Genomic DNA, 133463 nt, shown 5'->3' with positions numbered 1-133463 from the left:
CGGGGTTCCCCGGCCGGCTTTGCCCCCGGGGCTGGCTGCTGGCCCCGGGGAAGCTCTGCGCTGCCCCGCGCCGGGGTTCCCCCTCGGCGGAGGCGGGACTCGGCCCGCCGCAGCTTGGCACGGCCTGCGCGGTAGAAAAGCAGCGGCGGCAGCGCTAGGGAAGCGCAGCAGGCGGGTCCTACGAGCCCTTAAAGGAGAGCGGCCACCCCCTTCCCGCGACCCGGGAGGCGGAAGAGCGAAGACACAGCAACAGTAGCCCCGGCCCTGCCTGGCTCTTCCTTGGTTTTATATGCACCTGGCCGGATTATTGCTCGCCCTGGAGAAGAAAGAGAAGGGGCAGCAGGGCGATCGAGACTCGCCGTCCTCAGCCATGTGCTCGGTAAGCGAGGGTAGCAGTACAGATCCTTTGGTGGCCCGGTTCAAACAGGTGGAGGAAACGCTGGAAAAGCTGCACCGGGAAAACAGGAGCCTGAAGAGTAAAGTGCCTCGGTACAATGCTCTCTGCACCTTGTACCACGAGTCGGCTCAGCAACTGAAGCACCTTCAGCTGCAGCTCGCCGCCAAGGAGGCGACGATCCGGGAGCTGAGGAGCAGCCTAGCCCGGCAGCCGCCCTGCCCGGGCGAGCCGGCGGCGGGGGCCGCGGGCGCCGAACCCGCCCGCTCCCTGGTGGAAAGTCTCCTGGAGCAGCTCGGCCAGGTCAGGCAGCAGCTTAGGGACAGCGAGCGGACCTCGGCACAGAAAGTGGAGACTCTGAGTCAGGTAAACCCCAAATGCCCCCCACATGGCACTCGCACTTTGAGCGTCGACTCTGCTTTCCAAAAGGTCGCGTGTACTTGTCAACTTGCAGCAGATTTTACCCCAGGAGCTTTATTTCTATAATCCTTTCTAGAAAAATGACTAGTTTAAGTTTAGTATTTCCAGCACTTGTTGTCTTGAATGGAGCATCTGACTTGAAATATACTTGGTGATGACCGCGATTACAGACATAGTAAATTCAGTCTGCTCACTTGAGTTTATAGAAACAGGTTTAGGTGCGCAGGCACCAACACTGAAAACTTGGGTTTAAGTGACTTGCCCACAGTGGCATAACAAGCTGGTGGCAGAGCCTGGACAAGAAATCAAATGCCTTGAACAGTATGATGCTTATTCTCCTTGAAATGTTGGTGCCTTTGGCAGAATTTGCACTATCACTATGTGCCCAGAGATGGACTGTTCACAAATCAACTCAACCATGTGCATCAAAGATTAGTTTCCACTGCATTAAGTTCAATAATGTAAAAGAGTCTGGATGGTATTTTTTATGCAACTGTAAAATGAAAACTTAGTGTGGCGTTGTAAATCTTCACATAACTATTTTCCACAAGCAGAAGGAGAAAATATTCAGTAAAGACTAAATTCAGAAGTTCCATATTACTTATATAAAAAAAACTTCCTCTTTATCAGATGTAACAGTTTTGTTCCATAAGATAAACAACTGATGCCAACACTTTTTCTGTTTTTTTTTTTTTTAAGTTCACTTTTTAAAAAATGGCTTTCTTGTATTGACATTAAAATAGCACTTCAATACTTGGAGAGGTTACTGGCAAGTCCAGATTGGGGGAATAGGATATCTCTTTATGACAGAAAATAGTCTAAAAACTGTGTTCCCTCCCATCCCCCACATCTGCTATTTTTGGTACTGTCATTAAGAYTTTCCTGTGTTCAGTCTGAAATACTTAAAGAATTTTAAAGCATTTCTTTCTATATGAAGCTGCAAAAAGGAATTTCCAAACCAAAATGTAGTACTTAAAATTGAAACAAGTTTTTTTGTCATAAGTACTCTCTTGACCTAATGCTTATACAAAACACTTTCCACATATGACACTCACCTAAAATACATTTAAATAAGTTCAAGTTTGGAAATTTGTAATAAGGGATAATCTTACGGACACTTTGCAGACAGATAACAAACCTGTGGTATCTGAAGACATTCTGAAGTCTGACACTGAAAGTTACATCTCTAATCTACCCAGGAATTGTAAGCATAGCGAAGGGGAAATTTAACATTTAGCAAGATGTTAAAGAATTTTAACATTAGTAACAAGAACAAGTACTATTTCTGTAAGTTGGACTAATCATTTTAATACTTTAAAAAATAAATGTTTCATGATTAATAAAAAAAGTGAAATAATTGTAACTAAAAATAAATAGAAAACAATGCCAGATAATAAGACATGCTCTGAAGTCAGAGGCCTGTGTGCTGGAAGAAGGTTGCTTACTGTGATTTCCAGCTCCTTGACCAAGATTATGATTTAAAGTCCTGAAGATTTGGAAGGGTAGAGTCAGCTTGTATCTCATTGTCTATCCTAGTATCCAGGGCAACACTAATTCTGGAGGAACAGTGCTCCAGAGGTTTCTGTTACCGGCTTCCTTTACTCTTTGAGATCATGAAGCACAAGCTATTTTTGACAAACTTGGGACCGGTATACTCTAGGTGTTGCTTTGTGGCATGGTACTACACCATGATTGTACCTCAGTTTGTAAGCAAACTTCTTCATTCTCAAAACACCTGCAGAGACCAGATCTTGATGCAGAGTAGATGATCCCACAGAGCTTCCAGTTCAACCAGAATGTGCTGCAATAAGCTATACAACTCTCTCCTAAAGAGTATGTGAGACCCCCTTGTGTATTTTGGAGACACAGTTATGGCCAGAATAGAGTTATTGCTACCACAGAGATTTTGTTTTCTGTTTGCTTGTCATTACCACTCATCCTTTCCTAGGTGGAAAAGTTGCTGTGTATGCTATCTCTGATTTGCCCTTGTCACAGCACCAGGCAATGAAGAACATATTAGTTTTTGATAGAATAACTTTTCAGTTCCAATTTTTTGAGGTCTACTACCTGGAATTTGGAATGCAGGATTAGAAAGCATTTCTCAGCCTCTCTAGTCATTCCTTTCAAACTCCTTTGTTTCCTGTAAGTTCCATCTTTAGCTTGTAGCTGCTGAATATATTTTACATAAAATCCTCCTAAATTTTTGCTTGTTGTTTTTTGATTTCTTGATTCTACTGACTTGTAAGTTCTTGTATGGCTGTTGGAGCACTTCTTGATTTTGATTGACTGATCTGTCAGTTCTAAAGTTCAGTGGTTATGTAGAAATGAATTGGATTTGTTTTTACTTTTTAAGTACTTTGCAGTGAGTGTAGGAGCATTATGGAATTAGTGCAACATGGAATTCAGTCTTACAAATACTTCAGCTTTGGGTTCACTTTGCTTTTAAATAACTTCCTCTCCCCCTAACATTTAGGAAGTGCAGCAGTTAAATCAGCAACTAGAGGAGAAAAATGGAGAGATACAGCAGATGATAAATCAGCCTCCATATGAAAAGGAAAGAGAAATCTTACGGCTTCAGAAAAGCTTGGCAGAAAGAGAGAAAGCTCAGGCCACCAGTGAAGTTTTGTGCCGTTCACTTACTGATGAAACACACCAACTTCAACGCAAATTAGCATCCACAGCAGAAATGTGTCAACATCTGGCAAAATGTCTAGAAGAGAAGCAAAGAAGAGAAAAGGGGAATTCAGATGATCAGATTCCTACTGAAAGATCTAATCAGGTATTCTTACTACACTTTTTGCAATTATTATCAACTTCTAAGGTGTTGATCACAATATGACAGTTGTAAGTGAGGAACAGTGAGAAACATCCATTTAAGTAATTTCACATATGGTGAAAAGACTAATATGGCAAGCTCTACATAATTTTGCACACTAAGAGTTGAGAATGGAAGCCATTGTCAGTCRCTTGCATTTTGGCCATGTAATTTATCTGTAGCATCAGAGCTTGGAGAGGAGAGAGCAATTGCAACTCTTCTCTGCATACACTGCAGACAGTAGCATGTTTGTGTACATCACTAGATGGTGCTGTGCTTTTGAAGGTGACGTCTCTTAAATGGCTTATAAACAAGCCATCACAAAACAAAGCATCAATGTTTTAAAACGCTATTTGTATTAAGAACTCTATGTCATGTAGTCTCCTCAGRTCAGGATTTGGCTTTGCATGCTTAGTATAGACCTGCACAAAAGCTGTTTAGGAAAGAGGCGACCAAGGAATTTTTACCCATTTTTTGCTCTGTGGTTTCTACGTGTCCCTTGTCCCACCTCCTCCCCCTCGTGATCTCTCTCTGAAATATACTGCTTCCCTACAACAGGGACATTAGACAAATTGCTTCATGATAGTAAAATGACAGAAATGCCACTGAGGGGGGGACCAAGAAACAGCTGGGTGGTGGCCTACCTTGCTAATGGTTGTGTGGCTTTACATCACCATCATCTTGGCTGAAGCTTTTCAGTGTAGGCTAGAGGCAGATATTTTCAAGAAGAAACCCATAGTTCCAGAAATCATRATGTTTCTTAGCTGTTATGTAATTCAGGATAATACCACAAGCAAATAACATCAGAGGTGCTGCCTCCAATATCAGATAGGAGTGCTGAGTGCTGTAACCAGTTCTCACGGAAAGGAAGAATCGTCAGTCTCATGCCCCTACTGCTATGTAGTAGTAATGCTGTGTTTCAGATGACTACTCATTTATGCTTTTGTGATAAACTATATGCATGGGTCAGTTTGATTTTGTAAAAACATTTTAGGAACATTCCAAAGAAAGATGGTATATCCACATTAAAGTTACCTATAAGATGTATGTAGAGGTTGAGTAGGTAGAAGGAAAAAAAGGACTTTTAAAGGGACTTGAAACTTTTAGTATTATCATATTTTAAGTGTATTTGATAGACAGGAAACTTGATTGACTTTGATATATGTAATAAGTAGCTAACCTTGTACAGTGGGGACTTCCCTCTTGAAGAAGAGAAATTTCAGATGCAATTACTAGCTGATTCTTGGGAATTTTGTACAAAAATGTTCTAAATTACTCATGTACYCTGGGGTTTTTTAAGCAGATGTCACAACTGTTTTTTTTTTTTTTAAGGTATCAGTCAATTATTTAGCAAGCAGGGTTTTTTACTAACTTCTTCCTAGCAGTGGCCAAAATTATAGACAGTAATAATAAAGCAAGATGAAGGTATATCTGTGGCTTTGTCATGTATTTCCTCCATTCCAAACAAGCAGTTTCCTAGGAGTTCTTGTAAACTTTCAAGCACTGTTGTCATCAGTGCAAACCCTCATGCATGTAAAGTGTGTGGTATTTTTCTTGTTAACTTTAGTAGACTCAAAGTTTGGCCAGACGGATATGTTTTTATGACACCATGTAGATATATTTAAAAGCAGTACCACTGTGGTAAAAACCTGATTACACTTCTGCTTTGATTATTAATAAAAAATCAGCCCAGCTATAGGCTATGCTATGCTATATAGCATATTCCTATATTATGTAGAAACAAGTAGATCTAGATGTATTTATTTCACTGATAGCAGATATTTTAGAGGAATAAAGCAAAGACTACTTTCAGCTTAACAGCATAGTTAAGTAATATTTGGGATTCTTATGTTAAAATGATGTTTTCTTTATCTGAAAATTATAGCTGTCAGACAATGAAACTTCACTTCAAGCCCTTATCTGCAAACTACAGGATGAAAACAGGATGTTAAAACAAAAAGTGGCTCACGTGAGTACTTTCATTTTGTACAAGATTAAGATTTGATTGAGTATTTTGAATTACATTAGATTAACCAGGCCTTACCTATTCCAAATTTAATCAAATGGCAGTTCCATGGGAGTCCAAAATGTTTTAGTCTTTTCAAGAGGGCACATACTCTTTATTCCTTTGGCTCAAAACAGCTTATAATGTTTTTTTAATGTTTTCTTGTCACTCTTAATACACTGCCAAAGAACATTTGTAAGATGGAGGTTGCTCTCCACTCCTTTTTGCGCTTCTTCAGTTTCCTAACCCAGAAGAGCACTATGTCTGGGGTGACCGCAAACCCCTCCCATTCCCTGTTATGTGATACTCTGCCTATGGACTGGCACTTGGGGCGGGCTGCCAGGCCCTGAGGAGACAGGCTTATGGCATGATAATCTTCCACTCACCTGTAAACTAGCTCACCCACACTCAGTGGGTCAACATATATTTCTTAAAGAATCTTGGTCCTGATCCTGCAGACGTTCTGTGAAAGCTTGTAAGGTTGTGACTTCATGTGTGGCTTTCCTGGGTAATCTTTCAGGTAGAAGACTTAAATGCAAAATGGCAGAAATATGATGCTAGTAGGGATGAGTATGTGAAGCGACTCCACTTGCAACTAAAAGAACTGAAGTCGCAACTGGAACAACAGCATGGCCTAACTTCAGCACAAACAAATTCCGAGCTGATGCAAAAGGAGATATTCCGTTTAAACAAACTACTGGAAGAAAAAATGAAAGAATGTATAAAAGCAAAGAAAGAATTAGAAGATGTGAAGAAGGCTAGTGAAGGAGATAACGAGCGCATACAAATGCTGGAGCAACAGGTCATTAAGTTTCTTTTTCCTAGAGGTGGGAATTCTTTGTTTTTCCCCAAAATGCTGAACTCTACGGGGGAAAATGAAGCTATTTCTTTTTCCCTTTTTTTTTTTTTTTTTTTTTTGTCACTTGCCTTTGCCACATTGGCTATACAGCTACTTAAAATCACAGATTAAAAGAAAATCCAGTACTTAAAGAATTCCATATGGTTCTGCTGTCTTCTAATACAAAATATTAAATATAAAGATCTAAAAAAGAAATACAAATACTTTTAAAGCACAGACATGATAATATTGAGACTCTGGGAGTAAATATTTACAAACAGAAATTACAGCCTCAACTACTTAATTTAACTTGCCATGCTTTTACTTGTAAAATACTAACATAATTAATTTTCAGGTCCTAGTTTATAAAGACGATTTTACATCTGAGAGATCAGACAGAGAACGAGCACAGAGTAAAATACAAGAGCTTCAAGCAGAAGTTGTGTGTCTGCAACACCAGCTAACGAGAAGACAGGTAAAAAAAAGCAAAATGCTAGTTTTTAATAAAAGAATCTCAACAAGATTCAGGACTAAAATGTATTTTTAAATATATTTTAAAATCTTAATACTTCTAAAACCATTTCAATTCAGTGCAGCTGTCAAAAACTTAAATTATTTCATAATCTGAGTTCTAGTGGAGATGCTTCCTGATACATACATATCTTTTCCCAGTCTGTTTCCCCTTGGTGTTGGATCAACATAGTCAGAGCGGGTTCTCAGAAGGAACGGAGGGACAATTGTAACTCTGGTAACAGTGGCATCTTTAAAGTAGCTTACTAGCTATCCATCCTGTGCGTTTCACAAGTCTGCTTATGACTGTTTCAATAAATCTGCAAAAACTGATGCATGTCTTTTAAATCTTCAGATGAAAACATGATCAGTGTTCCAGATAAAGAAGATAAAACATTCTGTTAATATCTTTTTACTTAATTTTTTTTTCAAGAAGCTCTTCTTTCTCTTTCTAGGACTCAAGAGATACAACTAGTCATTTCAGAGTTCACATTGGTAACCAGAACCATATGTATGTACAGACAAACGTCGAACATCTACGTGGCAACAGCCCAGGCCAAACAGGCATGAGGAGAGCAGCTTCACAGTCTGAGCCAGCTTCTCCACCTGTAGACAATGGAAACTCGGGATCAGAGGGCAGGGCACAGGGTGAACTTAGATGCCCTCATTGTATGAGGTTTTTCAACGACGAACTCAGTGATGAATTTCTCAAACATGTTGCTGAATGTTGTCAGTGACCACGTGATGTGAGGAGTTAATTAGTTAATCACTACTTTATAGAAAGTAAAACTTTGCTCTATACATATCTCCTATGGTCCTAAAACAGAGTAATTCAAATGGACAGCTCTTAGGAATTAGGAGGATGAGCAGTATCTACCTCTTCTTTGATTTCACTTTCTCTTGGACTGTATGAAAGACTTCAAGATAAAGCAAAGGCTTTTATGAAGAAATATTTTTCCAACACCTACAAGGGAAGCAAGCATAATGCAAATTGCGCTACAAACTAAAGAAGAAACTTACCTAGCTAAGGATAGCTAGCTTCAGCATGCAGTTTGACTCAGACACAAGTCTAATTCTTTACAGCAGTCTGAAGGCTTGTGAAAATCACTGACCTTGAAATATAACTCCTTTTTCAAAGATGGAAAGAAGCTGGCTGAAGAATTGGAGGAGGAACAATTTGGCAAAAGATAGCAGGAAAAAAAATATTTTGCTTTATCTGTATTAAAAAAATTGAAAGTATTTTCTGTACTGTTGAGGGTGAACATTCTGCTATCTAAAAACCCTTGTGCTCAACTGAAAGCAGGAGAAGTGAAGGAAATGTAAAAGGGCTGGTTATTAACTAAAACTACCTTGACTTTTTGCACAGAAACAATGTACAGGGATATTTATTTTTTCTGTGCCATAAATATTTTACACATTTGTAAATGTGTATTTGTGTAATTATCGATTATATTCAAATTTTATAATGGCCTAATGATTATTTTTATAATAAAAGTGACAGTGCAGTTGCTTTACTGCATTAGTAAAGTATCAGAGACCTTTCTTTCTGTGGAAGTACTTAAATGTAAAATAGTCCAAGTAGCTATACTTAAGTGTTAGCTAAATGTCATGGTTTCAGATACGAGTTATTCCATTACTTCACTAACAACCACTGTCTCAGACTGTTTTCAAATAATATGGTGAAAATCATTCCTCAGTGAGAATGACCTTTCAGATAAACAAAAACACATTAACTCCCTACCCTGCCACACGTGTTTGTGACTACACCACAACTAGCTTAAGTTTATTTTTATCCTATCTACAATGGAAAAAACTTCAAGAAATAGGAGTGGATCATTTTGAGAAGTATTAGTGGGTAAAGTGTACAAGTTTTTTTCACCCCTGGCTCCAGGTGTTTCTCAGTATGTTGGAGTTAAGGATAGTATGTAAACAAAGTAAAGGCCTGGTGTAACCACAACCTTTTAAGTTTAAAGAAAAAGAGTTTACTTTTAATAACAGCACTTCTGTCCTTCCTGCTTTGCTTACTTTCCAGTTCTGTACTTAAAGATCTATCTTAAAGATGCTCTTCGATATTTTTCCTTCACTTATCTTTCTGTATTTGTAACTGTCTTCTTCCTTCTCCCCCCACCCCTTCCCAAAAAAAAGGAAAGAAAAACCCTGCCATGATTTTTCTCCAGCATACAGCTATCACTTGGTTTCCCCTTAGAGAATATTTGCTCCTGTTAAACATGAACCTCCTAACCTGCCAAAGGACTAAAGTCTAGTGTCCCCCTTCACTGATTTTTCCCAAACAGCACTGGGTTTTGGCTGATTTTTCTTTCACTGTTTCCAGACAGTTACAAAACAATAACAGCGCTCTTTATTTTGTCAACCTGGAGCACAGTGATTAGCAGAAGTAGTGCAACCCCCCCCAAATATGTAACTGTAGGCAACACAGTAGTGCTATTCATGTGATTTGCATCTGGAAGGTTACAAAACAGCTGGAAGAACTAGGCCTTCACAAGGGAGAGCTACTCTCTGTGGATGAAAAAGAAATTGCTTTCCTGTTTCTTAGGGCTTGCGCTGGTCAAAGCAATGGTACACAGCCAATCCTTTAGGCGGTCCTGTAAGCAGTCCCATGATGAATGCTAGGTACAGAACTATCTGCCTCTAAACAAAAATTCTACTATTTCACAATCTTTTTACAGCCCCAATGGAAGAAGATGCTTTAATGGCATCTTCCCTTAGGTGGAATACTTAACACCCACTAAAAAAAATAAAAAATGCATGGGCTATTGCATGAAGTGTGCAGGTGCAATGATTTTTATTATTATTATTAATTTAAACCTGTGATTGATTAGTTTCCTTTTCTTAATGTAGTATGCATAAACATGCAGAGGGTTTTTTTTTTTTTTTTTTTTTTTTTTTTTTGTTTTTTTTTTTTTTTTTTTTTTTTTTTTTTTTTTTTTTTTTTTTTTTTTTTTTTTTTTTTTTTTTTTTTTTTTTATTTAATTTTTTTTTTTTTTTTTTTTTTTTTTTTTTAGTGACCGTTTTATATATCACCTTTTAAGGTCTTGCAGATCAGATGTGGCCCACAGAACAGAGGCTGAGAAACGTATGATTAAACTTCCTGTGGCATAAGCTAATCTTTCAAAGGTTAGCTTACTTCATCTGACTGTTCTCATTAGACAACTCTAGTTTATAGTTTTAATGTACATCAATACTATATTGTCAGTAATTGGTACAATATGGACTTTTTTAGTTATTCATATTACAAAGCAGGTACCAAAACAAATACAACAAGAAAGTAAGTTAGATCTTGGCAGTGCATTTTTTTTTTTTTTTTATTGCCTTGAGATGATCAGCTTACATTATTCAGAAGCCCAAACCTCCTCTAGGTTTCCAACCATGTTAATCCCTATGGGTGTAGTTGGACAGACTGACCTATAACTATTTGAAATAGATGCAAGTATTTTACGTATGTAAATCTTCAGTCTGCGGTACACAGAAATTCCCAGTAAGACATTCTTCTGGTTTTAAGACCTGTGAATTAGTCCCCTATCAAAGCAGAGATGAGAATCCAAATCTTGGGAAAGGAGGGCACTTCTTTAATGCATGATCTGCAAAGAGGATCATAGTGGACCAACAGATGATAGAAGCTGGTGAAGTTACAGATCAAGCACAGAGTAGAACACATCTCCTATCACCTTGATTTCTAAAGTTGTACAATAAATGATTAATGCAGTGGAAAAAATCCAGGGCAGATCATCTGTTTTTCCTTATAAAAATAACTCAGTTCAGAGCTATTTTACTCTACCATTTCCCATTGACTTTTTTCCAGCTGGTAAAAAGTCTATCTATCTATTCTTTATGGTCTTTGCATTAACCTAGCAACCAGTTAGACATACTGTGAAAGAACTGTCAGTGTCTTTACATCAAATGTTTTTATTTCTAGATAAAAAGGATGTAAACTGTTTCTCCTAAAAATTTTGTCTATTACCCAATGCTTTGACTTTTGTACCAGAGCCACTGATAATTCTGTTGCAAAAATACTATAAAATATTTGCTTGTCGTCTCATGACCAGGCAAAACACACACATCAGTACATCCCAAGCAACACCCACAATAACCATTCAGCTTCTTCCACTTGTAGCCTCAAGTGCCTCAAACTCTGTCAGCTCCAGTAGCTGTACCTTCACTACCCCAACCCTGAAGTGAAAGAAGCCGTGAGTTTCCAGCATTTTTTGAACCCTTTAAATTACGGAAAGCACCTTCTGGCCTCACACTGTTTTTCTCTGCCACTTGGATGGCCTTGCAAGTAGTGTTGGTCGTCTTTGGCTAAATGGTAAAGCAACCCAACTCCTTTCCCAAAAGAAAGCCATAAATGCATATGAGTAAGAAAGTAACAGCATAAAATGAAAGGGACTTCAATAGCACAAACTTTATGAACTTTCATTATCCATTTCTACTACATCTGTTCATTGAAAAACAACATAGTCTGTAAAATTGCAGAAACAATTCTTTACACAAGAGACTCTTGAAACCATACAGAAAATCTACGTGAACATATGGGACTGAATTCCTGAATTCCTTATTTGCTGTATCAGTAACAAAAGGCATTCAAGATAACTGAGTCCTGTTATGAGGCAAAGTTAATGCCCATTTAGATTTGTTAATTTTTTTTTTTTGTAAATCTCTCATTACCAGTGAGCCATCCCCTCACTGGAGAGGCACACCAATATTAAAGGTAAGACAGAGGTACCTCTGCAGCTCCAGGGGGGGCTGGAAGGAGGCAGATTAACTGTCTCTTCTGGAACTTGCAGAAATATGTCTTAGCATATTAAGAAATACCAAGATGCATTTGTCCAATTACCATCATGATTAGTCCAACCCTTCTCCTAAAAGTTCTGCATTAAATTACCTATCTTCCTGAAGTTGTGCGCTCCAAAACAGTGCAAGTTTGGAAACAAGACGAGCTTAGGGAATCCCTAGTGGCTATCTCGCCAACAACAAAGATTTTCAGACCACACATTGTCCAAGTGCTGTCAGACTGGTTCTCATTACTCCTGGGTCTAATTATAATTTATTTCCATTGGGATTTTTAAGTAAATGCTATTTATTAATAATATCAAGACATGCTGGTTGCCATATAGAAGTAGACCCGTAGCACATAACCATGATAGCAGCTACAGGCAAGATTGACTTGATGAATCACAGAAAATACAACTTGGAGAAACCCCAGGAGATCATTTATTCCTTATCCCCAGCCCCAAGGGAAAGAAGATCAACAATAATGGCAAAGGCAGCACAGAGCTACAGAACCTATAGCTTAAAATGCTTTTCAAATCTTCTGCAGCTTTTAAGGCAATGTTTGCTTCCCTCTCCAGCGATTTAGGACATCGTATCTTTTAGAACACATCTTAAAAGATGTCTACAGATTAAGCGTTCACTAATAATAAAACTAGCTACAAGAATAAAACTTGTTCAAGAAGCGGATACCTATGTTTTATGGTACTTTTTTTTTTTTTAACTTCCATTTCCTGTGGGTTCGATGCATGTGTATATATAGAAAGCAAGGGAAATTCCAAACAACATGCCACTCCATTATGCTCAGAACAGCAGTGCTTCTTGTCGTAAAAAAGGGAAGTCTCAAGCTGTTTTTCTACAAAATCAATGTGAATTCGGAGTACGCTATAGTAATATTTCCTAGTACCATGCTCCAGTAGCTATTAGCCAGCGGGTTTCAGCTAAAAATCTAACGTATAAGAAATGCATACAAAGTATTAGGTGCATTCTTTCCCTTTCTGTTTATTATATCCACTTTTCCTCCTCTTTTTAGACTTGCTGCTAAGAAGCCCTTGGGGGCAGAAACTCTCTTCCTGACGTGTGCCTGATGCCTTGTGCCTGCAGTGCCCCATAACCTCGTCAGGAACTCAAGGCACTTCCACAAYGCATGTAGCCCCGCTGCGGACAGCACTGAACCAGACGGTGGGTTATGAGGAAGCTTGTGCAAGCTGTATTTCTAGAAGATACTAAAAAAAAAAACCCATATGAACCCACTTGGCTTAACCACACATGTGGCCTTGCCATCCCAGCCAGCCCTCTGGCCCCCTTTGGTTCGGGGGTGGTCCGACAAGGCAGGGCTGCGTGATGGCTCACGCTGACGCCCACCTGGGGTTGCAGACTCACCTTGGCTGAGGTTTTTACGCTCTAATTTCTTGAGGAGTGGGAGGGAGGAAAGAGCAGTGGGACCGGTTCGGCCCAGCTTGCAGATCCACCTCCATCACCTTGCATGTCACCACCGCAGCCCTCTCGTCTCTCCCCTCCTCCCCCATCCTGTATTTGTCCAATCTCTTTGTCAAATCTATATTCACATAAAAAGCTTCTTTTTTTTTTCTTTTTTTTTTTTTTCCTCCTGATAGGCACCTTCTCGGTGACACGTAAATATCACAGGCAGTTTTTACAGCAGGGATGCATCTGTTGTTACACAGACCTGATGTTCATCCAGGCAGCTCTTTGGCCCACACCAGCACTCCCCTGCGTGTCACCGAGTTTTCTTATTCCTGCTCTCTGCAGCTGTGTCCCAATCCTCCGCCTGTGCAACAGCGGAGCTCTAAATGGTGTGACCGAACTGGACAGTGGCTTTTACAGCTCAATTTCCTGCTCTGCAGAGGTTTCAGAGCCACCTTCTCTTCCAAGACATGAGCCCACACAAGGGTTCATTGCACACATTCCTGGCACATAGGGTGAGGGATGAGCCCCCAGCTGGGTGCATGTTGCAGACGTCCATCGTGGGGATGGGGAGAGGGCGAGGGCCCAAGCCCACAGCAGGGCTGCCAAGCTTGCAAGGCCCTAGAGAAGGCCTTGCCCCAGCTGCAGCCCCACACCCCTCGCTGGGGCCGAGCCCAGCTGCAGCTGGCACGCACGCCACGCTCAGCACCTGCGCCGGGCACCTGCGCCTCCGAAGCAGGAGAAAAAGGAGGGCGTACGTGTAGCAGAGAGCACAGGGCACACAAACACACACCAGCTCTAGGAGAAACCTGACAGTACAACCAGGTCTGCTCACAGAGCCCTCAGGCTTTTTCTGCGAGGTGCAAGGCAGGAAAAAGGTCACAGACAGCAGCACAGGGCAGGGTCTCCATCTCTCTAGGTTTTACCGTGCACACTGGCACAGGGGAGAGGGCATCAGATCTCCTTGGACTAAGGGACACCAGTACACAGGAGGGGCAAAGCAGTAAAGGAGGGAGCTCAGGCACCCACAGAGAAACCAGTGCTACTTCTGACCATCACCACCGCATCTCAAGGAAGTTCATACACCCAAAGGGACATGCAAAGGTACAAGGATGTTCAAGGAAGAACTTCATCTATCATGAGAAAGGGCTACTTGGCAGGGTATGAGGTGACTCAGGCACACCACACATGAATGCAGGCAAAAATAGCATCCTACTCCTCCTTCCCCACCATCTGGGCTTGCCCTCAGCAATACAGATCTACTTTAGTGATTCTGAGCTCTCTTCTGGCCTCAGCACAGTGCACCTGCTCCATCTTCTTCAGGGCCTGTTCTCAGCTCACCACATGGAGGAATGAGCTTTCCCAAATGCCACCTTCAATAATTGCTAGCAGGTGGGAACCAGCTGCCCCTGGGGGAGAGGAACGCTTCTTTGGTTCTGGCTGTGTGACAAGGGGCCTCCGCTCCCTCCTCCAAGAGCAGCCCTAGTTTGAGCAGGGGTTGATCCTTACCACTAGGAACATCTGTCACCCATGAGAAAAGCTAGGGTTTACCTAGTGGGTGCATTTAAGGAACTGCTCCTTGAGCATTGACCCTACTTGGCACTGTCAGAATCACCAAGCAAGTCCCTGAAGAGACTTCATACAGAGCGCCTAGAAGACAAGATCTAGAGGGGTTCCCAGCCTGACTGACATCAGTTGTCTAAGCACTTCGCAAAAGCCCATCTCTAGCCCCCAGATGCTTGACAGGATAGTCAAAACAAAGAGCTGGAAGAGAAGAGAAGCACAGAGAGGTGAACAGGGGGCACAACTCCATCTAGAGCCTGTATCTTCCAGCCCTTCTCCTTATTCACGCCATGGCATTACCCCTAAAATACATCATACTTTCCATTCAGCTAAGTGATGCGTTGAAGCAGTGCCTGTTACAGACACAAGTGTGGTGGTCACACTAAAGCACGTGTTTTCAAGGAGGGGGCATCTTTTCCCATGTTCAGGTACCTCAGTGCGGGCTCACCTAGATCCTACATTTCCATCCCAGTAATAGCTCTCTAGGAACACACTTCACCTGCTACGAGGCCAGCGAATCCATCCATCGGTGCCTTGCTGCTGCAGCACACAGAGGAGGGCCATCACACCAATGCAGCTGCCCGGGTTACCATTCCTATAGGGAGGTCTAAGGGTTGTTAAAACATACATCTATCAATCGCAGAAGTGGGAAGATGTAGAAGTCTTTTCATTTACTACAGTTATGGAATACATTACTGATAAAGTCCATACTGATCTACTCTAATGAAGGACCTGCTCTTAAAACAACAATCTACCAATTAGCAGTATTGATTTGTTAGGGATGTTCCTAGCAAGGTGAGTAGGTTCAAAGGGGAAGAGGTGTGAGGATCCAGAGCACATAACGATTCTACATGACATGGTTATAGTCTCCTGGAAGAGCAAACAAATTACAGTTCAGAAGACTAACCTTCTCATTACAGGTCAGTATCCTGAAATCAGCTTTTAAACAGGAAGCTGAAGCACACAGTACCAGTAACTGCAGGATCAGGCCTAAAATTAGACATGAAAAGCAACTCCCTGAAAGGAAGCTAAGGGATAAAAATGAAGGTAATGTGGCATTGCAGGGGAGTGATAAAGGTATACAGTGGTTCGCAGGGATTTTGAAATTTGGGCATAGCAGACAATAGACACACTTGTGCCCAAGCTATATGCACATCCTTTTCCTTTGCTGAAACAAGAAGGGATTTTAGCCTTTGTTAGAGGATGAAGGACGCATGATAAACTCTGTCTTTACTGTCCGCTTTACTGATCACTGCCAGTCCACTTTTGCTCTATTCCAGCCTACGCTGATCACTCTCATTCACAAAAGCAGTTCCTGGAGCAGGAACCAGAGCCAGTGACACCAGCCACCCCAGCTGGGTGGCTCTAATAACTATGAAAGAGAGCCAGGCCCCAAGCACCACCTGATTTACCTTCTTGCTCCCTCAATACCTCTTGTATCGTGCAGGGCAGTGGTCATCAAAGGGCACTCAGTCCAGACATCACATCACGTCACCACGTTCCCCCAGGGCACCTGCAAAGCTTTACACTCTTGTAGGTCCAGTCTTCTTGGAGGAGAGAGCTTCTAAGCAGGCAGCAAACACACAGGGCAGCTGAAGGTTGCACAAGGTGGTGCACTGGGGATGACGGGAGGTCTCCGGCAACCTGAAAGATTTGTGATACACGTAAAACAGGGATTCGTTTCACTGCAGAGAGCTCGGCTCTGCAGCAGCCCGGCGCAATCCCTCCTTACGCACAGTGCAGTGCCGCACAGCAGAGCAGGTCTGCAAAGGGGAATAAGGTGGGACATGTTTGAGAGCTACCTCAAGGCCAAGAGGGGGAGCTGAGACGAGCCCAGGGGGCCAGACCAGGGTGCTTTAAAGACACTTCTGTGCACTAAGCCACTGTGCTCGAAGCATCTCGGTGGCTGAGCCCGGGAGGCGCCGTGGGGCGCGGCAGGCTTTCCCCTCCCACGCCACATCCACCGTCGGTAACCAGACATGGAATCCCCTAACGCGCGCTGCCGCGGCTCCCGCAGAGGCTCGACGGCAGCGGAAAAACCTGATGAGCACAACCACCTCATCGCCCAAGGAACCAGAGGTGACTTATTTGTGAACCGTTTTGAGGCTTYGGTGCGTGGCACCTACGTGCCGCTGCGCCCCTCCTACAGAATGTCAAAGCCTCCTCGCTCCTAAGGATAACCGGGAGGAGGCAAAACCGCACGTGTGCTCCAGTGCAATTCCTGCACGATGGAATTTCACTGGTCTTTTCTTTCTGCTCAACTCAGGGTTTGCTCTGCCCTTGTTCTAAGTTCCTGTTTCCTGCTGGTGGCATCTCCTTTCACAGGCAGTGGGCACATACTCAGTTTTATTGCTGTGGTTTCCAGGTGACTCTCGCAGGGAAAGTTTACTGGAGCTTCATCCTTCGCGAAATGGCAGCAGAACTGAATAACCACTTCCTCCCGGCACAGCTGAGGAACTTCAAACACGCAATGTTGCAAAACAGCGTGAAGACACTCTCCCTTCTGCCRGTGCTGGGCTCTCTTGTGCGCATTAACAGCAGCCGTCACCAACATCATGAAGTAACAGGGCTGGGAAATACTTAAGCAGTAAAAACAGCTCTCACAGCTTGGAAAAGCTGGCGAGTGCTACCTTTTATTTTTCCCATAGTCAGTTTGCTGCCTCGCAGCAGCTGTAAACAGTCCAGATCCTGCAGTCTTCAAAATTGGTATCTGGACTCTTTACAGTTTGGGCAACTGAAGGAGTTTGAGTCAATCCACATGAGGATGCTTGCAGTAAAAGTATTTGCAAGTATTTCTATTGCACTGCAATGGCCACAGAAAAACAAGCAGGAGGAACAGCTATATAACTCCCAACAGAGATTTTTACAAAATTTGTCTGTTATTATATTGCTTCGCTAATGAGAGGGGCACATAATGTCCACAGTATCTAGAGAAAAGGACCCCAAGATCTATAAATAAGAAGCTGGTTTTGTGTACATCTTCAGCAATTCTTCTGAATCTTCAAGCAGTTTATCTGCAAGACTGTGTTTGCAGTGTTATATGACTTAATATTAAGCAGTTAACCTTTTACCTGACTTTAAAAATCAAATTCCAGTCTCCTCCTATACTTTGCAGTTTTCAACTTGAGGAAAAGATGGGTGTGATTCATATAAACATGGAGCTTCACTCTGAGAAAAACACGGGCATCCCTGCAGTTTTTCTAGAGATTGTGCTTACACCAGAACAACCTTTGTGCAAACAGCGTAATTGTTTTGACACAGTTCTCATGAGATAATCCTGTGATTTCACGAGGAAAGTCCTGGGCTGGGTAGGCTAAAAGTTTCAGTCACCGGTCACCTGCACAGCCCCCCTGCATAGCCACAGCCAACAGCCTCCTCTGGGGCTCTTCTTTCCACAGTTTCAAAATAAGGACTAGAATAATATTTTTCCTCCTTTGTACACTGTTCTGCAAGTCATGAAACAATGCTGTATTTCAAAAGTTTTTTTTATATGTTTGATGTGGGAGGGAGGAGAAGGAGAGAGAGACAGAGAGACATGAAGATTTACCTGGATACGAGGAAAAACCGCACAGCGAGCTCATGGTGGTGATGGAGCAGTGTTCCCTCTCCCCTCTCCCAATCCCCACTGATCACCTATCTCCTTTTAGAGTTGGATTTTCATCACCAAATATTCTTGGTATTTGAATGCTTTTGTGTAAAAAGACCCCAACCTTCTTCTCTTGAATTTCAGATAGAGAAACTCAAAATCAGGTACAGAGGGACTTAACTACCCAGAGAGGGCCAAGTGCCTCCACTGGGTTGCAAAGCGTCGACATCAGTCCTGTGCTGCTCTTCAAGCTTTCTTGCGTTGACTTAAAGACGCATCTCCTGCAACCACGCTCGACCCATCCTGGCTGCGTTGCTCTTTGGGCCATGGGGACACAGAGCTGCACAAGGGCACGGACCCACTCACTGCTGGGACACAAGGGGCTGGGAGGCTGGTGGGAGCCGGCCAGCTCTGCAAAAGCCCCGGTGCACTAGCTTTCCTTGGGCATGGAGGGGTGACTGTGCTGCGCTGTCCTCTCATGCCTCGCTGAATTGCTTTTACCTTGGGGGCATGTGGTCAATGCAGACCCAGCGAGCGGTAAGGTCAGGTTTGGTACCTGAGGTGTGTCGGCTGGGTTTTGCAAGGCCCCAGCTAAGTATATCCAACTGCATCCTCAGGCAATCACTGAATTTGCATGCCTGGCTGGAAGAGGCTGATCCCGAGGCCGGAGGTACCACCRTAGTTTAAAGCTGCACCTAAATTTGGTGGTTATGTACTTGAATAACTACAACGTGGGCTAAATGAACATTCTGCCCAGGGCAACATTTAAGCACGTTAAAAACCTTTGAAAACTGTGTTTACTAAAAATCCTGGCTGCAGAACAATGAGCAAGTCTCTCCAGCATCACCCCATTGCTCGATTTCCATGCACAGGCTGTGGTTCAAAAGCTCCCTTATTCTATATCAACATTTCATTAACCTGCATTTCCAAATATACGTCACTTTGAAAAGTGAAAGTTCAGCTATGAGAGAGTTCAGAGAACACTTTTAGAAGCAAGGCATTCTGCAACAGCCGTGTACATCTTCAGTGCACCGAACCGGCACAACTTGTTGCTACACGGTTGTGTACACCAGTGCAATTACTCCACTTACTGATGCAATCGCTCATGAATCGAGATGACTCTGATCTACATAAGAGGCTGCAGGTAACTGAAGCTGAGACTCAGATCCAAGTGTAAGCAGTGCAGGATCCATCACATTTGTAAAGCCAGAATCCCCTTGAGGCAAGGGCTGCAGAGTGTGGATTCAGAAAAAATGAACTTGTATTTGTGCATGTGTCTGGAACTTGGGATTTCCACTCAAGTCCTTCGCAAGTAAGAGGTCAAATATAAAAGAGGATAATATAAAAAGATCAAAAGGCTATAATGTTTACTGAAGCCAAGACTGACCATGAACACAGGGATCTTTAGGAAATAATATAATAGCTTCTACGCATGTGTTAAACCATTAATGGAAAATTTTGAATGCATGAAAGACTACTGATACGAATTAAACTTCACAGAGAAAGCATACAGGCATGGAGCCAATTCTTAAGGGAAGCACAGAAGGAAATTTACTGGAAATTCTGTATGAAGGCAGCAGGTCTAGGCATGAATTATTTTTCTAAACCAAATTCATGGCTGTCACAATCAACGGCAAGTTTGCAGAATCACAGAATCACCAAGGTTGGAAGGGAGCTCTGGAAATCGTCCAGCCCATCCCCCCTGCTCAAAGCAGGGCAGCTAGAGCAGGTTGCTCGGTGTCATGTCCAGCTCGGTTTTGAATATCTCCTAGGATATGGAATGAGGAGACTCCACCACCTCTCTGGGCAACCTGTTCCAGTGTCTGACCACCCTCACAGTTTAAGAAAACAACAACAACAACAACAACAACAACAACAACAACAAGAAAAAACAAAAACCCAACCCACAACAAATAACCAATTCCCCCCCTCCCCACACACTTATCTTTAAATGGAATTTCCTGTACTTCAGTCTGTGCCCATTGCCTCTTGTCCTGTTACTGGGCACCACCGAGAAGAGTATACCTCCGTTTTCTTTAGTTTCCCCCACCAGGTGTTTACACACATTGATAAGATCCCCCTGAGCGTTCTCTTCTCCAGGCTGAACAGACCCAGCTCTCAGACTCTCCTCCCACGTCAGATGCTCCAAGCCCTTCATCACCTTTGTGGCCCTTGGCTGGACTCGCTCCAGTATGTCCACGTCTGTCGTGTCCTGGGGAGCCCAGCGCTGGACCCAGCACTCCAGGTGTGTCTCATCAGGGCTGAATAGTGGGGAAGGATCACCTCCCTCGACCTGCTGCCAATGATCTACCTAATGCAGCCCAGGATGCTGTGGGGGCCTTCTTTGCCCCAGGGCACATTGCTGGCTCACGGTCAACTTGTTGCCCACTAGGACCCCCAAGTTAACCTCAATTTAAGCTACTTGACATAGGTCAAGGAAAAAAAAAAATCGATTGACTTGGTGAATTATTATAATTTTAAAAAACAGACCTATTCCTCCCCCATCCCCCCAAAAGTGAGGAGGAATCTTTTAATTTTTTTTTTTTTTTTAAACTGTCGAGTTCACAGTATTCAAAATCTATAGGTGAATGCACTATGGAGATACAGAGGAAACATCTAAAACCTCAGCTCAAACACTAGGCAAAAGAGTGACCCAGTAATGACAGAAACTAGTGCTGGATATTCAGATAAACAGCATATTTGGCATGTCTTCTAAAACAAACACAACCTGAAGTATTTACGAGAATCACGACACAATCCATTGTTTGCAGTGATGGAGGATGATGAGGAAGGAAAGAAATCCCTCTTTTGGCAGCCTCACAGACTCTACAAATTCCACAATTCAAATGCACAGACTTGTTTTGAAAACTCAGCTAACAGATGGGTAGGAAGCGAGAGAGCCTCAGAAAGCTAGGAGGTCTAATGGAGGTAGYTATTTTATAACTAGGTCTCTAAACCCCAGTAAGTTAAAATCCTGATAGCACATTTTCTCTCTMTATATATTAGAGCTTCTCTGTCATGACTGAATTTATGTTAGAATTAACCTTGTCTTTTTTCATGACTTCACTGTCCACGACTTCTGTATTTTTGCAACTTGTAAAGGTTTCATGGTAAGCCTGGGTACAGCAAGTATTTCCATTCTTTTGTTTTTGCTTTTTTTCTCACAGCTCAATTGGATGATATTTCTAAATGGTTCTCTCTGTAGTTTTTCTCCCATTCTGTGAAGACTGTGAATCACACCCAGTCATGTGCAAACTAGTGGGCGATAACATAAAAACCCCTTACATTTATTGTCAACTTTTACAGTATTCCCTCTGCTGCATTAAAATGCTGGTGCAACTCCATTGCTCGCAAAGGTGAGGAAATAGTGGCCTTGACTGAAAGCAAGCAGTCATCCTGGAAACTCTCGCAGGAGCTTGCGAGCGTCCCGCAGATGTGACCTGCAACCTTTGGGCTTTCCTGGGCTGCGCGGAGGTGGCCCGGGGACRTGGATGTCCGCCCTACCGAAGGGCGGCAAATTCATTTCCGTTGTTTTCTGCCCCAGGATTCGAACTGCAAGTGAAGAAAAGAAGAGCACTGGTCACTAGAGATGGTACTGATTACCTGGTCTTGTAACCGCCCATTGTTAACACGGCCGTTAATTATACGTAATTATGCCAAACCTCAATGCGTTCTTTTGCCTCTCACTTAGGTGCGCTGGGTCATTGAGGGCCCCAATATTAACCTGAAACAGGAAGGCAAAGGAAGGGGACTCTCACAGAGAGAAAAGCTGCTGAGAGCTGATACAAGAAGTGCACGATAACGTTGTTTCTGACTTCTTTACAAAAGAGCGCGGTACCAGGGCAGTTAACACAGCAAACATGAGTGATAATGAAGGAGAATGAACTTAAACTAGGGAGTCCTTAAATAAAGTAGATTTTTTTCAAATTGACTGGGCTGATGGTATTCACCACAAAGTATTTTAAAAATGGTTGAAACCACTTCAGAACCATACACAATCCTGTTGATTTTGGTGAGTTATTGTGACAAAAAGAATAGACGTATTCCTCCCTTTCCCCTGGCCCCTTCCTCCCCCTCCAGATTCAGATAGGTGAATTATTCTTTTTTCACTATCCAGAACCCTGGGAAGGATAAACTTCTTTAAAAGGGAGATGGATTAACTTTAATTTCCACAAAAAAGATAGGAACAAACACATGATTTGTAAGTACCTACCTGACAGGAAGGAGGTGATTTGTTCATGACAAATCCCTGCTGACTGCTACTCGTGGTCAAAATGATTAAATTTCCTTCTATTCCACAGTAACAGCATTTGTGGACAGAGGAAAACAGCAGATATCGTATAACTGATTTTACTGAGCGTTTCAATGCCATTTTGACCTAGCATTTGCATAAACAAACTGCGAAAAACAGGATCTCAAGGTTGCAAAACCAGCTTAAAAAAAAAAAAAAGACTAGTTATAAGGCTGGGAAAATATATCAGCGAGGCTCCACAAGGACTGCTCCTGGATCTAGTACTCAAATATTTTCATTACCACTTGGGCAACGGAACAGAGAAGATTTATTAAATTCACAGGCAAATCCCAAACTAGGAGAGAGGGTTTGCATGTTGGCGAGAACAATCCAGCAGGACAAACACAAAGTTACACAATTTTGGGATTACTCAATTGCACAAATGCACGGCAAGGAGTCATTCACGGGGCCATTCCTCCAAACGTTCAGAGGTGGGGCTGGAGCACGGGCTGCTGTAAATAAGCCAAGCCACAGAGAAGAAACAGGAGAGCATGACAGTTAGACATGAAGAAATTCTTCTGCCCTGCGTGGCATTAATAAACCTCAGCTGGAGTACTGCACCGTGTTTTGATCACTGTACATCAAGAAGAATATGGAAAAATCGGACAAAAGTCCAGAGTAGTTTCTCTGGAGAAAAGACTCTTCAAAAAGATTAGAAAATAGGACAAAAGCTCAGAAGACTGAAGTCAATCAGGCTGTGTCCTTGCAGAAGACAAGGAAACTATATAAGCTTCCTTCCAGTCTTTGCTTTCCAGTACAGGAAATTCCATTAGCTTCTCTGATTTGAAAACTCCATACAGCCTCCACCGGGTCCTTAGGAGAAGTTTCCCCTCTTTCTGTCACTTCTGGGGATCTCCAAGGTGAGCACGGCCACTCCCTGGGATGGAGCAATCTCTTCCCCCCTCCAGAGTTTTTAACTCGACCTGGAGCGCAGCAGCCAGGATGACACGAACGAGCAGCCCCTCTCCGCCATGCCACCACACCCTTCTCAGACACGATCTGCATCAYGCAGCATTTCTGCAGCAAACCAAGGAGAAACCATCCCCTGCACCACCTCCTGCAGCTGCTCATGGTCAACACTGCCCACAAAGAATCTCCAAAATCCATGTATGCGCATAACAGGACCGCGCACATTTGATTTGAACGTACAGCTACTCAGCAGAAGCTTGCCTGGCCAGGTACAAGCCCCTTTTCTGAAGCTGGCAGGGCATGAATCTTTCTTGCCCCAGGGCAATGTTCTAATCACCAGGTTGTTCAGGGCTGTGTCTTTCCCACCCTGTCTCAATGAAATTTTTCCACTACACACATAAACACTAATAGGGCACAGAAAGACCATCCTGGAAGGACAAACTTGAGGCTGACTCTCCTGCCCTTCAGCTGGGCCCGCTATCCACCTTGGCATTCTGGTTGGATGGTCTCTCTCTTCCTATACCTTCCCCAGCAAAGTTTAACTGAGGTTAAACTGCAATAAAAGTTTTGGTTCTGCTAAGTTAACTTTCTCCGAGACAAGAACAGTTTTTTTCAAAACCTCAGCGAGTGTCTTCAGTCCTGATAATTTCAATTATTTCAAATTTCTCATCTTTTTTAATCTATTCCTCAATTACTAACACTTGGAAATGACTTAGATGTTTGTCAGGTGCAAATCTGYGAGCTGCATCATTACATGCGTCCTCCGATCCAAGGACACAAAACGCAGAGAAAACAATCTTGCATCCCCATTGCACTAATCCAAACCTTCAGCAAATGAATTTCCTTATTTGCCTGAAATTATGCAAGACTTCGGAGTTTGTTTTTTCCACCTTCCCAAAAACTTCAGCTGTGCAGATCCAAGTAATTTCTATGACGCAGACACCCTTTGTTTTCCTGCTTTCCTGAATCCCTGCTCTTCAGTTCCTCTTGCGCCCACCTCTCTCCCTCTCCACTTTTCCAGGTTTATCCTTTCATTTATTTTTCTTGGCCAAATTATTGTTCCCTGGCTCTTGCACAAGCCCCTCCACCACCATCCACCACTGTGGCGATGACTGGCATAAGCACAGCTTTTGCATTCATACAGTCAGATCCAGCTATTGCGTCCTTCTGTAGTTTATACCTTCCTTTTCCGTGAGACGACGGTAACGGAGTCACCTTAACATCTTTAATCTGGGCTGGGCTTTAATCAGCACTGATGACTAAATCAAAACAACAGAGAAAAGGAGGGAGAAGTACACTCCCTGTGCCATCCCCCCTTTCCATATCAAAAAATCCCTGAGCCCAGCTAACAAAGTTCCAGGATTTTTAATGCCTCAATCCAGCATCTCAGACTCCTCTTTCTAGATCTTGGCATTGCAGCAGTGGGGCAGTTCTGTTCTTGGTAACAGAGACTTGCAGTGGTTAATGCTCCTACAGTTGCCTTGAAACACAACCAAGACTAGCGTGACTTAACACCCAAGCGTGATTCCTCGAGAGGAGCCCCCATGGCCACCGACTGCTCAGCATCAGAGACCGGGCTGGGCAACGTGAACTGCAGCGTGTTGCAGGGCTCAGCAGAGCAGTGATGAGGTTTTGCCACCCATAGCGTGAGTGAAATGGGTTGGCGTGTGGCAGCACGTACTAACTTAGTTGTTCCTGTGATGCACGTGGTCAGGTCTGCAGTGGCAGAATTCAGGTCAGCTTCAGAGCTTCATGGTAACCTCAGTTCTTCTATTCACCCTACCCAGCATTGCTGGCATGCAAAAACAGGACAGCAGGGAAAAACACTAAATTATGGAAAAGAAGAATAAAAAGAGTAGAAGGGCTGCTGTGGGAGAAATGCAAGGAAAGGGCTCCTGCCAAATCTTGGGCAGCACAGGCGGAATTGCACACTGGGCTTCAGCTCCCACTTTCCTGCGTACGGAGGATGGCACGTGGAGGCGGGAGGACACCGCTGCACCCATGGCACCAACGCCCGGCTAGGAGGAAGCCTCACAGCCTGGTGCTCTGGCTGCACAAGCGGAGGTACCACGTACCCAAAACAGAGACGACCTGCCACAGGGCCATCTCTTTTGCTAGAATGGACAACACTTGAGAGGGCTGAAAAAGTGAATAAAAAGTGGTTGGGGATGGAAAGAAAAAGCAGGGAAAGCAAAGGGGATTTTGTCTGATAAAGAGGAGAAGAATGCTGCCCAAAACCACCCGGAAAAGCAGAACAAAAGCTGCAGGTGAAACAAGGGCAACAAGAGAGAACACAATGTACACTTAACACTGCCTTTGCATCACAGCCCAAATACGGAACAACTCCGCAGACACCTGCACTGGAGCAGCTGGAAGGAAACCAGTGAAGTCCTCCAGAAATGAAAGTTAAATGCTTTAGACAAAGCTCTAATGTCTTTTTTGATGAGCTTGTTATTTCAAGACAGGGGTTTGTGGAGAGAGGTGATAGCTTTCATTATACCAACCAGCACCTTGGGAAAATAGCGAAGCCACTATTTCAGATCTGGTCTGAAATATTATTTCATGCTTTTCCACACAATAAAAGCAGCCTACCCCATCTTTCTGGGGCAGTCTGATCTCAGCAGTAGCCTTACTTGTGGTAAGCCTGAAGAACAAATTAGTTGCATTTTTTTTTCTCCAATTTTTTCAAATAAAGAAGAGATCAACAGGTTCAAACTAACAGACTAGCTTTTTTAGAAGTGGTTAAGATTCTTCAAACAAGCTTCAACAACAGCACCACAGTAGTTTTGTCACAATATTAACTCCTAGGGCTTTTCAGAATACCTAACTCCCTTAACGTACATTTGGGCCTTCAAGTACACTTACACATGCATACAAAAGAGACCTGATGCTTAAAGTTTCTGTAGGATCAAGAATTTATCAGCACAAATCACTGAAATTTCAGGTGCAAACAGATTCTATTTCTTTATGCTTCTACTCTCCCACAAAAATGACCGTAGTTGAAACCCTCATACCAATAAAGTCAACAACTAAATTCCTCAGTTGCTTCAACAACCACTACACATCACATCCCTTAGTCTGCGTTTGGGAAGGCTTTTGCCATCTAACTCTTCATGTGCAGCACAGTATCAGACTGTCAGAACTCCGCTCCCTGTTCGCTTCTTAGTTCCTCTTACTATAATCTCCTCCCCCGCCCCCCCCCAAAAAAAAGTGATTTGCTTTTTGTAATCATGGGAATTATTGGAGGCATAACTCAAGTGTTTTCCTTTGGAATCAGAAAAGGAACCAAATCATTTTTAGTCAAAATTTTACTTTCCGTTTCGCAAGAGCTGTATGATTTGAGAGGGAGAGAGGAAAAGGGGGAAACAGGCATGGACTTGAAGAGAATGAAAGGACCAATTACTATAACTTGAAGTAACTGGAAAGCCATCTTCTTCTCTAGCAAGTCAGTTTGTGTAAAAATTACAAACCTGTGCCTTGACAGATATTTATTGGCATTTCCTTCCACAAAAGGTCTGAACTGCCACTTATAGGACGAGTACCTTTCGTGAGGCATTCAGGAAACGTTACGTCCTGCAAACATCAATGCAGGAATCAAGTGCCACTACAAAGACAAAAAGAACTTGGGGAATATTATGGAGAGGGTTAGAGGCAGAAACCAAAGACATTGTGCTAGCTTATAAATCTGTTCCTCTTCAATAACCGTGCAGTTTGGGTCATCTTCTAACAAATGAGATAGAGACAACATAGAAAAAGTACAGAAAGAGAACAAGATACAAACACTGTGAGTGAACATGAAGAATGTGAACAGGGCACTATTACTCACTGTTTTTCAGAATGCAAGAATCTGGTATCAAGTGAAAGAAAACACAAAAAATTATTGTGTGCCAAAAACATATAGTCAGATTTGGGAACTCACTGCCAGGGGATGGTTTGAATGCCAAAAGGGTTAAAGAGTTCAAAAATAATTAGATGAGTTCAAGGAAAGAAAGTCTGGTGGTTTTTAAACACAAATGTGGATGCAGCACCTGGCTCAAGATGTCCCTAAATCACCAGCTGATGAAAGCCAGCAAGGAATGCTTACGGAAATAACACTAGAAACAGGGCAAAAGTCCTTGCCATCTTATTCATTACTGGCCTCTGTCGGAGACTGAAGCCTAGACTACTGTCTTATCAAGGACTGTCATTTTTATATTCTTATATTAGCATGTACAGAAAGGGAACAAAGTTCTGTACCTTCTCCTGTTTCTTGGAGATTCCTAAAGAAAGCCCACACTCATATGGGCAGGGGCTATATAATTGATTTCAGTCCCATCCAGTCTAGAAGTCTCCCCAAATATCTGGAAAGCTGATGTATCAGAGAAAGGAAATCAGATTAGTAGACATTATAATCATTTTGGTGACTGCAAATTATCTGCTGGTGCACATGTACACCTCTGCAGCATAACTACTTGAAGGAAATGCTAAACTTACTAAGTGGTTGACATTACATAATGTTCTTCTGCATCCGCATACCTCTTTACTCGACTGAGGCATGCTTATTCCCACAAAACAGCACCCAAAAGGTCCAATCCAGGCAGTAATCCAAATGAAAGAACGGACATCCCTATGGTACAAAGTAAGAAGAAATAGTTGTTTTCTGGCAATTCATCTACCCTTCTTCCTCCCCTTTAAATCCCTCCAAGTCTTCTATTAAGTATAAAGAAACACAGGGAGAAAAAAAATCACCAATTAGATTTTCTTTGTGTGCAGGCCACCTTCAGCTAGTCAGCTCAGCAGAAGAGCAAGTTTTGGTTGGTGTTTACCATTCAGTAAGAGTGGACCCTGTATCATCAATAAAGAGCAGCAGCCTAAGAACTCCAGTTTTCTACCACTTCTTTTAAAAGGGATCTTTTGGAGGAAGACATTGTAATAGCCTTCCTATAAATGCATCTGTGAGTACAGTGCCTGGTGAGGGTACCTGGAAATGCCGCCTGTTACCTAGGTAAAGGATTGAATACAATCCAATTACACATCTTGGCACCACTAAAAAAAGTCAATAGGTCTCAAAGATATCTGTGGTGCTCCACATCCCTCTCCACCCACATGACAGATCTCTTGCAAAGTCTTTGAATGGACTAAAGTAATCTGAATTTGAGTTTTTAGTACCTTTCCCACATCCTCCACCCCCAGGATTTTTCTCTGAATGCCCACTAAATAAGCTGGAGGTGGATGCACATAATTGTGGTTTCTTATCTCCGAAGCAAAGTGAAATTCCCTTTGGTTAACCAACTTGCTAGCTATATAACATGGCATTTGTTTCATAGCTAGCCTTAACCAAAAAGCATACAGATCCATCAGAACTTAGTTGGTACAATTCCACAGTTGGAGATTTTGACCTCTGAAAATTCAGTTACTTTGCATCTGTTTTCTCTAGAAAAGGAGTTGCTTCCCACCRTTATTTGAACCTGACTTTCCCCCTCCCCATGTCACCAGGGTACTTTTGAACATGCCCATGCAGGAGAACAGAATATTCGCTTCCTTTTCAAACTTGCTGAAATTCCCTGATTTCATCACCTGCCGCAGAGCCTACGGACACTCAACAGGAAGCGCGGAAGCACGCTTTTAATGACAGCCAAAGGATAACACAGCTGCCTGGGAGAGCGCAATATGTTTCACTTTAATTTATTCAAACAAGTTTTGCAAGTGGCCATGACCAGGGGGCACGTGTATGCGCCAAGTACACACAGATTGATCATGAAACCTCTGGTGACAACCAGGACCGCTGACTGCTGCAGCTATGAGCTTTGCATAGAACAATGTGGGGTTTTTTAAACTTGTCGTGTCACAAAGCTTGCTGCAAGAGGGAAAACTCACTGTGTCCAGTTTAGCTTTTATTTGACCGGAGGTTTGCAGACCATTCTGGGAATGAAACAGAAGAAAGCGTTAGAATCCCTTTAGTCACTGTGATAGCGTAATACCTCCATGTTACTTAAGCCCTCCAAGAGGGGTGTATCTCATGCCTATGATGAATAGTTAATTTTCATTATAATTTTTGTTGTATGCTTTGTTCTTAGAGGATTTTTTTTAACCTCTGGTGATCTATCTGAGGATTCACCCTGTAAAGCTTCCAGCAACATCAGGAACTGCAACCCTGAAGTTATTATGGTTGAGGAAACCTGCTTTTTTGTTATTTAAACAGCTTTAAACACATTCACCTAGTGCATCAGAAGCAGAACAGGAGTGAGTCTTGAGGTGTCCACCTTTAAAGCAAACACCTGCCACCTCAACCTTATGCAGGTTATGCAATGTCAAATGCTACTGTTATTATTACATTGCTATCTACCATGGTTCTGCTCACTCATACGCACAGAGCAATGAGACACAAAGTCACAGCAGCATCACTGGGAACTGCAAATGTACCGAGTTATTTACAGCTCCTCGTTCTCGTAAGATCAAGCCCATCTTTGGAAGTGCCCCAAAGAGGATCCACAAGTGCGCCAGGTAGTGTCACACAGATGCAGTTTCACTCGTTCCTTGGGATGGAGCTAACCAAGCCCTCCGGCCTTCCTTGGCCTCCGCTGGCTGGGCAGGAACAGGAGAGCATTTCACATTTCCTGGACGGGAGGGAGGGAGGAAACGCCGTCAAAGTCGCTCCTGAGAGCGGAGGGCCAATGTCCGCTTCCGCAGGATGGACTTGGGCCAAATACAAAACGCGGTTACAAAACCGCCCGTGCTAAAGCAAGCCCTGCCCGGGCTGGCGTCACGCTGCCCAAGCAAGAGGGCTGGGCAGCGCCGCGGAAATTCCGCCCTGACGCCAGGGCCGCGGCCTCCTCTCGCAGGTTTCATTGCTGGTGCCGCACGTCAAAACACCTTTCGACTCACGGCGTGGCTTCTTTTATGGCTCGTTACTTCAACTGTTACGCGCGCAGTATTTTCTAGTTCAGCGTGCAGCCAGCGGGTCAAGGACTTTTTTTCAGACAGTTCTTCAAACTCTTCCGGGTTTTCCCCTCATCTGCCCCTCCAGCTACAGAGCTCTGTACCTGCGGTCAGGGCTGTCCAGGGCCAGCCGTTATCTCGCAGTCACTCTATCACGCAGCCGGATGGGTCGCGTCACCCATCCTTCGCAGATCCCTCGTGCCGTTTGCCTCCCAGTCGAGACATGCTGTGACAGGCAGACAAACAGACACCAGCTCCTGCAGGAGTGAAGATGGCAGAGGCAGGTGAGCCATGAACCAAGATCAGTCTCCAGATCATGTTTCTGAGCCCCAGAGTCAGAGGTGTAAAGGCTTGAGAGATGTGGGGCAGTACTGAAGCATGGGCAAAAGAGAAGACGACTCTGCAAACTGCTGTGCTCGCCACATCAGATCACCCTTCTCCCATACAGAGCTCTTCTCTCATTCCCCAGGCAGCTCTACATACTTTTAAACTATTTCCCTTCACCAAGACAGAAATGCACACAGTAACAACCCTCAACCCTGGAAAAACTCAAGGTGGAGGATAAGGGAGAGAAAATGGGCAAGTCTGTATTATCTCCTTACACACACAATGCCCCTGAGGCGCCTCTCTGTCATATTGGTGGCAAGTGTTAAATCTAACTATTTTCTGGTCCTTTTCCTTGCCTGCAGGAAAGGGGATGAGACTYGGGAGCTTGTGGAAGAAGCTGCCTGACAACCCCTGAGCCGTCACACCGGCATGGCACACTGCAGGAGCTGAGGCTGCGGTGGCTGCTTGCAGAGAACAGCCGTCTTCAGACCGACTCAAGCAGCAAGGACTGAGGTAGACCCCCAAATCAGCGAAGCCTGCTCGTCAACTCATCACCGATTACTGTTTGTTACTGCCTTGTGAAGGTGGACCAAACGTTCATCCCCTCCAATAGTCCATCTGTGACAACCACCGGCAGGAGATCCTTGGGGAAGGCAACCATGCTATACCCACACTGCTTCTGGCACATAACTAGTTAAGACACCTAGGCGAGGGGGCCTGGCTTCCCTGCCCTGTAACTTCGATTTTCCCCACCTCTTTCCTACCTCCTGTAACAGGACAAGAAAGTTGTGCTTCAAGGAAGAAATGGACAAACACAGAAAAGACACTGAAGGGGAGGAAAAAAAAAATCTAATTAATGCAACTGTGATTTATGCAGCATACTACAAAAAATGTAGAACAGTGGCAGGAACATTATAATAAAGGCATGACTTTTTATAGGAAATTAAAAAGGGAGAAAAAGCAATTGCTCCTGTGGTTGACCAGCACTAGAAGCAGAATTTGGCCTTCCACTATTTTATTACAAATCTGGAGAATGAAAGAGATATAGAATTAATCCAGACTGTCAGCTGCAGAAGCTGGATCAGTCAGAGAAGAGTTGGATGCATCAGATAAACTCGAGAAGTCTGAGGAGACTAAATCAAACAAAAGAAACTACACAGGAAGAGATTCTTCCAATGATGAACTATTCTGTTAGGATGTTTTCATTTCTGTACTAATATTCCTGGATATGAGGGAGAAAACAGGAACAGTTTCAGATGCCCATTAACTTCTGGACACGACAGGTATAAACTTTTCAACATAAATTCCAACCTCTGACTTTGTGCTAATTTATTATGTGATCTCTCTTAGGTTTTGTTCAAACAGTTCCTCATAGCACTAAATGGTGCTAACAAGTAATTACCATCCTTTAACAACTTGAAAAGTGAATATGACACAATTTATCATTTTTTTCACACTCAAAATAGGCTACTGCATGGTTAAAACTGGAACTTCCTGGCTTCTTATCCAACGGACAGTTACCACTTAGTACTGTCTTTTTCCTGGTAAAAAGTATTATTTAAAACTAGCAAGTCCATAAGACCCACGCTGACCATTACTGAGAAGGATATTTTCCATGATATTTTGCACTCAGTATGTTACTAGCCAACACAACAGCATTATCTACAATCAGAGATAGCTTATTACAAGAATCACTGACAGATAGCACTACCTTTAAGCAGAAAAAACAAAACGGACCATAAAGACATGCAGAGGACAGACAAACAGAGCACAACTTTGGTTGATGCACATATTCCCAGAATCAGGCACCACTAGGAGAATATTAATAGCATAAATGAATGAATCACTTTGATTCTGTACTGATGCTGAGATGAATTTACATTTTAGTAAAAATAAAAAACATTAGGCACTAGAAAGAAAAAAAGGATCGTGACAAGTAGACAACAAATGGCAACCTCAAAAAGGTTCTAGCTAACTAGTATCTGGATTTTAGTCCTGATCTAGTCAAAACTCCATTCAGCACCCAGCATGACCTCAAAGAGGCAAAACCCTCCAGCGTGCAAATAACTCCAAGTTCAGAAAAGCTGCTGTTATTTTGAAGTTAACTGTGATGAAAGTAGAAGCACTGTCCCTCTTCCCCCCACCCCCAGCAAAAAACCCCCAAGAGGAGTTAATGCGAGACCCAGCGAATGCTGGTCCTTTGAGGCAGGCACAGTGGAACATCTTGGGATTTCCTCTTCAGCATGTGCATTCCCACTGCAAAGCAGTAAAATTTCTTAGAGCTGTGAAACTGTGCCACCTATGYGATCTTTCAGACTCTTCTGGCCAGGGGGATACATGTGCTAATTCTGCTGCTGTGGTTTGGTTAAAGATGGTTTCCTGTGAGGCTGAGCCTTCAGCAGATACAAGTTTCACAAGAGGGGAGGGGAAAAAAAAAAAAACAACCAAAAAAACGGACTGACAAGCTAGATGCAAGCTTAGACTCTCCAGGAAACCACAAAATAACCCCTCTAAAGACTGCAGAATCTGCTATTTATGTGCCTCTATCATCTTTTAAGGAGACGAGAGTGGAGGAGGAGGCTTAGAGAAGAGAGCTGAGCACGAAACCAGAGCTGCATACACACTGAATGAACATAGGCACGAAGGAAAGAACAACTGGGGAAAGCCGAGCCCTCTGTTGAAGTCAACGGGAATTTCAGCAGCAGCTTTATGGAGCGAGGACTGCACCCAAAGACAAAAATCTTTCCAAAGAGGAAAGCAGACAGATGCCAGCTGTCAGCATGGTAGTGCTGCACGGGAATGCCCCTACCTAGATGAGAAAGGACACATGAACGGAAGGCTGGAATTACCAAGCCGGCTAGAGCTACTGCGAGGTTAAGCCACCACAACCAGACTGTGGTTGAGGGATGCTGATATTCTAGCAGGTCTTCTGCTTAGTAAGGAAGATGAACGAGGAGTGGAAATTGTTAGTGGGATACCGTTTGCATCATTAGCAGTACTGGCCTTCACCACAAGGGCTTGAAAACCTCATGTTCAAGAGCAGAGGTTAGCCTCAACGCTGCCTGTCGCRGACTTGCTCTGTTTGCTCCAGCTCAAGAGCTGTGATTGAGAAACATGCAGCTTGGCAGAAATAGTGCAGGAGTACCATTAATCTGCTTCGTCCATTTTTGACACTTAAAACTGGGCAACTTTTCAAAAAAAAAAAAAGATGAGCTAGAAGACGGAAAGCGTTAATCAGATTAATGGCTTTCAAATGACAATGAACTGATCTTCCCCTCTGCCTTGCCTCATGGCTCAAATTCATTTTTGAGCCATAAGAAAACACTGAAAGCTGCATTCATTAAGCTGAATTCCAGCTGTATATTACACACCTGCATTGCTAGAAACCACAGACACAAGCTTTCAAATTATGATTGCTCTGCTAAGAACTAGACCAGAATCCAACACTAAAAATTGAGAAATATTAGTTGGTTGAAAGACCTTCATCTGACCAAGGCAGAACAGTGCTTTGCAGCAATTATGAAAGAAAACTTTTTCCCCTAATGTCATTTTTAAAATATCCAGTGGAAAAACTTCTCCATTTTTCTGTAGCAGGCACAGACCTATTTTGTAGGAAATAAAGTACAGAGCATTTTTCAGTATATAATAAACACAATTCTTACATAGCTATTTTGAACACTATAATCTTTCAAACAAGTTACCAGTCCTGTTTACTTGTAGTTCCAAATATATTCATATTTTGCATTAAAATAGCAGTTTTTGGGKTTTTTTTTAACATGTGTTGGCATATGCTACAGTAACAAGGTAAAGTTTGCTTTTTAAAAGGCCTTTGTTCCAAGTGAAACAACAAATCAAGGTGGGGGAAAAAAAAGGAAAAGTACCTTTTCTTCTCAGAACAGGAGCGCCCTTCTTAAGAACAATGATGATGTCCATACTTCCTAACAAACACAGAAGCTGCCAGTTGATGCACGAAGGACTTCAATGAGTGTTTCGCTATCAAGTTTGTTTAGCCGGAACCTAAATGGTATGTGGTTTAAACACGAGGAGAATTCAATGGACAAGGCAGGGAAGCGCCATGCTCTGATAGTCACRTCAGTGAGTCATTTAACTTTGCGGTTTACCCTTCTGCTGACCTTACGAAGGTCACGCATGTCCTCAGCATGAATGTGTACAGTACAAGAAAAGTGCAATCTAAGTGCAAAGTAAACTTATCAGAGCACTATTCTTTGTACTTGTTTATTAATATAAACTACAGTGAAAGGTTATTAGGGTTGCAAATATAAGCATTCAGTAGTGCTTCTCCTGCACAGCATCAAATCAGCTTTTTGTGTACGCGTTATGCCTGCATATCTGTTACTATACCATCACTGGGAGACTCTTGCTTCATTCAAAGTGTAGAGTGAAGCTAGCTTTGGGGGCGAGATCAATGCAGACAGAGACATTGCYACACCAGGCGCTCTCAAGGTGGGAGGCATGAGGCATAGTGCAAGGAATAAGAAGCGCCAGGAAAAAGCCTTCATCCTTTGATGGCACTCCCTACCCTTGGTCTCTCCCCTTCCAAACCCTCCACCAGTTCTCTGCCCTCCTGCTGCCACTGGAGGAGCATTGTATTTGCTTCAGGTGAGGATGGACCAAACAAGGGCTGAAGCACACGTATACTGTGCCTGGGAACGGGCTGCCTCTTTCTTCTTCTGGCCTCCCGCCAGGGTCACTCTACTCTCCACAGCACGGAGAGGTGCTCTGGCGCTGTGCTTCCTTCTTCCCCCCCCAGATGAACCTCAGGTGGGGTCACAACACAGGACGAAGCAGCAGTGTGGCAAGGAGCAAGGCAGATCTCCTGTGCCGGGAGCTTGGTATTTAAAATTACTTTGGACCAAATATCCTGTATTTGCAATATAGTCACCATTAACGTACTCCTTTACTTATAAGTTATGTTTTAAAGAGCCTGAAGGCAGAAAGAAGCCAGAGGTTTGATAAAACAGATGGGAGAGAAAAAAAAAAAGAACATTAATCAAAGAAGAAAGGGAAAGAAAATGACACTGTCTTGCATGTAATGTCTCAGAGCCCATAGGAAACACGGGACTAGTAAATGAGGACAGAGTGGTCCTTCTACCACAGAACAGAGAAGGACGAGGTTACCCAAATAAGTAGTCTGGGAGCAATCTTTAACAACATAAAACAAGAAAAAAAAATCTAAGAATTCATTGAGAGGTACACACCCCCAAATAGGGAGTTACAGGAAGATATTCCCGTACTGCCAAAGCTGGTGAAGAGTGAGGTCTTTCTTGGAAGTGACTCCGTTATTACAGCATTGTTTTTATCCTCACATTTGTCTAGTGATAAACCTGATGCAATGAAATGACACACGAAGACACTCCATCCCAAGCATTTACAACTGCCATCAGCCTCAGATCTGGATTATTGCAGTGTTTTGCCATAACAAAGCGCTGCAAGATCCATTCTCCTGGCTCTACGCAGGTACCGTAAGAGGGAGTATAAAACTGAGCAATTTGATCACAGCAGCCTTACTTTGGTCACAGGAGTTGTATAGCATAGGGAATGCACAGCATGAACATAGGTGTGAGACAGCACAAGCAAGTGTGTCATGCGACGGCAGCATGGATTTCACAATACATGAAAAGAGGCACGAAACATGGAGACGGCTCTTCAGCTTTAACCAGCATTTATAAGAGAAATTCATGTGACAGTGGGCAGAACAATTTTGGGGAGCAAAACCACAATGACTGGCTAGTTTCTCTTTTGAAAGAATCTCTAAGTCTGTGCACAACAGAACCCCTCGAAGAGAAAGGCCAAAGAGAAGTTACTAAGGTACTACAGTGCCGTGAGTATGCAGCAACTTCTACAGCGATGGAGAAGTGCTCAGAGGAAGTGTGATTGTTCTAGGATGGTTCCTCTTCAGATATTTGGGCACAGTTTAGCAGCTATCACAGCCTGGGCGGAATTCACCTGAAGAACCCTGGACATGAGGGGAAAAAAAAGACAAAAAAAAAGACCTCTTACAATCATCAATAGTTGCACGCATCTGAGTAGAGATGAGGATGTGGGAGCAGGGAACTGCAGTCTTCCAGCTTCTGAGAAGAGGAGGAGGAAGTATGGGACAGACGCCAGCTGATTCTGCTCCTTTACATTGGAGAGGGGAAGAAAGTTTTCCTCTGTCCTTCCTCATTGGGGGTGAATTGTCAAATCAACTGCCTGACAGTCAGAATCCATCACATGGAAAAACCCTGAAGGAAAGCAAAATCTGTTGAAGAAGTCTGAACAGAAGTTATCACAGAGACAGAATGCATACGTATGCTTGTGCATATGCAGAAGTACACAAAATAATGTATTAAAATAATCTGGGATTTAGCATATCTGCAAACTGAGTGACCAAACCATAAGAGATAGACCATCTTTCAGATGCGCAAATCTACCTTATATTACAAAAGTTGCACATGAAAGAGCCGGATTAGAAATGCCTATATTTCCTACTTGTAGGGTATGTGAGACATGAGAGCATCTGCTTCATTAAGGTCATAAGCTCAAAGGCCTTTTCAGTTCAAAGGGCTTAATAAATAACAGGGAAACTGATAAGCAAAACCACACAGAGACACAAACCTGGCAGATAGACAAATGATAATGGAGACAATACCAAAGACCAAAACTCTTTAGCCACTAATTGATAGGTTGTTCAGAAACYGTGAGCATAGCTTTGGAGAGGACCAGCCCAGACGTTGTAATTGGAAARAAGGGGGAAACAAGATGAACACGAGGATTGTGGATATTTGAGGGGGGGGGGGCTTGTAGGACTATGCAGAACTTATTAAGGAATGCTTAGGGAAAGAGTCAAATAGGCAAAAAGGGGAACAAGGGAGGAACAAGAAGGGGGGAAGACTAGTGGAGGAAGGAAAAGAGGGGTCTGGTCACATGTGAGCAGCCCAGACGCTGGTCAGTACGCTTGTCTGAGCCTTGCATCTGATCACTGCACTCTAGCCTATCTTATTAAAACCTTCCTCAACTATCTCTGTGTAATCTCACCCTCTATCCTATGTGTGAATGTTGCAAGGTTTGGATGCCAGCAAATGGAGTGACTAGAGTGAGTGAATTAGGTGTCTGCAGCTGGAGGGACCGCGAGACCAAAGGCCTGTGTGTYTAATGTGCCATTACCTGGGAGGACTGCAGTGAGTGAATTAACGGGGACTGGAGCGAGTGTGGGTTTAAGTGCCAGCAACTGAAGGGACCCCGGGTGATGGGGCCTGTGTGTCTGGGGTGTCAACAACTGGAGAGCAGTGTGTTTATATTTTTCCCCTAACCTGATGTGTGTGGGTGCGTATGTGCAACTCACTGGCAAACTTCAAGCTGGCCTAGCCAGCGAGGAGGAGGAAAACCTGTCTCTGGGAAGACTCAGTCCCAGACTGAGGCTCAGGCTCAGAGGCTGGTAAGGGAGCCCATGGTCCAGGCACGGATATTGGACAGGCTGAGGGCCTGTGCCGAAATTCGAAGGATCCACAAGCGGAAATGTGCTTGTGAATCTAGAGAGAGAGGGTGTAGGTGTTTTCACTAGTGAACTTCAACCACTATTAGCTGGAGAGGAGGAACAGGACTCGGCTATCTGTACTTACATTTACGCGAGTTCTGATAGTGGTGTACATGGGCGTTGGTAAAGGCAGTGCTCAGTCGTGACAGTCTGGGTAGCTGGCTGCGTTAGCGGTCTCTGCGATACACTCAGTCTCACTACAGGCTGACCCTGCAAGTGGGAAAGCAGCAGCTGCATCCATCAGCCCAGGACAGAGACCTCTCTGTCTCTGGTTACACGAGGCTGGACTCCAGGGGTTGAGGAGGACTCCCCGGGTCCCAGAGTCTGCCAGAAACATAGGCCTTTATAACATCCCTTAACACTACTGCGTGCTTGTTCACTTGCTCCTAGAAAAGGATTAAAAAAGGTCTTTTCTCAAGATGTAACACTACCTGTGAACATCAACATTCTGACATTTTCCACGAGTGAGTGGAGCAGCTCCTTTGCTCTACAAAAAGACCAACAAACATTTTGACATCAGAACCAATGTTACGAAAAAGGAAAAATAAGGGGCAAGTAGTAGCCAATATCCCTAATCTTTTCCCAAGATTCTCACCCTCCCACTCAAGAAAGTTGCATGATAGGGGGCCTCTCTGAAGTGTCTGTACACAAACGAATGCAGCATGGTAACTGAAGGTACTGAAGGTCCACACGCAGACACAGAGCTACGATGAACTCCGAATTAGAGATGTGGTGGAATAGTTTGCATGACTGCAGTGCTTTAACGGATGGATAATGCCTCTTCAGGAAGGAAAATGGTGAGGGCAAGGAGCATGGGGCTGTGCTCTAAGCAAAGGAGTGGCTTACATGCACAGAGCTCTGCAAAGGAATGGGTGACAGGCTGGTCAAGAACTTGTGRGTCAGAGGGGAGCCCAACACACAGAATACTGTAGTCTGCTACAGACCATCCAAAAAAGGAGAGGAAGTGGACAAGCTCAGCTCTAATCAAATGGGAAAAGCCTTTTGTTTGATTGCAGGCCCTTTTTTCTCACTGGAGACTTAAACCACTCCAGTGTCTGCTGGAAGGGCAACGAGGAAGGGTGTAAGCAATCCAAAAAAACAAACCCAGAATGCATTAAGGACAACTTTTTGACAAAGGTGATAGACAGGTCGATTAGGGGAGGCACTCCACTCAACCAAGACAATCAATCAAGACAAACTAGTTAAAGATGTGAAGGTTGATCACAGCCTTGGCTACAGCAACCATAAGATGATGTTAAAGATTTTGAACAAACTGAGGTAGGCAAGTAACAGAAGAGCAATCTTGAACTTTGACAGAGCAGATTTTGGCTTGCTCAGGAAACTGGTAGGCAGTATCCCACAGGAGGCTGAGGAAAAGGGGCCCAGGAAAGCTGGTTGATCTTGAGGAACCACTCAAAGTAGGAGAACAGTCTGTTCTGATGTGCAGGAAGTCAAGCAAATGTGGCACAGGGCCAGCTCTGCCCAAGGGGGAACTCCTGACTGAGCTCAAACACAAAAAGGAAGTATGCGGGAGGTGGTAGTGGGGCCAGGCTATTTAGGAGGAATATGGAGACAGCACCTGAATATACACAGGGACAGTTAAGTGAAAGCTTGGCTGGAGATGAAACTTGCAGGGGGTGCCGAAGGCAACAAAAGGTATCACAGCAAGAGAAATGTTGGCCCACTGCTAAAAGGCACAGAAAAAGGCCAAGCTAGATGATACCTTCTTGGCTGTGAAGGTCTGCACTCAGGCCTCCCTGAGTGTAGTGGCAGAGTCTGTGCAAGAGAAGCGTGACCTAGGGTAGAGAAAGAGCGGATTAGGGACCACTTAGGCAAACCAGACATTAGGACAGGCAGCAGAAGGCTGGACTAGATGAATTGCAAAGGTCCCTTCTGACCTGAATTATTCTGCTTATAAATTCCCAAAGATCACAGTAAATTCTTTTACTATCTAAGGGGGGGGGGGGAACCCCAAAACAACAACCCCCCCCMCACACACACACCCAAGGTGGAAATGTCATCTCAGCCTGTTGTCTTCACCAGGGCTGTGCCAAAGCTGAAAAGCTGTTGTATTTGAGAACAGAAGAGATCTGATAGAAAAGATCATTTTAGTTCACTAACAATTCCCATCCATATGCATTTTATTGACAGACACTTATATTGCTAGGGTTATGTTTTCAAACACCAGTTTAGGTGAGAACAAGATGGGGACAATAACAAACATATTATAAAAACTCTTAGAGCAAGCATATCCATAACTTCAGCAGTACAAAAGATAGTAAGTAAACTCATTTAGGATGGAAATAGGAATGACAAATTCCATGTGGAAGGTACATACAGAATTGGAAAACACTCTATACTGCTATTCCTGTGTTTGCTAACTTTTCCAGGGATATCCCAGCCCCTTTAAAGTCTGTTTGTAGGATGCAATTGTTAACGTGTTAAGAAACTTTTTCCAGGGGTCATGAGTATCCTGCGGCATTGTCAAATGGCAGTCTTTTGATGTAGTATCCCTTGGTAATGCAAATTTTAAAGGTGAGCATCTGTAAAGCGACCACTAAAGCAAATAGGGAAAAACAACAACACAGGGTCACCTTCCAGAACTACTTGTATCACGGTAATATCCAATTTGAAGGCACTTGTCTGCCAATACAGACAAGAATGCATTTCTGTGAAGAGAACAAAACATACAACTGTTAGAAAAAGGAGAAAACACAATGGATTTATTAACTCTGTCTACAGGCCACTTCATTGAACCATCAGCCAGACAACTGTTTATGTATTCCAAATTCATCTGCAAACACAGGAAGCAACAGTTTTTTATTATTATTATTTTAAATAAAGCAAGGTCAAGAGTCTTTCAAGGCTGCTGCAAGAATGAAATAGCAACTACACACTTCCAGTGCTACAGCAGGAGGGAGCTGAGCTGGAACAGTGTGTGGCTTCAGGCAATGGAAGCTTTTAAAGTTCAAGTCTTTTTCAGAGCCTTCTTCGAGACTGAAACGTTCTCAGCTGAGTACATACACTCGTAGATGCTCACTTTAATGAACTGAAAGTTCTGACTTCCCATTGGTGCGTCAGATGGACTTTTTCTCAAGCAGTGGAAACAATTGTCTAGGCAGCTCTTGCGTGGGGCTGCAGACATCACTGAGCTGTTAAAGTACCTTTTATAATAAAATTGAAACTATGAGGAGAGACCATTCATTCTTTACCTCTGAATCAGGAAGTCCACTCATTCAAGCAACCATCAGGCTGTGCAGCAAAACACATAACATTCACACCATCCCTTCCACTCCTCCTCCAAACATTAACTCACAAAAAGCTGCTCGGAGGCTTCCTCAAGCCCACCAGGAAAATCAGCGGGGGCTTTTCATAGATGTAGTTTATGGTACTCTAAGGTCAATAGCTAATTTTGGCCAGGGAAATCCCAATGCCATTCATTTAGTATTTCCTTAATGTAACTTAGATTGTGTAGGTTAGAAAAGGGAAAGGCCTGAAACAACCATGATGCAACTAAAATGAAAAAATGCTCCTTGTCAACACAAGCAGCCCAAGGCAACGTTAGCAGACATATCACACTGCATGCCAGAGTTAATACACCATTTCACCATTAATAAACACTATCACTGCATTGCTCACAATACTATAGTGTCATATAGGAGAACCACCTCCTGCAAGAAGAGAACCTCTACCCCAAGGCTGAGGTAAGACAGGCACTTACTCAACCACCAATGTTACATATTTGGAATAAACTATCTGAATACAAATTGTTGAGAAAAGCTGCTCGCTGCAGTGCTCAGAGTACCCAGAAACAGGAGATCTGGATCCTGTTCTCATCTCATTGCTCCCATCCGTCAGTTCCTCGGGAAACCTAGTTCACTAGAAGGAACATCAAATGCTTTGAGCTATTTGGACGAAAGGTACTACAAAGAAACTAGCAAAAGCCCAAGACACTTGGAAAGTGGAGTCCTTCCTCCTTTACCACTATCATAGGGGTCRATGGGCAACCAGGTAAGGAGAAATAAGCAGGAAAAGCCACTGGGGATTTTAAAAAAGGAAGGGAACATACTTAAGGAAAATGGAGAATTAGGATTGACAATGCTGCTTCTTTCACAAATCCTTGAAACATGTGGGTTAACCCCCACTCTTTCCCCAGAACTTGCTTAGATGTCATGAGACTGTTTTTACAAATACAGATAGAAGGTCTAGTGGCATGAAAAAAAATGAACCTAAGAGCTAGAAAGCAAAGGAACAGAATTGCCAGTTTATTACAGTCAATAAACAGGTTGCCCAGAAGAGGTTATACACTCTCCATCCTTCAAGGTTTTCAAGGGCAGGCTGGATAAAGCCTTGCGTAACCTAGTCTGACCTCAAAGGTGATCCTGTTTGGAACAGGAGGTTGGATTCAAGACCTCCAGAGGTCCCTTGCAACCTGAATTATCCTGTCCTACCATCCTAATCTCAGGTTCTTTTACAGTCCTCCTGATTCCAGCACTGACTAAAGAAACCATCAAGCTATTGAAACTCCTTCAAGCCTTGCAATGCAGACATGTGCAGCCTTCTGAACAAAAATCCCCCTTGCAAACTCTCTAGCCTTACAATATGAGAGTAAGCAAGTCGCTAACCCTCCTCCCCAGTAAAATGGAAACAGTGCTGTTATCATCTGTTGCCAGGTAACACAACAGCTTTAAGACAGTACCAGAAAGTCAGCATCAAGCTGAGAGGCTCCCACCGGGCAGGGGGGGGGGGAAGGTGCTAGCCATCATCTAAAAGGAGTGTCCAGGTGGACATGTGTAATGTGTCACTAGCCCTCCAGGTTTCAGGGCTCACTGGACGCTATGATCACCAAAACCTGCAGCTCGTACTTCATGCCTGTAATCGGCCCAGTGCAGGAACGCTGCAGGCAGGGCTTGCAAGGGGACACCATCCAGACGGGCATGCCCCCAGTCTGTCTCCTTGAAGCGTCAAACCAGACTGAGTCACACAGGATTGAGTCAAGTTCAAAATTTGAAAGGGAAGCCAAAACCTCTGTAAAATGCCCGTTCCCTGATTATTGCCGCACAAACGTAGCCAGCCCTTGGCTGTGTGCAGACTTTCCCCGATCGCCACCTTGCGACTTTGGGGAAGCACTGCCAAAGTGCCTCCGCCTCACCTGGGAGCCGCAGTGCGGGTCACGCAGCCGCATCCTCCACCACGCTCTAAGCCAACTCACCTTTACCCTGACCTGCTGTCCTCTTCGACACGAGGCGCCCAGCTAGCTAACACTCTCTGCAACGCCCTACGAGTCTTCACCAATCTGTGCTGAATGCTCATTTTCTTAATGAACACAGCGAGAAGTACTATTAAAATTCCTGCCAAACCCATAAAATGACTCTGTCATCTGTCTCCCCTAGCTATTCCTGCCTAGCGGGACCCCTGGCTAAGTGACTTCAGAAACTGGATAAAATTTATAGTACTCTCCTTGATGTCCACCTGGTTGCCTCATTTACAGGAACAGCATCAACTTGTAATGGCAGTTTTATTGTTGCCTGGAAATTAGAGATTTTCTTCTTCCCTGGTGAGTGCAGCTGTTCAGTGCTGCTCAGAGAACTCATCTGCTCTCTGTCTTTTGAGATACATTCACTGAGACATTTGTGTATGAGGTAAGGCACACAGAGAACTGGAAATTATTCAGAATGTGGACATATTCCTGATGCTGCTCCCTAAATGTGAGAAAGCATCTACTGTTGGCAATGGAAAACAGCAGGGGAACAAGACTGTGAACATAAAAGGGAAGCTCACCTGGCCACAAAGCATATAAATTTCTATACTGGCCACACCACTCATGTTCTAGGTAGAGCGTTTCCTTTTCAGACCAGATGTGACAACCAGGGACTGCTAGAAGGCCTCTAGAAGGCTCGCTAGAAGGCGAGCAAAAGCATTTTAGCAGCTCAGCCTAGACAAAAATCAGTACATACCCTCTGGACTCAAAGGACTATTTTGGGTATCCAACAGGTGAAATTCAGACTTACTGTGTTTGTAAGCCGAGGCTTCCAGTGTAACCAAGTTCCCTTGGTTACACAGGCAAAAGGCAACCCTAAAAAGGCACTTTAACCTTTTGGGTCTCAGCATCACTGAAAACGTTATAGCTTTTGCAATCTTGGAAACTCCACCTTGGCTGAAGCACAGGAACAAATATGTTTTCATCTCCTGCACAGATTATGGCAACTCTTAATATACTTAAAAGCACCACACACACTCTGCAGGAATCTAGTAACCAGTATCTTGTCCTACTGGATAAAAGAAAGATTATTTTCTCAACGTTAGAAAGACTAAGACACTGGAAAGCATTTTTTTTTTTCCAAAGAAGAGTCAAATTTCACAGTAAATTCTCAATAAAAAGCTTTAACAGACAAGTTTTCATTCTGTTGGAATAAAGCCATAAGGCCTAAAAACACTTGCCAAGCTCTTCACATATATCCGGCCTCTTCCCTTGTGTATAGAAGTTTACATACTGACAGATTATTAGAATTCTCCCTACACTTCTAAGAGGAAAGGGGCAGATTTAGTGGCTGAATTAGATTAACTCATTCTGAGCTGATCATTTGAAATTAGCTCACTCCTCCATGCAAATGAGTACATCTGCTATGAGACAAGGATCATCACTCAATGCAAAACTCGCTGCCTCTGATGGAGGCTCTCAGTTTCTTTCTATTAGCAAGAGTAGCTAAGGTGAACAAAATAAATCACGTGCTTTCCTGGAAGTTCACTTCTAGTGGGTGGAAACCATTGTCATTCTGTATAGTAGACAATCATCACTGGAGCTCCCATTAATGCAGTTCAGCTACATTATAAACTCCTGTACCTTTAGAGTTTCTTAAGCATTAAACATGTAGGCCAGCTGATTCACTTCTTTATACAGAAGACAGCGATATTGCACCAGGTAGCCAAACCATGCAATGCTGATCTCTCAATGTGCCTACACAATTAGTTAACATTTAATGTTTCCACCACCTCACTTAATAGCTGCTGCTAAAACCTCTGCATTCACGTGACACCTTTCAGGTGAAAATTATCCCCGTACCTGTGCTGCTTTCTGCACTTTAAAGACCAAGTATCCTTCAGAGGTATACAAGGGTTATTAATAATGACTAAACATCCTTCAGACATTCCAAAAAGATACTTAGGTTTAGGATCACCTCTCAGTTCTCATTCCCACAAGAAAACATGGGTCATGTGCGATAGAAAACAGTAACCAGATCAATCTGAAACCCTGACATCACAAGACAACAGAAAAATTACTAAAATCATGAGGAAAAGGTGAAACAGAGCCATTGAAGAATTGAGCATTAAGGTTCTGGATTGCAATATGGTCACAACTGTGAGATTCATGCTTCCAGCTTTATGAAGATCTACCATGAGAGATTACAACAGACTGGGAAAGAAGCAGTTCCTGTCCATCTCAGTAACTAGCTCCTGCAGCACAGGACAGACTGTGGCTAAGCTAGGAATGAATGAGCTAGAAAAGAAATATTAGACCCCTCCCATTTCTCTCATTTAATGCTTTTTTAGAGAACAGCTAGGACTTTTATTTCATTTTGACCTCACCACCTTACTTGCAACATGGTCTGTCTACAGTGCAGGGTGCTTCATTTGTTTTTAGCCAAGTAGGTGTCCACAGATGATCAGAAACAATATGGAGAGGCGGTGGCATTTCAGGATGCATGAGGTAACAGTTTGACTGAACAAAAAATACATACAGTATTAATTCCTAAGTTTTACTGTCACAAAGCCTCAAGAGTGCATTACCACTTATACATCTGAATTACTTCTCAAGTATTTTCAGGGAACCTCAGCCACAAGCCCTGTAACAAAGCAAAATGGATTATTTTTGAGATAGTCTAGGAGGTGGTGGGAGTAAACAGATAAGGAAGAGAACATTTATATATATGTATATATGTATGTATGCATAAAACTTCTAATACTTTACTGTGCAAACTCTCCTCTTTTTTATCCAGCGATAGTTCTTGTATGAGTTCTTGATAAATGCTCATGATGGAAGTCAGACTTGTGATTCAGTCATAGATTAGCACTCTAGAAACCAGGATCAAATCCCATGCGTTTCAAGCTTCGAATGCAACTTGGGCCACCCTGTGTCACCTCTGCCCCTGCTTCTTCTATAAAATGGAGTCAACTCTTGGTTGTCACACTTCTTTTGTGCCTCACCTATTCCAGTGGCATATTCTTTGGGATACCAGCATCAGTTTGGAGAAGTTTTAGTCACAGTTCAGATATTCATTAATAAACCTTGTAAGAAAAGATCAGTTCTTAGTTCAGTGATTAGCTACTGAATTGAAGCTGAGAAAGGGGGAAAAAAGAAAAAAAACATGGATAACTGTTGACCAGAAATACTGGCGGCAGGCTGAAGCAATAGCTGTGTAAGAAAGTAAGTGGATTAAATCAGAGTCCTTTACAAGAGAGAGGAACACTACTCTGAAAAGCCATAGGCCACGAAAGCTTGTACTCAAAGTTTACWGTAAACTTTGACATGCTTTACAAATTAAGTTATAAAGCAAAAAAGAGTTGCTAGAGACCTTAGGATGAAGGAAAAAAAAATTTTTTTAAAGAAACTTTCTCCTTTCTATGTTGACCCAAAACTATCTAATTTTCATCATCATACAAGACACTAAAGTTGGGCACAACACAGTATTTGCTTAGCATGGCCATGAAACCACACATTTTATAAAGTTTTGAGCCTATCAAAACGTTACCACAGCTACAAAAAATAAAGAGGAAGTGGGATTTAAAGAAGTCATTATCTTTGTGCAATGTTTAAACCTGAAACATTTAAAACAATGTTTCCTTCAAGACCCTTTAATTAGATATTAAAGCAAAACATCCACTTTAACACGCGTAATTGAAGTATGCATGGAAAAAACAAGCATGTTACTTATGCTGCATTATCTAGTGCAATCTAACAAACAGAATACATTCTAGACTATGCTCAAAAAGCACCAAGTTTGGTTTTTTTTCCCCTCCCAGTCATTTCAAAACACTATCACTTCCACAATTTCTCAACCAGCTGCACTGTTTCCTCACTGGGCTACTTTTGTTTGGGTGATTCTGAATTACAGCAACATTCAAGATTGCTTAAGTCACCAACGGCCCAATATTATGATGACTAGTAGCAAAAACAGATCCAGTGTATAGATGACAATCTCCCAGTTTTATACATATGTTGGTTTTTTTTTAAGGAAGGAACTAAGCAATAAGCAGAATTCAGAGAACTCAGAGAACCTAAAGACTGTGATTTAAAATTGTATTTGGGTCCCAACTGTTTCTAAGGTTGCTTCTCCCATAATATCATACCTTTTCATCCTCACATACTGTTTGTATGAGAAGAGGAAATGGGCAGCAGGGCTTATCCGTATGCTGTGTTTTACCATATCATTTAGAGAATTTCAACTGAAGGACAAACCTACCTTTGGATGGGTAATGATTTCAACATTTTAAGCCTCCTCTGGCATATTTAGCTTATTTGTATCACACACAACGTATCCCAGTTCAAGGCATTGCCAAAATCTCTCTCTCCCTGCCAAGGCCTAATCAATTCAAGCCCCTTGCTCCTATGACTAAGACGTTCCAAGGCACGGAGAAATGATGCTGTTATTACACAAGTGTAGATCAATGTCCAAAAAGGCATTTGCACGGGGAAAGAGAAAAAAAAAAAAAAATCAGGCTGTACTGGCTAACACTAACAAAAGTGAGAGACTGCAAGTTCAGACTACACAAGAACACGCCAGCTCTCCCCTGTCACTCCGTTGTGGCCAATTCCAATTGCCCAATTGTTAAGATGAGTTAAAAATGGATTTCAGAAGAACCTTTACAGTAATGATCCCAACTGGTGGTCTCTGAATAACCCGAACTTAAGAAATACTTTGGAAGAGAGTAACATTGCTGATGTGGCAAAATATTATTTCTCAGTCCGCACGCTCAGTGCACTGGCCTGCTTCATTCTTGCCTTGCCACTTGCTCCTCTCACTGTCTAGCATTACCTTCCCAGCTGCAGCTCAGCAGAGAATTTCAGAAACATCTGAGACCTCCCAGGACTTCACACATACATTTACCTAACTCCTTCATCAGGGCTCAACTACCAATTACATGTTGTACCACTTTATAAGTGGGTCCACAGTCCTGAGAGGTTGAGTGATGTATTTAAGACTTTCTTTGGAAGCTCGTTCGCTGAAGTGAAAGACTGCTTTGCTAGGTGTTAAACAAAATCCCTTACAGTATGAATAAGGAGCAAAACTGTATATGAGACTTATTCCTGGCTACTTCTAATTTGCCCTCAACTTAAAAGAAAACAAAAACCTGAAAATGTCTACTTAATTGCCTTTAACAAGGCTGTAGAATCCAGTTAGCCATCAAGCAACAGCTGGACAAAAATTTGTACAAGGACATGCAAACAGAGTGCAGGAGATGTATTGTATGTACCAAACATCTGAATTCAAGTGATTTTATTCATGGTTTTTTCTTTTGGAAGAAAGGAGTTTTGCTGATTGTGTATTTCCAGGTAATATGGAACCACTTTCCAATGAGCTGATGGAGATGAGTGGTTTGCAGCTTGAACTCTGTTGAAGAAGCAGCAGGTAGCAATACACCTATCTGCCCTAATGCAATACAGCTATCTAGTCTGACAAGTTCAACATACTAGTTTTTTCACTCTTTAGAGCGCTGGATTTAAATCCTGTATTCCAAGTGAGAACAGCCTTAGAGAACATCATACTGTTTGCATGCAGAAAGAAAACACATTGTACTAACCTGAGTCAACAGCCTGTTTAAAGGAAACTAGGATGGGAAAGCAAGTCTAGACATCTTTCCCTCAGAAAAATCAAGCTTGTATAAGCTAGCTGAGTGACACACTCGGTGTGGAATGCACACTAGTTTATGCAGGATAAGTGGTAGAGAGTTATTGGTACATTGGAATAGGTTTTTATTTATTCTTCCATGTCATACCATGCACCTCTTTTTCCCCCATGGACTAATACATCTGCCTACTGTCTCCCCTTTATTTTCATAGGTGGAGACATATACCTATCTTTTGCAGGAAAAACATAAGCCTCTCCTATGCCTTACCAGTTAACGTATCTGAAATTGKCAGCTCACGGCTATTAAGGCCCCATCAAAGAGATGTTAGCTTTACTTGTCTGTCCAACTTCCAGGAAAGCTGGTGAAAAAAGCTGAGGTAAGTGATGGTACGGAACTCCTGACTGCTCATTACTGGCTGAGGTTTGCCTTTCAGCAATTTCTAGAAAAGGACGTCCAGTAGCCCCCCACGGACACACTGAGCCTGCGCAGATCAGTGGATTGCTTTATTTCTGCACCACCAGACCTACTGGAAGGAATACTAAGGTTAGACAAACCTTCCGGAGTATTTACAGTCCGCTGTCTTGGTAACACTGCCTAAAGAGAGGCTAACGAGACATAACAAAATTACATACTTCTGATCAAATTATATCTGGTGAAAGAGACAATGCTAAAACCTATAGACCCAAGATTCAAGTGTGAAAACACACTTTGAGCCATCCTAAGACAAAACAAACTTATAAAAGATTTATGAAACAACCCCTTCCTCCCCCCCCCACCCCACCCCCCCAAAAAAATCAAGTAAAAACTTATCAGAGAAGAGGCAATTAAGTACCTTCCTGCATGTCTTCTTCAAACCACACTGATAGAAAGTGGACACCATCCACTTTAAAATCTCATTTGTGCCTACCATCATTATAAGCAAATCAGCAAAATTTTTCCCTGAGAGAACAATTACAGAAAAACATAAGCTTACCTGGCACATTTTTCAATGGTTTATGTAGATTCAGAGTGTATCGACAGGTAGATGTTCTGCTACCTCTCTAAGCACTGAGTTGGAAGAGGCTCAATTGTGCAGCTAAAAGCGGTAGCAAAGATGAAACCAAACACACAGACATGAAGAAAAAGAATAGAAGTGAAGCCCAAGAGATCTGGCATTGCTACTTCTGTGTTCAAGGGGGGAAGACAGAAGGGAAGAGAAAGACATCCTCCTTTCAGCGACAGTTCACTGAAGTCAGCTCAGCTGCCTGTAAAACAGCAGCATCAGTAAGAGACACATTATGACAACTATTTAACATATTCAATCAATGATGAATGAGGTAACCAAGGGCAGGCAAATTGTCCTGAAGRTCTAAATACAGAGCAAGAGCCAGAGACAATAAAAATACTATACAACTGATCTTGCTCACAGGTATGTAATGATATAGAAAATTTTATATTATATACACATATATATACACACACACATATATATACACACATATTTAAAAAGAATGGTTTCTGTGATCATCCCTTCATTAATAACTGGGAGATGTTTGAAAATGTGAATATTAGTGTAACAATTTATTACAGTAACAATTAAGCATTAGTTCCCCCATCGTGATATACAGGACTCATACAAAAATAAAAGTGAGCTACCCTTTCACTGAAATAGAAAACATTGCAAAGCCTTTTTGAACAGCAATGGCATATTGAGCATGATGAGTATACTGAACTCCTGTGGCTTCAATAGTCACCATGTAACTTGATCATCTTCCCGGGTTATGGTGAGATTTAGGTTTCCAGCATGCTGAACCTCAGCGCCACAATCTTAAGTACCAGTGATGCTACACCAAGAAAGTGTGCTGAAGAGTTCTGAGCTCCTAGTTACACTGCCTCAGAAAGCTGCAAGTCAATGCATAGCACAGATGTGACACTCCTGTGTAGGAACAGCCTTTCAAATTCAGTGCCAACATTGTTCAAAACCACTGATTAAATTTAAACATTTTGTGCAACTATGCCATTTTCCATTGTGGGAATATCTGAAGGAGTACCACAGCCTTGGATTCAGTGGCACCAGTATCAGCACACAGACCTAGTATAGACAGGCTGCTGGTCACCTCCAGAGCCAAGACATTCAACTTTCATACAATTTAAAAACAGACATGAATAGTAGGCCAACTTATACTAGAGTTCTCAAAGTAGCCCACACTGCCAAAAGTGGATTTCTTTTTAATCTAGCAAGACTGAAATTTAATCCATTATGACGTATTATTTATAAGGTCTCCTCTATTGGAAGATAGATTTGAATGTGTATCTGGACTGAACACATCCGAACTACACACAAACACTAGCAAAGAACAACCGTGCTTTTAATAGGTTATCGTGTTGCACTTTAACATGTTTAATGTCACTACTTATTTAGGTATTACTAAAAATGCACATAATTCAGCAAAGCCTTAGTATAACCAGTTGATGGATGGAGTGTCAATAATTAATTCATTTGCCCAAGGTCACACAAGTGGTAGAATTAAAGTTAGTACTTTCAGATCTCCTGGCTCCCAGCCTGCTCCGCACTTACCTTCACTTAATTATGAATTTATGAAAGTACAACTTGCCTTTAAGCTCTCATCAAGGTGGAACAGGAGATCCATTCAGACCCATTCTTCATGCTTTCCATGGAGTGCCTGGAATCATGTTAGCTTTACTGATATACTATGATGGCGCATAAGGCAAATGAACGAGATTATAAATATATACATATATTCCCCAAATGCAAAAGGACTCCTTCTGTTGTCTTAACCCAGAATTTCAAAATAAAGAAAAGCATGTTATATTCATGTATCATTATTTGACCAGGGTTTTGTTAGTAGATACATAGGTAAGAAGGTCAGCTTTATTATCAAAAGAAAACAAATAGTATGAAAGGTGTTTTCTAGCAACATTAGGAATATCGCAATACTCTTCAGAGCTTTCCTGCTTTAGAGGAATCTGCACCACCGCTTGGCCACGTGACATCAAGTAGTTACTCCATTCAATGGCTTCATTTACTAAGAGCACTGATCTAGAAATTACTAGTCATGACATACAGTGCCACCTTGTGTTATGGTTTAGAACTGAAAAAGCTTGGAAAATTAGATTTCACACACACATTCAACTTCAAGTGTGTTTTAATAGCTTTTTAAAGCCACTGTCCCATATAATCAGCCTCTCCACTTTTGCATAACTGTGTATGATCTAGCTCAGGTTACTACAGATGCAAGCCCTCCCTAGCCCCAAGAAACGACAAACTTCATTTTCCTCCACTGATTCACTCAGGCATTTTGAATGGGACACAGTCTTTGCCGAGAAAGTTAGTGCCGAGCGGCACAGATATTACCTTTTAGATCTGAGATGCTATTCCTCCAGCACAGGCGCATAAGTACACGTGTGCTGACAAAGAAGGCGAGGCTAAGCTACTCCCCCCCTTCCTCAACTTGGACCTGAAAAAAAAAAAAAAAAATAGTAGAAGTTATCCCCTCCACACCCCTGGGCTATATTTTGGGAATGGGCACTCTATCAGTCCTGTAAGAGGAAGACTGAGGGCTGATTTACCTCCAACAGCTAGGTATGAGCTGAGCCCGCAGCACACATCGGAACAGCAGCTCCCGCCAGAGAGGGATTTGCAGCTGTAGACCCCGCAGGGCTCTGCCGCCAACCTGAGCCTCCTGCTACGTCTGGCCTTACAGGGGACACCAAAGCTGCCGTCCACTAACCCCGCTCACGTCCAAGGCCACAAAGATCATCACTGTCACACCGCGTCTTGCAAAGGGGTCCCAAGCCTCGTACCTGCGTACCACGAGCAGGGTCTCTAGCGAGGAGACGGAAGAAGAATGGGGAACAGCTCTGGAGAAAGAGAGTTAGCGGGCTTCGAAGCTGGGCCGTCCTTTTACACATATGCTCAGTGGTAGTTTTATTTTCTTTAAAAAAAGAGGAAGACTGCTTTGTCATTTGGGTAAAAACGGTCATCTGGAAATAAAAGAAAGCTTCTGTTGTCTCTGTTCTGAATAAATAACATACTATCAGAAAAACTTCTGTAAGCGCAGTATCTTTTCATAGATCAAAACCCTAAATTACCAGTGTTTCTCCATGCTGGACAAAACTTTGCAACCTGTAAGACATTACTATATTTTTGTTAAATATTTACATGATAGCAGCATTGAACCTACCTACTTTTTTCTACACTGACATTAAATTGGAAACTTCTGTATTATCTTTTTTCTCACAAGCTATCTATTAAAATAGAAGCATTACGATAATTCACAGAATTCACAGACTTAATTCCAGCATTCAGCAGGAGTCTTTCTCGCTATAGCAAGTAGTGTTTTTTTTCCCCATCAGATGAGCTGCATATAAATGTTTATAGAGGAACACGCTAAATTAAGTAGCATTCACTGACCAGTTCTAACACAAGATTACGTTCAGTTTAGAATACCATCGCTTTTTCAATCTCGTTGTTTCTTTGTTCCCTTCCCCCCACCCAAGCAGAAAAAAGCAAGACACAGGTCTTCTGCCATACTAATGTATTCCATCTTTCAAAAAGAAAGACATGATTTTAATATTACTTAACAATATGTTAAAAAAGTAGCCAGATAGGCTTCAGTGTTAATACAATTATACACTCTATAACAGATTTGATAGTGTGAGTACTGTTCTTTTTTAAATTTTCTCATTCTGCAAGTATTCTTACACAAGCTGGCTACAAGTCAGGAAAAAAAAAAAAATCAAAACACAAATAGCGTAACTTGTACACTCTTAAACAGTAGATTGTGAAAGAACTGAGGAGATACTTGTCCCATAAGAGCCTCTTTTTCATGAAGTCATGTCAGGAGAAATCTGGAGCAGATGAAAGCACAACTGACTAGGTCCATTCCTTTGTCAGGAGTCAGAATGACAAAACATAGCTAGATGCAGAAGTGACAGGAGCCACTGCAGATGATGCAAACTAGTATTTTGGCCTCCACCCAAGCCTAAGCAATTTAAAGTCTTTGAGGCCAAGGCATTCAGAAGGAGATGGAGAAGAGCTATTGCTCCAACTCCAACGGCATACAGCTACAATCAAGTAAGTCTCACTCACAGACTACAAGCACACAAGCTAACAAATTCAGGTAGAAAGTGGCAATTTTTCAGTCCGCAAGAATTATCAGGCCAAAGGGTTCAGTGCAGATCCACACAGCACTGGGGACAAGGCAAGGCAGCACTGGCTCAAGACCAGGTAAGCTCTCAGCACAGCAGGACAGGCAAGTGGAGTTGTCGTTCATTGATTCCTGCAGGGTTCCCTCCCCGTATTGTGTCATTTCAATGTGCAGCAAAGGTGGTTTTTTTCAAGCTAAAATTGGACCAGTTGATGGAAAGTCTCTGCCTTGTCTGTCTGGCAGAATCCAAGCAGAATCTGAAAGAGTGAAAAAAAAGAAAGAAGCAAGTGATAAAACGAAAGAAATATACTCTAAATCAAACCACAGGTACTATCCCTTTTTGGAAGAACAGCTCCCATTTATAAGGACAAAACCTCTTCAAAAAAATCATACCTAAAAAAAATAAAAAAATCGCTTTGTCCACCCAAGTGGATTATAAACCAGTTATTTTAAACACCAAATGTATTACCAAGAGTAACTGAGAGAAGTAGCAAAGAACACTGCATTTTTAACAACACAGAAATTAGCTGAATGCTAACTAGAAACAGCTGACACTGCTGTATTTACCGAAAACCTTGTAACAGTAAGAGTGAATGGCAGGTAACACGTAAAGCAGAAGCACCAAAGGCACGGGATGCTGCTCCTTCTCACACCGTCCTTATGGCTGCTGCAAAGTTATGTTTGATACAAAGGCCTAGGAAAAGGAGGGTTGCTTATAATACAGCAGATAAATAGTCCGCACATCTGGAAAAAAGCATCTTTAGAACAAAAATGCACTCAGTAGCTTTCACTGGACACAATGCACATTTATGGAACAACATTTGAAAAAGACTGGCGCATGCTAAGAAGCAGGTATTTTGGTGATAATTAATTCATGCTGAAGCAAGGTGTCACCTGTTTAGGCTAAAAAGTTCTGTGACAGCATCAAATTAACAACCATGTGACACCCCTCTCTGGAAAGTTATACAGCTTCCATAAAAAAAAAGAAAGCCAAAAAAAGGGGAGCAGATAGAGGGAGAGAATTAGAGAAGGTACAGAGAACAACTAGAACTAGACTTATTTCCCTCTTTCTATGCTAAAGTTAAAAGTAGCTTGCTAAATTAATTCTGAAGTCAGGCTGTAATTAATGTATCCATCTATTATCCTGCTACGAAGCAAGAAGAAAAGATGATGATTAACAAAGTATCAGTAAAAAGCATGAATTATACAACTCAGTGAGCCTGCACGGCTCTCTCTTGCGGAGGGTTATTGAAACAAGCAGTGTTGCTAGCATTCTGTGATTACACTGGAAAAATCATCTAACTATAGAAAGTGTTTGTGTTAAGGGTGTCTTCATGGCATAAGTAGCTGTTTTTCTCCCCTGGAACAGGATCTATCAAGCCATTTCAGATACCTCTTCTAATCAGGTATGCATAAAAAAAAATGGACAGAGAGAGCTATGCACACTTTCCAACAGACGAAGGTAAAGGAGTGGATTACATCAATCATTACGAATCGATTATAAAATAGTACTGCTAAAATTTTTAATTGCTCATTTGGAATCATGTCTGATGAATCAATGTCCAAACTTTGGCTGAATTCCTACAGCTAAGATACTTTGCTTCATTCATCCTATTAAGTAGTAGAGGTAGAGAACTGGTAAAAGCATTTTTTTTGGTTTTATTACTACAGATACTGCAAACTCAAATGAACCTACACATATTACACAAAACCTGTAACAAAGTGCTTATGCTATAACGACACTAGCACTATTGAGTATATGCCACATTTCACCTATAAAATCTATATTTAGATTAAAAAAAAAAAAAAATCCTTTACCTGGCGCAACTTTCCAAGCCTTACTCAGAAAAATCATTTTAAAGAATATGGAATGTATACTGCTTAAAATTACATCTTCTATCACATTTTAACTCCATTATTAAATCATTAAATCACAGATATCTGAATTTTGTATAGATATGATGCAGCACAAGAGTAGACGTAAGACTCAGACATGTTACTTCCCAATCATATAGCCAATTAAAACYACAAAAAATTAGAAGTTTGAAATCCATACCTTAATGAAAGTCTGATCTTAAAAAAAGAAATCCCTTCTAAATAAATGCTTTTTTTTTGTGAAATACAACATGATTCAATTCAATATTCAATTGTAGGAAACTGATTAGTTTGCAATGTTTCAGAAGTTTTGGACATCATGTTGGATATTCATGGCAAAGTAGGACACCCAGCCACCAGTGAAGAACACAAAATGCAACTAGATTTTGGTATTATGGAAGAACATGTGCTACATTATGTAAACACGAGCTGTCTGCTCGTATTTGAAAACTGAAGACAACTAGCATGTGGCACAAACACCAAAAGCAACTGAAATGCACATAAGAAAAAACAGTTGTATAAGCACCAACTCATTTTATTATTTTAGTGTCCTTGCACTAGCATTATCATCCCCTTTTTATGATTCTGACAAGCTAGTATCTGCAGTTGTTTCATCTCTACTTCATGTACAGAATAAAATTCCCGAGTAATAGCTTCTATAAGGATAAAYAGGTAAGAAACCATCATGAAATAACCTTTCTGAAACATATGTTCCAAAATTTTAAATGTGAAGTTTTATTTGCAAAACCCTTACACCTAACATAGCATTTTTCATACTTAATATTTTTTAAACACTAGCCAGTAACTGGTCTCTGTGGATAACAAAAGAAATATTCATGCAAATTTTGCTTATAGAAAACAAAAGATAGTTTCTGAAGATATTCTGAAAGCCTTGATGAGAACTTGGGGTACAGAGGGAYGATTCTGGCACTTCTGTATTTGTACTACTCAGCTACGATTTGTGCCCATAAATCTACAGCTTTGTCCCTTATTATAGTATGCAGAATGTCAGCTACAACAGAATTTGAGATGTTCCAACATAAGCTTTTCTGCTAGGAGTTGGTTATTAAGCCTGTTCTTTCTAAACCATGGCATTAGGGAAGAAGCACAACAGCTGTGTAAGGGTTACAGCACTTTACCTTTTAAAATACTCCACTTCTCGCTCTGTTTCATCCATTTCCACACTGTCTAGATCAATGTCTTTGGGTAGAAACACATCATCTACAAAGGGAAAAGCATTACACTAAGTTAGATTCCACGGGGACGGGGGGGAAGAGAGGAAAAAGCTTGAAGCTGCTGCATTAAAGACATTTCTGGAGAACTGCCTGAACTTCACAGGCTGCTGGTTAAAAACAACCACATTTAGGCTAAATTATTACAGATTTGTATTTAAAAAGACACTCTGAAGAAACCCTACACGCAGTACCTCTGCTCAGTTTTGAAGGAGTTGTAACTGGCAACAAGCAAGAGAAGAATCAACAGAAATTTACTGATCACACGGGTTGCAAAAGGTGCCGTGAGCTTGGATCACACATGAAAAAGGGTCAAACCATACAGAGGGGCTCAGTGAAGCAGGTAGCACAAACCACCAAGAACGAGCACGAATGAACAGTGTTCAGCTGCCTGAAATTTGTTCGCCCTGCTACTAAAAAGGCAGCTTTACAAACAATTTTAACATGGGATTTATAAAGTAAAATACTCCAAGAATTAGGGTTCTGTAGAGCTGCTGTACTCCCTCTGGGACATTCATCATCGGGCCATGYCCGTGAAAGAGTAAGTCACGTCACTTTCAATTGGGATTTTTTAAAAAACATGTTTTTAAGTATATTTTAATATGGTCTAAATTTAGGCCCTCAGCGATAACAACCAAGTCTCTTTAAAGTCTGTTAGCATATTATAGTGTCTCAGCGGATAGTCCTCTTCTTTTATACTTTCTAAAAAAAGCTTCGGAAAGTGTTAAATTTTGTAGAAACAAATTTGAGAATTTATTTTTCTCTTGTAGCCTCCCCTCCTAAAAATACTCCATAAACATACTCCAACCTCATTTCTGTAGCCGTTTCAGAACACGTTGCAGAAAGGGGGAGCCTCGAGGTAATGGCAAGCACCGTGTACGCACCAGGACGCTGCCRAGCCCTGGCGATTACGGGCACGAATGGCTCTTTTCTAAGGATGCTGCTGACAACTCAAAAAATGAGGCAGATCTTTTGCCTTGCAATTTACTGCTAGAAAACTGGAAAGCCCTGGAAATGCAGGGCTCCCGACAGCCATCATTTTCTTCAGTCTCCCCATAACGAGGAGCTGGAATATCCGCCAGAATAAAATTCTTTAAGAAATGGAGATTGCTCCAGAAGCCCCCATGCTCGCTGCCCTAACGTTTCATTTTCAAGCTCAGTCAAAAAGCAGCCTTGTAACTCTCAAGCCCTTAACATTACCCTTGTTCTAGATTTTTTTTCTTAGTTGGAATGATTTTTTGTGTGTTTGCTGATTTGGTACAGCAACCCTATGTCTTTAAGAAATTAAAGCCAAATGAAAAACTGTATATTACAGTATCCTACTTTTTGTTCCAAAGGCAGAACTACTTAAAGCAAAGCAGCTATGGAGTCTGGACTTCATTACAGAGCAACACAATCACCTCTTCACAAATCAAGAGGCTCGGCCCTGCAGCTTTTCACATTTAAACATTGGTTTTCAGAAAGTGTAAGTACTACTTGATTTAGGCAGGAGGAAAGACTGGAGGGGGGAAAAAATAAGACAAAAAAACGTATTTCAGGAAGCTACCTAAATTCTTGCTATGGTAGGAGTCTCCCCCCTGCAAACACACTTTCCTATTCAGTAGTTCCCTTCAAACGGCTCTGGACTAGGAGCAGAAAGACAGGACAAGACGCCTGCAGCACGTTCTCCTCTGCAGGCTTCTGAGAAAGTCAAACACGTTACGCACACGGGCGATGGCATCAGCCACGGGCTCAGGGTGGCATAGCAGCTTGACTGACGCAAAGCGGAAGCAACGAAAATGAGAAGAGTTTTAAAGAGAGAGAACCGGGGCTTCACTCGACCCAATGGTGAAACCGCAAAAACAAAATGAGGCTCCGCACCGAGCGCGTGCAACGACCGGGAATTTTGCTTACAGTTTTGTGCCGAAGCTTAATATACGTATTTGGAAACATTGGCAAAGACTGCCATCAGAGGAACAGTCTTGCGAACGTATGCGCTTGCCAGCCAGGAGGGCAGTGCGAGCCGCGCTGGGGAGCAGACACCCAACACCTGCAGCGCTACCACGTGCGATGGCCGCGGAGGGAGCAGGTGCTCCGTGCAGACGCGTGTCCGCCCCGCGGAACGGCCACCCCGACCGGCGGCCCAGCGGGGACCAAGCCACTGCATGAGTAAACCGGTGCCTGAAAACAGGAGCCGGAGCAGCGAGCTGACAAGCAAACCAGCCGGCATTGCATGTGCTTGTCTGCTTGGGTATCAGCCCCGTTAGCTGCTTTTAGGAAAGCAAAAAGAGCACTTCAGGAAGAAAAGCATGCAAGCGCCACTCGTGTGAGCGTCCATCAGATAAACAAACACACACAAATCCGTTGTACTAGCACAGACCGATATTCATATGCAGAAAAGGCCAAACGTTACTACTTAAATAACATTCCATAAGGTTTCGCTTTGGCAAATAATAATGAAAAACAGTAAACTAGCTTTTGTATTTACTTCACCTGTAAATGAAACTAGTACAAAAAGAATTATTTCCACTGGGAAAAAATGCACATTTATGCATGAATAATTAATAAATATTTGGCTGCAGAATCCCCATATTTTTCCTGCACAAAATGAGTAAGACCAATTTTAGATGCTATATTCTTAATGCTACGGGAGAAATGGCCCTGCTTTTAAAGGAAATTCAAAATGGATTTCAGCATGCTATTGAATTATTTTAAGTATCTGTTTAAGCAAGATCCACTATACAGAAGAGCCTGGCTTTTTTAAATTGACTGTTTCATAAAAATATATATAGAAAAACAATAGCATATACTAGTTTATTCCCATTTTAAAGCACTCTGCATCTCTTTACTAAAACCATATTTATCTCCTAAAAGCACCTAAGTAATTTCAGATTACAAACACACCAGCAAACAAACTAAAGACTTCATTAGTGACCTGAGTTTTCCTGACACCAATTTTTCTGTTTCTCTCATTGTACATTGGCAGGATTGACTGAAGATTAAGATTTCAAACTTTTGGACTCAAATGGTAACAATAAACAAAACCCAAGGTCTTTATCTTTTTTACGCACTTACCAATGGAATTGTTGACTTTGTCTCCTTTTTTCTTCTTGTTTTTCTTGTTCTTGCCTTTTGGCTGAGGGGAATCGGCAAGTATTAGCTTACTGTTCTGCTGCTGCTCACTCGGTGAAGGGGACTCGCTCATTAGGGGGGCTTTCTCTTCTTTTACATGGTTCAACTGCTTTTTGTTGTTGTTGTTGAATTTCTTCTCCTCTTTTTTAGGCTCTGCAAACGTCGGGAGCTCTGCTGCTTTTGCTTTGGATTCTATTTGGTTTCTGGTTTTAGTCTGAACCTCAGCTGCTTTGGGGGATTCAACGGGCTTTTTCACTGGTTCAGCACACGGTTTGTTTATCTGCTTTAGTTTCTGCTTGCTGTTTCCTTCTTTATGTTGATGCATAATATCAAGCAGAAAAGAGAGGGGCTCATGCTGTTTTACACTCCCCTCTTTCTGATAAAGCAGCTTCGAGTCTCTAGTGTTTACGGGGTTGGAGAGTTCACAGCCCGACTCAGAAACTGGACCCTGCTCTGTATGATTCACGTGTCTCGACAGCGAAGCAGGGGAGGTTTCGATCTTTTCCGATTGCTCGAGCGTACCGTTCTGAATGTCTTYGGGTGCACTGGGGACAGCCTCCTTCACGGCCTGGCAGTTCCGAGTCAGCACGTCCACCTTTTGACACTCCTTACTCGTTCGTTCTTTCTTCTTTTTCTTTACGGCCCGCAACTGCTGAAGTTCTTGAAGCCGCTGCAATTCTTGTTTCAGCCTCTCTTCCTCCTCCTCCTCTCGCCGCCTCTGTTCCTCAAGCAACTGGTGATGCTCCCTTTCTCTGGCTTCTGCTTCAAGTCGAGCCTTTTCCTCAAGCTGCAAAATAACAATAGTTGTAATAGAAGTGAAAAAAATTTTGGAAATTAGAATTTTAGGGATTATTACTAGTTTTCTCTACAAACATTGCAAGCCCTAGGATGTTAATGTACCAACACACTTAAGAGGAGGCTTGCCACAGCAAGCAGATAACCACTTATACAAGAGCTGCCCTTTGAAGTACATTAAAATATTTTCTGTGTTTCTATTTTCTGTAACATATTTGAATGTTGTCAAAACCAATTGTYGATCTTCTCTTTGCTACTCCGAAGTATAGCTCCATATAAAAACACATGCAGAAAGGAAATACTGTTCCTTAAGTTACAGAGCATTTTATATTTGTACAAGTTTGCAGGTTGCTTCATACAATCGGGATGAAAATTTTCCGCAACCAAAAAGACCCGTTGAAGATGCAACATTCAACTCCATTCTCACAAGTACATATGTATCACCAAGGTGCCTCGAGTTTGCCTGCGTCATATGTAGCATGAAACGGGGAGATGCAATGGTAGCAGAGCTGCTCTGTTTCAATATTCACAAATATTAGCAAAAGCAGCCATCAAAATATTTGACAGCAAAACCAGTTTGACCAATCCACAGTACAGTTTTAATCGGCATTTTAAAAGGTCAAAAAATCTACCGATGATTTACTGATTTAGTATGAAAAATACAATCTCTATATTAAAATTTGTATTACCACAAAATTATCCACAGGCAACATTATTTTTAAGGACTGTTAGTTTTACCTATAGGTCACAAAGCACATTAAAGCTATATTAAAGTTGTCAAAAATAGTAAAGATTATGGAGTTTGTTTTCAGCCACAAGTTCATAATCATTTAAGGGATTTCTCCCAGCCATTATTGCAAATGCCTAAAACTTTGCTGTGTATCATTGATTTACTTACACCATCAGTAAAATGACAGTCAAACACTAAGAATAATCATGCACATATATTTTCTTGCATTTTCAGAAGTGCCTGTATGGGATTCCTTTTTCACAGTTACAGAAGTCATGCAAAAAAAGCTATAAAAAAAGCTGCCACTTGTTCTTCTTTTTGCACTCAAACTGTATTGCTTGAGAAAAGTGAATTTTGCTTCTATTAAAAAAAAAAAAACAACTCACAAAACCCTCTAGTTGCTGAGTAGTGCTACGACATGAACATAAAGGATAAAAACTTGTAAACATTACATCTTCCAAACCCATAGAGGTATTTAAAGAACAGAGAACTAGTGCCAACAAACCAGCCCACAAACATGAAGTATTCACCGTGAGATCACAGAATGTATTTACCAGAATTCAAAAACATTCAGCAACCAGTCTGCTTATACCTTGAACTTTACACACAAATTCCAGCATGAAAAACAAATTTGCTGCTTGTCCAGCAAAAACAAAGTAATCTTCCCGCATTAACTCAGTAAATGCAGTTTTCAAAACAATTTCAGTGCCACATTTAAAATTTTTTTTAAATGGTTTTGCCAATTTCCATTTGAAAGCAACCTTTAACACTTTTTTTCCTCCTCTCTGCAGCTTGCCACTTCATGTTGGCTCTCATGTCATCATATGACACAGCATGTAATCTGTGTGGGTCAGGACAGCAAGGTGCCCAGCACCATCACTCCAAAACCAAATCTTGACTTTTCCACCACCATGAGTGCACTGTGCTTATGTTCCCTGGCTTCCTGCAGAGATACTTTACCATAACTAATATTCCAATAAAACAAACGCTAGGTTTTTTTTAAAATAACCACCCATTTCTATATGCCCATTCTGCAAAACAATCACTCTTAACATTTCTGACACTTAGAAATAATTTTCTGAGGTGTGGGAAATTCCAGTCTAAAACTGACCTGCAACAAAACACACGACAACAACATTGTGAGGACTCTTCCCATTCTACATAGCTTCTAAGATAACACCACAACAGGTAAACTAGCTGTGTATGTGCAGACTGGCAGTGTAGCACTAACTACACAGAAAAAGTTTAGACTATTATTATATAGTCAGTATACAGTGGTATACTTGCAGAGAGCACATGGAATACACTTATAAACCCAAGAAAATGAGATTCTAGGGCAAACATACTTCTGTATCTTACCTTTCTTTGCTTGTGTCTTGCTCGCTTGGCTGCCCGAGAGCTGCTTACTGGTTTGGTTTCAGAGCTGTTTATAAATTGTAGCAAGTCTTCCACCTTTCGATGGTCAACAACACTTTCCCTTTCAGATATCTGATCTGGTTTCTTCGGCTGTTCCTCTTTCCTTTTTGTTAGACGTAAACGAAGCTTTTCCCGCATCTCTGCATAATTTCTACTGGTTGGTGCAGCTGGTGGCTGAAGGACATGACACAAAACATTTAGTGACCAGATATAAAAATCTCACTGAATACTTCTGAGATTTTGAAATTTTAGGAATATTCAAATAATTTTGAAAGTCCAAACTTGAATATCAAATGCCATACTGTTTGCAGGTGTATTTAAAGTACATTTACTAGGCAACAGAGCTGCCAGACTTGGGGCTAGCTCAGGAACCAGGTTTTCTGATTGGAAGAGTGACAGATCTTGCAGTGGAAACGCACAAGTGAGAAGACAAAGGGAGGCCTTTAAAGCAAGAGAGGAGCTTTCCTGTGATCACTGTACCCCATTTGACAATTTGAAAGGAGCAGTCACTTGCTGCTGTTTCCATTTTCTATCAAGTCAGTTCCTGAGTTTGGGCTAGCTGGGACTCTGGGCTGTAACTGTGAAGACTTCATYGCCCTGCGGTGAAGTGCACCAGCACACATACACCCAGCAGAGCTGCATCAATAACTTGTTATCGCTGCTGCAGCATGAAAACTTGCTTCATGTTCCACCTCTTTGTATTCCCATCCCTGCTTCTGTTTCCCAACTCCTCATTCCTCCTCCCTCCTGCCTGTCTACCCCCCTCGCTCCCAGGCTGGCGCCCATCTGCTTGGAAGCTAAAACAGTTCAACTCACTAAACCAGGAAAACAAAGTCTATTGACTTAAAAAAAAAATTAAAAAAATCCTTTAGCATTCTGCCATTTCAGCAAAATGAATAATTTACTATGCAAAAAGTAATGTCTGTTCAATGTCAATCAGTTCACGTCAGTCAAAGACAGACCAACCGTGGGTGGGAACATGCAGGAGGAAATAGGATCCCCCTCCTGCTCCTTTCAGCTGCAAGCGAGGGGCTTTTAATTCACTGCAAGCCTTAAGATGAAGCTGCCACTGACCCTGACATGGCCAATAAAACAGAGCTTACACTTCAAATAGGAAAAAATGTCAGAGACTCAAATTCCAGTAGCGACCTGATTACTGAAACAGACTTTACAAAGAACTGCAATTGAGGCTAGCAGCAAAATAACATTTTAAATTAAGAAAAAAAAAATTGTGACAACTTTTAGCATTTCATTTGTGAAAATGAAGAGATAGGAACAGGAGAACTTGCTAACTATGTTAGGGGTATGAATTTAACTTCAAGATGCTTCAAGCGAAACCTTAAAAACTAAAATAAAGACTATACGGAAAAAGATTTTGTGTAACCTGTATACTTCAGAATTTTATGATTTCTATAAAGTATGTTTTAAATGCAAAAATCAAGTCAGTACCTATCAAAATGCACCAGTAAAGAAAATTGTTTGTAATACAGAAGACAAGGAAAAGGTAGTGCGGGTTTTCTCTTGATAAAAGTATATTTAAATCTACACTGCTTAAGTTGAGGCAAGAGTAGTTTTTCCTCTCTTTTTTTTTTTTTTTTAAATCAAGTTAAAGTGAATACTTTGAGGATTCAGATTTTTAAAACCAAGAAAATGCTTGACAAATTGCCAAGAACACTTTTAAAACATCCTATATTAAGCGCACCTTTACCCAAATTCATCTAATTATATGTGTACTATTACAGACGAGCCCATGAATTCTGTGAAGTTATTTAAATGGCTGAATGCCCCTGCTTGCAGTTTCACAGCTGAACACGGTATCTGTTATCCAAGCCAGTTGCTTCCTAAATCTTTTACTCATTTTTATTGCTCTTGAACTACTTTCATTTGTTTTATTTGTTCAATTCAAAGAGGAAAATGACTTTCTACCTATGCTTTTAGCTTCCTTTTACTTCTTATCTCTAGAGCAAGCTTCATCGCTGCCTCTGTAGGTGCAGCCTGATAAGTCATGTGCAATAGATGATGAGTAAGTGACAAGAAAAGCAAAACAAAAAACAAATTGAAAATCCAACAACTTACTCCTCCATGGCCGAAGAACTCACAGTAACAGCAGTCACAGTATTTTCCTTCCTTCTGATTTGTGGACGTTGAGGTACTGGAACTATGCTCTGAACAGCTGTCTTCATCTTGGCTCTCCTCTCCATCATACTGTTGATGATCATATGTGTTACTGTTCTCACAGCGATGGCCCTCACAATCTGGATCGCTATGTTAAATTGAGAAAAAGCTTATGAAAATTCTAGATTACATTATATAAAATACTTCAAAAAAATATACATATGTATACAGGCGTATGCACGTCTGCCAGGAACAACGACTCTCAAATTGGGTTATCAGCCGCCAGTGATGCAGCAAATCCCAAGCTTCAGCGAGTAGGCTGCAAACAGAGAGGCTCAAAACCAAGCAGCAAGCTAAGGGGATGCATGGGAAAACGATTTATGAAAAACTCATTAAGTGACTTAGTGAATGAGCAGCCTAGAGAATGAGTTTTGGAACTGTTCTTCCTGGCTTTAAACAGGTAAAATAACTGTAGAAGCCATCATTTTAGTTTTTACAGTGGAATGGTTTTGAAATTGCAGCCCATGTGATCACTTGCAATCTGACAAGAGCTCTGCAGTCGCAAATACTCAACTTAGTTCTAAAATCCCCTGGTTTTAATCAGATTTGGAAGCTCTTAACTTTAACCAAAGCTTCAGGGCCAGCTAAAAAACCCAGGAAGCTACCATTCACACCTCTGTTTTCAGGAAAAAATACTAGTATTCCCCTTCAATAAGCAGGCACATAGTAGCTTATTACCTCCAAAACTCTGCATAACTATGTGTCCAACACAACTACTATAACAGTTCTGGAAGAACTGGACATGATCTTCCATTAATTGTATAAATTACTAAAAAAGCCTCCCAAAAAGCACACACCCCAACCCATTTAGCATTAGTATTTCTCTGTTCTTCTGTTAGAAAAAGGTGAACATATGGATCTTTTCTCTAAGATAAGCAGCTCACTTTTTTTATTTTTAAAGAAAGCTCACTACATGTTTTTTTCCCCCATTTTTACCTAAGGAAACAAGACTTCTGATGATGACAATGATGACGATATCTTCCAGTTCATCAGTCCTCAACTCCTCCTTCCCTCAGCCCTCCTTTTTGAACCCACTGACCCATTTCAAATTGTAATGGAGTTCCAGACAAGTTTCACAAAAAATTAGTGACCAGGACAGAAGGTAAGGAGCATTCAAGGAGCGTTCAAATTCAGTATCCCAGTGAGGGAAAAGACATGCAGACCTCTGTTACATTTCTGCTCGGCAGACTGCCGGGCAGCACGAACATTTTGGCTAGCCAATGCGACCAGCCCTGGCACTGCTGTTTCTTGCCTGTTGGGAGTTAGCATGACAATGCCCGTTGGAAAAAAATGGCCTAGCACGTGTCAGGGGATAATGGATACAATTCCACAGAAAACGTGGCTTCATTAATTCTATTGCTCCGCAGAACAATTGCTAGATTGAGCAACCAGGGCACAACACGGTTTTTCCCATGATAAGTCGTCCCCCCCCTCCCCCCGACTCCCATAGCCTGCAACGACTGTTTCTGAGTTCTCTCCCAGTTCATTCCTTACATCCTAAAAATACTTCGTCATATCAGCACCTAGAGAGGATGGTAACAGTTGGGTTTCTATTGCATTAAATAACCTGTATTTAAATCATCTCCCTGCACCAGGTAAGAAAGTTTCTTTATAAAGTTGCAAGAATTTCTCTGGCGTGAAAGAACAGTTACTTATTTTGTTCTATCATCAATAAAACCAGTCAATAATGGAAATAAGGGTATTTTTAGAAGCAATTCAGGTATGCAGTTATCTAACTCTGCCTAAATCTCACATCATCTCCTGCAAACTACTGCAGTAGCCAGGAAGCTCCATCCACAGCAACCATCGCCACAGCCCTAGTGGCAAGGGAGCCCTCGGAGCCGTGACTCGACCGCGTTTCTGTTATGCCTGCACTCTTCAGACACACGGGAGAGCTGGAACCGTGCAAGGGTCAGACCACCACAAGATGTAACATTCCCAGCAAAACACAGCTCTGCCAAATTCTCCACCCAAGGCTTCTGAAAACCTTTAGAGATCAGAATATCCTTCCACACTATACCCATTCTAAATGGTGGGACTGCCACCTAGGAAGTCTAAAGTTAAGTCAGAAAAGAGTGTTAGTATGTGGCACCTTCAGGACTGCATAGGACCTTTTTACAGTTTGAGAGAAATCTGTCAGACTTAAGTTTTCCCAGCTTTTTCATTCCTGCTTGCCGTGTGATGCCAGAATCACAGAAAAAAGAGACATCATATAAACAGGTTTGTGTGTCATCAACAGCACTCATTAATGAAAGTGATGGAGTAAGAAAGAACACAGCTTGACTTATTTATCCYGGGCCACATTACTAACAGAGTGAGCAAACATTTGTTTTTAAGCCTCAAAACTCAGTAAGTCGATTTTGCAATGGAAATGATTATTGTAAAGTCTCACACCAAGCTGCACACTGGGGAACAGAGCTCAGCTCATTTGCTGAGCACAGAGACGTTCTTCTCTCACACTACAACCATTAGCGAAAGAGCAAAGGTATTAGAAATTTAATTCCTACTCTATCATAAATAAGAAGAAAAGTAAACTTACCTGCAGACACTTGGTGGGGCACTTACAGAGCTGTCTGTGGTTGAAGTAGGAGGTGCAACCGTAGTGGGGCAAAGACCTGAATGAGGATCCACAAATCCAGGGGCTGTTGCAGCAGTTTTGGGGAAAGAAGGAGCAGTGAGATTTGGAAGATGCGGTGTAGAAGCTGGAGACAGTGCAGCGGGAGAGAGTGAAGGAAGGGATGCTAAACTAGTCGGACTATTTCGTGGCGCAACTGGTGCAGAATGTCTATGGTCCTCTTTATTAATATTGTGGAACACCTCACCTAAATTGGGAAAAATAAGAAACCGCTTAAAATTAAAAAAAAATTAGTCTCCATTAACGACCCCCAAAATCACTCAAATTGCTGGATATTCTCAGCTTCTATAAAATTCAGGTAGTATTTCAACACCTCTCTATTACTGGTCCCAGAACCACTAGGTTCGCAAAAGACCTTGAGGACCTTTCTGTGGAAAGCTTTTTGACCCAGGAGTAAAGAGGCTACAATTCAAGAGTAACAAGACTGCTGATTAAATTTATATATTACTTAAATGAACACATAGATATTTATACATCTTAGTTAAATGTACTTGAGTTCAGTTACAAGCTGTGTGCAAATTACAAATCCTTACCTATCGATGAAGGTCTCTTGGATGATACTTTAAATTGGTTGCTGCTTGACTGCACTGTAGTAGCTGTGCAGGAGACAGAAGAAGTGGCAGAAGAGGTTGCCATGACAACTTTATTAGCTTCCATAAAGGCATCCTGGAAATTGTACAGACATTTCTTCTTTGCAGCATTTTTTTTCTCTTTGCTGTCAGCAACTGCGGTTGCTTCATTGCTAGATGTAGTAGGAAGTGCTTCAGGTCTTATTTCTGAGAGTGCTGGTGCTAATATATCACTCCCTTTAATTGAAACACACATAGTAATTAAGACTTATAGAATTACAGAACTGTTTTTATGGCATTTAGAATTAAACATTCAATAATTTAGATGCAATACTACAAGATAAGCAAGGACATACTGTTAGCACTGGCTTGGCAGGATTAGTGGAGTAACATTTTTTCCAATGAACACAGCTGTAATTAAAAATGCTAAGAACTCTCAGATCCGAAGTCACAAATCTTACAGTTTTAAAAACACTGTTAAACATGTGCTAGAGTAACAAGCAGCAAAGATGTCACAGATACCTATACCCATTCATACTTCTAATTTTTGAATTGGACACCTTTTTAAATGCTAAGTATATAGGCTCCAGTACCTGCAGGGCAGTGTAGCCATGCACCAATTATAACAGGTAGGAATGATATATATATCCTTCTACCATTAAAGTTACAAATCTAATCTGTACTTACCAGTAATTCCAGCTAATTATGGTAACACCTTTGCGATCTGACCTTCCACACAAACGTGGCACTAAAACCCATCTGCTGGAACAGCTACTCATAACTACATTTGGAGATGGATAAGCTGTTCTATTGGGGAGCTCTGGGGCATTTTTCTGCCTTTACTTTTAACTGCCACTTCAGTAGCTTGACACGAGTTAGCAGCACATCAGACCGAACAAAAGCTAATACACAAAATCAAAACTTCCCTTTTCATAAAACAGTCTTGTTAAAAAAATTGTATTTGCTATCATGTGAATAGAAAGATACATGCACGTGTTGCTATTTTACTGTTTATTAACGTATTCTTTTTCAGTTTAACCATTAGTATTTCCAAAGGCTTACTGGCTTAAATTTACCTTTTGCTAGATTCATGCCTCTCTTTCTATATGAATGAAAATGTAATCATCTCTGCTCCACTACAGGAGGAAGTAGGATGTAGTACAATATTACCAGTGCTCTTACAACCCCATAGAAAGAGAGCAGGCCTTCGTGGCAGAAGGCCAGAAGTTATTTAAGTTTCCTCCAAATTTCTATTTCTTTGCAACTTTGAGCTCCTGAATCCTCTGCAATGACCCTAGGTGAAAAACAGCATGCTATTCTTTTGCCTCTGGCATCCTCTCCCCCACACTGAAGAATTTCCTTTTCAATTTTCAGCCCCACTGAAGTAGAAATGGCAGCAAATCTCTGCCAGAACTCCTCTTACAAGAACACGATGATGAAACCTACCATTCCTGGAAAAAAAAGTGTCACACTCCATTTCAAAGTATAGGCTTTTAACTAGTCAGTGTGAAGTAATAACAAACCCTCACCAGGAATTGTATCAGGCAAAAAAGTAGCAGGATTCCAGTTCTTGTCATTCATCATTTCTGATCCCCAAAGACTTATAAATTTAGAGCTATTCCAATCTGGAGTGCTCCCAAAACAGCTTGGATAAATATGATCTTGGAGAGATGCATTGAATACTTGATGCTTGTTTGTATGATTCTGAACTGGAGCTGGCGGTAATGCCTACAAAAATAAAGGGTATTTTCCTCATTAATATTCTGTTTGCTTACACAGTCACTCCAACAGCAATATTCAAATCATAAAGTGTTCCAATTGTGAAAGGCATTATAAAAAGCTAAGAGCAATAAAAAAAATATTTCTCAGAATGATAAGAGGGACTGGTTTGTTGATATTTAATATAGGTAACATATTACAAAGATTTTTTTTTATATATATATAAAATATCTGTGTAATATAGGTGTATTTAAAATCATACACATTAGATTCAGCTAACAGATGAATCCAAAAAGTATTCTCCAAAAATACTTATGTTAATATATATTGGTAGGTCTTTGTTTTTAAACTAAAAATAGTATTTATATGAACATTGAACTTGTAAGGAATTATTACTTTCAAAGCCCAAAATGACAAAAGCAGTCCTCTGTGACATTATAATCATYAGCACAGCAAACAGGTTCCTAACTTAACAGACAATGAGTATGCCATTTTACTCTGAAAAGCAACTAAGAAAAACAGGGAGAACACACTTTACTGTTGTTTTACATAAGGCAAGTTCTTCTCCCTCACCACATTTCTCCTGGCTGAAGCTGTTTATTCACATTCTAGAATGTAACTTTCTTCCAAAGACCTACTGATTGCATTGCACAATGTTAAATTACTGTCACCTTTAACAAAGCCAAGGAAAAGCTTTTTTTTTTTTTTTCTATTCTTGCACAATATTTGAGGCAATGCAAAGCTACACAGATGTAGGTTCTGCTATTAAAAGCATCAGCTCAGTCCAATAACATTTCAAACGCTAATGTCAAAACACCTGTGGCCACGAAAGCTTCTTATATGCCCAGTCTCCTTTTTCTGTACAGGAGGATCTTCATTATCTGGCTAATGGTAAAGGTGGGAGGGGCTGGAATATCTTGAATAAAAGAAAACTTGTCTAACGTGGGTACAAAGAAACACTTCCCAGGGACAGAACAGCTTATCTATGATGAACCAAGCCTGATCCAGCGAGGCTCATTAGGCTCTTCCACCACCAGCTCTGCTGAATTCAGCTGGCTCTTCAAAGGTGAAAGCTCCCTAAAGCTTCAGCTCCCACATATGTCTTTTTAGTTCCGGCACAACATAAATACATGGAGCCCAGCTGGTTCAGGTGCTGTGCCAGAGCTAATGGATCTGTTCAGCAGTAGCTGCCTGCTGCTCGGCACAGGGCTTACGGCGCAGCCCTTGACACCGCGGTGCAGATGTTCCTCCACACAAAGGTCTTTTGAAAGGACAGACAGCAGCAATCAGGGCACTGCACGAGTGGGAGCTTGAGCAGACTGCTATGAGGGATGGGAAACAAGGGCTGGAAGGACGGCAGAAGGTGGGATATAACAATTAGGGATTTCAGAAGAACGGCAGTGTGTGGTTGAGAAACAGCCGGCTGGAGTACTACAGTTAAGGAGCTGGCGTACTGCAACAGAGATGAGAAAGGGGCACCGGTAAGGCAGGAAAAACAGAAAATGGTATCAGGAAGGAGGGTAAGAGGAAGCAAGAGTCACATCAGTGAGCTAATCTACTCTCCTTGCAACCACTGGATCCCTGGACCAAGCACAAGGGAGATGAGAGGCATATGTACCTAATGACAAAGTCTTTGCCCCTTCCAGCAGCTGCCTACAGTTTGACTGAACGAAATACTACGCGAAACTGCACATAATGTGAATTCTCGCCTTTGACTCATACATCTCCTGAAAAGCAAGTCACCTGGTCCCAAATCTTGTTCCCTGCCTTTCTCCTGTTTGTTACTTGAATGTTTTGGGTAAAAGAATTTTGCAGAACTTGCATTCCCTCAAAGGACAAAACCAGCTGTAAGTAGATCCTAAAGCTCAATTCTCCTCAAAACAAACCAACATTCCCTCCCCCCCCCCAATTTTAAACTAGAAACCTGGGATATTATTGCCAAAAATGGAATATTAAATTTTGACCTCAATATACATGAAGATTTCATTAGTCCTATTACACTGATCAAAGCCCCATTACTTTTTCCATCATTCATGACTACTTTTAACTTCAAATTCTTTCTAATAAAGGCAAGGAAATCAGCAGTCATTCTGAAAAAAGCTACTACTAGCCCTACAGTACGAACCTTCCACCAGTTCTAAAGCTGTGCTATTCCCTACCCCTCACAACTCCCTCCCAAAGGCCTACTATAAAAAGATGAAAATTTAAAGCAACTTTTATGGTTTCATTGACGCTCAGTCAGGCTAGTTTATGCAAGCATACGGTATTTTTCCTGGGAGCAGAATGCATGTCCTCTTGGAGGCTTACCTTATTGTGTGTAAAGGGAGAAGCTGTATACAAGGTGGGATGGATAAGTGGACGAGGCAGATGGGGAATTGTATGCAATGGTATATGTCCATGGATGTGAGGATAAAGATGAAGTGCAGGATGTGCAGGTTTTTCAGGATTCATAAACTGATGGCCAGCAGGCAGGCGTCCAGTTGCAAGTGCAGAGGCCGTTAGACCTGAAGCTTCTTGTTTGCAAACATGACATTCGCAAGCATTTGGACCTTGGTCAGCCTGTAAGCAAAAAAAGGTCAATCTACTCGACAGACTAAAATCAGAGAGTTGCCCACATCCCCTTTCCATAATAAGTGTAAATATTTAGTTTTATATACAACAATTAGTATACTTGGAGCATCCATGGAATTGTTTCAGCTGATATCAATGGAAGATCTAATATTTAAACAAAAGCACTAACAGAGGATCTTTATCTTAGTTAAGAATGGAGAACCTTGAGGACAGATGGCATTTGATACCAGACAGATTTTGAATATCTAATATCAATGACAACAAGCATGATACTGATTTAAATAATCAAAACAGATGAGACCAGGAACCTTGACAGTGATAGACGACTACTAGGCCACTACTCCATTATGGGGAAAAAAAAAAAAAAAAAAAAAGAGGTGGATGGTTATTTTGAAAATTTTCCCAGTATATGAAAAAAAAAAATCAGTATGTGTAGAAAGTAGTAGGACTTATTAGCTGGAAAGGCTGACAGTTGGAAGAAGTCCTGGGCTGCAATAGGAAGCACATTGCCAGCAGGTCAAGGGAGGTGATCCTTCCCTTCTCCTCAGCACTGATGGGACACACCTGGAGTGCTGGGTCCAGTGCTGGGCTCCCCAGGACAAGACAGACAGGACATACTGGAGCGAGTCCAGCCAAGGGCCACATTGCTGATGAAGGGATTGGAGCATCTGAATATGAGGAGAGGCTGAGAGGGCTGAGGTTGTTCAGCCTCAAGAGAGAAGGCTTAGGGGGATCTTATCAATGGATATAAATACCTGATTTTGGGGAGGGGGGGGAGAAGTAGTAAAGAAGATGGAGCCAGGTTCTTCACACTGATGCCCCGTGAAAGAACAAGAGGCAATGGACAGAAGTTGAAATACAGGAAATTCCACATAAACATAAGAACGAACTTTTTTTACTGTTAGGGTGATTGAGCAGGTTGCTCGGAGAGGCTGTAGAGTCTCCTCACTCCATGTCCTAGGAGATATTCAAAACCCAACTAGCCATGACACTGAGCAACCTGCTCTACTGCCCTGCTTTGAGCAGGGTGGGTGGACTAAATCTCCAGAGCTCCCTTCCAAACCTGATGATCCCGTGAAGTGGATAGTTCTCAGGATAAATTTCATGAACATGCCAACCATGTGAAATCAATGCCTTAACAGAACTTTCTACTGATCTCAAGGTATCATTCACCTCTGTTATTTTAAGAGGATTCACCACTTCTGGAAGCAAAGCAGCCCGAGAAAAAGCAGCTCTATTCCCTCTCTCAAATCAGTACTTTTTCCTCCCACTGTCATTTGACATTTCACCAAAAGAGAATTCTTACCAGAAGCAATACCAGGAACACTTCCTAACTAATATCTCCTCTTGGTAATGTGACAGTACACATTGCTCCAAAGGGCAACATTAGTTAACTTCTTAGCTTTCTAGAAAAGAATTTACAGGTGGTGTTCTTCTGATATGCCTTTCTTCCAGACACAAATAACACTTCATCACCACTTAAAAGCATTACAGCCTTTGACACAAGGTATATTTTAAAAGCTGAAGATTTCATAAACCAAATATAATGACCAAATTCATTAACTGCATAAAAAGCAAAAGTAACCTCCTCATAAGAAAAAAAGTATTATCAAGAAATCAATACTAACCTATTAGCAAATGAAAAAAAGATGTCCAACAGTATGGAGAAATTCAAAGTCTTAAACAAAAAACAAAACAAACCCAACCAACCAAAATACCCACAAAACCCATGCCACAGAACATGCAATGGATTTAACTATACAGGACTTCAGCATAGCAAGTTAGTCCTGCGATGTAATATTAAAAACTGCCCAATAACTATCCTCCCCAGAAGTAATTTCAAATAACTTAATATTAACATTTAACAAAGAATAATCTCAAAATTCCAAGTGGAAACGTCTCTTAGTTTCTGTTTTTCATTCCTATTGGCAGGAAGAAACGTTTTTCCCTTTTACTGAAAACACGTTCAATATAACTAACATATTCCAGGTTTTAACTGAAGGAAGATACTAGCCATGACAGCTGAAAAATATTTTAAGTATCATAACCACCAACTGATAAAGTCATATATTAAAAAAAGTTAAATATCTTAATACATTTATATCTTCAACTTCTAATTATCATTTAAATAGCCACATTTACAAAAAGGGTCTGTTTCAGATTACTATACCTGCTGACTGGGGTAAGAAGGTGGTGGACTATCCATTTTTGCTTCATCTTTCCTTAGTGCCCTTTTTCCTAAAGGCATTTCCTCCTTTTGAGTTCCTGGTGGTTCACCACTGCTCTCCCCATCTGCTTCTTCATCATCTGCTTCTGAGGAACTGCTGCTAGTACTGCTCACCTGAGGGGACTGGACAACATTAACCTATTAATTCATTAGAGTGAAGGATAAGTCATTCTTTAGTGAGCACATTCATCTGCCAGAGACAGGACACTAAATGTTGTACCTCTTCTTTCAATGCCATGTTTTCACCTCCGCCATTGAGCTCACTGTGAATTCCATTCATGTTGGCTACCACCTCTGCATCATCATAATTATTCAGTGGGTAGATATCAGCAAATTTTGCTGATAATGGTGCAACATCTTCATCATCACTACCACTGGGGAGAAAAAGAGGCTTATATAAATCACAGTGCTCAGTAACCTCAGTTATTGTGAAAGCAGGCAGAACCCCAAGGTGAAATGAACTTGAGATCATCATTTGTACAAATATTCCAATTAGAAGTTAAAGCACCATCTCAAGTTGTTTAACTGCACTTATTTTTTTAAGCAAATAAAATTGAGCAATCTGTCATCTAATCCTACTATATAGTAGCTGCATGTCTGCGTAGAAAACCTGGACTGAAAATAAGATTCTCTATTTCTGCACAAAATATTTTTCCACCAGTGTTTTCTAACCAAGAAATCCATTAACTTAATAACAACAGGATATGGATGACCCTTAGTTTGATGAAAAAAGCTTTACGCCAACGATCTCCTTTAGAAAAAGTACGGAGTGTAAAAAGTACAATGTAAAAGTTTAAGTTTTTCAAACATTAAGTGTCAAACCAGTAACAGTATAAGCAGGGAATACTGAACATGTAGTTGTACTGTTAATCATAGTTACTTTTAAGTTTCTGCATGACAATTAGTTCTTAGATGACCCCATATCTAAGAGCTTTTAAAAATCTGCTCTAATACACTTAATGGAAAGTTTTCCTTATGCACAGCTAGTAAAAGAACATGCATGCTTAATTATCCACTTCAGGGAAGTGTTGCAAAGATTGATTAGTTCATGTTTTTACAGCAATGCAAACATAAAAGAGCTCTTAAACTGTGCATTATGACTTTTTGCATACCATGAGATATTTTGCAAAAGTTTAATTACATTATTATGTATATATGAAGTATGCTAATAGGCATACTTCACACGTGCAACAGGAAAAGAAAATACAGCAGATGTGGATCCAATATGAGAAATAAAATGATCCTTTCCATAACAGCTGTGGTATTTACCAAAAAGTAGACTTCTTTCAGTAAATACTACTCAGATTTAACTAAATTAGCCTTTGAAGTGATAAATTAAACATTTTTGGACATTCAGCACCAAAACTAATTGGGAGCTTACAGTAATTGGAAACCACGTATTTAAGAATATGTAGCTATACATACTGTCACATAACCTGTTTTCAAGAGTTCCCCAAATTGGTTCAGGAACTAAAATCCTATTTTTAAACCACTGATCCTAGTAGTTGCAAATACAAGCATTTAAAGAAGATTGAGGTTAGTTGAATGATATTCATCAGAAACATCCTATACATTTGCACTGTCCTCATTCACCTCACTGTATTTTTGCAATAGTCATCTCACTGTAAGGGTAACATAGAACTTTAGTGACAATTCCCTTGACTGTACTGATGTCACTAATTTCATTAGTGTTCCCAGAAACACTGAAGTCTTCTAAAACAGCAGACTTCTGGTTGGCTGCATCCTAACCATGTACAGAAGTCACCTACTCCCAGGCATTTTATCCCTTCAGACTTATGGGAGAGGCAGAAGCCTAACATTAGTTAAATTTGAGGGTCACTGTGATCTGAACCCAAGAAAAAGGGTGAGGGATATTTCTGATAGGAAAATAACCTTTGAGCCAAGTCTTGAGTTTACATGACTTCAACAATGCTAGTAAAGGCTTTTTAGGAACTACACTGATTCTTTTGAAATAACCGTCTCTCAAAGAAAAGATCACCATTTCTCCTGCTCAGACTAAGAGAACATGTGACATTCTAAACTGATGATCTAAAGCAGATCAGTATGTGCTGTGCTTGTAATCTCAAAGCAAAAAATGCACGCTACATATATGTCTAGCAATTTTCCAACATTGTTGAAAGTGGTTAGGAACTTTACAGGAATTTTTTTTAAAAACTTATGTTTGCACAGCATATAGCGCTGAACTTTTGGTCTTCTGAATTCAGCATCAGCACTAAATAAGCTTTTGAGGCAAAACAAGCATTACATAGTGATGATCAGCCTATGTAACTTGCTCACAAGAGTTCAATTAATTATTTCAAGCATTTAAAACAGAAAGGAACTTACAAAGTTGGTGCAGAGCCATTATCTGCAAGGATCAGTCTAGGATGTTGCTGAATTGTAATAGGTGAGCTGGACCCTGATCCTGAACTTGCTGAAGACATACTAGGCGGGCGGATCTCAGATAGATAATCCGGAGCAGAATCAATTTGTAGTGGTAACTGGTTAATGTGAATATCATCAGTTATAGGAGAATCCATGATGCCGCATGTTAAAATGTGTGAAAGACTGCAGTCATCACAAGTACATCTGTTCAAGAATTAAGATTACAGATTTTTAAAACCTCATTTAAGTAACATTCATTTAAAGTAACCACACTTTTTTGGAAAAATGTATTTCCTTTTTCCCCTCTAACAGAAGAAATTAATGATTTATTATGATTTCATATTAAAAACATCAGCTCACCTTCTTCTATAATTACAGTTGGGACAGTCAGGCATGCTCAAACGTGATGACARCATGTGTCTCATTGTGTCTGTGAAGTTGTTCTCCCCAGCTAGTGCTTTCTTGTTATTAAGCTGAAGTAAATTATAAAGGCAGTGTTTTAGTAGTGCAAGTCTTTCCATTAACAATTCAATGGCACATGATGATTAGCTAATTACATAACCAAAAATGGGGTTCTCTGGGCAACATATTTCAAAATAAGTATTTAGAATAATTTCATGAAGGTGGTGTTCTGATCATGAGTTAAAAAAAGAAAAAAAAAGAGTTTAAAGGTAGGAGCAACAAATATTTGGCACTGAAACTGTTCAAAGAAAGTATGTTTCTATAATAAAACAGTAAGTGGCTAAGTTCATCTTCTTGACTCATTTGTAAGTTTGCATCTTGTATGGTTTTTCTGCTAACGTAATCTGAACTTCAGTAGTTCTTTTACGTCATGGATATACATGTAAGGACACTACTGACAAGTGGAGAAAAAACACAAACTCATCCTCTGCTTACCAAAAAAGAAAAAAAAAAGTTAGGACCAATTCTGTAGCCGCACTGGGACAGATTCAAAAAAGGAAGTACTTGCCCAAAACAGGGCTTCACTACAGGGTGAAAAATTAGAATCCAAACAACCACCAGTCTGGCAGAGGCCTGACGCTGGAAGCACCTGATTTCATTAGACACCCACAAACTTTAGGCAAAACAAGGATGTGCCTAAACTTCCACCTCTGTGGAAGCCTGGACCTGACCCTTACCCTAAGCAGTCAGACGCTTATGGCTCACCTAAGCCCAATTAGGATTGGGGAAAAATGGGATTCTTCCTCAACTTCTTCAAGGAGCCTGATTTACTAGATGTACTAAAGATGTGGTTAGCACAAGCTCGTGTCCCTCCTCACAGAGTGGGGGGAAAAAAAGAAAGAAAAAAAAAGATACTGATGATTTTTTTGAGACACTGCCAGATTAAGCTTATTAAAATGTACTGTCGTGCTCCCCCTCTTTCTCTGGCTCATGCCTCTAGCACTGCTTTCTGCACAGTGGTACAGGAATGGAGCAGTATGGGAATGGGGAGTTCCCCCGTCCAGTCTTGACTCCGCTCTAGTGACTCTATACTCTCTGGAAAGCATGATACATGCTTGAACACTTCAAGGCTAAAGAAGAGAATAGCATGTCTTAATCAGCAGTTTTATAATAAGGTGGGCACTACTACYGGCCCCTCTCTGGCTACATCTTAAGGTCAAGCAGGGAGCTCTGCCCAGCCTTCTTCGCAGGAGCGACGCAGGTGCCATCTCCAGGGTCCCAAGCTCTGGAATCCTAACAGAGAAGCACCTGCCCTGCCAACGGGCTCACACTCCCCAAATCTGCACAGACAAAGGAGTTTGATATACTCTTGCATACAATACTCCCTGTCACACACATCAAGGCAGCTCCGTGCTCAATGTATTGGCTGTTTTGGATCCCACTCTGAGGCACCAAACATTCCCCTTTTATTGTACAAGGGATTTTAATACTAGGTGTTCCATCCAAGACTGTGGTGCTTATATTTTAATCCCTTAGTAGCTAGCTAACTTACTCTTACACAGCTTCTTGGATCTTGATTTCTGTATTTTAGCTGACTGCGTTTCATGCCTGGCATGGTTGCAGAACTAGACCAAATATAACTAGCACAATATACTAAAATGTTTGCATCTTACAAATATACAGGAAGTGTTATTATAACTTAGTATGGTACTTAAAAAAAAAAAAAATCCTACCTGCTCTTCAATAAAACGCCTCTGTTTAAAGAACTCCCAGTCTTCCTTTAGCATGCGTTGTTTTGTTTTCATTGCCATCTAAAACAGAATTTAAGGAAAACTCATTGGTTTAATCATAGGAATCCTATACTGTGTTCAATTGGTCTATCCAATTTTCCTTTAACCTAGCTTGTCTATATTATTTTGAAAGTTCTAACACATACTTACTCAACATGAAGTTTATTTTGTTTGCTAACCCTTTGATTTAAATCACTTAAAATTTTATATTCACTTACACTATTTTTCAGATTCTTCCATTGTTATTCTTTGTAATCATTTTTCTTTTCATTATATATTTTCAAAGTATTTTTGATAACATTTAATGAGCCTGTCACGAAATCTGCAACACCTCAGACCCACTAGAATCCACCTATATTACTGTAAATGTACTATTGGATCCCATAACTTTTTGCCTGCAAGTGATAATTTCCCGATTTAGTGAACAAACTCACTCTGACAGACTGCAAAAGCCTCAGTGACCTTTAACAAAGCAAAACACAACAACAACAACGTTTCTCCTGTTGCAGCTTACAGCATTTTAAGAGCACTAATTCATCAGCAGGAAAAAAAAAAACCAAATCAGTTATCTAGGTTTTTACACTTATTTTGTCATTTACCTTAATAATAGACAGAAAACTAACACCTTATATAATATAGGAAATTGCTTCAAAGAGATATGCTAGTGAACAGAAGTCCAGTAATTTATATCACTAGCTTTTTTTTTTTTTTTTTTTAAAGATATGCCTTCAGAAACTCACAGATGATCATGCGTTTGAAGTTTTGTATCTGATATAAATGTATTATTATTTCTGTTACCATTGTTTAACTTGGACAATTGAAATTCTAAGCTGGGTACTTGAAACAGTGTTAAGTGGTAAAGTTTTGCCTAATGAATTTCTGAAACATCAGCATGTAATTCTGATTACTACTGTGAATTTTGATTTCCCTTGCCCCAGTGAGTTTGTGTTAACACTAAAAAAGAGTTTGTCAGGTAGCAGTGTGTATGTACGTGCGTGTGTGTACATATATGTGCATATGTATATACACATGCAAAAATGTGTGTGCATATATATTATATATATAAATATATATATAAAATAAATGAGAGAGWGTGTGTGTGTGCATGCATGGGTGTATGTATGCGTTTTTTTTAAAAAAAAAAAAACAGCAAGCATGAAATATTCTTGAACCATTAATACCATTTCTTGAAAGCACTAACAGGTACTGCAGAGCCTGTGGCCAAAAATGATCCACTCACAGCTTCCGTGCACCCTTGAGCAGTGCCAAGCGCAGCAGCGGCCAGTGTTTTAGGTGCCCTGCCACCTAGCAGGATCCTCACCACCCAGGACAGGCGCCTGCGTTCACTATATGTTACATGGGAAGACTTTAATGCCAAAGAATGAAGTTTAAAACAGCCAGTGCATTAACTGGGAGCTGCCTGCTCAAGCCTGTCAAGGAAAACAGCCTGGTTTAAGCCCTGAAACTCTTGAGTATTAACTGGAACACGGACTGGAAATGAAGTTACTTCCTACTTCCAACTTACCAGTCTTTCAATACCCCCTGTCTGCAAGTATCTTAACTTATTAATCCATAAATAATAGGAAATGACTTCTCTCCTTTTTTCCGTGAATATTTGTTTTGGCAGAACAAAGCAGCTTCAACGCAACCCATGTGACTCGTGCCGAGAAACTCTTTTGGGAAGTGGGAGATGCAAACTCAAATGCCTTCAGAAGGAAAACTTCTACTGCAGCCCTGCACATCTGACACGAATATACTAGCACCACTGCCCAGTGGAGATGAGAGGTCCACCACCACCTCTTCCTTCTGCCCTGTTCACTTGAGGCTAAAGGGTATCTGCGATCAACCAGACCAGACACTGTAAAGCAAGACAGGCAGGGGAACAGTTATTTTCCCTTTCTGAAATGGATTTAATTGTGACACAAAAGTAAGGGTTTGGTCAGAACTGACACACAGCAGTGGAGCTCTGGGGGAACTCGGATGCTTACAGCTGTATCGGGGAGAACGCCTGCCACATCCACATCTTAGACTTGGTATCTAATAGCACATTTCAGTGCCCCAAAGTCCACTTGCCTAATCCGTTTTCCTAGCCCGTTTCGCTACAAGTGAAACAACTCTTATCACAAACTCTCAGCACCCAAAAATGCTGAGCGATTCATTTATTGACATGGGTGCTATGAAGACAAAAAGCAATTATGCCGGCACTATACTATTTCTTCTACTACTTTAATCAGAATTGCAGCAAGTCGCACACAAATAGGGAGAGACAAGCAAGCAGCTGTTCCTGCATTCTTGTGGAACTGGGCAAAGGCTTTTCTGTATTCCCTTTCTTTTGGGGGATTTGTGGGAACAATAAAAAGAAAAAACCCTTGCACACAAAGTGCACATGACTATCTAGCCATTGCTTATGGAAGTGATCCAGATATATTTAAGACCTCCTAAGCTAAATGCAGTCCAAATTTGGTTAAAAAAAAAAAATTAAGACCTGAAGGTACAGACTAYATGTATTTAACCTCTACTGTATTCAAGATATCCTAAACATCTTCCTCAGATCATATATGAATAAAGGTTTTGACATGAATTAATCCTTTTCTGAATTTTATTACAGCATACACATGATACAGCAGTGTATTAGAGTTACAAGCTTTGTGCAAGACATAACTGCCTTACATGTTCTTCTTAAAAAAAGAAAAAGTGGCATTTATATTGCAAAGCTGTTCATATTTCTTTACAAGAAAAAATAACAATCTACTGTGGGATGCTGCAGGAAGGTACATTAACTATCTCTGTTGATGGCTTGTCTACAGTTTTGGGTGCAGACCCACAGCAGGTAAGAGGACCAGTTTTAAGTTCTTATCCATGCTAGTTTGCATGTTCTAACTTTTGATATATTATCAATAAAGCCTCACAAGTTTGCTAAAGTCAAAAGGCAACAAATAATGAATATGCATTCACAGTTAAGATCCATAGTACAACAGCTGTATCCATAGTAGTTAGGCTTTCCAACTTCTACCTTGTTAACATAAATATCACAGCAAACTCAAGCTGGTCACAGCGAATGAGGCCAGTTTCATCAAGGGAGTGTAATTACAGGTATCATCAACACACTGTTTAAGGTGAGACTGTGAAAATGATTCTTCTACATATAAATACCAGTGTTTCCTTTAAAATTTGATTATTTAAATTTTAGATTTGTTCCCCTCTTTGCAGGTTTGGGGGTTTTTTTTGGTCTTTAGGAAATAAAAGACAACATCACGTTAGGTTTCACTGAATGGAAAAAAGGCTTCAGTTTGGGTCAGGATACAAGCTTCACTGAGCACGTGAGTAAGTGCTATAACAACACAGTCACCGTGGGCGTTTTATGGTCACTTAGATACAGAAAAATCAGAAAAAGAAGAATGGATTTTTAAGGGCTGGAAGATCAGTAACTCATGTGCCTGATGTGAATGTGACTCTACAGAAGTTCCATCTTTAGAAAACATGGGTGAAAGACAAGAAACAAACTGAGCTCTCCTCCTTACCAGAGGGGCAGTACTGGACAGTCATGACACCCTGATGACATGGGAGAGCAACTCTGAGTAGCAAAAAATGTGAGATGATAAAATTTTACTGAGYTTAGCTGTACGAAAGCAGCAAAATCAAGAGAAAATTTTACAGTTGATAGCTCAGAGATGCAGACCCCAAATACAGAACAGTCTTCAAAAAATAAAAATTAGTTATGTCAGGCCCCCATTTTGAAGGTATTGGAGACACCAGAAGTTCACTTAAATGTTCATTTCGAGGAACAGTCTTTCAAAGGCATTTTCAGTGTACTATTAACACTTAAAAATATCTGGTTATCTATAGAAATAACATAGTGTTACTGAATCTCAAATTAGAAGTAGAGCTCCATACACCTAATGCTCATAAAACTAAAATATATGAAGAGTTCTACGAAATTCCTTATTTTCAATTAAGTTCAAGATAAAAATTCTCTCTTCTGGTATACTTAAGATTGCACTGATGACTGTTCAAAGGCTTAACCTAAGGTATTATAAAAAAAATGTAAGTTCCTTAAACAAAAGATAAAAAGTCAGTAAAACAGGGAGAGCATAAACAACCAATTTCTCAAAATAACAGCTACTTTTCCAACAATGAGCTCTTTACACTGTAGCAGTCAGTACAACAACATAATTATTTTCTGAAACGTAAAGCAAACTCAGAAGAGTTGGTTATCAGAACATACACTTAATTACAAAAAGGATAACTTCAGAGGTCTTCAGTATTTATGCAGCGAGACTTTAAAGTTGTTCTGGTTTCTGAAGTTGTACAAAGATGTTCTTATCATCACACACTGGGTAACATGCATAAAGAACTTATAAATATTTTAAAAAGCAATTTTTTCCTCTGAATTTCATTCAGTGCTATTATTTTGGAAACTTGTTTTTTTTTCCCCCCTCCCCTTTTCCTATTGACTTCTACAGGAGAAAGTTTCAGATTACTATGCTACAAGTAATGTACAATCCAAGCCATTCAGAAATATTCAAATATCATCTCTAAACAATAGCATAAAAATCTGCTTCAACAATTTGAAGATGTTTCTATACCATCACTGTTACATAGTGGCATGTTGGTGTTCTTTTCTATTTTCAAAGACAGTCTGAAATCAGTGGAGGGTGTGTGTGTGTGTGTGTGTGTGTGTGTGTGTGTGTGGAAATTTATATTTGGGGATTTCAAAGCTCCAGATAAAAGCACCAAAGAAACTCTCTTCACTGGAGGCAGTGTCTTGTGTTGACAGCTCCCTACCTAGTCAGCCACGAGACTGTTGATATGAGTCTTACCTGTTCATCAACATAATCATCTATTCTTTTCTGGCATTCAAGCCATGCTTCAGCAACTTGACCCATTTCCTGTTCCAGCTGATGATACCTTTGTAGCAAGGTACTATACATATCTTCACTACAGGAATCGTGTGTTGTTCCAAGCCTAAAAGTTCAAATAGCACTTGTTATAAGAGACATTTTGCTGAAAATACAGCTTAAGTTCTGCCTGCCCAAATATTGTTCTCAAAGTGCAGTTACTGATACACCTAGGCCATGTAGCTGCTAATATCCCCAAATGAATATTTTTAGTTTTTTTTTTTCCAAAAAATATTTAACAACTGCTTGTTTCAATGTTCTGTAACCAATAATAGTGAGCACGTGGGAAGTGTAACATTTCTAGAGCCTCTTTCCCACAGGCAACCAGATGCCAGCCCAACTGAGCCATGTTTATTCAAATTTTATTGCTTGATATATTTATCTTTCCAAATTCTACAAACTAAATATACATGTTGGCTATTTACTAAAGAACTAGATAGTAAAAATAAAGACAAGATCTTAATCAGAGCTCTCGTGATCAATACTAAAAAGATTACGAGATGAGTTGCCTCATTGGTAGATTGGTAGCAATCTTCCCAGCTGGAAGTTCAAGCAAAATAATCTGGTTATAGGCAGCAATCCACTATCACCTGAGGGGCGACAACAAGTTCAAAATGCGGTAGGCTCTTCACTGATAACTGTCTCTGTAAGTAGCCCCAGAAACAGAAGAGAGATTTTTTAAACTTCCTTTCTAGAACTTCATTTCTGCATAGGCAATTCTTTAAAAACCTCTTATAGCACATCATTGCAATGATTTTGAAATAACTAGGCACGCTCCATAAATCTTGACTTCCAAAATAAACCAAAAGACAAAATCGTATTAGCTGGTATATTTTTAAAATACACTGAATTGTAATGACCTGCAAGTTGATGCAATTAAACCAAAGCTTTTCAACATTTCTCCTACTCGGTAATTAGAAGAAACAAGTTAATATTTAACTAGGCACAGAGACTAAGCTGTCAGTCAAAGCATTGACAAAGCCAGTATCAAAATGAAAATCCAAGCATCCCAGCACTTTAGGGAAAAAGCTCAGGCCCAACATTTCAGCTGGAGGTTAGATATAGATTTCCATTACAACAGGATGCTAATCCAGCCCAAGAACTCCATCATACTACCTCCCTACGATCTGGCAAAGCACCAAGTCCTTTATTTTAACATGACAATTAAGTAGAACCAAGAGCTGAACAGATAACTCTTACTGAGGATGAAGTTACAGCCATTAGCAGCACTTTGCCAAGGAACCCAGGTTTGTTTGTTGTTTTTGCCCCAAAAGTCCAAAGCAACCACCTTAGATGTTTAAGCAGACATTTTGACACATTAAAAAATCCTGGGAAGTCCGTATTTGGTAGAACACAAAAAGTACTTAAAAGAAAAAAAAAAAGGGGGAGGTATGGTGACTTTTGGCATCAATTTTTAACAATGCTTCCTCACTACCCGTGCAAACACTGTCAACTTCTATTACTAGATCACAAGTATATAATTTGAAAAAGCCAGAGCTGCACAAAAGATTTAGTAATTTAAATACGGGATGAGAAAAAGAGTGAACACCCAAAACTCAAGTGAAGCTGAGATGCCAGATCAATACCATCCCGTATTTCTTCAGGAAGAAAAAAACAATGAGGCCAATGCACCTTCCATAACATATGCAAGAGAAAGTCTCTAATCATAGAAAGGAAAAGCTGAAAAAACACTAAAGTGTCAACAGAGGTTACAACTGCAGAGAACACCTCCTCCAGACAACTCTATAGCCGTGTCTTTGTTGGGAAAGGGAGGAGAGAAAKGGACTGTCTATCCAAGAACTGCAAAAAATCTGCTCTGCAACCTCACAGAGAGGGGCTGCCTTTCCTTTAAAAAAGAACTACTCTTAAAAAACAAAAAAAACAAGAAAACAAAAACAAAACAAAAAAAACCAACCCAGGTGCTTACTCTCAGAACTGACATGAGGAACAGCAGTCAAAAATGCCATCTTGTAAGAGAAAAACAAGTATAGATACAACATATCTTCATGAATCCTTCAAAGACTACAGTTCTACTGCTTTGGAGTTAAAATGGACCATATGCTTCTAAAGACAGTTCTTCCATCAGTGGCCTGAGCTTTAATAAAAACCTCAAGTGATTCTCATACTTCTGAAAATTTCAGACAGGATGATCTCTTAATGACTACAGAAACAATTAAAACATGAATACTTCTTGTAACTGTATTACATGAAATAGACCTTCTAAAGCTATTATTCTTAATGTCTGAGCTTAAGGATATTTTTCTGACAGCTGAAAAGATTTGTTCTACTGCCCGCTCCTAACCAGCAAAGCTTTCTATTCATCTGCCACCTAGCAGAACAGCAAGACTTTGTTCTTTTAGCATTAACAGATACAACACCTAGAGACAAGGAGTCCAATAATCAGACTAAGAAATCTCAGTGCTATCAGAAAATGATACACCACCAATGCATAAACAAATATTTTCGGCCATAAAATTTACAGAAAAAATTAATGTACACTCATCCCTTAGAGACGAACCACTAAATAAGTGAAATCTTCCCTCTCAGATAGTTGCGCCTCTTACATGTCCTTGGCAATCTCAAGAATGTTCCTTTTAAAAAACACGGTGAAGAAAAGTGTACTCTTGTACAGTGGTGATCTGCAAAATGTACAGCACTCCTTTAAAGAAAGGTCCTGGAAGGCCCGAAATCAGCAGCAGATAGTGTAAAAAGCCATTCCTCATCTGCTGCTCATGACCGTATGATCAGAGGACTACGGTGATCCTTTTGCTTCTCCATATGACGCGTCTCTGATACCATGTGGAATAGAGGAACATTTTATCAATCCCCAAGGGAAGGCAGATTATTCTCCAGAAAAATGCTTAGGAAAAGCTACCTAATTCTCCAGAAAAATGCTTAGGAAAAGCTACCTAATTCTGTTACTTCAAGACCCAGAGAACTCATGGGAGAAAGTCTGTGGTTCCATGAAGAGCAACAGGAATATTCTGTGCTTCCCAAAGAAAAAGGCATACACGTTCTAGAAACTAGAAACCCTGGAACAGGAAGCTTGTGCTGAACCTCTCCGTTCAAAAATGCTCACGTGAATCAGACTTGGCAAAGCCACAGATCTCTTAAGAGAAAAGCCCCTAAAGCTATCTAGAGAACATGGCTGTATTGGAAAAGAAATTCCTTCAGGAAGAGATTCTGGCTTCACCATATTTAAGCCTTCAAGGTAGCTGTCGATACAAGGAAGCTTTGGAGAAAATCTCCTTCTGTTGCTCAGGCTTTAATTTCAGTAGCACTCAAGAACAACAGGTGTAGGAAAACAATCCAGTGCTTTTGTTAAGGAATGATCATAAGCTTCACAAAAAAACATTTTCATCTCAGCAGAGGAAGGTTATAAACAGTCTTGATATTACCAGGATTGCTGGAATAAGAGAGGCAGTCTCCAGAGAAGCCTTGTCAGAAAGCATGCGGGTGACTTCGGGATGAAGTGTCAATGACAATAGTACTGGGAAGTCAAGCAGATGACAGAGAAAGTATGCTACTGAATAACATGCTATTGAATATAACAACAGAATTACCAGCCTGAAAAAAAGCTCAGTACCAACCCAGTTTCAAGCAAGCCAATTAGACAAGTTATTCTGAGGGACCTTAGCCTCCCTGCTGAGCTCAACTCGGTGGCAACTAAGCTTTCTTGCCTTCCTTTCTAATAACTGCTAGCAGAAGGATAATTCAGCAGAAGTTTCATTATTCTCTGTGAGCAAAATCGCTTGTAACTAAGACACTTAATCAAGCTGTTCTTGTAGCATGGAAAGATGCCCAAGACACTACCTTCAAGATACACATGCACAGAGAACAATTGTCTTCATCAGAAATAAGTTTGAGAGGTCAACAGGAGCCATCTGTGCTTGTGCTTTGAACAGATTGAGAGAGCAAAATTTCTAGGAACTTAAAACCACTTCCTTAAAAAAAGCAGCACTTTGGAGATGCACAAATTGCAAGCAGAACAAGCTTGCTAACAAAACATAACATTTAACGTAACACGTAACATTTTAAAGCCGCAGGAAGTGCAACCTGCCATCAGCTCTACAAGTGCATAGCAAGGGATTTTGGTTTTGCCAATGAATATGTAGCTCAAAACTCCAAACTAGGTTCTTTATGGGCTGCAGGAAGACACTGAGGCTTTAGCTTGCTTTCATAGGTGTGAAAAGTACTAATGCCTGATGAAGAAATGAAGACAGCACCACCCAAAGTCACGTCATCAGCATTTTCATAGGACTCTTGTCATCTTACTAGGTAATGTACAGACAAACAGATTAGGGTAGTGATTCTTCTGACAAGCAAGTTATGACAGCAGTCTGCACAACCAACAGCGCCGTTTTTAAAACAGATCAATGAGGCTTTTACCTATTACATTGGAAAAGCAGCAGAGTCTTTTTTTTTTCTTTTTTTTTCTTTTTTTAAGTTCTAGTTGCAAACATGGGGCTTGATTTCTCCTTTAAATTATGAAAAAAAAGTTTAGCTCTTTACCTTAGCTGTGACACCAGCGTTGGCAAGCTATTCTGCAGAAGTGGCTCAGAAAATACCAGATTTTCAAACAGATGTTTATTGTGCAATTCCCATGTCACCTGAAATTTCTTCAAATGTTCATTTTCCTATTTAAAAAAAAGCACAGAAATAAGTTAGATTCAGAGAAATATAAAGAACTAACTGAAGGCAGAAAATTTTTAGCTAGTTTCTATTAAACCCACCAACCTACAGGCTGAATTAGTCGGCTCAGATCTTAACCATTTTTAATATTCTGAAACAGTTCTTTAATGACAAATATCTGTTGCTTCATTCCTTATTTTTCTAAGTTTTCATGGATTAGGGAGAAAAAAAAAGTACATTGTTGAACAGTTTTCACAAATTTCTATTCATTTCTGCTCTGAAAGAAGTTACGATCCGATCCAGTCTATTCTTAGGTTTTCTTCTGAAACAGCTGTTATATCTGTCCCCGATTATTGTTCAGTTCTTTGACATTATCTAGTAACCAGTACATGTATGATAGCAAGCTATGACCTTTACTTAAAGTTAACATAAATGAAATAGAGCTCTCTCCAGATACAGATGCTTCAAAAATACAGGTTTTCTAACTAGCCAAGAGATCATGGCTGCTCATCTCTCTAATAAGCAGAATGTTGGGTTTTTTTAATTGAGGTAATTTACCACTCAACTATATTTAATTTCAAGGCCTAAAACCTAAATCTTTTATTATCAAAACACCAGAACCAAAAATAGAAATATAGTATCTAATTTTTCAAGTCAGTAAGTTTTTCCCACATATAGACACTACTAGACATGTTTTTTTTATACCAAGATTCCCACACAGAGCAAAATTAACTGCAGGCATTCTGGCTTTCAGATCAGCAATTGAGTCCTAAGCACTATAACACTGAGTAGCCAGAAACAGAAAAATACTTATAAAATTCAAACTTTTGATAAGCATTCTGGGTTAAAAATATATACATATATTTATATCAGACCTAAACACTAAATTATCAATATTAAAAAAATTAGCATTTTAAGTTTTTGGTTTTTTTAATTCAAACAGGATTTGCGCAAGAAAGACTGTTTGAACTTTTTGTTCGTGTCACTACGTACTCCTTTGAATACTATGTCTTCCAAATATTCACAACTTCTATTAGTTGCTAATAATTTTCCAAGTGTTAAGCCTGAAAAAAGTGGTTTTCCTACGCAATTCCATATTATGTTGTGAACTGTCAACACGTATCTAGAAAATCTTGCATTTCCAGTTATGCAGAGCAAGATATTTCTCACTCAAAGAAACACTTAGGAAAGTTTTCCCTTCTAGACCTCTCTCCTGCATGTTCCAGGCCTTTTCTGTACCGACCACTGTCCTTCCAGCTTTATCTTAGCATGGTGTCTCATGCCCTGGTGGGGCAAAAAAGGCTTTAGTTCTTGCTCTTGAACCTCTCCAGTTAGCTGGATTCCTCTGAAAGGAAGGACAATCAGTCATAATTTCCCTTATATCACAAGTTCACTTGGGGGTTCAAGGCATTTTATGCCATCATACAGCAGGCTAAGCACGAAGGTTTGACCTTTCAAAGGAAGGCCGCAGGGAAGAAAAAAAAAATTAAAGATTTTGGCTCCCTTTTGTGTATTTTAACTGGAAGTATTCTTTCTTCCAYAGTGCCCTGGTATCTTGACAGAAAACATCCATGCACACTGAAAAAGCTACTGAGCCTACCACCTGCGCTAAAATTCATGCAACATACTGGTCTATTTAATATAAAGGTTATTTAGTAATCTAAGAAACGTATGCCAAGAGACAGTATCTTACATCTCTAATTCTCTTCACAATTGAGTTTCTGAATGCTGCAGGTTATTAGAAAAAAGTAACTTGTTTCAGTATTTACAGGGCTACTGAAGGAAAAGGGTTTTTTTGGTTTTGTTTTTTTAAAAAAGAAAAGGATTTTCATTTTACTCTGAATTTTGTCAGAAAAGGAGGTAGATTGGGGAGTTCAAGCATTTTTTGTCTCAGCACAGCCATTATCTTGATCTCTTATCCACACAAGAATTTCACAATTATTAATTCCTAAGAATAACCATGAGAAAAAAGGCAGGGGGAAAAAACATGACATTCAAACATTATGTTTCTGATCAGGTATGTTATTTCTGGATTTGTTATTAGTGGATCTATTGTGATCCACCAGAATCCATCGGCTTTGGAGCTGAATACACTTATAAGCACCAGTGCAGTTCAGCTGTAAGAGCCATCCTCTCTCAAGCACCCTGTTACAGACTTGATGACTACTCAAAGCAGCCAATGAACTGGAGATGGGAGCGACCGCTCGTCTGAATCTAAGTGATAAGGCTGGGAAAGCCTACATGGACCAGCAAAGAGGTTCAATGACCACAGACAAAAAGCCTGAGTATCCTGATAGAAACAGCTTCCTGGTTTGACAGTTTAATTTTCCTGACACCTCCACCCCAGCAGTGGGGCCCAGCTTCCCTTCCCAACTGTGGCCATCATCATCTTGTTCCTGCCCATTCTTTCCCTTTCTTAATACATCTATATAAGTAATCACTTCTAGCCAGTCAGCAGTAAAAACAAGTGCACCTGTTTACCCAAGTTTCTTTTATGCTTGTGCAAAGCTTGCACAAAAAAAGATACACTTAACAAAACAGGTAAATCCCCACAAATACAGTTTGTTTTGCTGTAAATTTGTCTACCATATAACTTGATGATGATGGACACTTACTCAAGGACAGATTTTTAAGGCTGTTGCTCGTTCTCTCCCTTACAACATAATCCCAGGTCTAATAACAGAATGGGTTGATAATAGAGCAACAATTTCAGAAATAATAAATAACAGCAGATTAATTCCTAGGTAAGAGATCATCTTTTCAAGAAACCACACTTGCTTATAAGGGAAAAGAAAAACAAAACAGAACGTTGAAATAATTTCTGAGCTAGTGCTACACAGTGAAGTTTCTATGCCATTTAAGCATGGTTTTCAAGAGACCACTGCAAGTAAATAGAGAAATGTTTCACCCATTCTTGAGAATCTAAAATTTTTTAGATTTTTCTACCTAAAAATTTTGTAGATTTGCTTAAAGACTTGTTTCAGAATAAATACCACAAACAGTATCCCATCTTTTTCTTTACAAAAGGTAATTCCATCAGTTCACTGTAAGCTATGCCTAACTTTCATTCTTCAGAAATCTAGGTTAACCTGAATTTTCAGAACATCCCTGTCTCTGGACATGCACACAGAGAAAACAAAACAAAACACCCCCACCACCCTACACTTTACAAATCACTAAGACTTCTGAAAGAACCCAGGACAGCCCTGCTTGCATTACCCTCACAGATCAAAAGCATATAGCATTTGTTTGTTTTAATCTTACCAGAGTAACAAGAAAGGCGCTGATTGTGCATGCTGCCTGACAGAGTGCACTGTATTCCTCAAGTAGGAGTGAGATGAACTGATGTGCCTGGGGTGGCCCTTGCATTGCTAACGTTGATGCAACTTTAGATCCCAGGGACAAGTGTCTGAGGAGACGAACCTTCATTTCAAGTACATATTCTCTAGCTTGCTGTTCCAACCGTTGGTAAAGCTGATATGGATCTCTTTCACAAAGTCTGTAGTATTAGAATATTTGTGACCAAAAAATATGCATGTAATCAACACAATTTTTATTCTCCTAAAAATATTTAGCAGTCAGCATTATTATTATTATTATTACAGAAAAGTGATGACTAGGATTTACAGAACTACCTCAAATTTGGGAGAAGACAGTCCCGTTCCCTACTTTTTAACTGTGGAACTGAGCTCCTGTGTAGCTTAAGGACTAGGTCCAGCAAAGAACTTTGGCACCTGAAGAACTAATTAATTTAGGACTTTAGTGCCTCAGTTCAACTTGCAAGCTACAAAGCCCTTACTCGACGGCACACAACCTTACAGACATGCTTCTGCACCATTTCTCCATGTAGGGCCCTAACAGATGTCCCTGTGGGAGCAGCCAGACCTAAGCCTGACTAACATCCTGTAAAAGGACAGCCCTTCACTTAAAGCCATTGGAGGAGCTTGACCTATTAGGCAGCCAGCACACATCTACATACATACTAACAAGACTAGTCTCAACAGTGACTGTTTTGGGGGAAGATTTCTGTTGTTAAGCTCAACAGAAAGAAGACCTTTCATATAATTACCAAGCTTTTAAGACACTTATTCAGGAAACTCCCTCCTGCCTTCACTGTGAATTTCTTACCCCAAGTAGCAGATCTTTTGTAAAGAGACATTCTCTGCACCTTTTATTAGAGCTGGGTCATCGCACAGCAGAGGTGTGGGATTCACAAGGCCAACAAGAATACCCTTCAAGCCACTCACCTAGGGCTTCGTGATTAGGGCACTCTACTTTGGCAGGGCCTAAGCTGCGATCACTAGAAGCGATTGGTTTATTTTTATCTCGAGCAGGGACCAGAATCTGGGACTCATTTTTCCCTGGGAAGTACACCGACACCTAAGCTCCAGAACTGTACTGCCCTGTACATGCTCTTCCAGCCCCTCAGTACGTGCTTCACTTGGCACCTGGTGACACAGGTTCAAAGGTGTCGAGGGCTTCCTGCTAAGGACAGCATACCACTGGCTAGGTCTGATACTCTCCTGAAAACGAGACATGGGTATGAACTAACTCACCCAGAGGAAAACTGGTTTCAAGTTCCTGGGCAGGTGCTCTGGCTGTACACCAGGCGTTCCCACATGCTGGAATATTTTGATATGCTTGATGCAGTGTGCAAACACTGCCCGAGGAACTGAGGGCTGCCRCCTGCTGATGTGTCCATCTGGGAGCAACTCCCAGTGGTGGTGATAACATATGAGCTCAAGATAAACATGGAAACTTCTGTGCTAAGCTCCCATAAGACAGGCAGCATCACTACCACCACTCATCTCCAGCCATACTTCGAGAGAGCACCCAGTTATTTAACAGGAAGGTTCAGTGACCAGCCCTCAAAAGGATTTCACAGCCCATAATCTTCAGTGGGCAGAGGGCACCTAAGTCTAAAGGAAGAACAGGATTTAGTCAGTCACCATCAGTGCCTCCTGCTGAAGCAATGCTTAGGACAAGGCACTGAACATGATGGCTGCTTTGAAGCACTTCAGAGGGAAACTGCGCATGGAGTTTAAGCATTTACTGCTGGATCTGGGAGCCCAGGGAGGTGGGGAAGAAGAAAGGGACAAGTACTTGGGAGTTAGATGAATTGAAGTCTGCTGCTATCTAGTTCCTGCTCTTGCCTCCTTACTCATAAGACAGGAGTACAGGAGCACTGTCAGGTTGTCAGGAAGTGCTCCAACACCCAATAGGGACAACACTTGGCACCACTACCTATTTACCAGCAAGCAGACCAGACTGTTTCTTGCTAGCTATACTTAATAGATCTGAGCATGGAATGAGAAATAAGGAATTTCTGCCTTTTAAAACTAGATTTACTTGGCCACAGAATGAACTCTGGCATGTTACTACCTACATGTTTGTTGTTCAAAAAAAAAAAAAAACTCAGATGATAAAATAAACTTTCAATACCTACATTGGTTCATTCTTTTGGGTTTTTTGGCATGACATTAATACCACTGACTGGACTCTCAGGTATCCGCACAGTTTGCAGAAACCCACTATCTTAATTTTATTTCATATTTTGGAGACCAAAAGGAACTCAAAAGTACAAAATCATCATATTGACATTCAAGGCTTCCTTTTGAGACTCTGTTTCTGCCTTTGTATTTTAATAAAGTCTCTCAGAAGTGAAACACAGTTCTAGAAAAATCAAAGCTTTGAAGTACATGACAAAGGTGCATAGTATGCATTTAAATTTCCAAAATTTTTTCATTAAAGAGAAACTGTACAAAAACAATCTTTTTAGCTATGATTCAGTTTTAATTACACATTTATGCTACATTTAAGACTTTGATTTCAAAACATATACTGTATCTTTTGATCACCTAATTTATAAACAAAGCGTGACTAATATGGAGGCATACTTTGTTACTCTACATTTACACAACTCATGTTCAAAAGCAAGTACTCAATCTTTATAAAAGAGAGGCACAATTAGATTATTTAATTATCTATTAAAGCTAATTCAGAAGTATAGTCACATAGAGAGCAATATTAGATGATGATAATCTTTCAAAAGTTTTTCCATCCTGCCAGAGTTTAGTTTCAACTAGAAAATCTCCACATAACAATTAGTTGTTCAGACTAGTCAGGCTCTAGTATATTAAGTATTTACAGAACCAGTGAGAGACACTATTCTTTGGCCACAGTTTCAGGTAGAGAGAAACTGAGATGGACTTCCAATATATTGAAGCAGTTTAAATACAGCAATATTAGTCTCAAAAGGAAAAACAAAACAAAACAAAAACACCCCACAATTGAGGATCTCCTGAAACAAATCATCTTTACTGACTTCATACCTAGAATGGCAAAAATTTCAGTTTTGAAATGAGAATGAAGTTCTCTCAAAATCTGCCTGATCTAATGATCAATGACCAATATTAATTTTTTCTTTTGAAAAGAAGTCTTTTCTAGTTGTTACAACTACTTTAATATTCAGGCATTATTATAACCTATGTTAGTTCAACAAGGCAAGATTCTCATGAGTGGAAGTTTAAGTTAAACTGTGTGTCATTATTATTAATAATCTTCAAAGTCTTTTGAATAAAATTTTGGGACACATCCACAGTTATGCACTAATATCCCTACTGCAACTAGCATGTGAACTAATGATTTCCCATGCATTCAAAGTAGTGTTTAAAAATCCCGCATGAAACACAGTTGACTGTTGTTTCTTCATTCTAGTGGAGAGGCAATCATTTTAAGCAAGCAGGCTTACAGATGAGAGGTGTTAAATAACATTCTATTAAAGAAAGCAATATTCTAAATTACTTAAAACTCATAAAAAAAATCCTCTTAGCAATTAATAGATATTTTTCAAAGTGCTATACCTATCCACCAGCTCTTTCATTCCTTCTTTATCTGGTACCAAAGATTGGTCTTGGTCATCTGCCAAAGGGGTCCCAGCTTGGCGATATATACACCGAACCATATATCTTACTTCTGACCAGTAATTTTGAAGCTGCTGAGATTCACGTTCAGTCTCTGCTGAAATTTCTCTGCAAACAATTACAAAGATTATTCTCAGTTTGTACACCACATAGGTGTACTCATTCCTACTAAAATAACCCTGTTTAAGCAGCTTAAGCACAAGCTAACAAATGAGCTACAATACTACTGGCAGTTTGACTACCAGCATCAAGCTAAAGTTTGAATTCAATTCTTACCTGCGCTCATTACAGGCCTCACAGTTGCAAGCTATGTCTGAAGGAGAGGAATTGCTAAGATCTGCAGCAGGCACAGTCTGTGCGCCAACAGTTATTCTTCCTCCTCCTACAGATTCCTGCTGTGATCCACTGTTACCAAGAGGCATGTGCAAAAGAAAATCTTGGCTCTGAGAGGAAAAGCAGAGGTAGCAACTTTGGTTTGTAAGGTATAAGCACGAAACATCTATAAGTAGACAAATATTAACATGGTGATTCTTAGTGTTAGATACATTTTGGGACAGCGCTCAACCAGGCACAAAGAGGAAACTCTTCTTCAAGAGTTTATCTTCCAAAACAGTAATGGTTGTTAGAAAGCTGCTATTCTTGGGAACTGATGCTTTCTCCTGTGTACTGTGTTGCTCAGTACTAGATGACACACACCTCTTCCTGAAGGCTGCTGGTATTTTGGTCTTGCGGTGCTCTTCCTCCCCTGAGCTCCACCCCCAGCACCCTGCACCCTTCCCAGGTGGCCACCAGCTTTCTGAGATGTCAGACTGGGACCTGTCCACGTTAGCTGTGGGACTGAATTGTTTGTTCTGCGCTCCTGACTCTCAAGCAGGGTGCAGACACAGCTGAACCAGGCCTGCACACATCCACTGCCAGCAGCAGGAGCAGCTGCTGGGGCTGGTGCCGAGGCAAACCGAGCGTCAGCACAGCTATGTAACGCGAGCAACAGCAGCCTTATCATGGGAGCATCTGCAGCAAGCCACCTACACTCGGGCTCGCAGTGACTGATTTTTGAGCTCATTTTGTTCTTTCCCGGCTGGTTTCTCTGATTTGTCTAGCAACATAATTCTTGCTTTTTTAAATTAAGCTCCCCAACTTAGAGAATCTTTTTACTGTTTGCTTTTAAAAATTTCTCTTGGGGAAAAAAAAAAAAAATCAAAAATAGTCATATTTTGATTTTATCTGGAGTATCGATAACTTAACAAGACATCCAAGAAGCTGAAAGCAAATTGTGCCTTTCTTGCACTTGACTTTTTCATTCTCTTTATTAATTCACTAAACCTGCCCTTAAAGCTTTCAAAACTTTTGACTCAACTGAACAACAGTGCACTTTTGTTCTTGGACAGTACTGCTGTCCTTGGAAATCTCTAGGGTGTGTCTAATATCAGGTTACCAATATAAACCCTTTAGATATAACCCCTTTAGATTAATTTTACTAGCTCTTATTAATAACCAATGTTTAGTGATATCCTTGCTATAAGTCCGAGAAAAATATTCTTAAATCTTTCTTACTAAAAACTACATTAATCATGCTGTTAACACAAGTTTAACAACATATTCTATAAAAACACAATCCTCCTTCAGATGGAACTGTTTACTGAAAAACAATCTGTATGTGCCTAGGGGCCTGTGCAGTCTCTTAGCTCTGCRCAGAGACACGTCAGCTGGAATCTATAACACTTCTAACTATTGAAAGCGTGTGGTTTCCCAGATCAGTTGTGAAGATTTGGTTCCGTATTACAGCATAAAATCTACAATTTACTTCTTATGGGGTTTTACAGGACCCTTAATTGAACTTTTCATAATTTGCTCTTACGAGGAGCACAGTTATAAAGTGAAGCTGAATTCTCATTTCAAAATAATTTCAGTATTTATTCAAAAAGTCAAAACTTGAAATATTATCACCATGTGTTAAACCAGTGTTTGCAGTGCTACAAAAAGGAATAAGCAATGGTTACAAGCATGCTGTGCAAAAGTTCTGCTTCTTTATAAAAAACGTAGGATAGAAAAGACAAAACAGACATAAAGGAAGGCAGCAGTGWGAGTACAGTGATCCAAGAACAATACTGAAAAAAAAGGAAAATTCACGTAGTTTACCTCACAGAGCACAGAGTGGGGCAGAAGTATGTATAAGCAGATACAGAATAGGAAAAAATATAGGGATCAAAGTAGCTTTAGTGAAAGTAGAAAAAACAAATCTCAAAAATCCCCTAAAATACTTTCTAAGCACTTACAATTTAAGCAGTTCCAAAGCACCGAGTAGCATCCAGCCCATTATAACACATCTTAGGTTACTGAATTCAGGTACTTCAACTCACCACCAGAGATTGCTCTATTGTAGCATGCCTCTCCTCCTTTTCGACTGTTCGTCGACAGTCTGGACACACCCACAGTGGAAGATGCAGCATATTGTTTGCTTTTGGAGATGTGGAAAGTGCTGTTTTGCTAGAATTCTTTATCCCGCTCTCTGAAAGCGAAGTATCTTTTCGTTCGCTTCTACAAAGAAGACAGTGCTCGCCAGTTGTATATGGGGCCCTCTGGCCCAAGCCAAAGGTAAATGGGGTCTACAAATAAATATTTGGATAGATACCTGGTTATTTACAGACTATGTACCAGAAAAGCTTATTTTCAATTTTTTTTTTAAACATTTAACAGCCCTCATTAAATGGTGAATCTCTGGAGTGCCCAAGATCAGACAGAGTAGCCTAATATCAGTCTGGCAGAATCACTGCTATTATGAATAACTGCAGATTCCATCTTAAAAAGTAATGTTTGAGGGAGCACAGACTATGGTCTTTCCCTCAAAAATAACTTATCCTAGATGTAAAAAATCTAATAAATAAGATACACAAAGGCAAAGTACAGCTCCTTTCACTGTTGTCATTCTCAGAAATAAAAAGGAAACTATCAGCTGCTTGAAGTTATCTCACCTCCCTTTTCAATATCTGTTGAAACAAAGACACTTTCAACTAAGCTTGTTACAAAATAAAAAAATAACTTAGTTTTAATAAAAAACAATCAATAAGGCTTTTAAAATCCACTGTCAGCTATTGAATAAAGCAGGTTTAGTGACTTATGGGGACAGAGAGGATTTAAAACTTACTTTCTCTTCCAAGATGCTACTGTGCATGAAATCATGGTTCCGCCATGAAACGCTGACCGCTCACTGAGCCTGATGCTCAGAAACATGTCAAGCAGAACAACCAAACAGAACCCAACTTCACAAGAGCTGAGCAGAGTTATACACAATGGAACAAAGCATCTTGTACGGCAGAATCTCAGATAGGTCTGATGAAGCTAGAGCTACTAGCATTCCCTTAATTAGTCTAACAGCCTGTATGTAAGCCTCAAAATAGTTAAGTTCTTTACAGCAGGCGGCCATGGCTGCTCATCCCCTTAGCCCAGAAAGTTTCCTTGTTAAAATACATTTTTCTGAAGCCAGACTGTGTCCCTGTTGGTACAATGAAGACATGTTCACAGACACCATAGGCAAATCCTTTCGGACATCAGCAGCAGGGCTTCCTCTGGCAAGTAGGAAAAGCAGAGGACAAAAATATAAAAGTTCAGAAATTAAGACAACGTGACCTTTACTCTTCTAGAAAGGAAAGGTTCAGGGCAAGCGTACCCCAGCCATGCTTCAAGGATTTGTAGAAGTTCAAACTTTATAATTTGTTTAAAGCTGTATCATTATCATTTAAAAAGAGTGATGGCAAACAGAGCAGGAAAAACAATCTTAAAAGGCTGGCCAGCTCAAACTTGGTAAAACCCCAGCAGGCTCTCCCAACGGTGTCTATATTTACAGCACAGATTTAAAGTTCAAATAAAGTGTTTGGTTCCTAAAATAAGGCAACAGTCCACTGCTAAGAAAGAAAAGTGAAGTGATCATACATGCAACCATTGCTTTTAAACAGTTTTGTATTTCTAACAAAATTGGTATTTAGAACCTTGATGAAGTGGAGACCATAAGGACAGCAGATTCCTGTTACAGCTTTGTCATACTAAAATGAGACTACAAATTGCAATTTCTTTCTTTATTTTTGAGATTATGAATTCATGCAAACATTTCAGCAACAGTTGTCACCTCTTCCTGGATTAGATGAGCTTGGATTTAGGTCATATATATTTATATTTGAGTGTATACTCAGAGCAAAGTGTACATTTTGAGAAAAGCAAGATATTTTTTCCACTAGTCAAGCTTCAAAAAATCTGTCATAGATCTCACCCAAAAAACATCCAGTCTTGCTCTCTGAAACATGTTCAGATATAATACTGATGAATGAAACTTGCAAGTAGGGCAAGCCAGAAGAGAAATAACAACATCTCTAATATGTATTTAGATTTAACTATAAGAATATTTTTATTACCAGTGTCTGAAAAAAGTTAAATAATTTCATCTGAAAGTAATTACAAAGCTTTTTTTTCTATCAGTGTCCAACCTCAAGCTTATTAAATCAATATAGTTTTACTTTGGAAATACTAAATTTCACTGCTTTTTAAAGCACTGAAGTTATCAGAAGCTTCATCATTGACTTCAGGTCCTAAACTCAAGAATGTAGTTTAAAGCTTTCCTCTGTACATCAGATGTTTAAGTCCTGAATCCATTAGTAATGGATTCAGCTGCCATATATACCTACTAAACTTGGCTGCACATACCTGAGAAACACCTGTGAACTCTGATCCAACAGAACTGTCTGTAAACTGTGTACCATTTAGTGAAACCTAGAAAAAAATTACAGTACACTGGTTACAATAGTTGAGTTTTGTGCTGATTCTAAGAATAGCATTAACAGCAATAAAACAAAAAAAGAAAGAATAAAACCTTCCCCCCACCCAAGGACTGAGAAAATAGCTTTCAAGCTTTCAATGACTGTTTGACTGCAGAGACGGAAAAATCTTTTTCTTTTGTAGTAAGGCTCCTTCAGATGCAAAAGTTAGTAATTTATGTATTATAAACTTTTGTAGTATAGCAGTTTTACTAACAATGCAACTCAAATTGGAGAAAACTGATATAGAAAAAACATAGGTGAAACTAAGTTTTTCCTCTGCATCTCATTGTTTACATTTAGCTTTTAAAACTTCTTTGGAAATTGTTTCAATTTTGCAATAGATTGCTGTCCTTTGGAAGTTGAATACAATATTGCTTAGAAAAATACATTGCGTTAACCAAGAAGACTCTTCTACAGCAGGGCACTGAACTGCATTCAGCTATTGCACTGCATCAGCCCTCCTCCTGCCCCAGRTTATAATTCATACAGAAATCTGAGATCGCTTCTCGACCCTGTTTCGCCATGTTACAGATGCTACTCCAGATATCACCGGAGTGCCTTTAACAGCCACAACTGTTTCCGTACAGTATTTGAGGACACTAAACCAGGAGTAAAGTTAAGACAGCATATAAATTGCAGTCAGTGACTACAGTGAACAATGACTACAGTGAACCTTACACCAAACTTACTTGAAGAAAAGGAATTTAAAAGCATTTAATAGAAATGGGGTGGGGGGGAGGATAAAGTAAGTAAATTCTTTTTTTCCCAAATTTCCCTCTTCCTGAGCACTGATTCTTCTCTTGAATTTCAGATACAATTTTTCTTATGCTTTACTTCAGACACGCTGCTGTTCTACCCTTTTCACATTTTTGCTACCTTCTTTGCGTCCCAGTTTTGTCATACTATTATCTCATGTTATTATGTTAAGACAAGAATTATTATGTAAAGACAAGAATAAAAAGTAGCCCATTCTCCCCCCCCCACTCACACACATCTCTTGGGTTAGATCTGCTAGGTTCCGAAAGCCTATTTTTGCTGCTACCAAACCAGCAACTCGAAATGAAGCCTCCTCCAGTACTATGGAGTACGATGGCCCTTCAGTCGCGTACAGCCACAGGATTACTGACGAGCTGGCTTACTGTGCCAGCTGGATTACTGCAAAGCCACTGTCTTCAGCGGGATTATTCAAGGCAGAGTAGTAGGTAAAACAATCTGCAAATCTTTACTAGAGAAGATACAAATAAGAAACTATACAACCTCACTTATATATCATAGACTAACTTTGAAGAGTGGGGATTTAAAATCCTCATATGCACAATGATCCAAAAGCACCTACGATCTGCAAAAATGCAGATGTGGAACAAGTTTGCCACTTTTATCCAGTCACTTTCCAGAAAGTGGAAAAAAGAAAAAGAAAATTGAAAGTCTTTCTAATGAAGAAAATCAGCTCCTTTAAGAAAAGGGAACTTACAGAATTGGAGGTTCCCTGGTTATTAGGATGCATATACATGCAAGAACAGACACAGAAACCACTAAGACTAAGAAACACACACACACAGAGAAAATAAACCAAATTCTGCAGCATTTAAGCGTGCGGATGTTGAGCGCTCATGCTGAAGGCAGTCACAAAGGTTGCAAAGGCAAAACCAGTAATAACGGGAGTTTTCTGTTATCCAGCAAATGTCCTATGATGCCAAGCCAAACTACTGGAACACCAGGAGTGCCTGCTTCCAGGAACAGGTAGCCCTGCTCCTAACAAAAGGAAAGGCCTGTTGATCCTGAGCAGTGGGCAGAATCCAGGTCAAAATACTGCTATCAGAAACCCAAAATATAATAGTGAGCATAATATCCTCAGGAGCAACAAAAAGGAAAGAATTGGGGGGGGGGGAAGGAATTAGGTAAGAGAGAGGAAACTTCAAAGGAGTCATCAGGAGCAAAATGTCTATGGGAATAAGGAGATTTAAGACATTGCATCTTTAGGCTTAGAGTAAACATAGAAATCACAAAGAGGACTTAAGAATGAGGGGCAAGGGAAGGAGATGGTTAAACAGTGTATCAGAGAAAATATTAAAAGAATTTTGCAGTTGTCCAAATGAGGCTCAATGACAGTTAAAAAACAAAATTAAAAAAAAAATGCGATAGCCTCATAAATAATTTCAGAGTGTGTGGAAAAATGCATAAAAACTACTATTAAATCCTATTTCTAGGGACATGAGGAGTAGGTAGCCTGTCAGGATCTATAAGATTAAAACAAATAAGTAAACAAATAGATGCATAAAGAAAGTGCTGAAACAAACTAAGGTCACRGCAGAAATATAAATGTATTTTTTGCCTTTCCACATTCACCACGGAGGAGCTTAAAGATGTTCTCCCAGTGAAAGCCGCCTTTGTGGCGGCTGCATTAGAGGATCGCTTGCAGAGCGGATGGACAACACAAACGTTCACAAGCCACCAAGAGCAGATGACATTCACCCAAGAGACCTAAAGCAGCTCAAGGATGAAATAGCTGCGCTAATCATTACAGAACGTAGACACTTGCTTCACACTGCTTCAGTATCAGATGAACAGAAGATAAAAACACATACACACCCACATATATGTGTATTTAAGTTTTCATGGGAGAGCCAGGAAATGACAGTCAGTCTGAAGCGAGGAAGTGCCCGTGATGACCAAGTTAACCAAGAGCACTAAACTCTTCTGGTTACTAGACACAGGAGACTAGAGAATGGCAGAAGGACATAACAGGAGCTAGTTCCCGGGCCATATGCTGAAAGGTATAATTTTGGGTGCATAACTTTACAGTGATACACACAAACCAGACAATTATAACCTTCAGAAAACCCCAACTTTTTTTTTTTAAGCATCCCTGATTACCTATTTTCATGATTTTAAAAATCTTGTCTTTTAAAAAACTATTTTGTGAAGATAAGCACCAGAATGAAAACTGACATGGATCAGGAAAATAGGAATCTGTGCGTACAGCACTTAAATGTAATGGAAAGAGGGGGAGGAAGAGTTCTTTCTATAAGTCTTATTTACAATAGAAAAAAATCACTATTTCTCTTGCAAGCTGCTGCCACACTAACTCTTCCTCTCTAAAACTCCAGTTTTCCAGAGAATAAAGATATCAGGAATTATATTATCATCTTAGTACATGGTAGTTCCTGCACCAAAAAGCACGAAGAACGTGACAATCACAGCTAGCAACAGAAATCCTTTATTTCACCTGAATGACCTTGGAGAACCAGTCGAGCAATCAGAACACAGACACTAAAACACAGGGTCACACATTGCTGACTGGTAAGAGCCCGGCACAATTAAAATCAGAGCTTCRGCAGGCTGAGCAATAAACTCCTGGATGCGAAACGGCTGGTTAAGCCACACCAACGCCACGAGAGCGAGCGCAACACAACGGCATCTCATGAAAGTTCAGGAAAATAAGAAAAGCACAGGAAAATCCAAACTCAATTCCTTGGGGCGCACCCTAAACAGTTCAACAGAAATGTAATGCTGAAAATAACGCAATATTAAATCAGATTTCTTGTGCGGGGGGAGGGGTTACAAAATATTGTACTGGTTTTCTCAAGTGCATTAGGAAAGGTACATACCACAGCAAACAACGTTACCAAGAGTAGGTTAAGGCTAACGTAAGTCATGCGGCATTATTCTATAAAGTCCTAATGTAATGAAGTTATTCTGTATCACTCGATTAATTCATTTATTTTTATGCACACAGTTTTTCGTCTAAGGTTGTTGAAACACCAGAAACAAGCAAGCAGCACATTTTCTACAAGTGTCTGACTCATACTAAAGGAACCTACTGCACTTAACCCTGGCCCCCCCAAACCTCGTCTGGGCTACCTGCTCTCCCGCCAACGCTTTTGGTGCCAAACACCGCTTGCCACGGCCGCTCTGTGCTGAGCCTTTGTGGGATGCCTCCAGGCAGGGCCCCGTGCTCCGGCGGGACACGTGGCAGCACCGCGGGCTCAAGTCCCGCTGCTGCCGGCCGCCAGCTCAGCGGGCACAGATTCCTCTGGCTTGTCCCGGCCAGGCAGAGCCTGAGCTATTACTTCCACTTTCCAGTCATACCCAAATCAATCACAGAACCACTGGCGGCAGAAAATGAAGCTTACAAAATCATAAGTGATATTAAGATAACGAGAAAGATATGCTTTACTCTTTCAGGTCGAGAGACAGGCAGCCACATGACTTCAACGCATGAGGTTAGGATCCCGCCCTCCGCTGATACCGGGTGCTGCAAAGTGAAATGCGCAGGTGAGCTCAAAGGGTGGTTACGGAAACGCACAGGGGGGTGGAGATAGCTTCTACAGTAGGTATCAAACACAAGTCCCAGTGTGCAACACCTCTGATTTTCAAGACCCGGAAAAGTACATGCAGCAAAAGGATCAGTCCACACCTGCCCCGCAGCTCTTCTCTCCTCCCTGCGTCTAACAGCAAGCACCACCAGACAGGACAGAGTGCTGGCCACACCTTTAGCACGGCAGGGRGGTTTTTAAATTGTTCCTGAACATTATCAGTAGCGACTACAGTATTAACAGGAGCCTCTGCAGCTAACAATATTACAATGCAGAAAAGATATTAAAATGTAAAAGCCAACAGTAAACCATCAACGCAACATTTATCCCTTCCTTAGTGACTTTTGGAGTCCAAATAGTTAGTATCTGGTACAGCACAATTTTTCAGAGCAAGAGCAAACTGAAACAAAGCTACTTGGCAGCTTCACCACTCTTGTCTATGTGATTTCAGGAATTTCAACATGCAAGCTTTTTTTTCCCCCCTCTGCTGTATTTTAGGAAATCTATGAACAGTTGTGGAGGCACTGAAAACACCCATCCAATATTCTACATAAAGTACTGTCAGCCTTCTCAGTGAAACAGTTGCTTAGAAAAGCTTCCTACATTCTGAACAGATCAATTCTGTGCACCGCACGAAAGAAAAAAACTCACCTACCAAAACACCATAATATACCAACTACTGCAAAACCAAAGCAAAACAAAACACATGCCAGATAAAGTAAAGTATTACCTGCATTATTAAAAAAAAAAAGTCCTTTTTTTGAGGGTCTAACATTGAAAGAAACTGTCTGGTGACATTTTTGGATCATATGAATGGTCACCCAGAACTGTATTTTGGAAACTTCTCAAAGATGACGACAGCACTATTACTGCTGCCGCAGAAAGCTGTCAGGAATATTTACTGTCAATAGCAACAGGCCCAAGAAATGTAAAAGCGGCCACTGACGCATCATGTCAGGGCCCACTGCAGTCAGTTAACAACAGTTTGCTGTAAGATTACTAAAGTCACTGTCCATGGTCATGAAAATCTGAAGACAAAGTGGCAGTGGAATAGGAATTATTTTTAAATAGAAGGTAAAATAGAAGTATAGAAATTTCTTATTTTTCATTGTTAAGTAACCCCAAGTAATACTAGAAGTTTTGCAGAGAAAGACATGCCCACTTAAAAGAGCACAATAAAGCCATCTTTTAAAAAGATTAAACACAAGAGCTTTCTTTCTGGCTCTAGAGTATGGAGAATGCAAAATTTACGTGCCCAACAACAGGCAGGAAAATAATCAGCAAAACTTGATGCACTTCCAGGTGCGCAGACACAGCAGTGCTCAAGAAATTCAAGACGCTATCAAAGTTTATCACTGCTGTTTCACAAGAAAAAAAATTAATTTGGCCATCAGTGATACAAAGTTTAATTCCATAGCTGCTTTTAAGTGGTGACTGGTAAACTGGCAAACGTTTGATTTGCAATGATGAAAGGTTTGGAGGTTCCTACTTCCAAAACATAATTGTGGTTTAATGTAACACAATACTGAAACACCATGTAACTTTTAAGGAGGGGTTGCATAAGAATTCAGACCTCCAAATAGTTTTAGTATTCATAGGAATAAAAGATGAACAAAATACACCATGAAACACTTGCTCAGAATCAGTAGCATTTGGCTTAAGAAAATGACGTTAAGTATCTTATTTTTTATGTGACAGTTACACACCGCTAGTGCCACTGCCCAGAGCGCAGTTGTGCTCGCTAACACGCACTTGCTTGCCAGGGAGTCTCACAGTGTTACAGGAGGCACTGACAGAAAAAAGTGAATATTTATCAGCTGCAAATGTCACCAACTGAGAGGCAGTACGACAGCGCACGCTCCAAGGGCTGCCTGTATGGAGAGCTCTTTGTAGGCATTGCCAAATTCCAAACAGAAGCAGGAAAAAGCACAGAAAAGGTGATAAATAATTTAAATTCAAATAGCCGTATTAAGTCAGCCAACACACGATCTGACCAACTGATAAATTTTGCAGGCTATTAATCCATTTTACCAAACATGCCATTTTGAGAACTTAACACATTTGAGCGTTGTTACCCGTTCCCAGTCTAGTTTGTATTATTCTAGCATAGCCCAAATTCTCAGGATGAGAAAACATATCCATAAGCAAGTCTGCGACACAAGTACCACCCTTGGTACTCCTTCAAAGGCTACTGAACTACACACAATTCCAGAGAACCTTGAACTCCTTACATCAATTAACAGGGATACATATACATATATACATACACACACACACATATATATATTTAAAATTAAGTCTGTGGAAGAACAAGCATTCCAAGAAATATTACAAGGCTGTGTGACTTGTGCTATGCAGAATTTGAATACAGAATCTGACCGTTACTCGCAAATACAGATAAATTGCCTTCTTTGATCTGAAGTAATTAAGTAGCAGGAGAAACAGAAGTTGCCACAAGTTGAGCAACAGCCAAGAGTAAAGCATTAGTGAGAAATTTGGCAGAGGCTCCAGAGGACAGAAAGCATTCCCCATCAACACAGCAAATGTGTTGATTCAATCCTTCATTACGTTGGTATCTAACACACAGCACATTTATGTTAAATAGCCATAATACTTACAGAAATCATTAATATTGCACCAGAGAGCGCACAGTCAAATATTTAACTTTGCCATACTGCTCTGGGGGAGAAATAGCCAAAGCTCCACGAAGAGGAGGAATTGAAACCACATCTACCACAGAACACAATTGTACCTTGAAGTATTTCACGTAGCTATGATAAACCAACAGTATGTCACTAAACTGATTTATGTAAGATCTTGTGTGTATACATTTGGATATGGCAGGTTCAAAAATCTTATCGCTGTAAAGCAGGCTACCCCCTCGTGTCACGCGCCCCCCGTGATGGTAAGCCAGCAGGAAACCTGTACTCAATGGCCAAATACAGGAAACGTAACCTATAAAGGGGGAAGGAGGAAAAGAAACAATGCTGGCTCCAGGAAAGGATGATTCATCCGACTTGAGAGAATTTGCACTTGTTTTGTTTGCGAAGATAAGCTAGAGATAGGAAAATGCTGAGCAGATAGTACAAGTATCACGCTCAATTACAAAATCAAGTACTCGTTCCAGAAGCCAACAGGCTGTTGCCAAGTAGGTCACTCATTTAGCCCTCCAAAAGGTGAAGCGTGATATTACTTCAGTGTATTAGGAACAACATAAAGATAAATCTATTGAAAGTTTTTAATACATACTCGGTAAATAGACAGTCACAGTAACCCAAAACTATGTATTTACTATCTGAACATCTTCACAGAAAATGCTTACGAGCAAAATGGTTTATATTTGGTTTGACTTGTGCTACTCCTAAAATAAAGTTGGCCAGATCCCAGGTAAAGCTTCTTTCAGGCAACAAATGCTTTTCTTGTTTGTAATTTCCTGGGAGATGCTCAGGATTCATATACAATCAACATTCAAAGACTTCAGTAATATTAGTGACATTTCCATTTTGTGTTTAATCTTTTTAATGTAGTAATATGGACTGCCACAGTGTTTTCTCTACCTGCAAGATGGACTCTTTGAAGCTTCTCCTTCTTAACCAAGTCAACTGTTATCATCATGTTACTAAAAACTACCTTAGGTTTCTTAGAGTTTTCAAGGCTTATATTAACACTTGAATTTAAGCAAACACAACACTGCATCTCCATAGCTTAGTAAAAGTTGTGCCTAAAATAAATTGCATGTGTCAGGCAAGTTGGCAGTGGGAAAGTTTAATCTAGAAAGCTTGATCTACCTTGCATATAGATAATGAAGCATGAATGACACACACACAAACACACAGAGTAGAAAATGATAATCTCCTCCCTTCTCAGACAAAATGACTTGCTTCTTTTCCAACAATGAAATTTTTAAGGACTTTTGATACTAAGTCATTACTTTAAAATAGTTTTTAATAAAAGCTGAAGTTATTTCAAAGGAAGTATTTTCCAAAGGAAGCATTGCTCATTATATTGTTCAATCTAGGTAGATGAATGTTAAAAATTTGAGTATTAAGTGAATACTGGGCTTGTTCAAAAAGACCAATATGTACCAGTTTAAAGAAAACTATAAGTTAAAGGTGAGGTTATGTGAGTGGTGGTTGTGTGGAGGCAGCTGCCCCTGTCTCACCCTGCTTGGGAAATCCCTGAAAGCAAAACCAAGACTAATGACAATGTCTCTATTAACCCCTGCCAAAGCTCAAGTCTCAGTTATCTGGCCAACAAGATCTTGTGCTGAAGAATTCTTAAGACTTAAGCATTTGCAAGACCATTACAGAGGTCTGGAGGGACGAGGGCGACAAATCACCTGTACATAACCCTATTATGCAATATAAGATATAATATCAGTAGCTGGAAGAGTTAAAGCATTTTTTTTCCCATTACTGGGACAAGGGCTAGTCATTCACTCTTAGCATCTGCCAGACCAAAAGCACAGATAGCTTTAAGCCTGTTTAAAGAGTATACGCCATGAAGGTTTTGTTTTGTTTTTAGTATGCCTTGACACACAAAAGCGTCAGAAACAGAGCAGGGAGGAAGGAAATCAGACAGCACTGAACAACAACGGCAGAGTAGGAAGAAAACCAATATTCTTTCTACTTCAAACTCTTTAAAGATGCAGGTCCTCTGAAAATAAGTGGCACTTCTATGAAATTACTCAGACCTGCTTGTTTAGCAGCTGTATCTTTTTTTCCTTTGGGTCCTCAGAGCTCAGACAGAACAATTCTATTCCAACACAGTGATAGGAATAAGACTAAAATCTAAATGGCTACTAAAATTCACAAGCCACAAAGCCATCAAATCTTGGCTGACAAAAGGCTACGTTCAGAAACAGCAATCTGAAATTAAATGAGATACACTGCATATAAAGGTGTCTGAAACCAACTTGGGAAAATTGTTTAGCTGTACTTAAAAAAGAAAACTTTGAAGTAGTACTTCCAAAAGAAAACAGATTCTTTATTGTTATCCTGTAGTGAGTTTTAAGGAGCAACTTCTATATTCTGTGCTCTTCCCCCCGTGCATATTTCAATAGCTCACAATTCTTCTTGAAGCGGAACCAGCCTCCAGGAAATAAGTAGTTCACCGGTTATAGTGACAACATTATGAAAACATTAGTACAAAAAACAAACAAACAAAAACCCTACATTTATGTCCATGATCCCTACAATAACTAGAAAAAACAAATTTCAGTTATTTAAGAAATTAAGAAAATTCAAAAACCAAAATTAAGAAGAAGAAACTCAGATCTCTATCCCATTAAAAGACAGAATGATCTATAATCATTTAACTTTTAAACCAGAAGTCAGAGCCAGGTTATACCCAAAGAAGAGYTTTTCATCTCTTAATTTATTGAATACGGACAAAACAGTGACTTTGTTGGACATTAATTTGAACAATGACGACTTCAGGTATTAACTCCATTAAACTTCAGGATGGGAATATTCATTCCTGCCTCTGTCAAGTCAATAAAACTCCATTTTGTACCTACAATTTACTTAGTTCTGATGTGACCAAGAAACCAGTTGCTATTAGAAAGTCTCAGAAGAGAAACAAAAAGAGAAATACACAGTTGTTTTGTAAAATGAAATGTCCAGATCCCAACAGAGGTCCTATAAGACCTCTGTAGACATTTCAAGTTGAATGCCATTAGCAGGTGAGATTTAGCCAATTTTCCCATTAGTTTTTAGTGGAACTACAATTTCACTGTTATGCCAGGATGCTCTGGATAGGGCTTGAGTAATTTAGTAATGTTAGTTAAATAAATAAGCATCCAAATCCAATGAAGTGCAAGCGCTGCTTATATACAAACATTTGGTCCCAAAGAGCTTAACATGAACTGTACTTAGCCTAAAGAAAGAAAGAAATTGGGAGCATAGCTTTGGGAATACTCGACTGACAGAGTTCAGGTATGTCTTGGAAACCACCTTTGGAATATTCTCTGCGGTGATTTCTTAACTAAAGCACTTCCAAAATCCAGTTTTAGGATATTGACAATTGCTTTTCCAGAGGCACAAATAGGAGCTGCAGATAAATCCACTCTTTTTCATACACTTAAAGCCAAAGACCACCAGTCTTTAAAATAAATAAATAAATTCAAAGAAACAAGCCCTCCCTCAACCCAAACCTATATAAGTTGTACTGAAGAAGAATACTTGTTGCATGATTTAATGTAGTTTGTATAATAAAGGCCAAGAGAGACCTTCCTGAATTAAATCCTGTTCAGATGTTTTTTCAAGATGATATGATCTAGCATATTTTCTATTTAAGGATGGCCAGTGATAAATCATCTAAAACTGAATTCATCTAATTTCAGAATCACCTAGCAGATTTCATCATATGTCCGTTCACCCTCCCTTATCACCTTTCTTCTGTTCTACACGCAGACACGTCTATCTGAGGATCAGTTTATTCCTCACCTTCCCTCTAAAAGAAGTAAGGGACTGGAAAGAGTAAGAAAACAGGCCTTTGTAAGTCAAAACTAAAGAGAAATTATCATGATCCTTCCTAAGAAGTAGCCACAAGAAGTGGACACAGTAGTCCAGAAGAATTCAGCACCAGATACAAAATAACCTCCCACCCAACTCCTCCATTTGATATTGTTATGAATAAATTCAAGGACCTTGCCAGCCTTTTTTATACACAATATTATGCAGCTAGGCACAAGCCGACAGCACAGCAACCTCAAAGGAACAGCCTTCTGCAGCTTTTTTCCAAGAAACAGCTTTCTGAAAGTCCAACGCTCTTTGCTTCTAGGTAGATCACTTTAAATTTGGTTGCGCTTGCATGAATACCGTTTGTTTGTAGCAAGCATATGATCAAATACCGGTTTTTCCTATATCAAGTGAGTGCTCTTTTTATAGCTTTCCAGGTCATTATATCCTCTGGAAGCTTTATGAATAAAATTTCTTTTTTTTTTTTTTTTTCCAAGTCAACAGTAAAAAGTTAACAGCATTAGAGCAATTTCCTGTAACCCACTAGATATATACCACTGACAGTGCCAGCTAATAACTGAAGGTCTCTATAGACAAACAGATGGAAGACCTGCATAATCTGTGGACAAAATATTTCTATTGCATGCAAAAGCTGTCTTAATAAACTGCAGTCACCCTTACTTTTTTCAAAGGCAGTCAACACTTCATGCAGTATTACCCCAAATCCAAAAGATAAAATTCTCCAGCTGTCCTCATGGCCCTGAATACACCTTTTCTCAAGGAAAAAGTATGCTTACTAGCAACAGTTATTAATACCATAGTTGACTTGCACTGACTGAACAAAAGTCTCTTGTGGTTAATGGTTAATTGCGTGAGAGTGGAGAAGCGGAGCTACAGAGAGAGCAAGGGATCCAAGATTCAGTGAAAAGTGTCTACGCTTGCAAGTCTGATCTTGTCATTTTAGCTTCTCTTGAACCAAAAGCATCTGTCTTCATCTTGCACAAAAAACTAAAATTCTCAGAGCCAACTGACACCATGTTTAAATCTATAAATGGATAGAGAAATACATATTACCTACTGTACTGAAATTCCATACTGTAGTGCAATGGATGAAAAAATATAGCCTTTGAAGAAAAGCCTGCATCTGAAGTTTTATCCAATTGCCCAACTTCACTTTGTAAACTACGGAACCCCTTTTTGTACAAATTGCCCCCTTGACTGATAAGCAGTTTCCCCACTGCGTTGCAAATAGAAGAACAATTCCCTTCCAGGCTAAAGCAAAACATTATGAGTTTTGGTCTTAAAAGTGTATGTTTAAGTTTCTAAGGGAGGGAGAGTAAAAATGGGATTTAGCATAGAAATGTTGCAGCTTGTTTAGCTTAGTAAAACAGCGATATCTCATTGTAAAGACATGGCAGAAGCAAAGAGGAGGAAAACCAAAACCCTACATTTTGAATTAAAAATTAAATATAAATCAGAAGCCTGAAAACCATGATATAAACCTGTGCTCATCTTGTTGTTAGTCCTTATCCTAGAGAAAATATATATTTAATGAGAGGGGAAAAAAATTGCAATCAATTAAGTATAAACCTCTCAGCTCATCTTAAATTATGTGTAGCCAGAAACTACAGCAAGCCTAAAGCTATGCAAACAATTATATGGCTTAATAAGACCATTTATTCAGCTTAAACTTCCACCACTTTTTAGTTTTAAAAGTCAGCAGCAATTAATACCCTTATCTTACTTGTATTTTGCATTATATGGATCTGAGGTTCTGCACATAAATTGGAAACGAATATCAGAAATCAGTTAATTTTTAAGTAGTATCACTTGTGCACATGCATATTCAATGATTTATATCAATAATTCTGTAACTCCTTCCCATCCTTTCATCTTAAGTTATTCAAATAAGCTTTCACACTTCACATTTACAATTGTCAGAATTCCTCCACCCCTAGCTCCAAATCAAGAAATTTCACACCTCAATGGAGCATTTTTAAAAAAGGATGAGTCCAGGGCCTGACAAGTGTCTTGTGCTAAATTTGCAAAAATCACAGCAATTCAGAAATCCTGAACACCTTTCTGAGAATAGTCCTCCATCAAGATTTTGGATATTTTAGTCTGGAAGTGACTGGGGAGAAGGCTTTGGTTACATCAGTGGCTTATAGTCATTACAGTCATTTTAAGACAACTAAAAGGAAACAATTCCAAGATGCATCTCTATATTTTCAAAGGATGCTGGCAAGTAACAGTGCTGCTTCGCRGGGCCTTGAAGGAGACCTCCTTTGGTCAACCACCTTCAAGAAATGACCAATTGGAATAGATGCAGCCAAACGGGATGGCAGGCGAAGAGGCCTGGTTCCTTCGGCTTACCAAGCGCTGCAATTCTCTCAGTGCATACACTGAGCGTGGAAGAAAGAATTAAACTGAGGATGGGGAAGAAGTGTAAAATGTCCAGGAATACCTGCAGACTTAAGTGAAAAAAAACTATCAAGGACAGCATCAAGGATCTAAAACAGTCAAAGACAGAGGTAGTGAAGATCCATTTCAAAATGAAGCTTAATCACTTTATGAAAAGAATTTTTAGATTTCTACAGATAGGAGGGAACAAAAAATTGCCCAGATCCCTTCACATTTTTATTCCCATTAATGTGAAAGAAAGTTTTGTAGCTACCCAAATGTTTGCACTTCAACCATCATTTACAAGCTGTTTTTGTCTTCTGGGTGTTGGGTTTTTTTTGTTGTTGTTGTTTTTTGCCATTTGGTTRGGGAGGGAGCATGGAGGGAAATTGGCCTAAAGTAGTTTTTTGGGGGGKTTTGGGTTTTTTTTTAAGGCTCTTATGTCATTTAATACTGCATTTAGAATASAAAAAAGAACTTAAAACACTAAATTTTGTGTAAAAGCATTCAGAGTTTGCAAGATAACTAAGCCTGAAACCAAATTAATATCAGATTTATTACTAACCCACAAACAAGAGAAGGGGGGGAGGGGAAAAACTCATGTCTTTTACTGTTTAAAGTATAGTAACTAATTATATTTAAAGAGTTTTCTGCACAGCATGAAATGCTGTTGCCTAGTTTGCAAGTGAAATGGCAGCAGGTATCCAAAACAATAGAACTAATTTAAGCACAGACAAGCTTAGACTTGAGTAAGAACGATTTGGGTCTGCACTATCTCAATGTGCAGCCACCAAGCACCCAGGCTCTCCAGGGGGAAAAAGGAGAGAAGAAGATTCTGTTTTAATTACACACATTACAAATTCTTTATGAGAACATATCCCACATGCAATACTTCCCTCTGTTGCAGCCAAATATGACACAGCAGAACAGAGCCAATCCACCTCCTACCAGGATTYGGCCTTTCCTGTACTAGAAAGATGCTCAGCAATATTGCAGCAATTATGCAGCTGCATGTGCTAAGGAAACACCACAAGCTAATCATCAAAATGATTGAAGCACTTCTTTTCCCCAGTACGATGACCAAAAATGTTCTGAGCAGGCAGTAAAAATGCCCCCAAGTTCTCTCTGCTCTCCCTGACAGGTAACAACCACACATCCACATTTTTTTCCTAGTACAAATTTGTCAGAGATTGAATCTGTTGTTTATATTTCAGTCAAACAGAAATACGTAAAGTTAATAAGATAAACGCAAAACAAGAAACCCCAGAGCACGCCAGTGCTTTCATATGAAACAGTAAATAGCGCTCAGTCAGAGGCAAGTGTAAGACACATAAGAAAACAATATTTAGGAATAAATTACTTGAATATGTAGCTTTAAAGCTATGATTTTAGATGTTGTATTACAGGAATGACGTTACAAGAAACTGACCTCACTTGTTCAATTAGACAAACAGGTGAAGGGTTAAACATGCTCATTCTGAAGGGCAAAAGCTACTGAGCTATTAAGTGAAGCAGTGCATGTGGGAGGGTATTTTCAGAAGGACCCACCAAAAAGGACCCACCAAACAGAATCGCTAAAACTACTTACGTTTTTCCCACGACAGAGAAATAGAAATTTCAGCCAAATTGCATGCACTGACCTCGGACATGACACGCACAATACAAGGAAGAGAAATAATTCTCCAGGTCTAAACTCCTTCAACTCTAACATCAGCAGAGCCCTAATTTAATAGCTAGACTTAGGAGCAGTCAGCAAAATCACTGAGGAAGAGACAGCAACAAGGCTTTTTAAAATGTCAGAATTGCATTCAAAGTTATGTTTGTAACAAATCACTAAAATGCTAATAAATTACAGGTTAAACTAACATCCATATTAGAATACCTCAGTTCTCACACCTCATTATCCAAAAACTGCCCAGCTCTAGACATCCATGTTATACCATGTATTAAATTCTTCATGGATACGTGAAATACACTACTGAAGCAGAATACATTATGTCCTTCACCTACCACTACGGGAAGGACCAGAAATTTACTCAGTTAATTGAACAAATATGTACAGCTTGAAGTCCTTTGACCTGAGCACATCTGATTTACTGCTGCAACTTAAGAAACACAGATCAGATAGTCCAGAGGAGTCTACTCATCAGAAGCCAGAAGAAAACTGCTAGAGGTACTTTAAGAGTGGGGGAAGGGAAAGGCAGGAAGGATGCCACCAGGACCCCAACATACGTAAYGAGAACAAAAAGGAAAAGTGGCATTACCAAAACCCTACTCTTAAATATTCTTTGACCCAAAGATGCAAGGGTTATACCTGGATAGCAAGCCCAACCTAAGCCCTGGACTAGATTTGTAGGAACAATTGTTTATATTCCCTGTGCTGATGAAGATCATGAGGAACACATCCAGTCATCCATACAAACCCTTTGTGCTTGTGGGTTTCCTTTTCTTTTTTTTTTCTTCTTCTTTTTTTTTTTTTTTAAAGAAGCAGGAGACAGCTGAGCTGAGGCATCTGTGATTGTGATGTCTTTGCAGGGATCCAAGTGGAGAGACTGCTGAACAGCTGGATCAAAGGGAAAGCCAGCCACTCTGTAGAGCGCGAGCTGTTTGCTCACCCTACCTAGAGATGCACACTCATCCAGGTGTTCTCTGCTGCCCTCCACGCAGACAGCAGCCACTGCTTTGATCAAAAGTACATCTGCCTTACTGATAAGTAAGGAATACAGCGCAAGGAGAAAGAAGGAAAAGTCACATGATATTAGGCCATCAGATTTGCAGTCATCACTGCCACAAGAAAACAAAGTAGTGGCTGCCTGCAGCAACCCTTGAGAAGAACTGATACCCCGGGTATCATGTCTAAACAGGCAAATGTGCATCACCCCAAGGTGTTACAGAAAGCTGTCCAATGTTCATTCAGCCCCATGCACTGCTGTTCATTGCTGCTCATCCATGCAGGTACTAGTTACACCACTAACAACAGCAATGAATGGATCAGAAGCAGTTAGAGCTCTCCGCAGAAAGCAGGGGATGAACAAGTGAAAAGTTCCCAGCCAGCCCACCATATAACTCAGACAGGAACTAACTCATCTTGTAGATAACCTCCTGTCTTTGAACATGGTACCAGAGGACACCTTTGGCTTTCTCTGATCACGTGATGAGGTTCTACAAGCTGGTAGGCAAAAACACAGCAGATTTCAAGGAATGAATGTGTAAAAGATGCCCTTCCTAGCTGCTAACTTGAGTTCAACTGTCAAGAGCCCAAAGACCACAAGCCAGGACAACCTGAGTAGGAGTCTAAAGGTTCGAGAAAGTAGTTATTCATACAAAGTTCGTAAGAAACCAGCATTCAGTCCATCAGTCTTAGAGGTATGTAGACTAACATACAAAGCATGAATAAAGGACCTAAACTTTTACTACATGACCAAGATTATGATCAATTGCACTAGAGTCCATATCCAACTGGAATACTAACAGAAGGAGGTTATAGCTGGTTCATGGAGAAGAGAGAGAGAAAAAAAAAGTGTTATGCCTTTTATATAAAGGACATAAAGATCACAAATGCATAGACAAAGATGTTGGAAGTCCACAGACAGTGAAAGCTGGAAAGCACATGAGTGCTATCACGCTGCAAGTTTGCTACAGATCATCAAATATGGTTGATAGCACAGATGATGCTTCTTCTGAGCAGCTGGCAGAGCCATGAAAAGCACAGGGCTTCCTGTTACAGGGAGATATCAACAACCGAGGCATCTATGGGGAATGGAACACAGCAGAACACAGGGTCTCCAGCAGGTCTTCAAGGAACTTATTGACCTTTTTAAAAAATGTAGAAAGCAACCAGAAACTCTTCCTAGGCTTTAGCTGCGGTCAGCAAGGAAGAAGTGGTTGACAGTAAAAGATAAGACACAGTTTTGGTTGACAGTGTCCATAGAGTTAATGGTTATTAAAGGGGAAAAGGAAGAAAGAACATTAAGAGACAGACAGACAAATTGAACACTGGTAAATAAGAGCTCACAGAAGGCAAGACTAAGGCAAGCAAGAACTAAAGAGAGCTAAAAGTTTCTTAAATAAATGGCACTAAAGATATAAATATTCTCTTGCTATGCTTTGTTTGATTGAATTTATAGACTACATCAAATTCTTCGCTAACCTCAAAAAAGCATACAGAAAGTGAGTAACATGCCAAACTGAATTACAAGAGAATACAGGGGACAAATCAAAAAGGCACAAAATGAAGTAATTCTCACAAAAGTTTGAGGCTACTAGGAAAACATTCTGCAAAAACATTGCTAATAACAAGAATCAGTCTATTATTCAATGAAGAGGGAAGACAGACTCATGAAAAAAGTCTTCACTAAAAGAATCAACTACAAGCAGGTTACTGGCACAATTAGCACCAAGGAAGAAGTAAAAATACCTACCCACACTCAGCCTAGTATTGGAAACAGCCATACTTACTTACTTACTTGGCTAGATCTGATGACATTCAAAGTCGCTCAGGGAGTCCTCTAAGCCATCTCAAAATCAATAGCCCTATCTCTGAAAACTCATGGTTGATATCAGAAACTTGGAAAAAGGTGAACACAGTCACTTTCTTTAAATAAATTAAAAACATACACCTTTCCCTCCCCCCCCCCCAAAAAAAAAGGAATGAGGGAAGGGAAAAGAGAAGAGGAAAGGCAGAAACAACCGGGGAATAACAGCTCTGACAGCTTGACTTAAATTTCCTAGAAGAGTCGAACATATCCAAACAATTATTTTTAAGCACTTTGAAGATATGGAGAGAAGGAGCAGCCAACATGGTTTTGTCAAAAACAAGCTATGTCAAACCACTGCAACTTTCTTCTGTGACCGAGTTTCACAGGGGAGGTGGTAATTTACTTCAGTAAGGTTTTTGACAGGCTTACTCATGGGACTTTCTCACAGCCAAACTAAAAAACAAGATCTAGATAAAACTATTATGAGTTTCCAAACAGGTTTAAGTGACTACATGCAAAAGAGGAGTCAACAAGGTCATACTGTTGGAAAAAGGGCTAATGCTACATTGGGATGTAAAGCTTATGTGACACATGATATAATCCTTCCGTCTAGTGTTACACTGTTAAGTCTTCGATGGAGAACTGCAGCTCATTCTGAACACAGTTCTTCAAGTCAGATATGAACCAACTGGAGAAAAGCCACAGGAGAACGACTATCAGATCTAGACAGCATGACCTACCAGGAAAGACTGGAACAACTAGGGACACTGAGCTTATAGATCAGAATACTGAGAGAAGGAACAGTCAGTTCTGTGTCCACAGCAAAAAGGACAAGCAATAAAGCATTCAAATTGCAGCACAGGAGATGCAGACTCTACAGTAGAAAATTAACAGCAAAGTATCGAAGGACAAAAACAGGCTGCGCAGTGAGGTTGTGGAGTCTCTGTCAATGAGGTCATTATGAGAGCAGGTTTGACAAACAGTTGACAAAAGTATAACCAATCCTGTGTCCACAGGCAAGGAGTGGGATAAATGAATGAGATAACTCCAAGGTTCATTCCATCCTTGTTTTCTAAGATTTTACAACACTGATAAGAGATTCTGGAATATTATGTTCATTTCTGGTATCAAATTTAAGGAGATTCTAAATTGCAAGAGGAACCACAAGAACAACCCAAGAGACAGAGCACACACTTGCAGTGATTTAGAGTTTAGTGAGTTTAGATCATGAAAAAGCAAGTTGAGGGGTAATTCAGTTATAATAAAGAAGTACCTTTGCAAGAAAAACAGCAAGTTCTAAAGACACTTAGAAATAAAATAAAGCAACAACCAGTGCTCATTCACACCATTCAGCAAGGATACCTTTGTTACAGGCTGAAATTAAGGATAGGTATTTCAATCTAAATTGTAGCAAAGCATTTTTACACAGAGTAAGCAACTATTGTAGACTAGTTGCAAGTTTGACTATTTGGCTATAATGAGATTTAAAAAGTAAAGCATGCGGAGTTAAAATTATTATGGTTATGAGCAGTACTGTAAAAGGTGCATCCTTGGATTTATTCTGCTTTCTAGACAGCAATTGTAAAAATATCAGCCTTAAGGCACATGAATGGTATTTTTCCAGAAGAATCATCCATCTTTTAATAAGTATCAAGGTAGATATTTACCAGTACTGGTGTCCATTAACATTTTAAGAGACAATAAAGAGCTCTAGTGTCAGTAGAATAAACTTAAGAAAGAATATGAGAAGAAAACAGGGCCACAGCTCAGCTCAGCTTCCCTGCTAGCTGCCCAACTCATAATACATCTCTGTGCTCAGACTGGCTGTCTAGCTCAGTGCCCTCTTATCACTTACCCAATAGTAATTCATGCTCTCTCCTAAACGTAAAATAAAAGTGTGATTAGAAAGATGGAAAAAAGACAACCTAATTAGAAGGATAATGCACACAAAGTAGCAGTAGGAAACTTAGAGTCATCCTTTATGCCTTTGCCACCCCTATTTTCTCAGGGAGTTATAAGCCTATCCAGTGTAACTTCACTATAAATAGACCGACTAGACTGGGGGATGTCAGCTCACCACAAGGAGGGCTGGCTCTCTAGGAAGAGAGGAATTACACTCAGTCATGTCTAGTTGGAAATCTTCACCATTCCTGGTTACGGGTGTTGATCAAGATGTTGTTTAAGAGGACAGGAGGAATCACAACTGAACATACTGTGGGGGCAGATGAAGCAGCTGCCAGAAAGACATCATCCTCTAATGATCCTCTCATGGTTAACTGAAGGTATTCCTGCTCTGCTAAACCCCAGTGAGCCTCCCTAAGCAGGGAGGCCTACAAAAGAGGAGAAGAACATCAGATGCAACACCTCCCTGACAGTGTAGGCACCCCTAGCAATACAACTCCTGTGCTTATCCAAACTCTCTCATGTTATAGACAGCCCCCCTAAAGTCCTACAAAATTTTCATTTCTGTGAAAGAGATGAAGATAAGGACACCAATAGCTAAAAATCAGCTAGCCATAAGATGAAAAGCCTTTAAAGCACTCAAAGGCAGAACCCATTCTGTCAACTTTTTGTGGTAGTGGTTGAGTTCATACAAACACAGGAAAAACTTCATATTTAACTTGAAAAAGTTAAGTTACCCAAGAAAGCTACACAAAAGAGTGCATTTGTGGCAGAAGTGTCTGTGAGACAGGACAATACAAGAAAGGTAGAACAGTGAAGACAAAAACTTCCTGCTATTTAAAAAAAAAGGAAATACATGAGTCACAAAGAAACCATTGAAAATTATCTTCTCATCAGAAGAATTCATTCCTAATTTGGGGGAAAAAAAACAATTAAAATATAAAAACTCAATTATTCTGGAATGGATTATTTAATATTAGGGCAACAGCTCAAATATCCTCATACTATAACAGTACACTCTATATGAGCCATTTTGCCAAGACAGCATTTTATGGAAAAAAACTAGTGATAGGGATGTTGACTTTCTCAGGATTATCAGAAATGTTAACTGAGTTGTGAATATCTTTAAGCGATTTTTTTTTTTTTTTTTTTTTTTTTTTTTTTACTATCTTCAGTATGAGGGAGGTCTAATGCCAGTTAGGATTCCCTAGGCTTTAACATGGACTACCAGTGATTTTCAGCTTAGCTGCCAAATTGTCAGAAATACCTTTTTGACAGAGAGGATAAGCCAAGCTCACTAACAGGTAACATTATTAGGAGCAACCAACTGACTTAAGAACTAAAATACAGCTTCAAATTTAGACGGATCCTCACTTTATGTCATTAGTCAAAAGCCACAAGGCAAGCACATATTCAAATGCATGAGTATGCTCAGTTGCTTTTTTATTTTATGACAAAAAAGGTTTTGATTTTTTTTTTTAAGTTCTATTTGAAAACTTTACTTATATTTAAGGAATAAATTTCAGTAGGACCTTACTACCAATATTTAATAAATTCCTGGGGACCAAAACAACCCCCTAAATCTTACGCAGTCACACAAAKTTTCACCTGATTTAAAAAAATAATAAAAAATAATTTTAAAAAAGCTCAGAATGACTTTATATACAAGCAAAAGACTATTTCTCTTCCTTTTTTGTTATGAAGACATAAGATATGTTAGCCAAGTTAAAAAAAAAAAAAAAAAGTCCAACAAGCAGTCTACAAAATATTCAAAGTATGTGCAATGGTGCCCTGCTTTTCACCTAATTCTGAAAGACAATAAACCAGGCGGCCAATGGAACTATTTCCTAAAATATTAAATAAAAATTAATAATTGATATTTAACTTAGTTACTATGTAATGTTTCTCAATAAAAAGTTATTTCCCTTCCTACATAAGGCTTCAAATTTAAAACTAGTGGAGAACACTGTACAAGTATGGCAGCCTGCTTTCAGTACGAAAAAGAAAAAAAAATCTATTACCATTTTTTCACTGAAAGCATAAGTTGTTTTTAAGCAATGGATATCTAAAATGACAGAAACTTTATTTTGTCCACTCTTATTCTTGTGTTTCAGGCTCTGAGGCATTTACTACACTAACAAAAAACAGTCAGCTTCAGCCTACTCTTCCCAGCTGTCTCAAATCACAGCAGACACCAGTAAAATTCCCTATGGACTCCTCAAAAGAAACGGGAGAGCGACAGTACAGTGGAGATGAATCTTAGAGAGCAGCCAGGAAAAAGAAGGTAAAATAAAGATGAACACACACAATACTGCAAAGTTTCTTCCGACAACAAAGAAGCATTCAAGCTCTTGCACAACAACAAAATAAAATATATTAATTCATCTGAAGCCTGTTCCAATGAAGATTGTTCCTCCAGTATACATTATCTGTAACCACATAAGTTATGGTCATTAAAACAAAGTGATGAAAAATTTCTGGTGAATCTCAGCTAAACCACTAACTTGCCATCTGTTGTGGCATCAGCTTATGGAAGATAAGCAGCCTGAAAGCATTATGGCAATTAAGAAATCTTTTGGTCATTAACTCCACACCAATTAAACACTAAATGTTGGCAAAATTGTACTGTGGCTCAAACCTGCTGTATAAGGCAAGCTATCCTGTACCCAAAGGACGGTGCCACTGCGAAATCCAGTGTAAAGAAGAACTTTTAAACATTTACTTAGGCACTTCATCAACTTTGTCTATGAGCAACCTTTACACTCACATATGTGAATGTTCTCCTAGTCCACAAGGATTGACATGCACATATACGAAGTATTTACTCCATGCCTATACCTACATACCAATGTCATTAATCCACACTCAAGAACGCCATGTTCAAAAAAAAAAAAAAGCTTGGATACATGCACGCACATGTATGAGCATGCATATACACACTCTCACTCATAGATCTGTCCACGAAAGAAAGTCTCCAGGCTTAGGTCAGCATTAGTGTGATCCAGATTCAGAGCCTCACATCCACCGCAGTGAAATACTACCCACAACAAGTTTGAAACAGCCAACTGTTGGGTTTAAAGTGCTTTTAAACTTTGAAAGAGGTTCCTGAACTTCTTGTAATAGTCACAAACTAAAAGTCTGCTATGAAAATTTCATTTACTCAACATATCCTAAATCAGGCAATTACTGTTAGTTTGTTGCACCTAGACTAAGGGGAAAAAATACACTGAATATTAAAAAAATAGCTGAACTATTTTTTGTACTACTTTGCTGTAGCACSACCTTCTTAGCTTGCAAAGAGTTTTGCTTTGAGAGCAAAACCTAGTATTTCTGTGCATGCAAAAAAAATACAGAAACCAAGCTTTGGCTTTCAAAAAAAAAAAAAAAGAAAGAAAAAAAAAAGAAAAAAAAACAACTTAGTTTGAAAGCCAGATTGCTTTAGTCACAAAATACAGAAGCAAGCCAAAAGCTTGTAATGACCACAGTTAGTATATTGACTCAAACTGCATCAACATACAGCTGTTTGATGTCCTCTTCAAAGAGAGAAAACTAGTGCAAAGTCAAGAAGTGGGCAACAGAGAGCATTCAAGTCTGGCACCCCTGTGCAAAGCCACTTCTTTTGTTTGTAATGAATTGTCATTGATGCATTCTGACAGTACAAAGCTTAAGGCAGAACAGGAGTCTAAGCAGAGACTTACAGCACTTTGCAGAACATTATGTGTACATTACATAACATAATTGCCAATAAAGTCAGTGCTACACACAACAAGAGAAGCCCTAATAAAGAAATATATAGTTTTAAAGACTTGTGGCTTGCATTAAAAGACAAATTCTTATAGAAGTGAGATTCAACTCCTCCTCTTCTTTCCCTCACCTTACAATGCCGTATCTTACTTAATATAATTAAGTTTATTTTAGATATATCACTGATGACAGACACTCAAAACCCACAAAGGACATGACCAGAACTTACTAGTCAAGTTAAAAAAAAAAAAAATCTGTTGTATAATGTCATACACAGGCCTCTCCCTTTCCTGGAAGGAAAACTGCATTGACAAGTTAGTATATTAGAGGGTCTTTTCTATCTTGGCTTTATCAGCTCTCTTGCCTATCTCAAAAGCCTAAGCATCTTTTCATATAATATCAATCAGTAATGTTTGCTCTTTTATCCCTCCTTGTGCCCTCATCCATGTTAACTCTTCTCCTACATTATCCAACAGCAAGTAAAAAGCCCCTTTAGTCTTACCTCACTCTATCCTTCCAAAGACCACATCCTCATTCACTAATCACAAAACAGACTCGCACATCTTTGAACAAACCAGATCCATAACTGCCAAAAACACATCATCTGTTTCTTCTGACAGATGGGGGAAAAAAGTAGATGACCAAAAGACAAGATGCATACCCCAAGTCCCCAAGAATGGAAGATTTTGCTACATACAAATCATATAAAGATGCTGCTCGTGGGCCTTGATCAAACCTTGGTCTAGTTGGTAGGTACCAGATTCACCACTCCTAAGGAGTTCTTGGTGGGGGAACAAAGAGAGCGTTTGGTGGATGTGGCTGAACAGTAATCACACCCCACCTCTGGCACAAGCTGGACAGCCATAGTGCAGAACTGCGCTAGGTCCACCCAAAAGGCAGCTTATTATCATGGATTCAGATCATATATTAGCTTAGATGAGCAACTTTAGATGAAAGCTGGCTCACAAGACAGATGGTGCTAACACAACATGCCATGTGTATTCTTCCCCCCTTCCTAGCAGCTAAGTGCTATAACTGAATGGGATTCCCACCACTGTAATCCTCCTTCAGCTTCTGATGCTGTGGAGGAATGTGCCTACTACTCTACCTTTTACTCTCCAATATCCTCTCTGGGGAATAATTTCAGTGGTTAAGTTACTTCTGCTCCACTTCTAGGTAAGTGAGCAGATCTTAAGGTGGAGGAAAAAACCCAGACAGACACTTCTCACACAATTATTTTCAGTGTGGTCCCCAGAGGTCAAAGTATCAAAAAACCCCAGCGAAGACTTAAGTTGCCAGTGTTTACTCTTAATTCAGAAAGCTACAGATAGTTATGGGTACGGTACATGGAGCCCTTTGCAAATTCACAGAGCAACTACTGGATTTATTTAATATAGAAAAAAAACATAATCAATCATACAATATTAAGTAAACAGATATCAGCCAAAGGAGTTTTACATGTCAATGATACATGTATTTATATATAATATTTAGAAAGCCTGCTTTTTGAGTGCATTCCCAAATTTTGGGCATAAACCAACAACTGACCAGTTCTCTGCACTGTTTGTTTTTGCTTTAATTTTTAAACAGAGAAGCTGTCAGTTCACTTTCATCCCTAAATCAGTAATTGTTCATTTTGGAAATAAACTGATATTGCAATGCAAGTCATGATCAACTAACACTTTTGATAGCATAGGCATAATTAATATCTAGTAGAGGAAAAATGGGTATCTGAAAATTTAGATCTAGAACAGTGAAGTCCCCTGGGCTGCCAGCTGGACACTTCTATGCAGCCTGCTACCTTTCCCTGGAGAAGACAAGGAACAGCTATTTAGAGCAGCAAACACTGCCCCAACAGCTGATCACATCCTCCATCTGTTCACAGCTCAACACAGACCACTGAGCTACTGCCAAAGCAGTTTAAAAAAAAAAAAATCCAGCAGCATTTTTTTTAAGAGCAACTGCCATCCATGCACACTCCCAGAAATTATTCCTCACTCCCTGTTGTAGCAGAGGGGCTCCTGGCCCTCCTGCTTTGGCAGCAGTTCAACTCCCTCAGACACACTCTGAGGCCAGTAGGAGAGCAGAAGTCCTAAAGCTAGATGCCACGGCTGACAAGTCTGCTCTAGATCAAGGCAGTCCAAAGCTCTGGGATCCAGAATAATGATTTCTGTAACCCTGTAAAGACTTTGTTATCTAACTGGATCTCTGCGGTTTCATGTTTTTGAAGTTCCTTCAGAAGTAAACACTTGACAAAGCTACTGCAAACCAGTTCAACAGATCAGTGTGTTAAAGAATTACTGTTATAAAGATCTATTGTGCATGAGGACTTATTTCATGATGTTCTATCAGAAGTCACATTATAGTTTCATCTGCAGCCTCTTCTATTTCTGTAGATTTGAGAAAAGATGATAGGAACAGCAATATTTCACAGAAGTACCCAGAGCTTTTCTTCCAAGAAATGCACAGTAGAGTCAATTTCTTGTTTTCTCCTTATAAATGAGCAAAGCTATTACTTCAGTTTTAAGAAATGACCCAGGGGGTCATTCATCTCTATCCTTTCGAGCTCCAACTTTTTTTAAAAAATGAAGGAGTTGTAACTGACTAGGCAAGTAGAGGCTAAACATGGCCTCCTACAGAGATTTTTACACTAGCCAACCGTGGGCACCCAGCTAGGTACAAAAGTCCCCTAAGGCTTCCTATAATAAAGGGTGGAGAGAGATGGCTCTTCTACAGAGTGATGCAGAACAGAAGTGTCTCCCTCTCAGACACGTACACGTGTCTTATTATTACTATAAGCTTTGAGATGGAGAGAACTACATTTTCCTAAGTTATATAGCTTGTACAACAGAAGGCAAGTTTGATTTTCCAGAAGTTATTTAAGAGCATGATTAAAGTTTAAACTCCGAGAAAGTTTTTCTCCAGCACTACCACTAGACCAACATCAAGAGCTTCAGTTCAACAGCTTCAAACAGACTCACAGGCAAACCAGCTAATTTTTTCCCCCGGAAATGCACTTTCTAGAACAGTGCTCAGATTAATATCTACACCAGTAAAGATGATGTATATTTTATATCAAACTTATTTGCACTAAGAATATAAACAGTTCAGGAGAATTACTACCTTGCTCAGACATACCTTTAATACTATTTCTGGTGCATTTCCTCACATGGCTATGAAGTGAAGGTCAGTTATGTCACAGTCTGGCTTGAATTCTTACAATATAAAATTAAATAACTGTCATGTCAAAAAAATAATGGTGTATTTATTTTATTGCTTTCTCAGGCAAGACTCAATTTTGGCAGTTCCCATAACGATATTAAGAGCAGCATTATAAATGGCATTTCCCAGCTAAACTCTTCATTTGCAGCACAAGAAATTCAGAACTTGTAGATTAAGATATTAACAGAGAAAGAATTAAACTGCATCATTCTTTTATCCATTTAACTCAAATATTTCCTTCTGCTTAATTATCCTAGGAAAATTTCACATACAGAATACTCTCTCTCAAAATGGAGCAGTCCAAAGCTACCTGGGTCCCTAGTAAAATAAAAAATCACTGAATTCACAGGAAAGATGTAGAACCTGTTTGCATCACCTTAATAAAAGATGATATATGACCTCCTTTGCCACCAGTTTTGGAGTCCCAACAATATTTAATCTTCTTTGATTACCTGGATCTATGTACGCCGTGGAACACCGCCTAGCACATCCATGAACCCCTGCACATCATAAGGAAAGCAAATTTATTTCCCAGCTAGTTCTCTTAACAACTTGTCAACAACACATCTTCAGCAGACCTGTATTTGTTAAGGTCCACCTCTTGCTGAAGAGGATTTTTCTTGTAAGCACCGAACACCAGCAAATTGAATTTCCACATCCACTCAGCTCTCTTTGCCAGACAAGGAAAAGGGACAGCCCTGGGCCTCTTCCAAATACAGACAGGAAAGGAGAGGGGATCCGAGGGCTCCCCTCAAAATGAGATACCACTACAAAAGAGTAAGCGCCACAACAAAGAAAAGAATGCAATATTAAACACAAATGAGACTTCAGGTACTGTTCTGAATCAAAAAATTGAACTGGACAGAACCCTGAATATCCTCATTGGTATCCACCTATTCCAGAGGTAACTTTTTCATGTTAATCTAGTTCTGAATTAAATCAAAAAGGCTTCGTCTTCCACAGTCAGGAAACAGAAGTTTAGAGGAGAAGATGACACGATAGTTTTTAAGAGTCAAAATTAGCTTTTTAATCTCTCTCAACTGTTTTGCAACCAATACGGCAAGAAAAAAATTCCTCTGCCTTCATACCCAGAACCAAATGTCTCCTAACAAAGCCATAGTAGGATATTTACCCAGTACAGATGAACGCAGTACACAGCTGAACCAGATACAATTTTTTTTTTTTTTGACACAGTTTCTGCATGTTTCATTTAACAATTCACAACCGATTATCCTTGTTATCAATTGACCATGATACAGCAGGTGCAGGAGGCGGGGGAGAAACGGAGCGATCAGGGATTCGGTACACGTCAAGGTCATGAGTACACACAGGCACACACTTCCCAAGAGCAGCACTGCAAGATTTGAGGGAACCACTAATACGCGTGCCTGCGGTCTCAGATCTATCAGCTAGAAAACGCCTTAATTGATCATGGGAAGAAGCTAAGAAATAACTTTTAATGTGAATGTTATGCAACCATTAAGCTTGCTCTAAAGCTTCAAGTGGTAGATTCAAGTCAAAATAGATTCTCTTTCTAAATTAGCAACTCAACTCAACCATACCAGCTCAACCCAATCCCATTCTGTTACATCTCCTTTTATTAAAAAAAGTAAAGCGTAAGTTCTTCAGGGCAGGGACTGCACCTATGTTTAAAAAGTAGAGTAAACTGTATTTAGTCAGAGGAACAAATGTGCTACTGGACTGTCAAAGACTTCTCTTTCATAAAATAAATGTTATGCGAGTGTTTAAAAATACTTGGAACTGTTTATTCAGCCTGAAGAGCAGAAGTTACAACCTTATTTATTGGCATTTACTGAGTTTACCTTAGCCTTGACAGAAAGTGAACAAAATAATGTTTGCTTTTTTTTGTTGTTGTTGTTAAGCTACACAGAGGTACAAAAGCTAGGTATTTGCTGAACTTCCGAGCTCATGACAAAGCTCATCTTTTGTACACTATTTCCTCTGAATGTTTGAATCATGTGGAGGGGGAAGGGAGCAAAGGGAAAAATCTCAAAACAACAATCAAGCAGACATAAGTAAAATGGGATCAGCTATGCTGGAGACATTGAACTACAAAAGGTGCTGCAAGAACTGGTCAAAAAGGTGGTGATCTATGCTACATATAGAATATCTACTTGAAAAGCAATATGTCATAAAAAACAGACTAGTCCAGTGAAAAAGGTTATGAAAATTCTAGAACACAGTTCTCAAATTCAAGAAGATTTAATAAGCTACACATTACAAATGAACAATACTCTGAAAAGCTGCCAGTGACAGAACTGTAAAATGGCCACTAAATTATGCACCTTAATAACACAAATTCAGCCAGGCCTGTAGCACAAAACTACTGTAGCTGGTCAGCCAGTGACACACAACTCTTCCCTCCAAACTACCCAAACACATTACTTAACAGCCAGTTTTACTCCACTATACCTCCGAGGTGTGCAGTTGTGGATAAAAATAATCAAATGCATCTTACAGCATCGAGAGCCCAACCATCAACGAAAAACTCGCAATGACGAACTATGAAGGCCCRATGCAATGCAATACTGAATTAAAAACAAACCAGAAAGCAACATATACATTAAGCTTAAAAATATTTACTCAATTTGCAGATTATAAATTACTGTCATTAACAGGATATTGGACTCTCCACTCCATAATACTGCTGTAATTAGTTCTGTAAGGAGAAAATATAACTTCTGGGGAAGTCTTGCAGTAGCACCACTAAAACATAAATGACTTTGCTTCCAATTCTAGTTAAATTAGATACAGCTACAGGTTTCCAAAATAGAGATACCCCCTTTCACTGAAACCTTGCCAAAGCATCCTTGTTTTCACTATCACTGTAAAACATCCAATAGTGTTATAAAGGAGGAATTCTGATGCTTTGGAGCATGCGCACGGGGCAATGTAGCTTCCAGGAAGATTCCATTAGGAGTTGCCCACTTGCATCCCAGAACAAGACATAGCATGTACTTAATGCAGAACTTAGGGCTGTAGGCTAAAAAAAAACCTCTTCAGATAAGACAAAAACCCCTCAATTAAAATATATTTGTTAGCCATAACACTCTCAGCTAGAATTTCAATACTGGCACAAGGGCTTTTTGCTTCAACCATATATACAGCCATTTTAAAACTCTGTCCAACCTGTTTTATAAAATATTTTGAAAATATACCTCTACAGTCTAAATAATTAGTTACACACAAGAATGCAGCGCACACAAGGGATCATTCCTTAAACTTCTCATTTCATTCTGTATATTTTAAACAAATTTTGAAAGAAGCATCTAACAGAACATTAATAGGAGGATGTGCCCACAACATCTAGAATGGATGCTCTACTACCAGGGCAGTGACTGAAGCTGACACAGAAGGCACGCTAACAAATGGAAGCCATACGATGTTGCAGAAAATAAGAGATTCTGCTTTTATTTTTACAGTATATCTTCTAAGAGATAAAACATCATTCAAGTTTGTCCGGCAGAGAATTGGCCAATGATTTCTCTTACCCACTAACAGGAACTTCACGATATTCTGTGTAAAGATGAAAGTAAAGCAAATCTGGTTACTACTTTACAGCTATTAGTGTGTTGCTTACTTTCCATCCAGCCAAAACAAATATTGCACCTAATTTAGAAGTGATCAGTCATGTAAAATACACAGACTACTTTCTCAAATTTGTCCAGAAGCAACATATGCTAGCCTTTCACTCAAAGAACGAAGTCTTGTTTTGACCACGCACCCTTAACTAGCAAACGATTAACTATTATGGATATCACATTTTAGAATTGGTAATTGTCATTTAATTACGCTTTAGCATTTCATCTTTGAAACAAGATTATCATTTAACTTTTAAGTACTGGCAACTTTCATATATCACCACTGTTGGAGAAGTATTGAAAATGTCAAGGAAAAGGTCACTGAATCCAGTATGAAGAAAGTTAACACCAAATTAACAGGAGCATTTGTAGGTATAAACATTTACCTTTCGGAAACTGAGCACAGGGATTTATTTGTCCCCATTATTATCCAATTCTAATATGTTTACTGCTTTGATTAAATAAGGTCTGTCTCATGAGTTTATTCCATCTTAACTAACTGGTCTATTTGACAGATTTCTTAATTCCGTGTTTGTTAACCAGTCTTCAGATCCTTAATACCATATTGTTGAATGAAACACAGAAACAATTGATAAATTGCCAGTGCATCTAAGAGTACAAGAAAATGACAAATTAAGACAATTTTATAAATGCATTCAAAATAATATGTGCATATTTATTAGATTATGAACAATATATCAGTGCATATAATATACAAAACTATTTTCCCAGGAATTTAGGGCTGAAATACTATATCTGTTTTTGAAGATATGACTTGTACTCTTCAAATAAAGAGTCCTGAAGACTAGGAAATTTCYGTAAAAGCTATCTAGTCTAAAAGAAAGAAGAACCACTAAGCAGAAAGACTACAAATGTAGTCTTTTAAGATGAATTTCATAAAAAGATCTGATAGACTGCGCTTAGTTTAAAACCAAAGTCCTGGACCATACCTAACCACAAGACAAACAGCTCAAAATATCAAGGATAGTGGTGCCTCTGCTACTTGAATCACATCAGTTTACCACTCTGCATATCACTCTACTGTTTGTTTTATTTCCCTTGGCATTATCATGTTTATTGCAACAACACATAGGAACCTGTGCCTGGAAGAGCCTGCAATCTGAGACATTAAAAAAAGGAAAAAAAAATATAGGCATCATTCTGCTAGAGTTTAACACTAGAATAGAGTTTGGTGATGATTTGCCAAGTTACAAGTAASATCTTCCATATCTCTTCACCATCATGCATATCACTCTTCCAGATATCTACATCATGTTAGTGCTGCTGTCCCAAATGGAAATTTTGTCAGATTAGCACAACTGACATACAAAAATGATTAATCCAAACCACACTGGATTTTGGGTAACCAAATTCAAGAGTGTAGAAAGACAAGTTTTAAAGGAAAGAAAGAAAAAAAAAGAAAGAAAGTTAATCTACAATTACCAAATTGCTTGTTAACCTAGCAAAACGATGGGCACAAAACTACAGGGAGAGCAAAAATCCCATTCATTACATCATGGTATTTCAGACAGCCACACCACAAAAGCCATTTCTTCTATTTTCCCCTCACATGTACAACAAGTTTATGAGAGCAATGCAGAAAACAGAATCGGCTATATGACATACACATGGAAATCTGCAGCGAAAATGCTGTCAGCAGGAAATCCTTTTATAAATAAGATCCCTAAACACACCCTTTGTGTAGAACCAGCGAAAAATTCGGGGCAACCTTTATGAGAGAAAGGGAGGTAAACTTAGCTGCTCCTTTGTCACCTGAGCCAGCAGGATACCTCCCAAAGGCTAATCCTTGCATAATTTCTTGAAAAAAAGGACTCATGGTACCTTGCAACTTGCTCACAATAAATTTCATTACATTATGAAAGAGTGCAACAGATCTAAATTATTTCGAGGCAGCAGAAGGCAAACCGCAATCCAAGCCACAATGAACCGCCTATGCTCGATGAAGTTGCCCAGCGCAGAAAGGGCTCCGCTACTACCGGGAGGGGACGTACAAACGCCCCTTCTGCTTCCCAAGGCCCGGGCACCGCTCGCGTGCGGCTCCTCCGGCGGGGCCGGGCGCCCGGGAGAAACCCCGCGGCGCCCCTTCCTCCACAAAGGGCGGGG

General features: G+C 40.3%; 2 protein-coding genes and 3 long non-coding RNA genes across 11 annotated transcripts; 1 reads left to right on the top strand and 4 right to left on the bottom strand.

Annotated features, from left to right (window-relative positions):
• Positions 1 to 7: 7 nt before the first annotated feature.
• Positions 8 to 8586, top strand: TNIP2 (TNFAIP3 interacting protein 2). Of its 2 annotated transcripts, none has more exons than XM_026064694.1 (6): positions 8 to 379; positions 3288 to 3593; positions 5515 to 5598; positions 6155 to 6436; positions 6828 to 6947; positions 7438 to 8586. In XM_026064694.1, the coding sequence occupies exons 1-6, from the start codon at positions 290 to 292 to the stop codon at positions 7717 to 7719; spliced, it is 1164 nt and encodes a 387-aa protein (XP_025920479.1). In that variant the 5' UTR covers positions 8 to 289; the 3' UTR covers positions 7720 to 8586. The 2 variants fall into 2 exon arrangements, with proteins under 2 accessions (XP_025920479.1, XP_025920478.1); XM_026064693.1 differs by having other exon boundaries at positions 8 to 760.
• LOC112965567 lies at positions 7505 to 16495 on the bottom strand. Its single transcript, XR_003253339.1, has 3 exons — positions 16187 to 16495; positions 15255 to 15362; positions 7505 to 7588 (listed from the first exon to the last, which is right to left on the bottom strand). It is a non-coding gene; the product is annotated as an uncharacterized LOC112965567 (long non-coding RNA).
• Positions 16496 to 20875: 4380 nt separating this feature from the next.
• On the bottom strand, positions 20876 to 24589 carry LOC112965577. Its single transcript, XR_003253343.1, has 3 exons — positions 22555 to 24589; positions 22004 to 22065; positions 20876 to 21893 (listed from the first exon to the last, which is right to left on the bottom strand). It is a non-coding gene; the product is annotated as an uncharacterized LOC112965577 (long non-coding RNA).
• A 4513-nt stretch (positions 24590 to 29102) lies between these two features.
• On the bottom strand, positions 29103 to 49428 carry LOC112965576. 2 transcript variants are annotated; one of them, XR_003253342.1, is made up of 7 exons: positions 47785 to 49428; positions 40918 to 46609; positions 40047 to 40119; positions 38755 to 38810; positions 38409 to 38533; positions 36808 to 37031; positions 29103 to 30716 (listed from the first exon to the last, which is right to left on the bottom strand). It is a non-coding gene; the product is annotated as an uncharacterized LOC112965576 (long non-coding RNA). The 2 variants fall into 2 exon arrangements; XR_003253341.1 differs by having other exon boundaries at positions 40918 to 49428.
• Positions 49429 to 53694: 4266 nt separating this feature from the next.
• On the bottom strand, positions 53695 to 101167 carry FAM193A (family with sequence similarity 193 member A). Of its 5 annotated transcripts, XM_026064711.1 has the most exons (22): positions 101102 to 101142; positions 99552 to 99972; positions 98767 to 99012; positions 96683 to 96849; positions 96347 to 96514; positions 92748 to 92982; positions 89364 to 89488; positions 84774 to 84918; positions 79897 to 79974; positions 78122 to 78234; positions 77723 to 77965; positions 75597 to 75750; positions 75320 to 75514; positions 72886 to 73137; positions 70389 to 70587; positions 68824 to 69096; positions 68195 to 68477; positions 65557 to 65743; positions 63424 to 63654; positions 60483 to 61326; positions 57336 to 57417; positions 53695 to 54578 (listed from the first exon to the last, which is right to left on the bottom strand). In XM_026064711.1, the coding sequence occupies exons 2-22, from the start codon at positions 99576 to 99578 to the stop codon at positions 54485 to 54487; spliced, it is 4341 nt and encodes a 1446-aa protein (XP_025920496.1). In that variant the 5' UTR covers positions 99579 to 99972; positions 101102 to 101142; the 3' UTR covers positions 53695 to 54484. The 5 variants fall into 5 exon arrangements, with proteins under 5 accessions (XP_025920496.1, XP_025920494.1, XP_025920495.1 ...); XM_026064709.1 differs by lacking the exon at positions 99552 to 99972 and having other exon boundaries at positions 101102 to 101167; XM_026064710.1 differs by lacking the exon at positions 99552 to 99972 and having other exon boundaries at positions 75320 to 75499; positions 101102 to 101167.
• Between the last annotated feature and the right edge of the window lie 32296 nt (positions 101168 to 133463).

This window comes from Apteryx rowi, unplaced genomic scaffold (genome assembly GCF_003343035.1).
Source record: "Apteryx rowi isolate R43461 unplaced genomic scaffold, aptRow1 scaffold_22, whole genome shotgun sequence".
In the NCBI taxonomy this organism is placed as follows: domain Eukaryota; kingdom Metazoa; phylum Chordata; class Aves; order Apterygiformes; family Apterygidae; genus Apteryx; species Apteryx rowi.
The sequence above is the reverse complement of the archived record's forward strand: the minus strand, read 5'-3'. Positions and strand labels throughout refer to the sequence as shown.

What these genes read in the sequence shown, in the direction of transcription:
- TNIP2 (XM_026064693.1), top strand. Translation starts at nt 290, where the DNA reads ATGCACCTGGCCGGATTATTGCTCGCCCTGGAGAAGAAAGAGAAGGGG. An exon ending in AAGTGGAGACTCTGAGTCAG is followed by an intron (nt 761 to 3,287) that starts GTAAACCCCAAA and finishes CCTAACATTTAG; the next exon opens with GAAGTGCAGCAGTTAAATCA. An exon ending in TAAAACAAAAAGTGGCTCAC is followed by an intron (nt 5,599 to 6,154) that starts GTGAGTACTTTC and finishes GTAATCTTTCAG; the next exon opens with GTAGAAGACTTAAATGCAAA.